The 136,621-nt window shown below is 41.0% G+C and overlaps 3 protein-coding genes across 5 annotated transcripts; 2 read left to right on the forward strand and 1 right to left on the reverse strand.

Annotated features, from left to right (window-relative positions):
• Positions 1-319: 319 nt before the first annotated feature.
• Positions 320-78,174, reverse strand: MGAM (maltase-glucoamylase). 2 transcript variants are annotated; one of them, XM_057732735.1, is made up of 47 exons: positions 78,048-78,174; positions 76,205-76,299; positions 66,029-66,149; positions 64,900-65,009; positions 63,367-63,518; positions 62,301-62,472; positions 60,213-60,312; positions 57,939-58,051; positions 57,512-57,637; positions 56,582-56,713; positions 56,315-56,431; positions 54,924-55,037; positions 53,799-53,883; positions 52,329-52,446; positions 51,487-51,658; positions 50,572-50,688; positions 49,848-50,002; positions 47,831-47,915; positions 47,007-47,063; positions 46,369-46,493; positions 42,385-42,473; positions 41,662-41,711; positions 41,067-41,234; positions 37,527-37,679; positions 36,112-36,312; positions 32,748-32,902; positions 31,500-31,668; positions 31,134-31,230; positions 30,167-30,279; positions 28,912-29,037; positions 27,611-27,739; positions 27,255-27,365; positions 26,885-26,947; positions 21,582-21,716; positions 21,031-21,118; positions 20,087-20,225; positions 19,136-19,269; positions 18,976-19,010; positions 18,766-18,882; positions 15,523-15,671; positions 14,830-14,914; positions 13,842-13,898; positions 6,472-6,596; positions 5,297-5,385; positions 3,943-3,992; positions 3,197-3,367; positions 320-1,237 (listed from the first exon to the last, which is right to left on the reverse strand). In XM_057732735.1, exons 1-47 carry the CDS (start codon positions 78,172-78,174, stop codon positions 1,163-1,165), a joined length of 5,466 nt encoding a protein of 1,821 aa, XP_057588718.1. In that variant the 3' UTR covers positions 320-1,162. The 2 variants fall into 2 exon arrangements, with proteins under 2 accessions (XP_057588718.1, XP_057588717.1); XM_057732734.1 differs by having other exon boundaries at positions 76,205-76,323.
• A 22,105-nt stretch (positions 78,175-100,279) lies between these two features.
• On the forward strand, positions 100,280-101,233 carry TAS2R38 (taste 2 receptor member 38). The gene has a single exon (XM_057732418.1). The coding sequence runs from the start codon at positions 100,280-100,282 to the stop codon at positions 101,231-101,233; it is 954 nt and encodes a 317-aa protein (XP_057588401.1).
• A 20,601-nt stretch (positions 101,234-121,834) lies between these two features.
• Positions 121,835-132,192, forward strand: CLEC5A (C-type lectin domain containing 5A). 2 transcript variants are annotated; one of them, XM_057732434.1, is made up of 7 exons: positions 121,835-121,962; positions 122,464-122,562; positions 123,327-123,386; positions 125,585-125,644; positions 125,956-126,092; positions 129,316-129,422; positions 130,621-132,192. In XM_057732434.1, the coding sequence occupies exons 2-7, from the start codon at positions 122,484-122,486 to the stop codon at positions 130,733-130,735; spliced, it is 558 nt and encodes a 185-aa protein (XP_057588417.1). In that variant the 5' UTR covers positions 121,835-121,962; positions 122,464-122,483; the 3' UTR covers positions 130,736-132,192. The 2 variants fall into 2 exon arrangements, with proteins under 2 accessions (XP_057588417.1, XP_057588418.1); XM_057732435.1 differs by lacking the exon at positions 123,327-123,386.
• Positions 132,193-136,621: the final 4,429 nt, after the last annotated feature.

The following is a 136,621-nucleotide window of genomic DNA, read 5'->3' on the forward strand; positions in this document are numbered from 1 at the left end:
TGTTTTAACCAATAGTGTTGCACATTCTGTTTTTGCCACAGTTGATGTGTTACCAAATATAGTAACGTCTATGATGATTAAAAAACAGTAACCATCCAAGTACACTCTCCCACAACTAAACCTAAGAAAAACCCACGCCAGAGGCATAAGGAAAAGGGTGAAAAACCATAAATCTGATCATTCATTTGGTGGATCACCCTGCAGGAACTCTGATGCCAAAGAGAACAAGACCAACTCACAAGGGTTTGCTGAATAAGAAGTCTTAATGCTGAAGTGAGATGACCCACGGTCAAATTACCACAAAATTCAAAATCTCTTGTAAATCCGCTTGTTTATTTTTCTTTGGCATATAAATTGCATGCATTTGTGTGAACTGTGATTATATACATTAGGCACAGAGTAGAGAAATAAGATTTACACATTTCAAAGCACACCACAGCAAAAATAAGTTATATTTTACATTCAAACTCCTTCCTTCAACTTTGCCTGCTTAAATCCCATCCTAACCCTAGTCCCGTATGCTAAGGACTTCTGCTAGCCCCTCCTCTTGTTTTCAGATGAGTTGACTCTTCCTTTCTCCTTCCCATGAGGCTACTATTCCTAATATGCGCGTGTTATCTTCTTACTTGTCATGATCACTTCTATCCTCGTCATCTGTTCTCTCTCATCTTTCCTGCTTACCTTCCCTGCAATTGCCTTTTCTTTCCCTTTTCTCATGCTCTCAGCATATTATCCCATCTCCCTATAACCAACTGGCAGATGCTCTTTCTGGATACTTTTCTGAGGTGTTAGTTAGCTCTAGGACCTGAGCTGTCCTGGAAAGCTGGAGGTTGTATATTTAGCAAGAGTGGGCCCACCCCCTAATTACACACATATATACATGCGCACATGCTTCATCATGGACCCAGTGCATCTTCAGTATATGTATGATGAGCCATTAGTACCATACTAATCACAGGGAGACATCAAGGTAACCCGCCGTTTTCCACACCTCCCTGCTGCCTATCCCACAGGGCTAAAACATACACAGAACATAAAACAAAACTAACAAAATATTTTAGCCATACTGGTCATGAACCAATTAGCAACACACAATAATTTTATGAGCATGAAGTATATGTAGTTTCAAAGCCATTCGTAGTTAGGATCTTGCTTTAAAAATTCAGAGTGTTCTCCATGTCAATGAAGTGAAATTATGTAGGCTGAGGTTTCTGTTGGTCACATCAATGTTTAATACCTGTTGGGAACCAAAGAAAAAGTATTGGGCATCTGGTGATTGAAGGTTCCTGCAATCAGTCAAATCAGATACAAGCCAGTGGTCCATATACATTTTCATGAGCCATTGCCTAGCTTCCAAACTGCCCTCAGATTTTCAGGTGAGAAGGGTGTTTCTTAATCCCTTAGAATACAAAAACCATTCAGTGTATAGGGAAAAGACGACAAGACCCTAAATAGTGAAATACACAACCACTGCAAACAATTGCACAAATTGGAGAAAATGTTCTTTACATTCCTCAGAGCCCTCCTTGTATTTCCTGCTTCTCCTGTTCCCTCATGGTTCCTTGATGATTGCTCAGTAAGAGTCTGAAAATTCAGAGATTTTTCTAGGCGAATACTTTCCGTGAAGTTTCACCACATGTGCAGCAGCCAGCTTGTGCGTCGGCAACAAAATTGGGCAAAGTCCTTTATAAGCTCTTGGTAGAGTTGGGGAAGTTGGTTGACAAGAAAACCACAAATATGAGGAAACAAATAAAAAATGCAAAACTGAAGGAAAACTTTCGTTTCAGGCCTTGTCATCAGGAAGGATTATGAAAGAAAAATATTTCTGGTATTGGAACCGCTATACTGCATGTGTCTTGCAAGCAACAGCCTTGGAATTACTGTGAACAATTAGCCCTCCTAAAAATTGTGCACACGCGAACGTCATTGTTATTACTGGTATTATGAATAGATGGACTGCAAACCACTTAAGAATTATTTTAGAAAGGAATATGAATCATGGCTGACAGTAAAATCAAGAAAATGCTACGATGAAAACTTGTATAAAGGATGTTAGTGGCTTTGGAGAAAATCCCGTAGACAGCAGTGAAAGAATTTTTACAAAATGACGTATCACCAACACCAACGCAGTGCAGAAGAACTATCTTAACCAGTTCATGCCACATATTTTTCTTCTAAATAATAATAAATCAAATAAAATAATGTAAAATGTTTACATAGAAATTTAAATCATAAAAGAAAAATATGTGATACAAAATAAGATATTTCTAATATTTCCTCACATTGTTTACTCTTCTAAATTACTTTGATGCAGATTTATCAATGTCCATATAGCTCCATCCAACACTTTCCTCTGTAGTATCATATTTTTAATTTTTTTTCTTTTTTTAAATAGTTTTTATTTATTTATTTATTTATTTATTTAGGCTGTGTTGGGTCTTTGTTGTTGCATGTGGGCTTTCCCTAGTTGTGGTGAGCAGGGGCTACTCTTTGTTGCAGTGCACAGGCTTCTCACTGCAGTAGCTTCTCTTGTTGAGGAGCACGGGCTCTAGGCACATGGGCTTCAGTAGTTGTGGCACTCAGGCTCAGCAGTTGTGGCTCGTGGGCTTAGTTGCTCTGCGGCATGTGGGATCTTCCCAGACCAGGGATCAAAGCTGTGTCCCCTGCATTGGCAGGCAGATTCTTAACCACTGTGCTACCAGGGAAGTCCTGTAGTATCATATTAAAATGACAAAAATCTCTGCTTAAAGAAATTTTGTAAAACTTTCTGTATTTTTTAAATAGAAGTTTTAAGTGATAGGAAAGCATTGCATCATACTTTTGTAATCCTTTTTTCTTTCTCTGTGGCATGTGACATAAAGGAGCAACTTTTAATGGATGGTGTCTTATAATTGATGAAATACAGTAGTTCAACCTGCCTGGGAAGTAGATCTCTAAGGCAGAGACAAAGTTTTACATAGGTTTGCAGACAAGAAGACATACATGACAAGCAAGGATCCAGACCAACAATTCCAAAGGATGATAAATGCTGAATTTTCCCTTCATCTCCATGCTGTCCACTCTGACACACTGAACACAGAGGGATTCTGGAAGGGCTTTGCAGGAGAGGTTGTCATTTGGGAGGGAAGCAGGCAGGAATTGCACTAGCTAGCTCAGGGTTGAGAAATATCATTTGGACTTTTCACTGGTTACAAACCTGTGTTGTAGAGTTGTAGGAGAAGGTGGGTGTTATAACCACGCCATTCACAGAGATGCTGACACTGGAAATGGAGACACTGCCCACTCCCCAGATCTCAATGTAGCCCAGTTTCAAAGGGTTTGTATCGCTGATGTATTTGTTGAACATTACATGACTGTGCATCATATTCTGTCAATTGGAGATAAAAGAAACCAAAGGGTAAAAATAGTAAAAATTGTTCAAATTTTTTACACCCTCTTTTTAGGTACAAATGTAGACCATGAAGTAAAACAACTTAAGAGTCCCCATCTTGTGACCTTGGATAATGAGACCATGATTTTAGCATTCTACCTCCTGTTGCCAGCTACCATCCAACTTTGCATGGGTTAAACACTGGTAGGGTCTCTAGAATCACCCCAACTCTAGGGAGACAAAGAATCTCAGCTATCAGGAACCTTATATTCCACATGTGAAGAAGAAGTCACAAACTACACTGACCATTTCTGGAAACACAGAAACAATCTGTCCATCTGTGTTTGGTGAATTAGAGTAGGTTACTGATGAAGTATGAATGGGTTTAATCACAGAAAGCTTCCTGGGAGCACATTATATCTCTTTCTGAAGTCTAGAGGAAGGGAAAGATGCAAATTAGTAAGATGAACTGTGAGGAATTCTAGGTGGTGGTTTATGTCCTTATGATTTCCAGAATCCTAGTAAGCTAGTAGAACTCTATATTCTCCCTTCATAGCACAAGTCACACTCACCTGGCTGACGGAAAAGTGGGCCAGGTAATAGAGTCCTTTTCCATATGTATCTGCAGACAAACAACAAAGTAAGCATGATCTGGAACTATGCTCTAGAATCGCTTACCTGTCTTGGTTGAGAAAGCAGGGATGATTTTTGTTTGTGTTTTTTAACTTATTTTTCTTCTTTCCACAGTTCTATTTTGGGAGATTAGTCAGACTCTGCCCCCAACCTCAGTTTACACAAAATTTTTGAAATGAGTATATACAGATGCCTCTGTCTAACAGAGTCACCCCATACGACATAGTTTTCTAACATCACTCTTAATCCACTGCTCTTCCTTGTGGTCTGTTATTCCCAACATCTTGGTAGTTTCCTCAGAATTTTCAGATTCCTTCTGCTAGAGACACACATATATGCACACATGTGCATGCACACCCACACCACAAACACCAAGACTGGTGTACAATTGGTCAGTTTACTTTGAGTGGTACTAGGCAACTTTTTAAATGCAATCTCCAGAAAAGAGACTTCTTTGCCTTTTATCCTTAATTTATACACACAGGTCCAGGGAGACGGTCCTTCAAGGTGGACTAGCCAGAGTCCTGTTACAGGTACTCCCACCCCACACCCTACCTCTGAGGCTTTCTCACTCTTCCCCACATGCTTCCCTCTTTCTAAGTTGCTTATCACTCAGCCAGAAGGCATCAGCTATCCTCTAGAGCTGTGCTGTCTGAGATAGTAGCCATCAGCCAAATGTAGCTATTTAAACTTAAATTAATTACAATTAAATAAAATTTAAACTTCAGTTGCTCAGACGCACTTGTCATGTTTCAAGTGCTCAATAGCCACATATGCCTAATTGCTACCATATTAGACAACACAGACATAGAACATTTCCATCACTGCAGAAAGTTCTATTGGACATCCCTGGGCCTAGAAATAACTAATGGTATTTGAGACATCTTCCTGAGAGTTTACTAATTCCTGTAAACTCCTAATGGAAAAGTCCCCCCAATAAATAGCACAGCTGGTAGAGGCATTGCCTCTCTTACTGGGACATGCAATTAGGGAATGTGCCCTTGAACATAAACCACATAAGGAAGTATAGCTCAGCTGGCTATAGACAAACTTTCCCTATGGCTCCTATACTGCTGTTTTCCACAGTGGATTAAGACAGCTGGATAATGGTGAGAGATTGAGAATTATGCTTCACATACATGAGGCACAAGGATCACATATTATACACTTAAAAGTAACAAATGGCTATATGCACAATTGTCTTAACAGAAAAGGAAATAGCAGCCCTATAAGATATCCAGGAACCTAGCCAATGGTATTGACATGAATGAATCCAAGATGGCCCTTACTCACCAATGCTTTGCCCATCATCCCAGAAGAGCCAACCTTCAGCAGTCCCCGCATCATCCAAGGCAACCTTGAAGCCCATGAATTTTTGACGGCTGCAGCGAGGAAGGAGAGAGGCATTGTGTAAAAGCAAAGTCACAACCACAAATCAAGCATTTTCATAAAAACAAAAAGGAAGTGCTTCATGATATAAAGACTGAGTACTGGGGTTCCGGAAACTTGGGCTCTAGCTCTGTTCTGTCTCCATAAGCTCTATGACTTCATGTCAGGAATGAATGAATGGATCAAGGGGAATTTTCCTTTAAGGCTCTATAAGTTCATAAGAGCTCTACAATCTCTACCAAAAACTGCAAGCAATCTCACTGGCTTCCCTCCCGCCCCCACTGTGAGGAAAACCCAGTGTTTCAATCTTTCTTCTTTCATGACCTAATGTCCTAAATACATGTACAGTGAGTTCTGTTTACAGATGTCCTAACTTCTACAGTTTTCAACTGAATTTTTGTAATCAAATGAGTAGGGCTCCAAGAATTTTGACATCAGACAGACATGGATTTTAGTCCCTGCTCAACTACTTACTATGTGACTCTGAGTTAATCATTTAGTCTCCTGAAGCCTCTCAATTCATCTGCAAAATGGGGATAACAGTACTTAAACATGGGGCTTATTTTTCCTTTTGTTAGGAAAAATAGATAATCTCCAAACAGAAATCTCCATATTAGTACAGTTCTAGGCACAGAGCAAGCATTCACCTGCTGTCAGCTATTATCAATTATATTATACAGGTCTAGAATACACAGGTTATATATTAGGTCCAGAATTTTTAAACATTGCATATGACTCTCAGTCTCAGTTGCCATATGACTTACACAATTTTTCAGCAGTAATTTTCTTAGCAAAGCATCAATTATGATCCAGACAGTCTTTTAAAACTAGCATGAACCCTGGTTGCTCCTGTTTGACTTTCATTTCGTGTCACTAATTAGACCTAACATCTCACCCACTTAGATCTAAAATAGCTGTTAATTAAGAATTGTTCAAAGAGCACAGAATCCAGAAAAGGCTAAAACACAAATAAGCAAACAAAAATGTTTAGCAAAAGTGCTTTTGGGCCTGAGGGTGAGGTTTACAGGTTGGTGGGCTTCACCAGGCGTGGGAAGAAGAGACCTGGCATTTTCATTCACCTTAAGTGGGTGTTCTGTGCAGGCTCTTGCCAGGGCAGGATGTAGCCCCCACGGACATGAAGATTAATGTGGTCAAGAGGCGCTGGCAAGGACTTCCACTCTCCCCAGGCTTGAATGTCCACACCCTGTGGGCCAAAAGAAGGTCAGAGATGATGGAGAGAACACATCTGCCTGAGCAACACATTTACCAGACATCTTGTCCACGCCCAGAACCTGATGCCTGTTCCACACCTGGAACCTGCTGCCTGTTCAGGACCTGTTACCACACTTTTCCATGCTCACCCAGTTGCTCTGTGGGATCTTGAGCTGATGTCCAGGCATTATGTCAGGATCCTATGTCTTTTGGGGCTTCAGTACACACCCACTGAGATCATAGCTGCCTCTCACCCTGCCCTCACCCACATCCTGTTTCTGCGCCAGGGAGCACTGCTAGAGGAGGCTTAGCGATTCTTTTGTTTCTTTCTATTTGGCCCCTGATTCACTCCCCACAAAGGCACATCTAGACCTTCCCTTTGCTTTCTCCCGCCTCTGCCTCCATCTCCCTCCACTGCCCCACTCCTTGCCCTCACCAACTTCACCAACACCTTTGACTTCTACTTGACAGAAATAATTAAAGTGAACTGACTTATTTCACAAATCCTTATCTGTAACTCACTATATCTTTCTTTATGTTTCACATCTTGATCTTGCCTCATGTGTACCAGGAAGAAGTGTGTCTCACCCCAAGCCATAAACCTCAGTTCCTAAGAAATCATCCTTCCACATGTTCTCAGCCTACAGCAGGGCTTCTCTAATTCAGCACTAAGGACCTTCTGGGCCAGATAACTCTTTGTTGTGGGGACTGTTTGGTGCTTTCTGGATGTTGCCCAATGTCCATCCACTAGATGCCAGCAGCATCTCCTCCACCTCCTACCACATCGTGACAACCAAAAAGTCTCCAGACATGGCCAATGTCCCCTGGTAGGCAAGTTCCCCCATTTGAGAGTTGCCACTCTAGAGATAAGGAGCACAGCTACCATCACATTTCTTCACTTTTGGTCCCTGATGTTCATTTTATACAGATTTGATCTATATCACATTCCCCAGGGCAGACTCTGCTTCATGGGCTGCGTCAGGACTCCATAGTCTACAGGACTTAATACAAATTCCAGCCCATATCTCTGGGCTTCTTCAGTTTTCTTACTGATACCATGAGAAAACTGAATTATATGCTCTCTAATGACATTTTATTCCAATATCTTATGAATGTTGGACTTTTCCTCTACTGTTTGCTCTACCTTCAAGTAAAACTGTCATATCTTCCTATCAAATTATTTCTCTCGATTTTTTTTTCATTCTACTACACATTGTGGCTAAATATGATATGATACCTTCTCATGATTTCCTTTCCAGTACCTAACGAGTCACAAGCTTGTTTATTTTCCTTTAAATACTTTCTGACTGAGCTAGCCTAACAAATTCCTGTTATAATATCCATAAAGACATGACTATGAAATCAAATCTAAAAGCAGCACTATTAATATAAGAAAAGACAACCTAATGTGACTTTGTAAAGGGGAATTTTCATCAACTGCATAGTCACTGAATATGATTGAGAAGCACTGTTTTAAAAATCTGATATATATTCTACATTATAAACAAATAAACAAAATGGCCACAAGTGAAGGAGATAAAAACTTTGATTCACAGACAGTCTGCTCTTAATCTTTACTAAAATAGGTAATCAATAAGACAAGTCAGAATACTTCCATGTCTCTCCCTCTCCCAAATAGCCTACAAACTATAGTGCCCAATATGACAGAAAGGAGAGAGGGATGGATAGAAAACAACTTCATGGCATGTTCAGTCACACAGGCATGACTGAGACAGGCAAAAGCTCTGCAAAGAGCTATCAGCTGCTGATTTTGCAGCTTGAGAGTCTGAGCAGAAGATCCAGCCCTGGCAGAAGCACATCAGCCTGAAGGCACCTGCCCCTTCATCAAACAAGTGCAGTCTAAAAGCCAAGCAGTAAGGATGGCTTGGTGCTTCTGCAGTCAGGTAAGCATAGGAGAAACAGTGCAGGATGGGAGTCCACAGCTACCAAGGTGGCGACAGTAGGAGGAGTCATGATCCCAGGAAGTGGGAACCATGGAGACAGGGAGATTAGGAGTCTTACGTTCTTCCCCCACCGTTCACTCAGGCATTTGCTCACTCCCAGTTCCGCTGGACAAGTAGCAGAGAAACTGGGCAAAAATGGTAGCTCTCAAGACAAGCAGGGCTTTCTTATTTTTTGCCTCTCCTGCTTTCCATCTCTTTGCCTTTCTGTTCTACTTTCTGGGTAATTTCCTAGATTGTAACTTATAATTTCTTTTTAAACAAAATGTTTAATTCCTGCATCATGCCTTTAATTTCCAAGGACTGCTTTGTGAGTATGCCTTATGCTTTCTTATTTTAAGCATATCTTATCTTTCTGAAGAGATAAATGTTCTAGTTAACTTCTTAATAACATATGTACAGAAACATATACAAATAACAAGTGTGCAGCTCAGTGAAGTTTTACCAAGTGAACACACCCATGAAACCACCACCTAAATCAAGAAGTGACTATTACCAGCGTTCCAGAAGGCTCTCTCATCCCCTCTCATAATAATCACCACACCAAGGCAGCGACTATTCTGATTTCTACCGCTTTTGCCTGTTTTCAAACTTGTATTTCGTAAATGGAATCATACATTCTTTACTGTCTTGTATCTGGCTATTTGTGCTCAGAATTCTGCTTGTGATGTTCATTTTCTTCATATGTGTAGTGATAGTTTATTATCTTCATTGCCCTATAATATTCAGTTTTTTAATACTTATCCATTTTACTATTGATGGATATTTGGCTTTCAGTGTTTTGCTACCTTACAACTTATACTGCTATGAAACATTCTTGGACTTTTTTTGGTAAAGATATATACACTCTAGGAATAAACATATAACATTATCATTTCTTCCCAGATAGATATTAACATATATATAGTTATACGAGGGTGGGTGAGTCAAAAATTATTTGTACTCCGGTTATATTGAAACTTCTGTTGGCCATGCTGTCTTATCAGTGCTTTCCATTCAAAGCTACTGTCTCCCCAGTCACTGATGTGCAGGTGTGAACGTGTTACATCAGTTCATTTGTAACTGCGGTGCAAGCAAAAGTGGATGCCCCACTTGTGATTTGTGTGAAAGAAGAGCAGCACACAGTGATTCATTTTTTGTGGTCTGAGGGTGTACCTGGTGTCGTTAGTTATCAAAAACTTTGTACGCAACATGGGGAAAGTGTTTTGTCACTAAGAAGTGTGTATGAATGGACACAGAAGTTCAAGGAAGGTCACACAAGGGTTAGCCATCAAGAAGGAGCCAGGTTCCCATCTGATGAAGAAGTGAAGACAGTGGTGCGTTTGTGGCTCACAGCTCAGCCTAAAACATTTTTTAATGAGGGAATATGAAAGCTTGTTGACAGATGGACAAAGTGTATTGAAAAGCAAGGGGATTATGTTGAAAAATGATGTATTTGTCTTTTCTAAAAGTTAATTAAAATAAATTCTACAGCCAGAGTGCAGAAAATTTTTGACTCACCCTCGTATAATTAACTGGTGTATATTAATTATATAATTAACATATAATATGTAGTTACATATGCTATATGAACTATATAATTTTATATTATTAAATAATTAATATTATAGTGCATAATTTATTATATTCTATAATTATAGTATATATTAATTATAATATTAACATTAACATATAACATATAACATATAATGATGTGATATATAATATAAATATTAAACACAATGAAAATTCTCATGCAAGTTTGCTTTTATTTTCTGAATTGACAATATTGTTTTAATGTAATCTGGGAGACTATATAAAAAGAACAATCAAAAACATTTCTGAAAAAGGATGATGATACATTGGTCTACCATATATTAAATTGTATTATAAATATCCAATCATTAAAAATGTTCAGAACTGACAAAATAAGCAATTCATAGGTTAACAAATCAAAAATAGAAAAGGAAAAAAGAGACTTTTCAGTAAATTCTACCATATATAAGAACAGTATATGATAACAGAAGTTTAGCAAAGCAAAAATACTGGGAAATAAGGCTGTATCTTGACATTTCACTATTTACCAAACGCATTCCAGTGACTCAAAAAACATTAATTTTACTATATAAAAGTTAAAATTTCTATCTAAAATTATAAATAATTAAAAAGCAAATGACAAAATGGAAAAATATTTCCAATAAATATGGCAAAGTGTGTAACTTATCAACTTAAGTGTGTAAATATCCTTTAAAAATCAGTACAAATACTTTATCTTAATAGGAAAGTGGCAAAAGAATAGAAAGGCCATAGAAGTATAAATGGCCTATCAATGGCCTAACCCTAACCCTAACCCTAACCTAATGGTGAATTTTACTTTCAATTTTCCAATGTTTTTTCTTCTCCAATGTTTGAGCTTTTACCGGTGGAGGTATTTTTACTTTCCTAATGTATTTCTGGCACCCTATATGTCTTTCAGGGTACCTTTCCAATCCCATATTCCCTTGATGTCTTCCATCCTTTAACCAGTATACCTGCATGTCTTCTACCTCTAAATTTGTACACCACGTTTTAACATTCCACAGTGTTCCTTTTATCAAATAATTAACTTGTTTCTTCTCACACGACCAGATGGCAGAATAGGTCTCATACTCTTTGTGTTTCCTCTAGAATAGGGATTGACAAACATCATCTTTAAAGGATCAGATAGGATATATTTTAGGCTTTATGGCCCAGATACTCTCTGATGAAACTACTCAAAACTACTTCATTCTAATTAAACATCAAAATTTTATTTTTTTTCTCAATGGCTTGCTCCATCAACATTTGCTTTCCTACATGATTTCTTTTGTCTCGGAAAGAAGCCAAAAAAGTTGAGGAAAGACTCAACCAAAGCTGTTTTCTATTTAAAAGCCATGTATAAAACCAGGAAAAGTTTCCAGGAAATTTTTCTCTTCTTTGATAGCCCTCACACTTCACTTTCTTTTATATGGTATATATAATTCTGTACATAGGTATCAGTGTTTATAACACGCAAACATTAGCTCCAGATTAGACAGTGAGTTCCATAGGGAAACTTTTCCCATATTCCACACCCAGAGCTCAGTAAGGTGGTTTACACCTGGGCGAGGCTGGGACTACAGTGAGATATGTGAGGTGCCTAGGGTGCAACATTTAAGAGGGCACTTACTCTCAGGGTCCTGCAAACACAGAGGCCGCCTTAAAAAGGAGTGCCTCCTTAAACTGTGTGCCCTAGGTGCCTTACTTGCTTCACCCTGGTCCTAGCCTCACTCAGAAGCCTCAGTGTACTCAGAACGACTGTCTGTTGGTGAATGGGGCAGTCAACATGCAAACTCAGGACAAAGGCTATATATACCATACTCACTTAAAGGAAGTCGGCTGCTCCCTCCAGGAAAGCCCTCACTGGGAAGCACAGAGCAGTCTTAACCTACTGCCAACCAGGGGATAGATCCAGCTCAGACAAAAAGGGGGTGGCAGAGAGGATTCAGGGCTCCATAAGACAGAGAAGAAAAGGAACAAAATTTCCATTGTCCTTGTGGGGTTTTCACCCAAGCCCACTAGAAATGACTTGGCTGAAAGGGCCCAGAGCGCACTCTGCCTCTTGTCCTCCTGCTGCTATCCTTTTGCTATATTTCTAGTTCTCTGCTTGGTTCTGCTCAGAAAAGTCAGGAGAGGAGGCCTAGTTAGAGAGGGAGGAGACACTATCCTTGATTCTTTCTCAAGAATCAAACTCTGACTTGTCTGTGTCCCTGCAAAAGAACACTGCTTGTAGCAATTTACATTCCCACCAACAGTGTAGGAGGGTTGCCTTTTCTCCACACCCTCTCCAGCATTTACTGTTTGTAGATTTTTTGATGATGGCCATTCCAACCATTGTGAGGTGATACCTCACTGTAGTTTTGATTTGCATTTCTCTAATAAGTGGTACAGCCACTGTGGAGAACAGTATGGAGGTTCCTTGCAAAACTAAAAATGGAGCTACCATACCCAGAAATCCCACTCCTAGGCATATACCCAGAGAAAACCATAATTTGAAAAGATACATGCACCCCAATGTTCACTGCAGCACTATTTACAATAGCCAGGACATGGAAGCAACCTAAATGTCCATCAACAGACAAATGGATAAAGAAGATGTTGTACATATATACAATGGAATATTACTCAGCCATAGAAAAGAAGAAAATAATGCCATTTGCAGCAACATGGAAGGACACAGAGATTGTCATACTGAGCAAAGTAAGTCAGACAAAGAAAGACAAATATCCTATGATATCACTTATATGTGGAATCCAAAAAAATGCTACAAATGGACTTATTTACAAAACAAAAGTAGAATCACAGACATAGAAAACAAACATGGTTATCAGGGGATAAGGTGGGAGGGATAAATTGGGAGATTAGGATTGACATATACACACTACTCCATATAAAATAGATAACTAATAAGGACCTACTGTATAGCACAGGGAACTCTACTCAATACTCTGTAATGGCCTATAAGGGAAAATAATCTAAAAAAAGTGGATATATATATGTATGTAATAACTGATTCACTTTGCTGTACACCTGAAACTAACACAACATTGTAAATCAACTATACACCAATAAAAATTAAAAAAAAAAAAAAGAACACTGCTTGAAGTTTCTTTGGAAGACTCTGTCTTTCCAACTGAGTCTCTGGGGTTCAGTCAGAAAAGTTATATGACAGAGAAGGTTGTGTTCCTGCCGCATTTCTAAATGCACTTGCATTACACCAACTCACAAGAGTCGGGCCTTTCACATACTGCCTAAGACCTTGTTTAGCTTAGGAAAGTACATATAACAACCCCTCTTTGGGCATCTATGTTATAAAAGAAGATATTATGTAAAAAGATAAAGAGGAAAACACTCCTAATACTTATGAACTTCCAGTCTAGCAGAGAGGATATAAACAAAAACCAGAGTTTCCAGCACAACTTCAAGCGTTTATTAGTGTCTGTCATTATACACCACTGTGAATAGTGGTACAAGGAAAGATAAAAACTAACACACAAAGAACACCCACAAAGAGCCAGTCACTGCAGGAGATGCTTTTATGCATTTCACAGTAACTCTGAGGGAAGTGGTCTTTCTCCATGTGGAGGTGAGAAAACTGAGGCTACAAGGTTAAAAGTGACTCATCCAAGATCACACAAGTGGGTTACAGAGCCAGAATTTAACCTGAGGTCTGTCCAATTCTAAAGCCTGTGTATGCTACCATTTTCCCAGGTTGTATAGAAACAATCAGAAAAACTTACCGTGTAGTAATCATACCAGCGGGCTCTAGGGAAATATGCAGTGACATTTCTGGCGTTCTAAAATTAAACAAACAAAAAAATGAGGCATAAGCAGTAGGCTGTAGGGCAGAGTAACTTATTTGCATAGTAAAGGAGCTGAAACAATAATAATGGCCTTGGCCCCACAGGTCTCTTCTCTCTACAGGTCACAGAAGTTAGGAAAGGCTCCCTTCCCTGTCCCCTTCTCAAACTGGGGAGATTTGCCTAACCAAAAATGGTGTTTCTGTAAAATCCTTTGGGATCTGGGACTTAAGAAGGGGGAAAAATCATCATTTGCTTATAGACTTATCCCATACCTTCTCTAAAGAGACAAACTGAGGTTGGGTGTAGAGCAGAAAAAAAATTTATAGGTTTATAGCACCAATACTTCAGAAATTGATTGGTGCAATACGTTTTGGAGAAGATCTGGTTAACTAATATTTTAATCAGAAGCCTAATCATTGATAAAGGAAGTAAAGAAATGGCTGCCTGAGGACCTCTTTTGGAGGAAGGGAAGGGCTAGCCAGCAACAAGATTATACACATTGCTGCAAACAATCCTCCTGAAAAGGTTTGTTTCTATGGTGACAGAGGATAGCAAGGATTTCCTTATAATACTGCCCCCGCCTGACTCACCTCATTTCAGTTAAAGAAGAAATGACTATATCTTCAAATATATCCTAGGGTTTTTTCCTTCTTGATTGTCCAATGAATCAAAATTTGTTACACTGATTTTTTGTTTTTGTTTTTTCTTTTTTTTTTTTATTTTATTTTTATTTTTATTTTTTTGTTGTTGCACTGATTTTAAAGACAAGGGAGCTGAGGACCAGAACACCTAAGTGATGGACTTCAGCTCAGAGGCAGAATAAGAAACCACATCTCAGGACCCCACCAGAGGAGGCCTCTTCTCCTCGACTAGTCACTGGCCTCATAGCTGGGATCCTCTATTCATCAGAGGCCTCCAAACTCACAGGCTCCAGGACAGGGCTGACCAGGAAGGCTGGGCCCAGCAGGAACTGACTGTCTACATCCCAGGTCACCTGGTCTGACACAAACCTGGAGAGGGAAACCAAGGTACCACAATTAGGACCCCTACAGGACACCAGGTTAAGGCCTTGAAGAAACTCGTCAAGTTCAGACCCAAACTGGAAATTCATCTGCGTTCTTTGCCGTCTTTTATTCTTTCCCTAGGTCTACCTTAATCGGATACATACTCACTTTCTACATATCATGTTCTTCAAATCCCAGAAATGGTTGCATTTAGACATGTTCTCACCTATCAGCATCTCCATGTTTCTTAACCACGGCACATTTTAAAGCAAGAATAGCCTCCATTTCTCAGATATCCCCTCGGAATGCCTTCTTTCATGACCTAGCTACTATAAAAGATAGGTAGGTTTTTACATGCCCAAATTAGAAAGAAATTATTCTGTGTTGTATATCATTTTGAAATTTTTCAAAAAAATTCAGTAGTCTTTTACCAAAGAGCTAAGGTGTGATTGACACCATGATAAAGGAGTCATAACATATGGTCTGTGCCTAGAGAGCTTCTGGCAAAGGCAATCATGTCTTTAATTTAATTTGGAAGAACTGTTTCCTTTTCAACTGCCACCACATAGAATAAAATTATCATTCAGTCATTGGTATCGTTACTAGACACTCACTCATGGAGAAGAGGCCGGACGACAGTGCTGCCCTCCGTGTTGGCCCTGTACATCAGGGTGTACAGATATGGCAACAGGGTATATCTGGTCTGCAGGACACTTCTGGAGATAGTCACAAAGGTAGCATCCCAGGACACTGGGTCTTGCCTCTAAGGAGAAAAAAGGAGTTTTCAGGGCTCACCTTAGGGGACCTGGGGCACTTAAGGAGGTCACTGAACATTTATACCATATGAAGATCAAACATAGCTAAGTCAAAGATAACTATAGATGAGACTCAGAGAATATTTTTAATAGACCAAAAGAGGTCATTGAAGCTTTCCCAGGATAGTTGAAAAAAATTCCACATAAGAAATTGGGGGGTGGGGGGGGTGGAGGAGAGGTATATATTTAGTACAATGCCCAAACCAAAAGAATACTGAGAAATATGATTCATTGAAATAAAATGATTTTTTTCATGTACTTGTTGGCTATCTGTATATACTGGGGAAAATGTCTGTTCAGTTCGCCTGCCCATTGTTAAATCAGATTTTTTTTTTTTTTTTTTTTTTTTTTTGCTAAATTGTAAGAGTATCTTATATATTTTGGATATTAACCCTTTATCAGATATATACTTTGCAAATATTTTCTCCCATTCTGTAGGTTGTCTTTTCATTTTGTTGATTCCATGCAGAAGCTTTTTAGTGTGGTATAGTCCCACTTCTTTAATTTTGCTTCTATTGTTGTGCTTTTGGTGTCATATTGAAAAACAAATTGCCAAGAACATTGTCAAGGAGATTTTTTCCTATGTTTTCTTCCAGGAGTTTTATGGTTTCAGGTCTTAATCTATTTTAAGTTAATTTTTTGTGAGTGTGGTAAGATTTGAGTTATTTTTGTGAATGTGTCTGTGATTATCTCATTTTACCAACATCATGCATTAAAGAGACTATGTTTCCTCCACAGTGTATTTTTGGCTCCCTTGTCAACTATTAATTGACATTACATGCAAAGGTTTATTTCTGGGCTCCTGATTCTGTTCCATCGGTCTATGAGTCTATTTTTAAGCCAATACCATACTGTTTTGATTACTATACCATGTAGTTTTGATTACTATAGCTTTGTAATTTAGTTTGAAATCAGGAAACCTGATGCCTCTAGCTTTGTTCTTCTTTCTCAGGACTGCTTTGGCTATGCATGGTCTTTTAGAATTCCATACAACTTATAGGATTTTTTTTTTCTATTTCTGTGAAAAAATCCATTAGAATTTTGATTGGAATTACATTGACTTAATAGATGGTTTTTAGTATGGACATTTTAACAGTGTTAATTCTTCTGATCCATGAACACAAAATATTTTTCCACTTGTTTCTTTCATCAATGACTTATAGTTTTCAGTGTACAGATCTTTCACCGTCTTGGTTAAATTTATTCCTAAGTACTTTACTGTGTTTTGATGCTATTGTGAATGGGATTGTTTCCTTAATTCCTTTATCAGATATTTCACTGTTAGTGTATAGAAATGTAATCAATTTCTGTATGTTGATTTTATATTGTGCAAATTTACTGAATTCATTGATTAGTTTTTAAGTTTTTTTGGTGACATCTTTAGGATTTTCTATAGATAAGAGCATATAAACTGTAAACAGAGACGATTTTACTTTTTCCTTTCTGATTTGATTGCCTTTTTTTTTTTTTTTTTTTGTCTGATGACTCTGACTAGGACTTCCAGGACTATGTCGACTAGAAGTAGTTAGAGTGGGAACCCTTGTCTTGTTCCTGATTGTAGAGAGAAAGTTTTGAACCTTTCACTGTTGAATATAATATTAGCTGTGGGCTTGTCATATTATGTCTTTATTATGTTGAGGTACATTCCTTCTATACCCAATTAGTCGAGAGTTTTTAATCATGAAAAGATGTTGTATTTGTCAAGTCTTTTTATTTCTGCACCTATTAAGATGATCATATGATTTTTATCTTTTATTCTATTAATGTAGTGTATCACATGATTTGTATATATTGAACCATCCTTGCATCCCAAGGTTAAATCCCACTTGATCATGATGTATCATTCCTTCACTGTGCTATCAAATTCCTTGTGCTAATATTTTGTTAAAACTTTTTAGAACTATATTCATCAGGGATATTGACCCATTTTTCTTTTCTTGTAGTATATTGGCCTCTTTTTCTTTTCTTGTAGTGTCCTTATCTGGCTTTAGTATCAGGGTAATTCTGGTCTTGTAAAAGGAGTATGGCAGTGTTCCCAAACCTTTAATTCTTTGGAGGTGAAAAGTATTTGTATTGAGTCTTCTTTAAATGTTTTATGGACTTCACCAGGGAAAACATCTTGTCCTGGGTTTTCTTTGTTGGGAGATTTTTGATTACTGATTCAATCTCCTTGCTCATTACTGGTCTGATCAGATTTCTATTTCTTCATGATTCAGTCTTGGTAGGTTGAATGTTTCTAGGAATTCATCCATTTTTTCAGGTTGTCCAATTTGTTGGTATGTAATTATTCATAGTATTCTCTTACGATCTTTTATGTTTCGGTGATATCAATTATAATGTCTCCTTTTTCATTTATAATTTTATTTATATTTCAGCCTCCTCTCTTTTTGTCTTAAGAAATTTAGCTAACGGTTTGTCCATTTTGTTTATCTTTTCAAACAACTAGCTCTTAGTTTCACTGATCTTTTCTATTTTCTGGTCTCTATTTTATTTATTTCTGCTCTGATCTTTGTTATATCCACTCTTCTGCTAACTTTGGGCTTAGTTTGTTCTTCTTTTGCTAGTTCCTTGAGGTGCAAAGTTAGGTTGTTTATTTGATATCTTTCTTTTTTCTATAAACTTCCTTCTTAGGACTTAGAATGGTAGTTATCAGGCACTGGGAGGTGAGAAAAATGGGGAGATATTGGCCAAAGAGTAAAAACTTCTTGTTATAAATTAAATATTTCTGGTGACCTAATATACAGCATGGTGTCCATAGTTAACAATCCTGTATTATATACTTGAAAGTTGCTAAGAGCATAGATAGTAAATGTTCTTACCACAAAAAAGAAATGGTAATTATGTGAGGTGATGGAGGTGTTAACGGACCCCACTGTGATAATCATTTCATGATATATATCAAATTTAGAAAAAAAGAAACAGGAGGTTTTAATGGTTTTTAAGATGTCCTTGGGAAATATAGACTATATTACTTGTAGTTCAAATGGGGGAGTCTGTGTCCTGGTGACACAAAACTTTTGAGCTCTGAGCTCAATGTCCTACCCTGGTCCCAATGGTGTTGTGGTTCCTAGAGAAGGGGTAAAAGGCCCCCAGTTGCATCCAGCGAGCACACATTTCATATTCAGCATCTTGAAAGAATCCACAAATATCTGCTCCTGTCTGAAATGAGATAGAATAAAATGGGCCTGTTAATGATTTCTGAAAGATGTCACCACCTGCTTGGTGATTAGGAGTGATCCAAAGGACACTTACATATGATATGCCAAAGAGGCTAAACTCCATCATGCCTGCAACGAGAACCACAGCTGTGTCAGACAATGCATTCATGACCTGCCTCCTCCACCTCTCTCCTCAGAGAAGCCTTGATCGAAGACCCCGACTCCTCTCCCCCCACCCCCAGCAGCCCACACACCAATGATAGATTTCTTCAGCTGGTCCCACGCAGCCGTGTTGTCACCCAACCAGTGTCCTCCCCAGCGGCCAGAAGAGGGGAAAGTGGAGCGGGTGACAACGATCCCTCGCTGTCCTGTCACCTCCTGCACAGCTCTGCTCGGGTAGGAACAAGGGGGTGATTTAGGGCAGAGCAGGGGAGGAAAGGCCACAGAGCTTCTCCTCCCAGGGCTCCTTAGCCTAGGGCGTGGTGATAAAATATCTCCTGCATCACAGAAGGGAATATGGAAATCTGAGCCATGAGGTCCCCACTGATGCCAGATGATGGTGATAATATTAAAAGCTGTGCCTTTACATAATGTTTTACAATGTTTTATCAAAAAAGAAAAACTTCTAAACTCAGTGGATCACCTAAAGATAATAGGTAATCACTAAATCTTGCTATTTATTTGCTCAATACACAGTTTTATATATGTGGGAAAGAAGGTGAATTCCTTTATGAGGCTTTCCTTAAGCTACTTCTTACTAAGCATTGACTGAGCACACAAAATGGGACAGTGATAATTCAGAAGAACACAAGTTGGCTACCCAACAACAATGACAACAAATAAATCCCAATAGAGATCAGTCACTTTTGAAATAAAGGAAAGAGATATCCAGTCCCCTGTTTCCTTATAACAACTAAAGCTATTATAGCATCATCCACACTGTGTGATAATTGCCCATGTCTGCATGTGTACTTCCTCCACCAGGACTATTGGACCAGGCCTTATTTAAATCTGTCCTGCTAACTAGGATCACAGGTTCTGGCTCCATGATCATGAGTGTTTAATAAATGAGAATTGCTACAGAGCTATAATTAAAGTCTTCTTAACTCTAGGAAGAGAGAATGAAAGGATGAGCAGGGTAGCTTCCTCAGTCCCTGGCTGTCCCTGCAGGCTGTCCCGGCTGGAGAAGCGAGATGATGACTCACTCGTATGTGGGTCTGGTCTGGGCCCACCCGTACAGGTTGTGCACGTCGTAGTGCCGCACCGGGGAGCCGTCGGGCAGGAACTGCTGGCTCTCCATGCATAGGGTCTTGCTGCTCAGGCCCTTGTCCCTGGACTCCAAATCTGAGGAGAAAGATCCAGTGATGTGAAATCCACCCCTGCCTGATCGTGTTTATCCTTGGCCTCTCTTCATGGGATTGGGACTTTGGATCATAACACTAACTTGACCCCTATATGGGTCCCTCTCCATCCCAGGGGCATGGAAACAGGCCCGGCTCTGAGCTACAATAGCACCTGCAGGTGTTTTCAACATCCAGGGTTCCCCAGGAGAAAACAGGGGCATGGGGAAGCATGCAGTTGTCAAATACTTACTGCATGACAGGCTCTTAACATGTATGTTATTTTATGTAATTCTTATCATAGTTCTATGAAGAAGGTATGATTATCCTCCTTTTACAGTTTAAAAAACTGAGATTAGGAAATAGCAAGTCATCTGCTGAAGGTCACACCACTCATAGAGAGTATAACTCCTGGAGCCAAGATATGCACACAAGTACAACACCAAAGTCACTGACTCCATGATACGGTGAGGCTGTTACTTTCCACCCACTGGTGATGCAATATTTCTGTGAAGGGTTTAACATGAGCCTGAAGAAGTAAGACACTTAGCTGTAGAATCATTTAGAGACACCACTACAGTTAAGTGTTTTCTGAAAAAAATTTGAGAAATTCACCCAAAGGGGCCAATAACTTGCCCACGCCCAACTGAGTAAAGTTCTTGGAGTGTGTTTGTCTTTGGCCCCCTCAAAACCAGAGCATCAGTCAGGATGTCCCTGAACATCAGGATAAATGCCTGGCTGTTGAGCTCTTGTGGGGCTCACTCCCTACAGCCATGGTGCTGCCAGTAGAGGAGGCCAAGGGTCCTTACGTGGCATGTAGGGAGGGTGGTTCAGACTGGCATCCTTGCAGCCTGGATGGACTGCCCCGTTCACGAAGCTCGCTGGTTCATTCATATCCTAGAAATGTGAAACACAGGAATGCCTTACTTTTAAAAAGAATTACATACCTTCAACTCACAGACAAGGAAGCAGAGAAAGACTGTTCCCCGTCCAGTAATTTCATAGATGTCAGCCCAGGGAGATTCGTCAAATCCAGCTTGAAAAAGATCAGTTAAGCCCTAAGAGTGACTGGCTAGAGATTTTGAAAAAATTCTCACTCAGGGTGTGAGGCAGGCTCCGTTTCAAGGAATTGCTGGTAATCAGCTTGAAATTTTACAGCAAGAACTTCAGACAAAGTACAAGGTATAAGAAGTATGAGAATGCCCCACTCCTGATTGAAGGAACTGCAGTCTGATAAGTCCAAAGTCTTCCTTGGATGACTACTACCCCTTTCGATTAAAGGTCAGTGATATATACGCTTAGGCACATAGAGATAGAAACACACCGATCCCCCTGTACACAGACACAAGCACACACTTACGATCCACATGCCGTCAAACTTCAGGCTCTTCTCTGGATCCTGTGGATTGGTGTACATTTCTCTCAACTCCCTCTTCCACCATGTGATGGTTGAATTACGGAAAAAGTCTGGGAAGGCCACATAAGCTCGGTATTGCTGTAAAAAGTAAATATAATTTATTTGTCCCAAACAAATATATTAGACAGGAAACAGGCATTTCCTGAAAGCTTAACTCATGCAAAACCTGTACTGTGTGGTGATAGTTAATCCAAACAGAGCTTATGTAATGATCTTGGCTTATTCGAAATACAGTGAGCGCAAAGAAAAGAAATGAGCACAAATGAGACACCCTCCTATCATTTGGAAAGCATCCATGGACTGTTTTCCTTTTTGCAGCAACATGAATGGTAGCCATCAACACCTTGAGAACTCACTATTGCATCTGTTAGACACCCACCCCTCAACTTCCATCCTGCAATTTCCTAAGCACTCCTCAAAGACAAAGCATGAGCCAGAGAGACTGCAGCTTGAAAGAAGCAGATAGCAGCTGCATTGTGATAGCAGTTGCATTGTCAACGGGTTGGAAAGAAACACCCAGCTGATCCTCTTCTGTCTCATTCCCAGCAGGAACAAAGGGTGAGAGATAAGATTGCATTTTATTACATGAGACTAACTGATATGCATCTGGGTTTCCTATGGTTTCAGAATCACTTGAAAAGTGCTGTGTGTCAACTAAGTTGGGAAGTTTCAACTCCCCTGTCTCTAATCTTCTTCAAATTATAAACACTGTGTCTTTATTTTAACCTGGAAAATAAAGGTGTAACTCCTGAACTTTAACCCTTTTGAGAGCAAGGCCCTTGCTGACCTTTGTACTTCCTAGCTGTGCTGAGTTTAGAACCTGACATAAGTGTTGAGAGCATAGCTGTGAATTCACACCACTTAGCAACAGCAAATACTCGTAAATTTCTATATAGCGATGAAGCTTGTTATGGAACTTTATGGTCCTTTGTATGTCTCAGTAAATTGGTTCTTCTGTGTTCATCAGTGCATTTCAAGAGTTAAAAAGCTAAATAATGCTGGTGGCAAGGGTGTGGGTGGGGAGGAAACAACAGAAAGAGCGCTTGGTCTAGGGAAACTCCAGTTTCCAAGAATTGGCCTCAAAGAAATGGAAACAAACCGACCCTGGAACTGAAGATTAACTGTACCTAAAACAATCAAGATGACGCTGGTCAGACCACTGATGATCAATTTCAAGATGACTGTCAGAGCTGACTGTATTGTTTCTGCATGCAGCCCCCTCCCTCCGTCTATAAAACTCTTGCCCCCGATTGTCAGGGGTGGGGAGAGTTGGCCTTTGGACAGGCGTCCGCCCTCCCCCCCAGTTACCAGCATCCAAAATAAAGCAAACTTTCCTTTCCACCAACCTGGTCTCTTTATTAGCTTTCGAGCGGCTGGACCCCACTTTCGGTTTCACTGCCTAACAGACACTGCGACCGCCTAATGAAGTATTTCTCTTCAGGGGCACAACTGGCATTTAGGGAGGAGAACTCTGGTGAAAAATCGCCTGCAATCAGAGCTATGGGCATCCCTGGTCACTGCCCACTAAATGTCACTTGGTGCTCTCCTTGTGATAATCAAAACTGTCCCACAGATTTCCAAATGCCCTCAAGGTGGCAGTATTGCTGCTAATGGCTGATGTATTGTGGGGCTGATACAGTGGTAGCCAACCTCCTGAGTGCTAAAGTGCCCCTCTCCTCAGCATAATGATTTAAAAGTCATTGTACTGACATCAAAACAGACACACAGACCAGTGGAACAGAACAGAAAGCTCAGAAACAAACCTACACATACGTAGTCAATTAATCTTTGACAAGGGTGCCAAGGACACAAATGGGACAAGGATAGTCTTCTGTTAACCATGTTAGAAAAATGTGGATATCCAAGTGCAAAAGAATGAAACTGGACTCCTATCTTACACTGATCACGAAAACTAATTCAAAATGAATTAAAGACTTAAATGTAAGACCTGAAACCATAAAACTCCTAGAAGAAAACACAGGAAAAAGCTCCTTGACATTGGTTTTGGCAATGACTTTTTGGATTTGACACGAAAAGCACAAGCAACAAATGCAAAAATAAACAAGTGGGATTACATCAAACTAAAAAGCTTCTCCACAGTAAAGAAAACAATCAGCAAAATGAAAAGGCAACCTACAGAATGGGAGAGAATATTTGCAAATCAAATACCTGATGAGTTACAAAATGGATTAAAGACCAAAATGTAAGGCCAGACACTATAAAACTCCTAGAGGAAAACATAGGAAGAACACTCTTCGACATAAATAAAAGCAAGATGTTTTCTGATCCACCCCCTAGAGTAATGGAAATAAAAACAAAAATAAATAAGTGGGACCTAATGAAACTTCAAAGTTTCTGCACAGCAAAGGAAACTATAAGCAAGATGAAAAGACAACCCTCAGAATGGGAGAAAATATTTGCAAATGAATCAACAGACAAAGGATTAATCTCCAAAATATATAAACAGTTCATCCAGCTCAATATCAAAAAAACAAACAACCCAATCAAAAAATGGGCAGAAGACCTAAATAGGCATTTCTCCAAAGAAGACATATGGATGGCCAAGAAGCACATGAGAAGCTGCTCAGCATCACTAATTATTAGAGACATGCAAATCAAAACTACAATGAGGTATCACCTCACACCGGTTAGAATGGGCATCACCAGGAAATCTACAAACAGTAAATGCTGGAGAGGGTGTGGAGAAAAGGAAATGCTCTTGCACTGCTGGTGGGAATGTAAACTGATACAGCCACTATGGAGAACAGTATGGAGGTTCCTTGCAAAACTAAAAATAGAACTACCATATGACCCAGCAATCCCACTGCTGGGCATATACCCAGAGAACACCATAATTCAAAAAGACATATTCACTCCAATGTTCATTGCAGCACTGTTTACAATAGCCAGGACATGGAAGCAACCTAAATGTCCCTCAACAGATGAATGGATAAAGAAGATGTGGTACATACATACAATGGAATATTACTCAGCTGTAAAAAGCAATGAAACTGGGACATTTTTAGAGACACGGATGGACCTAGAGACTGTCATACAGAGTGAAGTGAGTCAGAAAGAGAAAAACAAATATCGTATATTAACACAAAAATGTGGACTACAGAAAAATGGTACAAATCAACTGGTTTGCAAGGCAGAAATAGAGACCCAGATGTAGAGAACAAACATATGGACACCAAGTGGGGAAAGCGGGGAGGGTTGGGGGGGGAATGAATTGGGAGATTGGGATACCAAATAGTACACTCTAAATATATGCAGTTTACTGTAAAAATTTAAAAATTAAAAATTAAAAAAAATACCTGATGAGTTAATATCTAAAATATATAAGGAACTTATACAACCAACAGCAAAAAAAAAAAAAATCCAACAACAAAAAGAAACCAAGCCCACAAATATATTGCTTTAAAAATGGACAAAGGACCTAAACAGACATATTTCCAAAGAAGGCATACAAATGGCCAACAGGTACATGAAAATGTTCTCAGCATCACTAATTATCAAGGAAATGCAAATCAAAACCACAATGATAAGCTGTTAGGGCAGCTTTTATGAAAAAGATAAGAGATAACAAATATTGGCAAGGATGTGAAGAAAATGGAACCCTTGTGCACTGCTGGTGAGAATATAAAATGATATAGCCATTACAGAAAATATTGAGTTGGCCAAAAAGTTCGTTCGGCCTTTTCCATACGCTATTACAGAAAAACCCGAATGAAGTTTTTAGCCAAACCAATAGTATGGAGTTCCCTCAAAAAATTAAAAACAGAACTACCATATGATGCAGCAATCCTACTTCTGGGCATATATCCTGAAGGAAGCAAAATCAGTATCTTGAAGTGAGATCTGCACTCCCATGTTCATTGCAGCATTTATTCACAATAGCCAAGATGCTGAAATAATCTAAGCGTCTGTCCACAGATGAATGGATAAGGAATATGTGATGTATCTACATACAATGCAATATTAGTCAGCTATGAGAAAGAAGGGAAACCTGCCACTTTCAACAACATGGATAAACCTAGAAGGCATTATTCTAAGTGAAATAAGCCAGACAGAGAAAGACAAATTCTGTATGATCTCACTTACATGTGAAATCTGAAAAAAAAAATTTTTTTTGAACTCACAGAAACAGAGAGTAGAATGGTGATGGCCAGATGCCAGGGGGTGGGGGAAATGAGAAGATGCTGGTCAAAGGTTTAAAGCCTTCATTTATAAGATGAATAAGTTCCTGGGACTAATTGCTAAGAGAGTAGATCTTAAACATTCTCACCACACACAGACACAAAAGGTAACTGTGTGAAATGATGGATGTGTTAATTAACCTGATTCTGATAATCACTTCATGATATATATGCATATCAAATTATCACACTGTACGCTTTATATATATACAATTTTATTTGTCAATTATACCTCAGTTAATTGGGGGAAAATACTAAAAAATAAATAAATAAATAAATAAATAAATAAATAAAAGTCAAAGTGCTCATGACTCTGAACTTCTCTGGCAGATTCCTATGTCCATGTGGGCTGCCTGGACCACCAAACTTCAAGTGATCTATGAGAGGCAACAGCGATTACAGAAAGCTAGGTTCTCTCCCTCGAACTCTCAGCTGAGATCCATTACAAGGAGAACTTGTTCCCAGGACAGTGCAAGTTTTAACATATGGCTGGAAACTGGGAGAGAAGACCAAAGATGAGAAACCCAAGGAAAGATGGGGGGATTTATAAGAGAGAAGATGGAGAAGCCTGTGCTTGAAGAAAAAGATGTACAGAGAGAATTACCCAGTCACTAAAGACAGGGGTGGGAGACTGTTTAAAAGGGATACTCAAGGCAAAAACAGCTACAAAAACAGCAATAATAAAAGCAACAATAAATATACTAATTCAGGCAAAAGGCAGTGCTTCCTCGAGTGCAAATTTCATAGATGTTTGCAATCTGACAGCCTTGGATTGGAAATCACCACACTGTCACCTAAAACCATGTACACAAGTAATTTAAGCTCTCTGACTCTTAGTTATACAAAGCATAATCATATCTACCTCCCAACTGGGGCGAAAAATTGCATGCAAAGTGATTGGCACACAGACAGACACACAGGACATGTTCCCTGTGTGAGCTTCCTCATCTCGCCCACACCCGCGCCATGGGGATGTCCAGTATCCTAAGTATGGCTGTACCTTGCTGGCAACCCTGATTCCACCCAACATCCACACAGGCCCTTTACCTCCACTTGACTTTCCCAGTCTAGAGAACTGTTGATAACGATATCGGGAAAATCAGGCCAGACCTGGGAAGAGAAAAAAATGTTTAAAAGCAATGGACTAGATAATTTCCTTTATATAGCATTTCCTAAGAAACTATTATAAACCATTTCCTAGGGGTGATACTATTTTGATTTTCTTGTAGGATTGATCTAGAGAAAAGGGGGTCCTGCGGTGCACATATATTCCTTTAAAATTCCTTAACAGTGGTGACAAATACTGATGGAGAAAATGAGAACTTCTGACCTCAGAGTCCAAATGGAAAAGAAAGAAAAAAAAATGTACAAACACACTAACAGTGTGGGGGTTAGTGGATCACCACTCAGAGCATACCTTTCCCCAGACAATGCTTCCATCATTCGGATCTTTGATGAAGACATCGTCCTCCACACCCCGTGTGAATGGGGGATAGGGCTTTGTCTCGTTGCCAGAGATGGCTGGGTCCTGAAATCAAAGCACAGGTCAGGTGAGGACACCAAAGCTGGGGTAGAAAAAAGAACTCATCAAAATGGAAGGCATCGGCTTCCACCTGAGCTGTAGAGCTTCTGTGAATCCGGGGAAATGCACTTTTCTTATTGAACCTCAACTTCTCTGCTCATAGCATGGAAGGAAACACAAGTATAAAGCTTTCTCCACCAAAGCCCGTTCACTCTTCTAAACAGACTCCACCCGTCCACATAGGGACTAACCAGAATGAGGATGACCCGCATCCCGTCGGCCTTCATTCGAGTAACCAGAGCTGGAAACCCCTCAAACTTGGGGCTGAGGGTGAAGTCCAGCTGCCGTTCCATGTAGTCGATGTCCGAGTACTGCACGTCCTGGAAGAGGGCAAAGGAAACTTGCAAAAAGGCCCAGTTCCGCGTGGGAACAACGCTCCACTAACCAATGGTGACTATCGGATGGTGTCTTTTTGATTCTTTCAAATCCCACCTCTGTTATTTGTTAGGTATTAGGTTCTGGCAAATTCACCCGATTTTCAAATTTTCAGTCGTAACATAGAGAAAAACTAAGTTAGCAAAAAAATAGGCTGATGCTACCGCAATGGTAGGGCTGTGGAGATAAATGGAAACAGCAGAGGAAAGTGCCTTGTAAAGGGCCAGTGTGAGGAGCAGCTGTGGTTACCGCCCACCCCCCCCCCCCCCCCCCCGCCCCACCGCCGCCCCAAGAGGCCGCCCCTGGTATCAAGGGCTCATACTCAGACAAAATAATATAATGTAAACTATCCAGTACTAACACAACATGGACAGTAAATCTACTAACAACAAAACAAACAAACTCACCTGTAATTGCTTTGTCATAACCAATCCTGGGGATTATCAGATACAGCTTTCTTATTAAGAGTAAACTATTGCATGCTATACTTTTCATTAACAAGAATAACCGTACACGATAGAAAAATCAATAGAATAAAATTAAATATGTCAGTGGTTTATGGGACCAATTCTCTGATTAGTGGACCCCTCTTGTCTTGGAGTGAAGGCGGAGTTTGTATCCTCTGGAAACCAGTCGCAAGATCCCTACGTTCCACCAGGAATTAGCTCAAAGCTGTGGGAACACTAGGCTGCAGAGCTGGCAAAGCCTGGAAGTGAGGTTATATCTACACACACAGTGGTCTGACTGAATTTGGGTCAATTTCTTTTAATTATGCAAAACTACTGTTCGGGCAACATTTTTACAGCAGCAAGGATGTTTTTGACTAGATGTTGTGAAGTCACGTGCAAGGAACAGAAGCACGATCTAGCAGAAAGAGCCCTGGAGCTGGACCAGTGTCCTCCTTCTTTGGCAAATCACTGTGACTCTTCAAGTTGGGGACAATGACCCCCCCTCCCATATTACTACTGGGTAGGGGTGAGGCTGAGTGTGATACTGTATGAGAAAGTGCTTTGTAATTTTATAGAACCTGACAAAAATCAGACAAACTAATCCAGATATAGAGATGAGGGTTGGTCATGGGGTCCCAGAGCCAGCACCCCATGGACTGACAACGTACGTAGGGGATCTGGGCAGCCACCATGTCATCATACAAGCTGGCAATCTCAGAGTCATTCTTGTATCCATAGCGACACAGCTGAAACCCCAAGGACCAGTAAGGAACCATCACCGGCCGACCAATCAACTAGAAAATAAACAGAAAATTTAGTCCTTAAAAAGAAGAATCTGGGTTAAAGTTGTACACAAAGTAATAAGAATATTTTTCCAGTGCCCCCAGTTAGACAATCAACAAATTCAAATCCAGAGAAAAACTAAGGATTCAGAGCCACTGGGATAACTTGGAAAAAGCTTCCTGCCAGACTTGACCTCTCTCCCTAGGAGTTTTAGAAAATCTGATTTTACTCTGATTCCCAGTGCCAGGTCCAGCTTACTGGTTAACACAAAATTCAGAAGCAAAATGCCTGGGTTACAATATAGGATCCAATCTCTGCTGGCTATGTGACTCTGGGCAAAAGTGAAACAACCTCTTATATGTCTGCTTCTTCACTTGTAAATCAAGGATAATAATATATTTGTTTCATAGTGTTTTTGTGAAGACTGAATAAGTTAATGTATGTAAAGTGCTCTGGCATGCCTAAAGTAAGGTATCAGTGACATATAGTAAGTTTTATGTCTGTGTTTTTTGCTGCTGCCAAAGCAACTGTCATGACCACTATGACCACAGTCACTACCACCACCCTCACCACCACCACCACCATCCTTACTACTACCACAGTCACCACCACCACCACCGCCATCCTTTCTACCACCTCCCTCACCACCACCACCACAACCATCCTTACTACCACCGCCCTCACCACCACCATCACCATCCTTACTACCACCATCCTCACCACCACCACCACCATCCTTACTACCACCTCCCTCACCACCACCATCCTTACTACCACCTCCCTCACCACTACCATCCTTACTACCACCTCCCTTACCACCACCATCACCATCCTTACTACCACCACCCTCACCACCGCCATCCTTACTACCACCACCCTCACCACCACCACCACCGCCACCACCATCACCACTGTTATCACTGCACTGCCAGCTACCACTGGTGGCACCACTACGATTGATTCTTCTGCTATTCTGCAATGGTCTGAGGGGCTATGAATTTAATGCTTATTAGATGTATTTATTGTTCCTTATTCAATAATATACCTGTCTCCCAGAAAGATCAACAATTACAGTTACCATCTAAGAACTACAGAATGTGCTGTATAAATACTTGGTGAACCATTTGAATTCCCTCCTACCTCAGTGTACTGCTGAGTGACAAGCTCTGGAGTTGGCCCCAAGAAGACATAGAAGTCCAGAATTCCTCCTATGGTACGGTATGTCAAGGCAGGCAAGGGCTGGAATGTGACATCTGGAAATGTAGGGAAATACCAATCAATATGGAAACCTTCAAGTGAGAAATTACCCCTGGAATCCATACATTCTCCCTCTTCCTATGCCTCCTTATTGCAGAGTACTGAGAGAAGGTATTTTGTACTATACCTAACACAGAGTTTAAAAAGTTAAGTGAAGGTCTGCTGGGTTTGTGCCTGGATTTTTTTTCCCTTTGATGCACTTATTACCTTGTTGTATGTTTGTCTTTCTGCTCTTTTAAAATTGTTATCAATTTTATTTCAGAATAGCTTAAGACTTACAAGAAGTTGCAAAATAGTACTAAAAGTTCTCTTGGACACTTTACCCAGTTTCCCCCAATGATAACTTCTTACATAACCATTGTACGTTGTCAAAACCAGGAAACTAACGTTGACATTATACTAGTAACTCAGGTATAGGCCTTATTCAGATTTCACCAGTTTTTATAATCATGCTTTTTAACCCCACTTCCTGATTTTCCACCCCCTTTCCAATACATCATGCACATTTTTACACCCTCATACCCCAGAGTGAGTGCACTGACCCACAGCTTCATCACTAATTCAAATTATATAAATAGCTCCCACTGGCTGACCTCCGGGATACTTGGGTCTCGCTTGGTTTTGCTGTCCCTTCTTACCTTGTTTATGCCAAAGAAGAGTTAATTCTTACTACTACATGTTACGAAACTGAAATAAACAGAAAGGCTAAAGAGAATGAAGAAAGAAAATAAAAAGCACTGTCCACAAGATAATAATTTTGACTTCAGGGGCAACGTGGTCAAACACATTCTAACATTCCTCAAGAATGACTGATTCACAAAAATAAGGGGAGATGCTGGCATCACCTTACCCATGGCGTTGCTGTTCAGCAGGAGCACTCCATGGGCACTGCCGTCCTCCTCCAACGCCATGTAGTAGGGGTGGACCCCATAGGAATTCTTCTTGTACTGGGAGCATCGTGGGGGGAAGGGGCAGGAAGTTAAAAGACAAAGGTGGAAAAGAAACAGAGATTGAGAGACAAACTCAACAAATTGATAAGCTGTGTCTAGTCTTCTCTGTGACATAGACACATAAGAAACAAAGAAGCCCGAGGATTGGCCTACTTGTCTAGAAGCAGAATGTGACCATCCAAGTGGAGTGTGGGAAGATGAAACACGAAGTATACACAGTGTGTGTAGACGGAGGCAGACACAGATCCCACACGCTCTGCCCTTACCCCCGGGGGTTCGTCTCGGGCAAACATCCCCCACGTGTTCCAGTTCAAGTCCCTTCGAAAGGCTGTGTGCTCAGTTTCCCCAAAGCCATAGAGGTACTGGGAGGGGAGGCGCGTGGAGATGCGGATGAACATGTCATTGAAGGTGAAGCCAAGCATCTGAGAGTCCCAACTGCAACACACAAGGGTACGTTTGCAAGAGAAACAGGCCGTTCTAATAGCTTCAAGCAGCTGATTTCTCAGGGAAATCGAACTCTTGATTTCCTCCTCCACCCAGAACCCTGTTGACTTCCTACACGAAACATAAAGTCTATACGATTAAAATAATCATAGACGCCCTCGCTACAAGCCCAGGAGCCAGGCTCTTTCTTCTATTTTCCTCTATCACTACCTCCTTCTAGTGGTCCCTCCAGAATGCCAAACCCAATCAGTCTCACCGTCTCAGCTGCCACCACTTCACAGCAGCCCTAGTCTCCACTCTTGCCCCACTACAGTCCATTTTCTACGCAGCATCCAGAATGATTATTTTTCAAGCATCTCCCCTCATGTCAACTCCTGTCTACAGTTCTTCAGTGATGCTCATTGAAACATCTTGTGAAGTCTTCAAGGACATTCCTGATCTGAAGTCACCCGAATCCCAGCCTCATCTCCCCCCACTCACCTCCTTACTTACAATACTACTCCAACCGCATTGGACATTCTTCCCTTTAATAAGGCATGTTTGCTCCTGTTTCATGGTCTGTGCACTGACTACTCAATTTGTCTGAAATGTTCTCCCTCCTTCCCCATCTCCACAAGGGAGGCTCCTTCTCCTCATTTAGGTCCTATTTCAAACATCACCTCCTTGGAGAGACCACAGTATCAAAAGCAGTAACCTCCCCATAATTATCAATTACCCTGTTCCTACATAACACTTGTCGCTATCAAAACCTCCACATACTTTACCTTAAATTATTTTTTGTTATTTCCTTATTATTTTTGCCATAAAAAGAGAGACCTCATCTTCTATAACCACCTGATATGGAGAAGGCACCCCATAAACATTTGTTGAATGAATCCCTAGGTACATGCAACCGCCTCAGGAATTATTCCCAGGCCACTAAAGCTTTCTCACAAGAACAGAAGGGAATAACTTATTCCTGAATCTGGAAATGGACAGTGTGTTGCTTTGAGCAGGATATCTCCAAGGACAATGGACCTAGAAATGATATAGGTAATCATCAACTCCACGTCAGACTGAGAGCCATTTACATTACAGCGCCTGTGCTCTTCCGGCGAATTTCAATCCCAAATGGATTCTTCTTAATGAGGACATCATAAAGACGACTCTCAGAGGTGCTGGATGGAACCATGGGTGTGTTGAGAGGGACTGGAACTTCATACCGGTTGTTGTTGGGATCATAAATCTAGGACCAGAGGAAACAGATTGTAGGCAAGTACAGAAACCTATACTTTTAGCAGAAACTTGATGTCTTTGACAAAGAGGCTGAAGGCTATATTTGTCTTCTTTAAGCTTACGGTACTGGAAATTTAATTAACAAATCAAAGAACAAAGTCAGATTTCCCATTTTGATCTGAGTCTGCCATGTCTCATTTTTAAAGCCTCCTTTTACAGAATGTCTCATTTTACAGAAACAAATTCCTTTGATATTGGTTCTACCTTGGGAAATCAGTCTGGAATTTATGAATATACTCTTTATTACTTTGTGTGTGGGTGTGTGAGAGTATGTGAATACCTGAAAACTTTCCTGAACTGAAAAAAAATACCCCCAAAAAACATGAACTCTACTTGATTAAAATAATCATAGATGTTCTTGTTAAAAATGGGGTCTAAACTGATTCACTGAGTACTTACTATATTCTTGCCTGATACTGTACTAGACACACGGATTACTAAACTGAGTAAGACGCAGTTATCACTTTTAAGAAGTTTACATACTAATAGAAAGAGAGAGAGAGAGGTGCCCAAAATACCGCAGTGATACACATTAATGCAGAGCTATACAGAAGTATTGCGAGGTTATAGGGAAGGAAATGTCTAACAATGTTTCTGGAAGACTTAGTTTCACGGGGGAAAAGGCTGAGTCTTAAAAAACTTTGCAGCCATTAAACAAGCACAGAAAGGAAACCAAGTGCTTCCTGGCAGGGATATAAATGCAAAGGCACAGAGAATTAAACGAAAGAGGCAACTCCCACCCTCTCTATCCCACCCCTCTAGATCATCACCAATCATTGAGTTGAGTAAGTAGGCATACACTAGGTAAAAGCTGCGTGCATGGGAGGAACAGCCTCTGTTAATTCCAAACGGGGAAAACACTGTTGCAAAGAACACAGGTGAGAATGTTGAATAATTCTAGCAGCTCAAGTATGGCTAGCACACAAAGTCAACAAGTGAGGATAGAATAGGAGATGGGGACCAAATCATGACGAGAAATTTGAAGCTTTTACTCTAAGCAAAAGGAACTAAGGTAGATAAGCTTCTTTATTGTTGTTGCTGCTGTTATTACTCACATTTCCCTGTAACTATGCCCTTGGATAGTGCCACACATCACCCAGTAACTGTGGATTTGGTCACATGACTTCTTTTGGGAAAATGGAACAATAACAAATTGAATCGAGTGCTCATGTCTACTTCATCCCCCTTGCAGCCCTGCCCCTACATGAGAACAAGACTCATGCTAGCCAACAGGAAGGTGAGTGGCTATGGAGAACAGAGCCAAGTAGTCCCAGAAGCTATCCCAGACCAGCGGACAGTCAGCTAACTCCCAACACGGGTGAGCCCAGCCAATCTACAGACTTGTGAACAAAGCAAATGCTTATTACTATATGCCACTAAAGTTTTGTGGGTGCTTATAACGTAACATATGGAATGCAACAGATAACTGAAACAGGGACTGAGGCTCACCCATGCGGTTTAAGCAGAGATGTCACAGGGCCAAGTGTTTTTTTTTTTAAAGACTGTGATAATGAATGGTGAATAGAGCTGGAAATCAACAATGGAGGCAAAATTTTTCAGGAAGGAAACCACAAAGTTGGAATTAGTGCCAAAAGGAATAGAGAGGAAGAAACATCTGAAAGCAATATCGGGTGCTAGAGCCAGTGGAACTTAGGCCCTAATTAGATACACTCAGAGAAGAGGGAGGATTTCAGGATGAACTGTAGGCCTCCTGCGAGGATAATTACAGATACAATTAATCCAGATTTAAAATAGTTTAAGAGAAATCAGATAGGTATTCTTCTAAGATCTGTCTTTACTTTTGTTGAGGACAGAAATAATCATTTCAGAAAATGGTACTTTAATACTGAAAAGGCAAAGGCCATTTTTACGGGGATAATAAATAGAAATCAGAATTTTAAGATCACTTTAAAAAGATAAAAACTACCCAAATGATTAACAAAGGAACATAGGAAGTAAGGAAGAACCCAGTTTCCTAAGATTAAAGACATAGTATCAGATTTTTTAAAAATGGCCTTCCTGGATTCAAATCAGTGGTTTTGAATAGGTCTTTTCCTCTCCTCTTCATTTACTGTTACTACTGTTTTGTTTCAGTTTATTTCTCTCCTTGTAATCTGAAACTGCTTAGATGGAAAAGTACAATAAAAAAAGTTCTATAAAAATTAAAAAAAAAAAGAAAGAGGTAACTATTTTGGAGAGCACTGCTGTATAATCAGGAGGTAGAACAGGAAAGAATTAAATCTGGAAACTTGGTCAAGTTCATTTATTTCAAACCCATTAGGCACCTACCACATGCCAGTACTATGGTGAGGATAGAAAGTGAGGACAAAAAGATAAAAGAGTATCATCCCTGCATTAGAAGATGTGAAAGAACTCATAGTCCAGGTTGGTATCAGATTGTCAAGAACCTTTCAGGCAATGCCACACTGACTTGAGTCTTTACTCTCTCAAACCTTTGAGAACTTACTATCTCCTAGGCTTTGCATTACACTTCAGAAGCACAAAGATGAAGCGACAAATTCCTGTCCTTGAGAAACTTACAATTTAATAGTGAAAAAGACATCAAAAACAGCCCATTGCTTGTCCTGAGATATAATTAAATCTTAGGAGAGAAAGAGATCAGTACACCCTTGTAGGTATTTCATATCCCAAATTCAGTGTCCAAAAAGGAACTTGTCATTTTACTTTGCCTAAGCTCAAACCTTTCCAGTGTTCCCTTCCCAGTTAATGGCACCACCATCTGTGTAGAGATACAAGCTACACACATGGTCATCATCTTGATGCTTCTCTCTCCCTCATCGCCTGCTTGTAATCTATCACCAGATCCCATAATGCTACTTCTCACTCTTCTGTACCTGGTCTAAGCTCAGTCCCTCATCTGGATTTCCTAACTGGTAGCCTCCTAACTTGTCTTTCTTTTCTCACTCTTGTCCTCCCAACCATTTTCCTTACAGTAGACACAGTAATCATTTCAAAATGCAGTTGATAACAGGTCTCACTGTCCCATCAACGGTCTCCAGTTACTCTTTGGAGTATATTGTAGCATGGCCAACTTAGAAGAGCAGACTGATTTCAGGGTTCTATAACCTTGAATAGCAAAAAATAATGGAAATGAAAAGTGCCAAGTAGGTACTTGATACGTATGCTGTAAACACATACCTTAAACTGCAGCATGTTATCCTTATGGTAGATCACATTCAGACGGAGGGAGTTCACAGGTGCAGAGGGCAAAGAGTAGGAATATGCAGAAGACTTTAAGGAGATGACAGCTGTGGCCCCATGTGAGTTATACTGAACATCACTGACAGAGTAGAGATCATTGACGAAATAGCAAAAAGGGACTCCAGGAGAACCGGGCGCCTGAAAAGTAAAGCCAAATCCAGCTCAGCATGAGTTCTAAGATTATCAGTTATAAAGGGGCTAGAAAAGGCAATTCGCAGGGAGATGAAGATAAAACCAGTCATTTTCTTATATATCCTTGGTAGTGACATACGTTTTCATTTCTGGTCTCCCTGTAAAATATTTGTAAAAAAAAAAAAAAAGTCCCACTCCCATCCCTACTTATTCTTCACATACAGACAAAAACTCAGATGACTTTGCAAGTCTCTCATTTCTATGGGTTTCATGTAGTGATATAGGCACTGGTGCTATGCTCACGAAACTGTAGATTAAGTGTAGAGGATTTTACAAAATTACAGTGAGGTACCATCTCACACGGGTCAGAATGGTCATCATTAAAAGGTCCACAAGTAGCAAATGCTGGAGATGGTATGAAGAAAAGGGAAACCTCCTACACTGGTGGTGGGAACATAAGTGGGTGCGGCCACCGTGGAGAACAGTATGCAGGTTCCTCAAAAAAACTAAAAATAGAGCTAACATGTGATCCAGCAATCTCACTCCTGGGCCTATATCTAGACAGAGCTATAATTCAAAAAGATATATGCGCCCCTATGTTCATAGCAGCACTATTTACAACAGTCAAGACATGGAAACTACCTAAATGTCCATCAACAGATGAATGGATAAAGAAGATGTGGTGTGTGTATATATATATATATACACGTATACATATATATACCATGGAATATTACACAGCCATAAGAAAGACTGAAATAATGCCTTTGCAGCAACATGGATGGACTTAGAGGTTAGCATACTAAGTAAAGTAAGTCAGAAAGAGAAAGACAAACACCATACTGATATCACCTATATGTGGAATCTAAAATATGACACAGATGACTCTATCTACAAAACAGAAACAGACTCACAGACATACAGAACAGACTCGCAGTTGCCAAGGTGGAGGGGAGGTGGGGAAGGGATGGATTGGGAGTTTGGGGTTAGCAGATGCAAACTATTATATAGAGAAAGGATGAACAACAAGGTCCTACTATACAGCACAGGGAACTATATTCAATATCCTGTGATAAACCATAATGGAAAAGAATATGAAAAAGATTGTATATATATGTATAACTGGATCACTTTTCTGTACAGCAGAAATTAACACAACATTGTAGATCAACTATACTTCAATTAAAAAAAAAAAGAGTAGAGGATTTCAGCATGGTTACCTCCCAGACACAGCCGCGGGCAGTACAATTTTCTTCAGAAGCACCATTCTCATCAGGATAACAGTCTATTTTTTCTGCATCCCTTATCTTCACATCCCACTCCACCGTGTATGTTCCTCCCAGGGCAAGATCGATTTCTGTGATAAGGGCCACCTGTAAGAATGGGGGAGTATCAAGGGAATGTATCCTCAGGACAAAGACCTTGCAAGGTCTGAAGCTTCTTTTAGGAAAGAAAATAGAAATCAGACCAGACTCTCAACAGTCTACGTAACATAGCACTGGAGCTTACATGAAGAGGGGTTGGGGGTGGGGGTAGGGGGGCATGGGCAGGGATCAAACCAGTAACCACAGGGCAAATGGCACAATTCTATCAGAATTTGTACATAACATTTTGAAAAGAATCCGGTCAACTACAACCTTCTGTAATTACCCCTTTTCTTTCCTCCCCTGACTCCTCTTCCTCTTCCTTATTTTGTCAGGAAGGCTCTCTTCTGCAATCCCCTTGTAGCACAGCACACACAAGCATGAGGTGTCACCCCAAATGGAGCTCGACTTCTTGACCTCCATTCCCCAAACCAGCATCCCCCACTGGTCTGGAGTGGGAGCAAGAGCACAGAAATAAGAATCTCGTGGCCTGGGTTCTCCCCTCCATTCCACTGTGGAAACTTAGACAAACTATTTCAATTCCTTGTGTCTCAGTTGCAAAATTGGTGAGTTGGCAAAATCATTACATTTCCTTCCACTTCTAATATCCCAGCCTCTTCATTTCCTCAAGCCCAGAGCCTCAAAACCTGAAACTTTGAGTCCCATTCACTAATTCAAATATTTAATATTTTTCTATGTGTTTTTTCTTATGGTTGCCTCTTCTTTAATTAGTCTTTTCCATAGTGAAAGTGCTCATGTGTCTAGAGTCATAAAATCTCATGCTGAGGATTATCATCTTTCTTCCAGTTTCTCCCCAGTCTACATTCATCTCGCACTTCCCTGTACCTCAAACACTTGCCCCCTCCCCCGAACAACACTCTCACAAGGCACATAGTGATTCAAGGATCAATACGAGACCCTTTGAAAATTAGATCAGATCCTTCTTATTTTGACACCTAAAACCTTCCAAAATCTGACCACAAGTTAATCTGTCCAAACTGACCCCCTTCCAAAAGTGGATCCTACCTATTCTAGTTTTTCAGTACTCACAGACTAACAAAAAGCTATTCTTAGTCCCGAGATTGGCTTACTCTGTTTTTCTTTTTTAATAAATTTCTTTATTTATTTGTGTGTTTACTTATTTATGGGCTGTGTTGAGTCCTCACTGCTGCACACAGGCTTTCTCTAGTTGCGGTGAGCGGGGGCTACTCTTTATTGCAGTGTGTGGGCTTCTCATTGCGGTGGCTTCTCTTGTTGAGGGCTCTAGGCACACGGGCTTCAGTAGTTGTGGCACATTGGTGCAATAGTTGTGGTTCATGGGCTCTAGAGCGTAGGCTCAGTAGTAGTCGCACAAGGGCTTAGTTGCTCCACGGCATGTGGGATCTTCCCAGTCCAGGCCTCGAACCCGTGTCCTCTGCATTGGCAGGTGGATCCTTACACTGTGCCACCAGGGAAGCCCAAGACTGGCTTATTCCATACATCAACCTTGATTGCTTTATCTAGGCAAATGCCCTTTCTAGGAAAATGGCGCCCATTTGTGGAATATACTGCTAGCTGCCTGCCCTATGTAAAATTCCCTTCTTACTATTTCAGTTTAGAACACTGAAGTTCCCAATTAAGAACTATTTTTTTGAATCCATGTAACACAGCTGTGGCCATTAATAGGTAAGTGCAAGTCCATTGCCAAGTGTTTCTTTTGTGATTTAAGGGGCCTGCCCCTCCCTTCCCTTCACCTTCACCTTTCCCTTTTCCTTCCAGCTTCTTCTTCTGTGTTAATTTTTATTTATTCTCTAACAAGCCTAGAGTGACTGAAACTAAACCACCACTTCCAATCACAAGAGAAGAAAAGACCTCAACCCTAACAACCCCGAGCCACTGAACCAGTGCCAGCAACTGACCACTTCCTAAACTTCCAGTCAGAAAAGGGAAAAAATCCCAATTTGTTTAAATTACCATTTTGCTGTTTCCTGTCACTTGAAGCTGAACAAATCTCTACCAGATGTATCATCTTTCAAGGTCCAGCTCTAGCCCTGATGTCTCCGAAGATTTGCTCAACTACTCCATCAAGCTTTAAACATAAAATTGGGCAGAATATAAGTTAATATTTCCTAGAGGTAGGGTTGGGTTGCCTGTCCCTTTCCCAATAGCTTCATGTGTCTCTCTACCACCTAAATTCAAACGATAAAAGAGTTCCTTTGGTTGTATATTTCTTAATATATTTATCAAACATTTAACTGGTTTATTTCTACATAAGCATCCTTCAAATGGCTTGAACTTTGCTGGGCACATAACCAGCCATAATGATACTTTATTTCTAACTTCCGAGCATATGCATCCTCCTGTATGTTCTTGGGACAAAATGGCAAAGGTCTCCGACATATCATTATGGCAGAAGACTAAATGTCCTTATTTTCTCCATATTTGGAAGGTTCCTCACAAACCATGCTGACCCAGCAGCTCCCAGTCCCAGATCATTTGGAGCATGTGGCAAGGAGTGTGGGGAAAGGACTCCTCATAACACTGAGATTTCAGAGGAACCGACTACAGCCTATTCAGGAACATCGGGCCTCATTAAAAGTGATAAAGAATTATTTTATTATTATCACCTAACCAAGTAAGTAGCCATTAGCTAAGCTTATCAAATTCTTTGACATAAAGTATTTCCTAAAAATGTATGTGTTGGGGACTTCCCTGGTAGGGCAGTGGTTATGAATCCACCTGCCAACGCAGGGGCCACGGGCTCGAACCTTGCTCCGGGAAGATCTCGCATGCCGTGGAGCAACTAAGCCCGTGGGCCACAACTACTGAGCCCATGTGCTGCAACTACTGAAGCCCACGCACCTAGAGGCCATGCTCTGTAACAAGAGAAGCCACCTCAATGAGTAGCCCGTGCAATGCAATGAAGAGTAGCCCCCATGAGCTGCAACTAGAGAAAACCCACATGCAGCAACAAAGACCCAACACAGCCAAAAGAAAAAAGAAAAGAAAAAAGAAAAGAAAAAAGCATCTGGAAATTTTAATTAATGGGAATCCCACCTCCCACCTCAAGCCTTCTAGATCAGTCAATCAGCAGCTTTCAGACCCAGTTTCCCTCTAATCCTGTTCCTGACACTTCTGACTGCTCTTCTGTTCCAGTCAGATCAGACAGAAGACTGAGGGACAGATAAGGGAACAAAAATAAAAGGACCAGTTTGCTCCTCCCATGTCTCAGCAGCTCCCTCGTTCATCCCAGCTCTGGCCCACTCTTTATTTTTCTCTGTCCTAACCCTCTGACTTCTCCACCCCGCATCGTCCGAGTGTCCTCTGGCCCTTCAGAAACCCATGCAACCTTGGTGGGAAGGAACATCATAAGCTATGAAGAATTCTTGATAAACTATCTCCAAAATGGGGTTTTACCTGGAGGTTAGAATCATAAGTGATTTTAGGAGAAACTTGAATTTGGACATTGTTGTGTTTCACTATAACATTGGTAGGTTCCTGGGTCCCAAGGATTTTAATCTCTTTAAATGCTAAATTATTGGGGTCTGTGTAGGTTGACTGCAAAATCTTCACATCCAAGCGGTTCTGCAAAACAAGTAAGCACAAAGATCTGCCTTGAATACACAGATTTTCAAATCACTCTAATAATTCATCCTAGACCGGACACACAAAACTGCTCTGAACACCTCTTAGCTGTCTCTGCTAATGTGGGCTCAAGTACAAACTTCTTTCTCCCCTGAGGGGGAAAAAGGAGAGAGAGAGAAACACATGTACGGAGAGAAAAATATTTTAAAACTTTATTTAAAAAGATTGGCTACTTTGATTTATCCATATCATTGCCTCTTTTTACTAACACGAATGATTCAATTATTAGGTTAATTCATAAACTGAAATGTGTTCACCTATTGTCATAAATGAAGCTACAAATATAATTACACACATACACAAACACATATGAGCTAATGGTCAGACAAAAGCCCACACTTAAGCTTCATAAAAACATACTACTCACTTGGGTGACGGAGAACTCACATAAGAGATAAACTTTATTGGCCACAGTATCTGAAAGTGAGATTAAAACAAGTCAGGCTCTGGTCTGCCCACTACAGAAGAACAAATTTCATCCTGGCGCTCCTTGAAGCTACATGTTGAAAATGACAAGATTATCGATATAGTTTCCAAGGCCAAGCCACTGTTTGCCCTTTTCCTTCCCACCTTAACCTTGAAAAGCTTCCCTTCCAAGTGCTTCCAAGGCATGTGTGTCAAGTGAACCTATTTCCTAAGCTTGAGCCACAAGTGTTGTTAGTGTATTAGAGGCAGACAAATGTGCTAAGAAGCACGGCTAGATACGAGCAAACCAGAAAAGTGTCTTGTCACTGCCTCACTAGCAAGGGTAGGTTTTACACATCATCCATCTTTGTTCATAAGTGTTTGGAGGGAAGATATGTGCACTGAAAGGCAGAAACAGTCTAGAAAGCATTTCTTTCAGGTGCCCTTTGACAAAAAAAGAGAGCCTATACATACAGCTGGCCAGTAGGAGAATTCTAAGAGGTAGAGATGTGTTTTCCTTTCATCTGTGGTCTATCTACCACTATTTCTGAACAGCACAACCAAAATCAAAATCTTTCTCTCAAGTGGTTAGTGCTACTGGGCCTCGTGAGATTTCTCCCGCCAGTGAATGACCAGCAGGAGTAACTCAAAGATGCAGGTTTGGAAGCAGCAACATTGGGCTCACCTTTCGTTTCCCCATCATCCCAGAAAAGTTCGCCTTTTGCTTCTCTGTTGTCATCCAGGGCAATTATAAGACCAAGAGGGTTCCTTCGACTGTAGGAAACAAGATTTACGTGAGAGGCAAAGACTTGGGACTCAAAGAATTTTGCTAAATGAGCTGTGAAGGATTCTATCAGATTTCAGATGGGAAGGTTACTAGCAGCAGATGGCTCTGCTTTTCTTCAGGCACAAAGGCAAAATCAACAGGGGCATCATCCTCTAAAATCAGTAATGTCACAGGAGACAGAAATGCTCCAAACATTAGCAGTAAACATCTATGTCGGAGGCAAGAATTTAATCACCAGAACCACTGCAATAGCTACAATAAAAGCTGCTGGCACTATTATTATTTCCAATATAGCTATTAGAAAAGAAAGAAATCCGAGACAATCATTGGCTCAGCCTAATCATTGTACAGCTGATACCTGCAGGAGGAGTATTCACTGAAGTCAGGAGGATATATTTTTCCCTGCCCAAGAACCATGTTGACTCAGAAAGCAAGAAAACCCAATAAGGTCCATGTATAGAATGGCAATTTTCCTAATTTGATATGTATTATTAGTTCATTTCGAGAGAGAAAAAGAAAACATTCTAATTATCTGCTTTATAACTTAGAATAGGAAACCCAAAACACTACTCAAAAGATGCTGAAATAGCTGGACATAGAGAGAGAAGGAGAGAGAAAGAGCAACGGCATTTAAATCTCTGCTTATTTCGCCCCTCTTCTAGACCACCTCCCAGTTTCCTGCTCCTCCTGCATCTCTCACACCCTCTATTGTATTCTTTCACAGTTCAGCTTTCCACTGTGCCCTGTGCAAGCCAGGGTCCATTGTCAACAAAATCATCTGCTTTCATTTAACACTCATGTAATGAGTAGCTTTCATTGCTAGGAAGTCTAAGAGATACAAAAACAAACAGACGACAACTCCATTGATGATCTTAAATATTATAAGAGAGATTAAACATATTCACCAAATAGTCAAAACAGAAAGTAAAGAGTGGCACGAAAGTTAAAATCCTTCTAGGAGTCCATACTGACACTTTCAGCAGTATGGTGGCCTAGATACTCTAGAGGATGCTGCGTACTCTGAAGGGCTCACCCACTAAAATACTACTTGGCCCTAGATAAATTAAACACATGATTCTTGAAGGGTGCTAATGTGAAATCCAAGTTGACAGCAGTCCTGGCTTGTAACCAAAGAGCAGGCTAATCATCTCTGAGACCTATATTTGGATCCTTGAGATCACCACATTTGAAAAACCAAAAAATTACTAAATATATCACATAACAAGCCAACACGAAAGAAAGCTGGCAAAAACAACTAACAATAGATTTAGATTCCACTAAGGGTTTTAGATAATAGAATCTTCAGATACCAAATATAAAATAACTATGATGGAAACATCACAATATTAAGGGGAAAAAAGTATTAAAAAATAAGCAGAAAGTTGGAGGTGGCAGCACTCCCTCTGCTGGAATTGTTGGGGAAGATTTCTCGCAGATGAAACCTGAGCTTAATTTGGAAGATCACTAAGAACGTATCAGGCAACGAATGTTGAAAAGGGTAATAAGTGCTGAAGCCCAAATTCAGGGAAATAGATGAGTGTGCATGAAGAATAACAGATTTGGGCCATGGCTGGTCTGTAGGTGTGTAGTAAGGTGTGTCAGGAGACACAGTTGTTAACTTGAAACCAGATTATAATTGGCCTTGAACACCCTACTAATGATAGAACATAGACTTTGACCTGGGAAGCAACAAGTTGAGACCTTCATTTTGGAAAGACAGTTTTGGTGTCAGTATGCAGAACAGCATGAAGCTGAATAGTTAGAGAGAAAGAAACCAGGTGGTATTGGACGTATAAGTATTTTCCATCAGTATCACAAAAGTCTAAATTAGAAAAATTATGGCAGTAAGGAAGGTTCAAAAGAAAAAAATTTCTAACCTCCGAAAAACTCCCTGTCTATTAAAAGCAAATAAGCTAACACATATAGAGACACAGATGTGAATGTGTGCCTCTTTAGTACAGATGGGGTCTGTAATTAGAGCATCAAAGAATCGTCAAAGAGAAATGAGTGACATGAAGGAGATTTTAAGTGCACAGGAAGTAATTTTTGAACCCTGTTTTGCATCACGAGAAAGAAATGGCTCAGTGGGTAGAAAGGAACAGGAAATGGAGGTTCTAGGGGAGTGGAAAGTGGATCCCACTCCCTAGAAATAAGAATGAGGAGTCAAGGCGGCGGGGGGGCGGGGAGTCAACAGACCCTGTTTTTCTGGAGTTGAGACTTTCGGGGCTAAAACTGCAATGGTCCTGGAAAAACCAGGGAGATGCACCACCCTGACAGTATATTTTGAGGAGAAAATCAGGAGGTTTAAAGAAGGAAAGGCTTAAGGTCTTTTAAAATTCATTTGGATGCAGCTCTAAATCACAGCTTCCCCAGTATAGGCCGGGGGGTATTGTGAACAGATTATGGAAAACATCATTTGGAAGAGGGAGTAAATGGAAAAGTTTGAATTAATGTTGACCAGTTAAACTTGGGCACAGAGCTCATCGTGTAAGCACAGTTCCTGGAAACCCAATACATTTTTGGGGTTGGGGGGATAAATAACATGTGGTTTATTCACACAATGGGATACTATACAGCCATGAAAACCAACCATGTACAAATGCATGCAACAAAAATCTCACATACTGTTAAGCAAATAAGCCAACACAAAAGAATACATACTGTTTGATTCTACTCATATAATGTCCAAAAACAGACAAAACTAATCTATGCTCTTAGAAGTCCAGACAGTGGTTACCCCTGGGAGGCAGCAACTGGAAGGGAGCAGGAGGGGCTTCTGGGGTACTGGTAATATTGTTTGATATAGGAGCTGATTCTATGCATGTTCCCCGTTTGTGAAGAATCACTGACTTTATATATATATGCACAGACATATACGTACGTGTGCGTATATATGTATATATGTTACTCTTCAATTAAAAAGTTAAAACAACATGATGTGCCTCTGGCTGGATACCCAGCTCAGCCTGAAGAGAGGACTCCTCTCCTGGCCGTCCTCTCAACAGCTAACTACCTCCAAACAGCATCAGCCCCTAATATACAAACTGGACTTGCTATAGGTGGGGCTGCTAAAGGAGCAGGCCTCCCCAAACGTGAAGTCCCAGTTTAAATCTCTGCCTTCCTGCCTGTGGCTTATCCACTTTTTACCCTCCTCCCTAGCACACTCAAGTGCCCTCCTGCTCTCTCTGCCCCCAAACCTTACTCAGGAGTAAATGCCTCTCTCAGGGAACATTTAAATACGTATCAAGGCCTTGAACCCAAAGGATGGAACTCCAATGGTCAACGTTTCCAGTTGCAGGTAGCTGGAGGCATGCAACGTGCACCTGCAGTGCAGGCGGGACCTGGGGATTATGGGGTGTTCAAATCTTGGCTCTGGCTATGGCAACTCTGGGTCCTCTGTCTCTTGATTTCCTCATCATTAAAACAGGGATAATGGTGCTTACCTCCTACAGTTGTTGTAAGGATCACATATAATACATTTAGAAAACTGATGGGCATAAGGGAAGGACTTAGTAAATGTTAGCTGTCAATGCGGCTTTACTCAGGATACGCTGTCGCCAAGGACCCATGGCCAAGGGTAGGTCTAGGTAGCAGAGGGCTTTGGAGCTCACTCAAAGGTCTCGCCATGCAAACCCAGGAGGGCACTCGTGGGTGCCCCACACTTAACCCAATAAATTTGATAGTATTTATGAAAAAAAAAAGGGCCTGGGGAAATCCAGGGAACAGAGTGTGATGACCACACACGCACCCACACACACACACGCCCTTCCTCCCCACATTCCGTGTAATGCTTCAGCATCTTCCACATGGGCCACAGATGGGAAGAGAAACAACTAGGTTTGTCAGCCTCCCCCTTAAAGGGAACCCCCAGCCACGCTGTACCTGGCCACAGTGGTCGTGGCCGGCTGCTGTGTGGGGAAGATGTAGCCTCCTCGAAGGTGAAGTCCAATTTTGTCTCCAGGAAGTTCCATCTCTGCTTTTTGCTTCCTCCACTTCACTCGGCCCCCCTGAGGCACGCGGGCAAATCAAACACATTGGCATGAGCACACCACCTCTACCTCTTAACCACAGGCTGAGTTACCTCCAGCTCTTTCCTTCTCCCACCAGCTGAATTGCTATCTAGTCTGGCAACCAAGCAAGAAAAGGGAAAGAATTTAAGAACAACAGGTTCTGTGATCAGTTGGAGGCTCGGGAGACATTATGTCATGCTGAGGCTACTTGACATATGTTATACTAACTGATAACTTTCTGAACAAGAATCTGACTCATAACCAGGTTCAAATTGTCTATCAGCCCCAATATTTGCCCATGAGCCATTCTATTTCCGTCTTTATTTTATTGCTGAATAAAGTATATGAAAGTATCTTTTTCAGATTTCATCATAACTGATGTCAAGTGACCCAGGTTCACTTTATTGACTCTGCTATGAAATTACTGGAAACACTATAGAAACATTCTCTCTACCCAGAGGTATCTTGTCTATGCAGTTTGAAGAGTTAAGAAAAGTCAGAGCTACTTACAGTCTCATAGTCGTACCAGACGGCATCAGGTACATATGCTGTCACTTTCTCTGCACCCTGAAATTAAAAGAAAACATTGTCCTTCACGGCCCAGACTCCGAAGGGGATAAGATGGATTTCTTAGCATTCCCTAGGGAACTTCTTAACCACACACTGAGAATGTGTAAATGGCCTTTCTTTTCTCTGTTATCCACTCGTGCTTTTCTTCTAACAGAGGCAATAGCTTGGCAACTCAAAGAAAAATCCCAGATGGAACCATATTATGAAGAAGAAGAATATTTAAACACCTGTTGTGGTAAAAATTCCAGCTTTACATTGCGTACTTCATTTAATCTTCCCAACAGTCCCCAGTGATAGGTACTATTAGTATCTCACCTTACAGCTGAGGAACCAGCACGTAAGTTCCTGCAGATGGCACTGATACCAAGTGGGAGAGGCAGCAATCACACCCAGATCAGCCTGACTTTATAGTGAGGGCTGGGTCACTGCTCCCTCCTGCCTCTGCCTCCCGGAGCAAGTCACAGTCTGCTATGAGATTCTGACTACACTTAGGACCATTCTGAAACCCAGAGTCACCCATAGATGCTTCTACACTGATCAGAAACTTGGTCAAGGACAAAAGACTTCTAGAGACAGAAATGTGTACCCATCAGATATCCATCTTCCCGAGACTCCAGCTCACTGTCTTCAGGGCTGCCCCAGCCACAGATGTTGGAAATGGGTTTGGAATAGAAAGAAGACAAATGGTTCCAAGAAGAGAGGGGTCTGGAGGCAGCGGGAACAAAAGCAGAGACCACCCGGTGTGGCTCTGTGGGAACACTTGCCTCAGCCAGAACTGGGGTGATGAGGAGGCCGGGCCCCCATAAAAACTGCTGGTGCACGTCCCAAGTGTTGCTGTCCTCGTAGAACCTAGAGGCCAGAGAAATGCTCACTGAGATCTGGGCCAGCGCCTTCTGGCAGCTCTTCCCACGCCTGTCTAAAACTTGCCGGCTCCTGCCTGGCACAAATTCCCCAAATTCTCCTGTGATATCTGTTCCGTCCCTACCTCCCCACTCCTGCAGCAGAGCCGCTTTCCCTAGCCCCTGCACCCTTCCGCCAATTTGGACAGAAGTTCCTATTTCAGTATCTATGCTAGGCAGTTTCCAGGCTATAATTCTATTTGCCATAACCCCCTTAAAAAAAAAAACTAAAACAAGCAAGAAATTTTAAAACTTCAGCTCACTATCCAAAAGGAACTGGATCTGATCACCAAAAAAAGAGCAGACAAAAAATTTACTCTTTTCTCTTTTAGGATACCTACCTTTTAATAGAGAATTCCAGGAGACAGCAAAAACAAACAAACAAAAAAACTCACCCACAATAATGACTATACAATAACATAAAGCCTGAGGGCCTAAAACGTCAGACACATAAGGGAATTAACTGTATTTTGATTTTGACAAGAAAAATCTCTTTTTTCAGACCATAAAATTATTGCGTTAATTTTTAATAAGCGAGACTTGGATTGCATGTTTCTTTTGATGTGATACGCCCAACATAGACCTCAAAGATGCCCCCAGTGATTACCAGCAATATATCCTTCAACGTTCAGGCACTTTGGTTTTCAGAATATCTGTGCTCAAAGCTGTTAGAATGAATTCACTTGAAAGCCAACCGATAAAACCGGTTGAATTCTATGTCCCAACTGAGGTTTATCTATATAGCACCAAACATTTGTTCAACATAATATCTCTATTTTCATGCCTTTTTCTTTTTTTTTTTTTCATCATGTACACAGAGCATGACTGTCCTGAGAATTGCTACCAAAGGCATGAGAGACTGGGGCAGGGTGCCTGACTAAATCACAGCCTCTGTCTCAGGCCAGCTCCATACACCTCCCAGCACCATCTTCAGCCCTCAGGTTTCTAAACAAGGCTTCCTTGCTTCTTATTCTGCCAGGGCCGCTCAGGAGAAAGCTACTCACCCTGCAGCCACCAGAGGGTCCCACAGCATTAGCTAGGAAGCAAGGACACACCCTCTCCCAGCAGAAATCCCCACCAAGCCTCACAGCAGCTTCCCTGAGCTTCCGGCCCCAAAACAGGATTGCCTGGAAACCCCAGAGCCACATGCTGGCTGATATTGTAGAGGCACCAGTTCATACCACATGGCCAGCTCTAAGGAAAGTCTCTTAAGTGCTCTTTTTTTAAGAGTCAAATTAGAGATGCTCATTGGCTGACAGTAAAAATTCTGAATTGTGGACATCCTCCACAGCATTCTTATTTACATTCTCATGTAAATGAGAGGCTTATTCCTAGAGCCTGAATATGATGCTTTACAAAGGCGACCATCAGGTTCAAATTATTAAATCCTTTAAATTAAGACTAAAGACACTAAGGATGAAAGAACTTAAATGATTTGTCTAAGGTATAGAGTTAGTTGGTGGACCAGAGAAAAGACTCCAAACCCCACAAGTTTTAGTCTGGTTCTCTCCCCCAAAGGGAACAGGCCATAATACTGAAATACACCTAAAATAGTACATAGGCAGCAATAGCCTTGCAAATACCAACTGGTTATTCAAGTTAAAAAAATGTATATCTGAGTAACTGTTCGGATTGTTTTAATTTTCACTCTTACGTATATTTTTAAATATTTATCTATTTATTTATGTTGCTTCTGGTCTTAGTTGCAGCATGCATGTGGGACCTAGTTCCCAACCAGGGATTGAACCCAGACCTCCTGCATTGGGAGTGCAGAGTCTTACCCACTGGACCACCAGGGAAGTCCCTTCACTCTTATATCTGATGATACTGTCAATGGTACCCAGTTACAGTAACAAAATTTCTTTGGGCTAGGTGAACTTACTCATGCAGAAGGGGCCTGGCCACTGTGTCCCCCCGGCTGTGAGCACGGTAGAAGAGGGTGTAGAGATAGGGCAACAGAGTATAGCGGATGTTCAGGTAGTGCCTGGAGGAATTCAACAGCAGAGAGTCAGCTCCAAAGGAGGCAGGATCCTGGGCCTGGGAAGAAACAAGAGGTTACAATGGTCATTTGGTTGCAGATAATAGAAGCATCTGGAGAAATCAGACCCCATTCATCACAACCAAGAAATTTGTTCCTACAAGACCTGGGGCCTACCTTACAAACTTTGCCTCTGAGCAGTAGGGTTGGGCAAAGGGAGATCATTCCACCAAGTTGAGTGGCCATTCTTTACCCTGCAATGCATCCCCCTCATTCATTCTGGGGGTGCTTTCTCCGTAGACTGCCATTTAAATAACTTTGAAATTCATCCTCATTTGATTCTCATTACAAAATGAGCAATGTAAATAAAGTGTATAGAGGTTTGATTAAAAACCTTCACAGACTCGCCATTTCCTTGACTCCCGCAGTCGAGACAGCAGAGGCTGCGGCCGCAGGGCGTTTTAACGACACATCCTGAGTTTTGGTTAATTGCAAATGGTGGTCCCAGTTAGTCTAAGCGAAGCACCAGGTAGGAAGCTGGCTCAACAGATGTCCTGGCAAGGATGCAGGCAGATCCAGTGCTACTGTACACCACGTCTACTTTGATCCTGTCTCCTGGGAGACTCACCTTGTAGCCCTGGCCATTGTGATTCCTGGAAAATGGATAGAAGGCTCCCAGCTGCATCCACCTCCTGCAGAGCTCTTCGGAAGCATCCAACATAAAGCCACATATGTCAGAACCCACCTGGAAGGACGCACAGACAGCGACAGCATGTGTATCTCACTTCCATTACCGCCCCCTACTCCTGGGCTTTGCTTTCTACCAGGGACCTGCCAACTGAACTGGGCTAACCTCTTCCTGAGAAGGCTGACGTAGTGTGATGGAACTGGGCTATATCCTATGTCCACTCTTTACTGCCAGGTGACTTCAAATGAATGACTTAGCCCTTCTGTGCCTCAGTGGCCTCATTTTGTTCAAGTGGGCACTCTAGGGTTTTAGGAAATGAGATAATATAAGTAAAACACCTGACGCACAGTAACTTTTTGGTGAATCATAACTAGAAATACCATTGATGTCATTACTTTGACCACAGCACTAGGAGCATTAATTTTCCAAATTGGCAGAGACTTTGGTGGGGGTGAGGTGTGGAAAGCAAGGTGTTTCTGTTATTATATATATGTTTCCCTCCACCCTCACCACGCATACCTAGCTCAATACCTTGCTCAAAGTAAGAGCTCAATAAACAGATATGCTGAATTTAACTAAAAGATGCCAACTGTAACCTTAAGGATATGTGCACTTTTTTGTGCATATGTCATACTTTAATAAAAAATATTCCAGTGATACCACTTCAAGATTGCACGTCTATCCTTGTAAGGCAGTACAGGAAAGAATGTTGTGGTATCAGTGTCATACTGACACAGATAAAGCACACACCCTCCAGACATGAAATCCCTGGGCCATGGAGGGCAGGAGAGGGGAGCCATATCATTTGGAACCTTTCTAGAAGGAAGCATTCTGGGGATTGGGATGTGGACTCACCAGTGGGATACCAAAAAGGTTGAACTCCAGCATGCCAGGGATGGACCACTGAAGGTCATTCCAGGTGGCTGCATTGTCTCCTAACCAGTGGCCTGCAAACTTGCCAGACCCCGCAAAGGTAGAACGGGTTAAAATGAAGCTTCTCTTGTTAGGGAACACAGTCTTGACAGCTCTAGAAAGGAAGAGAGACTTAAGGAGTCAATGTGTGACCTTCGTGTGTCTTAGCCCAGAGGACAGAGGGACAATATCAAGGATCTCAAGCACACACCTGACTCTTCTAGTTCTCTCTTGCAGAGGTAGAGTTGCTATTGGGAGCAAACTGTGCCATTGAGTGTGTTTATATCTTGTTTTGCTTTGTTTTAGGCATTTTATATACAACATTAACTCCATAATTTCAAAGTTCAATAGGAGGATACAGAGCCAGTACCTAAACCCCCAAAGCACATGAAGTCTACATGTTACTTAACTCTCCATACACCAGTCTATAACAGTATGGTGGAGAGAAAAATATGTGGGCCTTGGACTCATGCAGAAATGAATTCAAATTTTGCTCTTACAACTTATTAACTGTTTGCCCTTGGTCAAGTTACTTCCCTTTCTTTCCTCCTACCTTCCATTCATTTATCCATTCTTTCTTTCATTATACACAGTATACAAATATTTATTGGATTCCTTCTTCCCTATATGACAAGGATTTTCTTCATTCATTCAATCAGACATACTTATCTTGCCAAGTTCTTAAAAATACCATACTGTCACCTGGCCCCTAGCGAGACTAAGAATTTGATGATGTATTAAGTAAATCTGATCATGTATTAAGTGCATCGCGATAACGGCCTTACTCTGCTGTGGCAATCGCCATGGAGTAGCCATACAGACTGTGGACATCGTACTGCTTGCCCCAGTGCTGCACCGCATCCATGCAGAGACTCTTGCGGAACAGGTACCCATCCAGGACTCCTGCGACGAAAGAGGGATCAGCCAGTGACAGCCTGAGATGCACATTCCCTGTTTCTCAGCTATCACCAGAAATGTTGGCTCCCTGGGCAGGCATTTTTTGTGGCCATCCTGGAAATGATCATACAGCTTCCTCACCATCAGAGGGCTACACACCTGTGGTAGTTTTTCTGATATATAAAAAAATTGTGTTGACCCATACACGTTCTCCCACCTGGGTGCTCACATGACCAGAGGCAAACATTTGGAATAAGTGGACCCAGTTAGACTTGAAGTTAAGTCTGAAGACTTCAAACTGACCTAAGTTAAGTGGTTCAAGAATTAAAATATTAGATGAAAGTGTAAATTAATTTCTCACTCCTTCTCTCCATTGACCAGATAGTATAAAGGATGATGGACCAATCTCTGTCTCATTCATCCAATCTTTTCTGCTTCCTTTGCACCACTATGGTTCAGATCCAAACTACCCTTGGATCTTAACCTTTGCAATAATTTTCCTAATGGCTTATTTAACTCTGACCTGTTGATATTCTAATTCATATTAGAAGCACACATTAATGCCAGATCAATATTTCCAAAACCATCTGACTGTCATATTTCCCTCTAAAGTAGAAATAATTTCTACTGCTAAAAGAATGAAGCCTTCCACCTCTCAACACTTGATCCTGACCCATCTGCCCTAATTTCCTATTTTTCTGTCAGACTGGAAGTCTTCATAAGGTGCTATAATTCTAGCAGCTCATTCCTTTCTTAATCAAGACACAATTTGTCTGTGAACTTCTAGTTTCCTTCAAACTACAATAAACACTGTGGTTCCAGGGCCACACACACCCTGGGAGACAGTGTTGTTCAAAGTTCAATCAGAGGTCATTAGCATCACATTAACTGACTCTGACTTTGACCCCACCACCCCCAAGCCATGGATTCTGGCTTCCTTTCATTTTATGGTCCAAATCTGTTCTTCACTCTCTTGACATCACCAGACTTGACCTTCATCTGAAGATCAAACCTGATCACCTGGCCTTTCTCTGGTTAGCTCTAACCTGTCTGATACACACTTGAGAGGAAAATGAACTAACCACTAACCTCTGACTTCTGCACCATATCTTCTCTGGAACAGCAACAGCTCAGATGTAGGTAGAAGGATGCTAGGTTGCCCTTTTGAATTTACACCTCATTTAGGAAAGCATAGAGCGTTCTGATTTTCTTTCCCAGTTTTCTTTATACAGTACCCACATTTTCTTTCCCCATGCAAGTCATGTAAAAACTCCCTTGCCAGGGTACTCATATCTAACCTTATGAATTTAAAATACCAGATATGCACTGCCACTTTAATCAGACTAATCAACACTCACTGGGAGTGAATGGCGGATAGTTTAGGTTGCTCGTGGAACATCCTGAAACTGAACCATCCACGAAGCTGGAGACTTCATTCATATCCTACAAGACAAAGAGCAAAAGCTATTAAGAAAGAGTAACATGTCCTTGTATGTTGTACTGATGGTGTCTTTTTTTTTTTTTTTTTGAGGACTCAGAGAAATAATTCTAGATATTTCTTTTTAAAAAGGTTCTTATGTTAAGGAGAGAAATAGATGTCTCTGTCCTGTCTTCTGTACTCATTGAAGGCTTCATGGAGAAGGTTCTTAAAATCCCTTCAAAATGATATATGTCTATAATCACTGAAAATGAAAAATTTCCAAAAACATTAGGTGAAAAATATTTCAATTCATATGTTTCCATATATATCAACTTATACATTCTGTAAATATTCAAATATAGCTATGAATACACACACATATAAATGCATATACACAATATATATAATATAAACATATGCAGAGAGAGTGTGAGAGCGAGCATGTACCCACAGCTGTGCAAGTGAGGGCTCTGGAAAAATGCTCACTGAAATATTGATGGTAGATGCCTTTGGCTGATGTCATTTTGGCTCTCCTCATCTGTTTAGCTCTTCGTACTGTTTGTGTTTTCTACCTTTCTCTTATAAATAGAGAGAAGTTCAACTCTAGAGCTCCCTAGATTGTGCTGGACACCTGCTGCTTTGCATGTGTTTTCATGTGACATCATATGAGACATTTGTCCTTTCTGCAGCCACAGTTGTGTTCTGCATCTGAGTCCTTTGGCTCAAGTGAAAGAGCCCTGAACTGGCAATTGAACAATTCGAGAACTTTGTGACAACGTAAAGAGTATATGACTTATTTTGACTTCAGCTTATTCATTTGTAAATGGAGAGCTAGGCTCAGAAAAAACAGATTTCTGAGTTACTTCCAATCCTAACAATCTGATTTTGAGTCTAATCCACATGTTTTGGTACGATTACTTGAATAGTAAGAGAGGGAATACCTAGAATTATCGCCACATATGCTTTCCTCTCCTCCTCTTCCCCCTGTGCTCCATGACTCAATGATACAGAGATACACAGTCTGAATGTTAGCTGCCTAGTAATCAAAACACTAAGAACTCACAATCCAGATGCCATCAAACACTACTTGATTGTGGAAAAGCTCAAATTCATTTGTCCACCAAGTAGTACACTTGGGGTTGGTGTAATCAGGAAACACAGTTTTTCCAGGCCAGACCTGCAGGAGGAAAAGAAAAACACTGACGAAAGGAAGTTAAGTGAATATGGAGTAAAATAGAACACAAAGAAATTCCTAGTACGATCATGGCAACAGAGGCGCCCAGGCACAGGCCCTTTCCAGTTAGGAACGCAAAGCCATTCAAATACTTGGAATAAACAGGAGTCATCAAATAGTCCCTTGAGAAAAAGCTTACTTCAAAAAAATTGTTAAGTCCTTGCTAATCTTCAACTCTGGCTCACCCTTCCCTCTCATTTTCTCTACTCCCAATCCTAGGAATAGTCACTGAGGGAGAGTACTGTATAATTTCTACTGATTCATGACAAGCTGTGGGTTCTAACCATTAATTACTCTTCTCTGCTCTTTTCCTATCTACTTCCTCTCAGCCACTAGGCACTCGGGTCAGCAGAGGTATTAGAAGTGAACCAGCAAGGACTTTACTGGTGGTGCAGTGGTTAAGAATCCGCCTGCCAGTGCAGGGAACATGGTTTCGATCCCTGGTCCGGGAAGATCCCACATGCCACAGAGCAACTAAGCCCATGTGCTGCAACTACTGAGCCTACGCTCTAGAACCCAAGAGCCACAACTACTGAGCCAGTGTGCCACAGCTACTGAAGCCTGTGCGCCTAGAAGTCTGTACTCCACCACAAGAGAAGTCACTGCAATGAGCAGCCCGCACACCGCAATGAAGAGTAGCCCCTGCTTGACACAACTAGAGAAAGCCCTGTAGCAACAAAGACCCAACACAGCCAATAAATAAATAAATTTATTTATTTATTAAAAAGAAGGAAGTGAACCAGCAGACAACACCTTCATGGAAAACAAAGACAAATAAAAGTTTGAGAAAAAACTAGTCAAACTTGTCAAATAACAGAAAAATCTAGTAAGAAGAGGAATGAAACTGTTCCATTGGATTTGCCAATTAGGAGGTAACTGGTACCTGAGCAGTCAGTGGAGTGATGGGTGGAGTGATGGGGGAGGAAAGCAGACTGCAGTCAGCAGACAAGCGGAGGAGGGGAAGAGCGAATAGGTGAGGAGGTGGATATTCAGCATCTAAGTCTATTGTTTAAAGGGACTTTGCTGTGAAGGGAATGTAAGAGCTGGGATGGCTGGTAGGTATTTGGGGATGAAAGGACAAGGGCAAGTTGATCCCCAGCATATATAAGGCATCTAAAAATGTAAAACAAAACAATTACAACACACACACACACACACACACACACACACACACACTGCCACAGCCCCCCATCCAGCTCCCAGCTTCCCCACTAAGTTACCTCCCCAATGAGTGGGGTCAGTCCATCTGAAGCATTCACCCATATCTTCATCTCTGAACCCCTGTCGTACGGGCCATAGGGATTACTCGGGGAAGAGTTGTTGGAGATGGCTGGATCCTGAGAAGGGGAGAAACACAATGAGGGACTAGCTTTAAGCTAGAGGCACTGAAAGGAGACTGGGAATTGAGGGGTGGGGGAGGGGAGGGGGGGTGTAATGACGGGCAAGAGCAAGGACACGATGTGGGGGAGTAAGGGGATGGCACATACCACAATGATGACCAATTTCTGTCCGTTCTTGTGTAGCTCTTGAACAAACTCAGGGAAGCCCTTAAAATTGACTGGATCATAAGTGAAGTCCTTCCTCTGGTCCATATAGTCAATATCGGCATGCTGAACATCCTGAAAGAATACACAACGGCCACAATTTGTGACCCACCCCTGGCATCAGGTCAGCTGCAGCACCCTACCTTGTTGCCTGGCCCACCGGCATCAAAAGTCGATCTAACAAACAAACCACGACAATTACAAAATAAATCACAAAAAACATATCCATTACCTAAATGCTATGTCATCCACAAGATAAAGGAGAGAAGGGACGGTCTCTCCCACTTCTTCTCCCTCACTGGACTACCCTACATTTTGCATTGCTGCTTCCCTTCTACTTCAAGCCTTCTTTGGCATGTATTCTTTCCTGATTTTACTTGTATAAAAATAGTGGAGCCCAGAATGAAATTGACTCTTGCTCTAGGACCTAAGCGTTTGCGTCCGAGGGAATGGGGTTAAGGGAGAGAAGAGGATTATTCCGGAGACTACTGGGTGTTTCTCTCTGCATCTCTTGTAAAACCTCACTACTCATCACATAATAGACACATTCAAATTTAGCCACTGAATTCAGAAAAATATTTTATTACATGCATATACTTTATCCTTTTGTTCCACTAAATTGGGGAAAGAAATGCCTTGAGAATGCAAATAAAAATGCAGTATGTAGAATGTAATCAATACAGTAAGTATAAGAAAACCAGTTCCTTCAAGGAATGGTTGGCCCAACAAAAAAGTCCAGCGTTCTGAACATATAAAAATATTTTTGTTATTTATTTAAAAAAAAAAAACTCAGGAGGAGACAGTATAAACAGTTGTTATTATTCGCCAAGAAAATTCTTTTATTTCTGGAGGACTTTTTGCAGCCTCACTTACGTAAGGGAGCTGCGCAGCACGGTTTCTCTCCACGACTTCTTTCATGTTATCCAGGCTTTCATAGTCATAACGACTGAGATGAAACCCCAGCGCCCAGTATGAGGGTAGGGCTGGCCGTCCAATGAGCTGAAAGAATGACGTGAAATGAAAGTTAGCAAATACTCTATTTTTAACAAAACTTTTTCTAAGCATTAGTTTGGGAGCACAAAATATACCCCACTTTCCAGTACACTATTTCCTTAATGTTAGAATGCTAGTCTATTTTCCTAGCCCCTTTAATTAATCATTGAGGGTAACTTGTAATAGCATATGTATAACAGCTACTTATAATAGCATATGTTTATGAGTCACACTTGCATATTAAATTTACTTTCCTTTGTGCTTATTTACGATTTCCTCAGTCATAATCATGACATTATAAGTTTACCTCCAGATACTCTTGAACAACTTGCTCTGGAGTGTTTCCCAAGAACACGTAGAAGTCCAGAATGCCCCCAATGGTGCGGTAAGTGACAGCTGGGGTGGGCTGGAGGAAAACCTCTTGAAAGATTAAAATTGAAGCAAATAATTAGAATTCATTCTACTGTAATAATTACAAAGCTTTAGCCCAGAGGATCACCAATATCTGAATTCTAATGAAGTGATCCTAACACCTCAGTTTGTTGTATAAAAGGGGACAAACTCTGACAATCAAAGTCCACCCTCATAGCACAAGAGAGGTCAAAGCACTTGTTCTGTGACAGATTTCCATAACTGGTGACCGGAGTGTCTCAGCTGCTGTGTCAGGACTTCATGAAAAAGCAACTGGTTTCATGAAGGGGTCCAAAATAAGCCACTGTGTCATAAAAATGATTGTAAGCTGAAGATGTTTGCGTTTCTGAAATCCCTTATCAGCGTAAATGCAGAGCCTCCCATAAAGACTCAGTTGTCATAAACCTCCCTCCCGTGGAACAAAACCCATGTTCTCTGAGATAGTAAATTGTCAGCACACCCAAACAAACACGGTCACAAGAATAGCCAACTCCCACGATACGGGCTCACGGAGCGTTCCAAAAAGTCATCTGTTGTCCCATTAAATGCCCTTTATCCCTCTCACCCCTTCTAAGAAGCCATTTGTTTCATCCTAAGTACCTTTCTTCCCCTATTAGGATGGTGTGTAAGCCCCAAATTCTAACCACCCCTTTGAGTTACTCACTGAGCACTCGTGTGTACACATGTTGCACATGTAAATAAACTCAGTCTTTTCTCTTGCTAACCTGCCTTTTCTCAAATTGATTCACAGGCCCCCAAATACCAAACCTAAGAGGATAGAGAAAAAATTTTCTCCTCTGACATTCACAGCTACAGGACATGCAGTTCCCACTGCCTATCCCATCATCACTGCAGGAATACACCCTAACCCGGCTAGACACACGGAGGTACTAGCCTCAGCGGATCTCACATCAAGCAAGTGCCAACGAAACAAATGTCAGAGATGATACTATAAATTCAAAATCCCTCTAAGCCCCAAATGCAGTTCTCAGAGATGAAGTCTCCCCATAGCCTTGATGTGCATTAGGGATAAAAGGCCTCAAGATCGATTACAATGTACTCTTCGGTCATAAGAACAACTCACACGAAGTATCTAGGATTCTGTGACCTTTCGCTGTAAGCTTGACTCCAGTTGTTTTCTGGGTCCTTTCAGCCACCCGAAACTGTACAATCCTTGTATTATTTCAGTCTATTCTTTGACAATCAGATATCTTAGAATCACTTAGAGTGATTCTCAAACAATCTGTGGTAAAGAATCAGATCCTTAATTTTTTTTAATTTCCAAGTCTTTGCAAACTGATACTTTTGTAAAATAACACAAAAACGAATTATTAGGAAAAGTTTCGTGCATGCACTTGGATGCTATAGCAATGTTTACTCTCAACTTCTATACTCATCTTACTGTAGACCTGAAACAGTCTGTGACCCCTCCATGGGCCACACTTTAAGTAGTCCATCGAGTCCCAGATTGAGAAGAGGGATGGTCCTATGCAGACCATCAACCCTGGGAGATTCTGACGCAACTCCTCTTCCCCTGTAGTGATTGATTCATTGTCCTAGGGTTGGTTGTTACTGGTGCAAGCAGAAAAACAGTTGAGAATCATTGATCTGGTCTAAAACCTTCACAGACAAGGAAGCAAGCTACTTCCTGGAGTCCTATGATATTATAGCATTTGGTCTTAAGCAATCCGACCCTACCCTACATGACCCTCACACTCCACTTTACCTCGCTGCCCTTGGAGGTCTCGATGTCATCTTCACTGCTCTGTTGTAACTCCTTGGTCAGGCCCTGCTATTAGAGCAATTACCAGTTTCTTACCAGAGCTTATATTAACCTTGTACTGGATAAAAGGCTGAGGAAGGGGAAGAACAAATTGGTAGAAACTGCCTCAGAATAGAGTGTAGGAAAGGGTTAGCTGTTTTAACTCTATAATAGAAAATATCCCCACAGAGGCAACCAGATTCAAGAAAATCGTAAGCTGAGAGAGAAAACTCTGCCCATGGCTACCATGGGTCAACAGGTAATGAGCAGGAATGGCATACTCAGAGAACATGCAAGGCCCTAAGCTACGGTTCAGCCATTCCTGAAGAGTGCCATTCCTTTACCACAAAGCCGTAAGAAAGGGACTGAAAATCACTCTTGTGCATGAATATTCCTTTAGTCTTTTACCCATGGCATTGCTGTTCATCAGAAACACTCCAAAGGACAAGCCACTAGCATCTTCAAGGCATAGGAAGAATGTCTGTGCACCGTACAAGTTAGTTCCATCCTGCAGAAAGATAATTTAAAACGAAAAATTTACAAATAAACTCCACATGGCCAGAAATAGCTTAGGAAATCAGTGTTAATCATGTAAGGAATTGACAAGGAACTCATGGTCAAAGAAGACACAAATTTTTAATAAAATGTCTATATTTGGTTGATGTTAATAAAGTGAATTAGTATTTTCTTATAGAATGAGCCAGCTATGACCTTTTGTCTAATAGAAATGTGAGAGCCTGTGATATGTTAGGGTGTGAGAGAACAGGAGCTTTGAAACTATAGTTCAAAAAAGCTCTCCTCTACAGATATCAAAAACAAATTTATGGTTATCAAAGGGGAAATGTTGGGGTTGGAATAAATCAGGAGCTTGGGATGAACATATACACACTACTATATGTAAGATAGATAACCAAAAAGGACCTACTCAATATTCTGTGATAATAAGAAACGAATGAATATATGTATATGTATAACTGAATCACTTTTTGTACACCTGAAACTAACACAGCAGTGTAAATTAACTATACACCAATAAAGTTTAAAAAAAAAAAGAAAAAAGCGCTTCTCTCAAAGAGGCTTGACCTTGACTCAAAGAGGCTTGACCTAACCCCATCTGCAAAAATTCCATCAAGCCCTAATATAAATCAGGCACCTTTCTAATTTGCAACGAGATAGAGCTCTACGTAAGATATCTGGTCTTCTAGCCTTTACGACAGTATACATTAGAACTTGAGCTGCTCTTCTGGGCTTTAGAACAGTAGTTCTCAACCTGGACTGCATCCCACCCCGATTAAAACAGAATCACCTGGGGATTCCAACGTGTAATCATGTTTGAGAATCACTGCTTTGGGACAGCATATCTAAAACTTTGGTGTGCGTACAATTGCAAAGGAACCTCATTTCAGTGTGGGTTCTAAATTAGAAGATAGAAGAGGGAGCTGAGAGCCCAAATTTCTCACGTGGTGGGGCCCCTACTGCACACTCCAAGCAGTGAGGACCCAAGGCTCCTTGTTAAACAAGCATCATCAGCCACATCCCAGACGAGCTGCTCTGACCCAACGCCTTTCCTGTCTTTCTCGTAGGCATATGGTATAGTAAGGAGCGTGGGCCTGGGATTAGATCCTATTTCTGTTCCTTACAAACTATTTTTTTTTTACATTGGGCTATTTATTTGGCTTTCCTAAACCTCAGTTTCCTGGTCTGTTAAATGGAGTAAATTAGACTTATTTTTTCAGAGTCCTTTTGATAAATGGAAATAATATATTAAAAAATTCACTTAATAAATTATTCCTGAAATCTGCTTTCACCCAGCCACTAGTACTGCTTAATCTGGAAAGCTGTTGAACAAGACATGAATGTAGTATTGCTGAGTCTAGAAAACACCTCTGCTTTGAGTTTTAGCATTCAAAACAAAACAAACAGAGAAAAACCAAAATAAAATAAGAACAACAATGAAACTCTATTCCTTCTATTCTTTCACTGCCCCAAACATTCTTCAGACAAAGAATGATTAAAACAGAATTTTAGTTGCTACTTTATCCTATTTTGCTGACAAACCTGGTAACTTGGTGATTTGTAAAGGTCAACCTTAACTATGGTGACCGTAACCAACCTATTGTGCAGAATCAATATTAGTAATGCTTTCTCCACAACTAGTTAGTTCAAAAGGAAAATATAATGAAAAGTAGTTAGTATTTATAGAGCACTTTCCATGTGGCAGACACTCTTCTAGAGACCCTACGTGCATCAATTCATTTAACTCCCATCACACCCTGTGAAGTAAGTACATCACCCCCATTTTATGGATGGGGAACTAAAGACACAGAGAGGTACCTGCCCAGAGCCACGTAACTGGTGAGTAGCAATGCCAGAATTCACACCCAGACAGCCTCACCCTAGCCCCTTACTCTTAACCGTTATACTGTACTGCTAGCAGTGACCTTCACGAAAGAGGCTATGATACTCAATGGAGAAGGGCCCATCCTGAGAGCTTACCCCATTGGGGACTGTGTCCCTGGCAAATATGGGCCAGGTCTTCCAATTCATATCGTGCCGGTACTGCTGGTGCACGTGTTCTCCGAGACCATACACGTTAGCACTGGGCAGTCGGATGGACAGCTGCAGGAACTGATCAGCAAACAGCAGCGGCCCGATGCTGGAGTCAAACCTAGACACGGATGGAAAACGCAGGGACGGTGGGCAAGTGGAGTGGAGTCAGTGCAACTGCTTAGAAAAGTGTTCTTGTATCTCAGAGGCTCAGTACCCCCTGCTCAATCAGCTCCACTTGCCCTCCTGTGACATTTTCCCATGGACATCAAGAGATCAGGATTTCTTGAGGGCAGGTACCATTTGGCACATCTCTTAGATTTGCCCTCTTGACAGTCTATCACAGGAGTCCCCAGCCCCCGGGCTGAGGACGGGTACCAGTAAGCGGCCTGTTAGGAACCTGGCCGCACAGCAGCAGGTGAGCGGCGGGCTAGCAAGTAAAGCTTCATCTGCTGCTCCCCATTGCTTGCATTACTGCCCGAACCATTCCCACCCCCCACCTCCGTCTGTGGAAAAACTGTCTTCCACGAAACCTGTCCCTGGTGCCAAAATGGTTGGGGACCGCTGCTCTATTGCATGAGCAGAATATTATTCTTACATTATAGTAGATGCTCCATCCTGAGTTACTGGTGAGTAGGTGATAGATGGATAGAGAGGGAAAAAAAGGAAAATAAGCAGGAAAAATGACCAAATGGAAGGAAGAAAGAGAAAAAGGACACAGCCCAATGCCTGGCCTGTAATAAATGCTTAGTAATAAAAGGAGGAGGAGCAGGAGCAGGAGGGAGAGGAGGGGGGAAGGGGGAGGAAGGGGGAGGAGGGGAAGTAGTAGAGGAAGAAGGAAGAAAGAGGAAGGATGGCAGAAGAAAGTATACATTTGGGGGTGGAGAGTCTGATTACCAGCAGTGGGCTCACAGCCTTCAGGAATATTGCAGAAATGCATCCTTTTTCAGGCTTGCAAACCTCCCTCCCCCATAACCTTCATACTCAGATCTCCAGATAGGTTTTCAAAACTTACAGAACACGATTGTTGCTTGTTCTGACCACTTTGATGCTAAATGGCTGTTTGGAGACCTCAGTTTTATAGGTCAGGGAAGAAGCAGCGTTTCCTTTGAAGGGCTGCACGTGCTCGTGAGGCACTTCATATCTGTCCTGATTTTGGTCAGTTAACTGTGCAGAGAGATTAGCGAAAGACAGTCAGAATGAAACTGTCTCTGTTTTTCTAAAATAGAAGCATGCCTATCAACACCAGTGCTTCCTAACTTCTGTGCTCCTGGTACTGGAACTGGGCAGCAAATGACATTATGACTGAGGTAGATGTACACATTATCTCACCAAATTCAGATGTTTAACCCTTGGGCATAAGTTAGTCTTGAGGTAGAAGTATACACTGTAAGTCTGCAGATACAATCTCTAGAATTTTCAAATCTGTGATAATTCTTTTTTTCCCTCCCTACCACATTTCACGTGGTATCAAGAGAAAATAAATGAAAGCCAAAGCTCACCAGTGAACTCTACAATACATATTTAGGAAGTTATCACACTGAAGGGAGGCTGTAGATGCCTCCAACATACATGTGCTAAGTAAGAATAATGACAGTAGAGAAAAATATCTCTATTACCAAATTTTTCTCTTTTGTAGTAACTGCAGTCATCAGGTAGGGAACAGAACTTTTTCAAAAAATTTTAAATAAACAAATATCATATGATACAAAACCACGTACAAGCCCCTGTGTCTTTGTCTTTTGAAGTGAAATGCTGACTCAAGAGTTAATGATTGGGAAATGTGAAGATGTAGAAACAAATAGCTGTTGGGCTAGGGAACTGGTAACAATTTAGACTATAATTCTGCCACATCGCAAAATCACCCACGGGATTTAATGTGGTTTAAGCACAGCCCTGAAAGATATAGACAAAGGCCTGACACACAGTCCTAAGTTGTTTTTACAGGAAGCAGCCCCCTCCCCCACCAGATGAAAACTGCTGACCACAAGCATACAGACCCTAGACTGGTTGAAATCAGAAGGTGATGATGCTTGAAACTTCACCTTGATGCCAACCAATCCCAGAATTGTCCACGAGCTGATCACACCCTGCTCCTTGAACACTACAAAACTCCTCACTACCCCCTCCAGCAGGGTTACACAGTCAAGGGCATCAATCCACTGTGGCCCCCCTTTGCCTGGCAAAGCAATGAAAACTATTCTTTTCTGCTTCACCCAAAACTCCGTCTCCTGGCAGGGGTGGACAGAGGCTGAGTTTCTGCAACAATATCACTTAAACGTGGAATCTAAAATATGATACAAATGAACTGATTTACAAAACAGAAAGACACACAGAGATAGAAAATAAACTCAGGGTTACCAAAGGGGAAAGGGGGTGGGGAGGGATAAATTAGAAATTTGGGATTAGCAGATAAAAACTACTATTTATAAAATAAATAACGAGGTCCTACTGTAGAGCATAGAGAACTATATTCCATATCTTGTAATAAACTATAATGGAAAGAATATGAAAAAAATAAAACATTAAAAAATAAACAAACTACAACCTTAAAGTGGAAACGGTTAGACGTCTGGTATTCCGCTGTGAGAAGGACGTTGTTTACATCATTTCCGAACACAGATGGAGAAGGCAACCTTTTCAGCTGGGCTGTGAATCCTGATGTGAAGAGGGTAAAGAGTTCTCATAGCTGGCTGTGTAAATTCACAAACAGCCACATACAATTAAGCTTTATGTCAAAGGGGCTGGAGAAAAGCCTTTACCTCCCAAAAGAAGAGGAGACACAGATGTGTACCTCATCACACACACATACAACCTTGGCTCAGATTCTGAAGCTAGGTGTTGTCAATACTTTATTCAAAAGCTATGCCTCTCTTCTGCAAAATCGGAATGGAAATGTCCCTCAAAGGCCTAACGCACATTCCACCAGCCCATCAGTCACTCATATACCCTTTACACTCTCAGCCCTCAATATGTTTACATACATGTATTCCTTCTCAGTTATTTTCGTGTTCCATCACAGGTGATCGCAGGCACTGATGCCATCTCCCTAGTCATATGACAAGCCAGGTGAGAGTCGAGACCTTATTAGAAAAGCCCATCAGGCCGAGAGGCCCTGGAGGAGGAGCATACCTCTTCCCTTATGCTTAGAGCCTCCCCAAAGTAGTCACCTTCTGTTATCCCCAGAATGTTCATTATTACACCTGCAGTTCAAGGTGTGAGAAAGAAGGGGGGATGTTTAGTCCATGAACACTGACTTTGGGTAGCTAACTTTCATAAAATGTTGATAAAATTGGAATTGTTTCCATATCACTAAAATAACATTATATTAGAGTTGTTAGTAGTCTCAGAGGTTACTGAATTCAAATCTCTCTCTTTAAAAGTTAGAAACTTGGGGAACAAAGAAGTCACGATGTTTGGACAAGGTTACAAAGGTACATAAAGTCAGAGCCAGGAACAGGACGTGTCTCCCAACTCCTAAGACAGAGAGTGATTTTTTGTTTCCTTGATGTCAAAATAGACTAGTCCTTGCTCAAGGGCAGTGCCCATCTCCTGCCACAGGCAGTGGTGGCCATACAGAGCAACACCCCGCCTTCTGCTGCAGCTCTCTTCTGCAGTGTGCAGAGCCAAGCTCCAGAGGCTCTGGAGCTCCTTCCTCAGGGTCAAGTCCAGCTTACCTGCGTTTGTGTTCACAAGGTCACCCTCCACTTGATAGCCGTGACTCCTAGAATAGTAGCACCAGGGCACACTTATGGTTCCCTGAGGTTTCCAGCAGCAGCCACGCTGGTCACATGTGGCCTAAAATAAGAGACTAGTCAGAGTAACTCCATTTGTGTGTAGAACACTATTATTGATAACTATAATGTGAGCTTGTGGTATCATGAACCTTGTTTTACAAATAAGGGACCCAATATTTAGAGAAAGTGTGCTGTCTCCCAGTCAATGCAGTGCTTGCACTCAAAACTCAATTTTCTGGCCAATATCCTTCCTTGTTATTGTTATAATAATATGTGATTGCAATGCATTCTATACCTGTCATCACAATAAAACTGATAAATTTACTTAAATATTCTAAACTACAATATAGTTATATCACCAGTAACACAAAATTACAAGTGGAGCTTAATTAACATTGGTTTTGCCAATCCACAAATGGGCAGAAGACCTAAATAGACATTTCTCCAAAGAAGACATGCAGATGGCCAACAAACACATGAAAAGATGCTCAATATCACTAATCATTAGAGAAATGGAAGTCAAAGCCACAATGAGGTATCACCTCACACCAGTCAGAATGGCCATCATCAAAAATCTAGAAACAATAAATGTTGGAGAGGGTGTGGAGAAAAAGGAACTCTCCTGCACTGTTGGTGGGAATGTAAGTTGGTACAGCCACTATGGAAAACAGTATGGAGGTTCCTTAAAAACTAAAAATAGAACTACCATATAATCCAGGAATCCCACTACTGGGCATATACCCAGAGAAAACCATAATCCAGAAAGAAACATGTACCACAATGTTCATTGCAGCACTGTTTACAACAGCCAGGACATAGAAGCAACCTAAATGCCCATCAACAGATGAATGGATAAAGAAGATGTGGCACATATATACAATGGAATATTACTCAGCCATAAAAAAGAATGAAATGGAGCTATATGTAATGAGATGGATAGACCTAGAGACTGTCATTTAGAGCGAAGTAAGCCAGAAAGAGAAAAACAAATACCGTATGCTAACTCATATGTACAGAATCTAAAAAAATGGTACTGATGAACCCAGTGACAGGGCAAGAATAAGGATGCAGATGCAGAGAATGGACTGAAGGACACAGGATTGGGGGGTGGGGGGAAGGGGAAGCTGGGAGGAAGTGAGAGAGTAGCATAGACATATTTACACTACCAACTGTAAAATAGAGAGCTAGTGGGAAGTTGCGGTATAACAAAGGGAGATCAACTCGATGATGGGTGATGCCTTAGAGGGGCAGGACATGGAGGGTGGGAGGGAGTCACAGGAGGGAGGGGATGAAGGGATATATATATAAATACAGCTGATTCACTTTGGTGAACCTCAAAAACTGGTACAAGAGTGTAAAGCAATTATATTCAAATAAAGAGCTTTAAAAAATTGGTTTTGGCTTAAAAAAAAAAGATTTTATAAATCAACTTTACCCCAATAAAAATTTTTAAAAAAGACTTGGCAATTAACTTTATTTAGAAGCCTTTAAATCAAAGCAATTTTGCTTTGACTTTTAAATGTGTATGTTATACATGTGTGTATTTAGTATATGTGACATATATACATAACTATGTATATTCACATTATATACATAACTATGTATATTCACATTATATACATATATGTATATACATTTTAATATATAGTCTCTCAACTCCTCCCAAGGCAGAAAGTAATTGTTCCTTAAAACCCAAATAGATTCTAATTCTTATTTAAGACAGTTACCTGCCTTTAACTACAGTTAATGACTGAATCACATTGAGATTAAAATGAATACAATCTCTTTCTCATATAACTAATTTGGAAGAAGCAGTCAAGTTAAATACAAAAAAAAGTACAAAGAAACCGCTCCTCTTGAGTGGAACTAATAAAATACTATAGCAAAAATGATGGGTTGTGGCTTCCGATATTAGATTACGGAGTGTCTCTCATCCTGCTTGCTCCCTCCCTTTCCCTTATTCTGTTGGAGCCCTCACTCAGCGAGAAGGGAGGTGCTGGACTGAAGAACAACTCACTTGATGAGGAACTGAGGGAAGTCTCCAGCAAGGAACCGAGGCCCTCAGCCCAACAATCCTTGAGCAGCTGAATTCTGCTAATAATCACAATACATCAGCTTGAAAAGGATCCTCCCACAGTCCCAGCAGCCACCTTGACTTCAGTCTTCTGGAAGACTATGAACCAAGAGCACCCTGATACACCAAGGCCAGATTTCCAACCATAGAAACTTGAGTAAATATGTCTGTTGTGTTAAACCATTAAGTTTTGGGATAATCTGTTACACAGCAACAGATAACTAACACACCCTGCTATATGATTTTACAGATGAAGAACCTCAGGCCACAAAGGTAAAAGTTCACAGGGGTGAAGTGGTCTGCCAAAGGTCACTTAGCTGTTGAGAAGGTGAGGATGAAAACTTAGTTCTCTTGTTATCCATTTCTTTCTTTCTATAATCTGGGTTGAGTATCTGCTGAGCATATTTTCAGGAGGACATGGCAATGCTTTATAAATGTAAGACCAAAAATAAAAATTGCTTAGCTATATTAACAATTAGATTTAATCAAATGCTAATTGTTTTTTTTTTTTTTTTGCTAATAACCAATATTAAGGATCGGAAAACAGTGTCCATCTGTGGTTCCTGTTCCTATGGAATCAGCTTCACTGTGAACTCAGGTAGTCAGCAGTTTTCATTTTTTTCTTTTCAAAACCCACTCAGATGAAACCACCGTATAACAGGAAAAGAGAAAGGTGCTAAAAAGAGTGTTAAGTAGAACAGTTTCTGAATGCTCCCCAGAGCTTAATCATTTCTTCATTGAACTGGAAAGGGCAAAGATCAAAGAGTGGCCAAAGCAGCACGAAAAATGAACAGCCTCTTGGCCACCTGGAAATCCCAGACCCTGCAGTGGAGCCAAGCAGTTATGAGGAGCGATGTGGGAAGAAGCAGAGCATGGGGCATATAGACAAGAGGGTAACGAGATGTGAAACCTCAGAAAAGAGTTGTAGAGAGAAGCTATGAAAAATGGCAACATGAATAGGACTGAAGGCAGACAAAAAGAATTAGACCCAAGTCCAAGGCACAAAATGCCCTTTTAAGTTGAACGTGAGAATTAAAATGTAAGAGAAACTGCCAAAATAATACAGAGTGTATAATTTCCAATACAGTATTGAAGGGAAAACTAAGGGGAAAATTCTCAATGCAAAAAATGAGGAAAGAAAACATGTATACGGGGTGGGAGTGAGTGGAGAGCAGCACATTAAAAAGAATAGAACAAATGGAAAACACAAAATGAAACCATAGAGAAAAGTTTTTCTTTTAATCTTCCTGGAATTGTTCCTTGAGATATGATATAATATAGGAATATATAAGCTTGATTCCATTAAAATATAAAATGTCTATTCATCAAGACAGCATAAAATAGGTGAACACAGCCTCATAGCAGCAGAAGATACTTGCAACTTGTATAATAAAAATAAGTATAATCTAGAATAGCACAAACAAGAAATGTGTATAAATCAGAGAGAACTGAAAATAATTTACTAAGACTAGATATGACTTGGAATGTATGCATCATTAGGTCATTAGGAAGCAGCAGATCTAAGATTTAAAAAAAAATCAGGACTTCAGCAACTGTAGCATTTACAAAAGACAGAAAGCAAAGTTGCAAAAACAAATTCAAACAGATGAAAAGGAAGTGTCCCAGGTGCAGTGAGAGCCGGCCTGAGTGAACCAGAGTTAGCCATCTCCTGCCACTGTAAGGAATGGGACTGCAGTGGACCTTGCTCATTCAGCGCTGCCAACCATCCTGTCCCAGATGCTGGCCCCCCTAACCCTGCATCCCTCCATCCTCTTCTTTTGGTACTGTCCAGTGTCTCTCCACAGTCTTTATGTTTACTAATACCTACTCTGAGCAAAATCAGAATTTCTAAAATGCTGCACATTCTCTGACACATGCCCCATCAGGAAGTGGGGTCTGTTGCCCTTCCCATTGGGCTGGTCTCTGACTGATTCGAGCAACAGAGTGCAACAAAAGCGATGCTACACAGGTACCAGGTCTCACCTTTAGAGGTCTGGCAGCTTCGTCTCCATCTCTTGCAGCCCCGAACTCCTGTGTAAGAAGTTGAACTACCCTGCTATAGAGACCACTGAGCGAGAGAGAGACCCTGAGACCACATGGAAGGGGGAGGGGCCCAGGTGAGGTGATCCTTAGAGTCACCTTCCCCCAGTGCCAGGGGTGTGAGTGAAGCCGTCTTGGATCCTCCAGAGCAGATCAGCCTCTAGCTGTATTGGTATAGTCATCCCGGTCAATACCACGTGGTGCAGAAGAACCACCCAGCCGAACTCTGCCCAAATCTCTGAACCATAAAGTCAGGAGATATTACAAAACGATTGCTGTTTTAAGCCACTACATTTGGGGTAGCTCATTTGGCAGCAGTGAATAAATGTAGAGACTATGCTTTAAGAAAACAGGGGACTTGAGCAATTTTAATCTGGCTGGTGTTTTGGTCCAACATGGAGGGAATTTGGAGCAGGTAAGAAGCAGCTGGGCTCACAGCTGCCCAGCTCTTCTCAGAACAGCTTTCTCACTGACCTGCAGGGACTCCTGAAAGCATCACATGCACTCATTCAAATGAACTAGATCCCAAATCCAAATATACATACATTTTTAACTCTCCAGTTTCCATATCTCTTCTGCCCTCTGTCGTTACAGATAATAAAGACTGTTTTCTAAAACAGTTGATGTTGTGAACGAAAAAGTAGAACCAGAAAGTCTTGATACAAAGGCAATAAGCAGAATGAGGAGAAGTATGCCATTTTCAAATAGCGACAGCAATTTTAGAAGTTGAAAAACACTCAGTAAAAAACTTCTAAATCACCTTCTACTTATTAAAACATTACCAAGCTGTTTTTACGTTCAGCAAGTCTGAACAAATGAATGAAGTTAATCTCAACTCATTAAAGTACCCTTATTATAGATTATTTTATAATACGCACTTTGGTTTAGAAAGTTAACGTGGCCACGTCCTTCTATCCCAAAGTGACGTCTGACAGCAGAGGCTTTCAAAGGAACATGCCATCTCTGCAAGCCTTATGACCAAGACTTTCTAGACCCCAAAATTATACTATGGTGAATGTTCACAGAACATCGGTCAGGACCTCAGAGGCCACTGTTTTAAAATCTTGTTAATAACCATAGGGTTTAGTAGAGTTCCTGACACTCATCCAGTAGTCTTTTGTTAATGAATAAATTTCTGTGCGCACATTGTCTCATTTCACCGATAAGGACTTGACAGTCTTCAAGGAAATGTGACTTAGTGATCAAGTCGCAGAGTTTTTCAGAAGGAAAGCCAGGACCAGACCCTGGGTCCCCTAACATGATGCTGCCTGATGATGACACCATCAGTTCAAGGCGTAAAACACAAACTTCAGTCTGTGTTCAGGACTTCACAGCTCACTGCCCTTCCCAGCACAGGCCAGTGGCTCTGAACTAACGTGCTGTGTGAACACAGAGTCAACCTGAGCATGGAGACTCATAACGATCCTGGGAAAACGCAACATTCTTGCTGATAAATCATAAACCTCCATCTGTTACACACACTGATAAGAAGCTGGAATTTGGAAAAAGAGGACATAAGCCAATAAGTAAATGATAAGCAGATAATTACCAAATGTGTTTGTTATCAAATACAACAGTTTCTGAATAAGAAATAGGGTAACCTCTCCAAGATCAGCAAAAAGATTACTATTACTAGTAGTATTATCCACAGGAAGCACATAATTGTAAACTGTTCTCAGCTCAACTAAACAGTTACTCAGGGCATGCAGGTTTATTTTAAGCTTGTAAATCTCCTCTCCCATTTTATACAGTACATTCTAATCCTGAAAATCAGAGTCTAAAATTCTCATCTACCATCTCTTTCCTGAACTGGATATCTGGAATTTACACTAAATATTTCTGCTCCCTGCCATCAATGGGATCTTTCAACTCTGAATTCCGGAATGGTGGATGAAAGGCTTCATCAAGGAAGTGGAAAGTGATAAGCTCTTTCAGAATGGATAGGTTCGGGATAAGTGTGGGAAGCTGTCCCTAAACTCTGCAAGGGCGGATGGTCTAAGTGACACTATAGAGGCACAAAGAAGGTTAAATAGGGTCTTCGATGACAGGATGAAGTGTTTGAGCATCACCCAATGCGTAGTAATAAATGCTGCAGGTACTCGAGTTAGGTAGAAATAGGAGAAAAGTAAGATTCAGGAGAGCAGCTTCAATCATGCATGCAAGGGAACAGGCAGGGGGAGAAATGGAATTCAGAAGAGATGCTGGCAGGCTACTGAGTAATCCAGGCATGAAGTAATGATGCTTTGGTGTGATGGCAGTGAGAATGGAAATGAAGCGCTTTTTCTAGAAAATACTGTTAAGGAAAATGTTTTAAAATACGTGAAATGCTGGCCAGAAGGACTGAAGGAAAGAGTCAAGCAAAAGTTCTGCTATTTCTGCCTCAGAGGCTAGAAGCATAATAGACCTGCTCAGAGAAATCTGTAGTTGAGACGGGAAAGCGGATTTGGTGAGAAGGTGGTGAGCTCAGGTAACGTGATTGTGAGACATCCAAGTGAAGATGCCTGACAACCAGCCGCAAGCCCGGAACTAAAGATCAGGACTAGAGATTCAGATAACTGAGCCATCTTTTCTTCTGAGACCCATGAAAGGGACTCTTTGAGTCCGTTCTCTCTGGAAAAGCCTCCCAAGAGCATTCACGGGTCGTTTGACAGATGACTTTATCCTGGACACAGGATTCCCTCCCTTTACTGGGGTAAGGAACAATGAGATTTACAACAAAGAATCATCTGAAGGGAAATTTATAATGTTAGCTCTTTAATCCCAAAGGAGAGAAGAAGAGAGGAATGATAAAACTATACAGCAACGGCCTCAGCAATACAACATTCTGCCTAGCCTGGTGTCATGTTCATAATTTCTTCCCACTCCCCTCCTCCTCATAGCCGTATACTTCCCTTCAACAAATACATTATATATAGATATATATGCTCATTATCCATAAAATCAGCCTCTCAGCAACAGTGTGGGTCAGCATATAGTGCTCAGGATACTTAAAACACACAACAAAATACCTAAGAAATACCTTCTATGAAAAACTAGATCACTGAAAATGTTCCCAGATTATTTCTCTCTGGCTGAACTAAAGTGAAGCAGGCCAGTGAATGAATGCCAAGGTCATAGATTAATTCACTTGGATATAACATGTAGAAAAAAGGCAAAGGTTGTTTATTGAACTACACTCTTGATACCACAGTATCAAAAGGTCTTATAATAAAACCAAAGAAACATTACTGAGGCAATAATGACACGTGAAGTTCACGTAGCCAGTGACAAGATGGGCTGCTGCAGGAGCATGAACAGACTGAGGATGTATTAGTCTTCCAGGGGGATTCTGAGCAACTAGTTTCCTAACACACTATGACCGGGGCAAGTAAATGGGTGTCGCTTAACTTTCTGGAAACATCCTGTTTAGGTACAGCATATCTAGACCACAGAGCTTCCCATTCCTATTGACAAAGCAGCACATTCATTAATGGTCCTCTATCATCAAGCTCCAAACTACCTGCTAGTCTTAAACATTAGATGCTCTCTGGCAGCCACACTGTACCTTGGCCATATGGGACCATTCAGTAGGTCACGAACGTGCCCCACAATTTGCTCTTCTGTCCCTTTGTGTGCACTGTCTCCTCTACCCTGAATTCACTTTCCATCCCTCTCATCTCTTTCAAAATCTGACATTATTAATTCCAGACTGTCACCTTCTCCTTGATCATCTCTTCTGTTTTGTGATCTACATAGGATTTCATTTATATCTTATAAGTTTGTGTTTTATACTCTAGCTATTTACTTAGCTTATCTCCTCTACCTATTGAACCTATCATCTAAAATACTAAACTTTATGTCATTTGGCCCCACACTGAAGTGCCTTTTTCTCTCTTCTATCTTCTTTTTCCTTTATTTCTAAGTCTTTCATTCTCTCGTCTTCCTTTCCCATTTCGTGATTTTGTTCAGCCCCAGGTGACTGCTCCTGGTTGCTATGTGTCACATAAAAAGCCAACCCCTGCTACCTGAAATCCAAGGTCTTCCAAAAACTGAATCAACCTTTGCTGTTCAGACTCATTTCTTCTTACTTCAAGCAGGCACGTCCCTTCACTAATCCAAGAGAAAGTCACATTCATTTCAGTCAGGGTAAGACGCCAGATGAAGGGAAGTGAATACTGCAGTCGTGAGCTGGTCTAGGTGAGCTGGCCCACCTGGGCTTCCTTCCAACGCTGGCAAGCTTGCTGTCCAGGCTGCTGCCTTCTGTGCCCTCACAGCTGGTCGGGGCACTGCTTTGTCCTGTCCTGGGGATTTCCTGATCCTTCACTGTTTCCCATATTGGAGCTCTCTCTTGCCTTCAGAGTAGCCTCTGAGCTTCCTGATGACTTTGTTCAGTCACTCTGCTCCTAACTACAGTTCCCAGGCATTTTCTCCACTCCAAGCTACTTATCTGGCTCTGGTTCTTTTTTCTGCCTTAACTTCCAACTTCCCCACAACCCCAGTCCATCACCACGGCTGATTCCTCACCTGTTCTTTCTTTGCCGCCTTAGTTCTCTCTGACCCCGCATCTTTGCTATCTCAGGCAACACCAGTCTCAAATTGTGTAACAATTCTCACTTTCCACAGTTCACATTCTGTGGCTCTGTCCACGTTATGGGCTGAATTGTGTCCCCAGAAAAGCTACATTGAAGTCCTAATCCTCAGCACCTCAGAACTCAATCTTATCTGGAAACAGGATTGCTGCAGATGTGATTAGTTAAGATGCCATCATACTGGAGTGGGGTGGGCCCTTAATCCAGTATGATCTGTGACCTTATAAAACTGGGAAATTTGAACAGAGATACACAGACACACACGTGTGCATGCGTGTGTGTGCACACACACACAGGGAGAATGCCATGTGAAGACGGAGGCAGAGAATGGAGTGACGTAGCTACAAACCAAGGAACACCAAGGACTGTGGCCGTCACCAGCAGTGGGAACAAAGGCATGGCGGAGATTCCTCCTCAGAGCCCTCAGAAGAGACCAACACTAAGGACACCTTGACTTTGGACTTCTAGCCTCCAGAAATATGAGAGAAAAAAAGAGAAACAGAAATAAAATGTCTTTTGGTATTAGGACCTTTAGACAAACCAAAACAGTAACTCTCAAGAACATCACAGATTATTCCAGCCCACTAACAGCAGGATGAACAGAGATAAATGTGAGAGTGCTCCGTGTCCAAGAATCACATGCAGCAAGCATCCTTTCTGTGCCTGATGCAAGTCTGCCATTTCACGTCAGTGGACTTCACTCAGAAGGCTGCATTTTGTTATCATTCACTCTCAACATGAAACATGACTGAAATGGTGTGTGCAACACACTTTATAATCGCAACATTCAGCTGGACTTCAGCTGATGATCAAGAAACACTGCCCTAAAGTAAATGCCCAGATGCCTGCAATATTTTTAATCTGGTATTTATTATCTCTTCCTTCAAAAGTTGGCTCTTGAAACTCTGTCCTTATTTGAAATACTATTTTATGCCTGTGGATGACTTTTTATTGTAGATCATAGATAACCTTTTGGAATTGTGTAAGGAAAAAAGAGAAACAGAGAGAGGGCAAGAAACAGAGTCAGAAACAGAGTCAGAGAGAACTAGTAACCAAGCAGTGTGCCAGATAAAAGACAAATACACTTTAGTATGTCCCAAGTCTTACATGTGACGTACGTATACTAAAAATGTACTCACTGTTAACCGAAATTCAAATGTAACTAGACAGCCTGTACTTTTATTCACTGAATCTATCAACCCAAGGGTAGTTTCTAGTTCTTCCTCTCCCAAAGCTGCACTGTCATATAAGCATGAATACAGGATTACTTTTCCTGAGTCACCAATAACTGCAATGCAAACAATAAACAACACTGGGGGCTACAAATGGAAAAAAGCCCCAAAACAAACAAAAAAAACAGGCAAACAAACAAAAAAAAAGAACCTTATCTAATATCATAAACTCTTAAATGAAAACAAGATCTGTAACTCAAACCTTTGTTGGTGACTGGTCAGGGATGCAGTTTATCCGTTCCAGTTCATTTACCACTGGGCACTCGGCAGAACTAGCGGTGGTACTTGTCCCAGGATCTGGGGTAACTGTCGTCTCAGGATCTGGGATTATCCCAAAAGCAAACATAAGACGACCATCAGACAGAATTAATATCACAGACATTCAATACCCCCATAGCTCTCAACACCTCCAATTATATGCACTCCACTACTGGGCTTCCCTCTATGACCTTGAAATGTACACATTCACCTTATAAAGCCTCATTTTATTCTTGCTGACTGTATTTAACTCTACGTATACCTGAACCATCTCCTTCTACCAGCCAGGCCCTCCCCTAGGAGACAGTGCATACGAGAGCAAGGAGTTGGACTTCAATGTTAGATTGGAAGCTCACCAAAGTGGGAACCAACTCTACCTTCTCCACTCCAGGGCTCGGTCGGCAAACTATGTCCTGTGGGCCAAGTCAGGTCACAGCCTGACTTGCAAATAAAATATTGTTGGCACACAGCCACACCCAGATTTTTTATGTATTCTCTACAGCTGCTTTTGTGCGTTATAGGCAGAATTAGGTAGTTAAGACAGAGACCGTATGGCCCACAGAATCTGAAGTATTAAATATCTTGCCCTTTACAGAGAAGTCTGTACTCTCTGCTTTGGTTCTTTACTTCTACCCAGGCAGCCGGTTCAGGATGTGTTTGCACATAGAACACATGTAGTATACATTGTTGTCTTGAATATTACCACCCTCAATTCTGTTTGCTCAGTCAACAGGCAATCCCTGACAAGGGACACTTCTGAGTGACAGCATTCTGATACAAATGTAAAATCTCCTATGACAAAAAAATGTAAAGGGAGGCCACCAAACTAGAAACTGGCAGCTAGAATCTATGCCAGTCAATCGATTAATTCAGATTTAAAAATCAGTAAAATAAAGAGGACACATTTATTGCATTCTAAAATAAGGAAGTGAGATCTCTTCACGGCACTCTACAATAAACTAATAGGAATATTAAGACAAAACAATGAGGCTTCTAAAAAGTTTTCTTTTCACTAAGTTTTCCAATTCAAAAGTGGTAGATTAAAAGAACTTCATATTTGTGCCAGTTTCTACAAATGGGCTTTAGTTTCATCTTCAGGATCATAGAATTTTAAAAATTGAACAACCTTGGAGATTATTTAATCTAAGCTCCCACAAAAGCAGAAATGGCATGCCTGAGAATGAGGTAGGAGGGGCAAAGGTTTTCCTCTGCCTACATACTGGCCCCTCACTGCCCGCCCCACCTAAGATGCTGCTCCTAGATGAAGCCCAGATAAGAAATTGTGGATAACTCAGCACAATTCAGCCCCTCTGTTAACATAACACAGTTCAATAAACTTTTAATTTAAAGAAAAAAAAAAAGAAAACTCTGGCAGCTGTTATTTTTTTTAAAGAACCAAATCTGGGCCTAAGATACTTTAATTGATTATATACTTATTTGACTACATATAAGGGTATGGTTCATTATTATTGTTAACAAAATTACAATTATTCAATGAAATTTGGCAAATATATTTAAAGTTCCAGTTGTGGAATCTTGCCCTGTGCTACACTGGGAAATGAGAATGTCAGAGCTAGCCCTACTGTGAATACCTACTGCGCTGTCACAGTTTGAGTCAGGTGGTCCCCAACACACACATACAGTACACATACACACACACACACATGCACTCACACACACACACACGCTCACACCAGTGAACATGAAAGCATCATTTCCCTGCCATTTATGGGGGTTTTGCTGTGGAGAGCAACACTTGGAGGGAGAACACCAGAGTTCCTTGTTACCTTTTGATTCCAAGGAATCTCTGGCTGAAAGCACGAAGAGAGGAATACAAATGAGAAACACTGCAAGCAGAAGCACGCTGAGCAGAAGCTCCAGGGTGGTGAACTTTTTCAACTTCTTTCTTGCCATCTACAAAGAAAAACAATTTTAGATTTGAGATTTATTTAACATACAGTTAGCAAAGTTTTTTCATGGAAAAGCTCAGATGTATAAATAAGAGGAATGAGTAACATAACAAACCCCAGGTACCGTCAACTAGATTAAAAAATTATCAAGTGGCCGATCTCTTTCTGTCTATTCTTATTCATGTCTCTCCTTAACTTTGGGTTATTTTGAAGCAAATCTCAGATATCATATCTTTCACTCTGAAAATATTTAAGCATATTCTTTAAAAATTAAGAAATTTTACAATATCCAAGCAAAATACTGTTATCACACAAAATATTTTTAAAATAATTCTGTAATCATCAATTTAAAGAATTATTTTTTTAAATTTCCCTCATCGTCTGATAAGCATTTGATAGTTTGTTTCTTCTACTCTTATAAGGATACAAGTAAGATTTATAAATGACTAACTGGTTCGTGTTTAAGTCTTTTTTAAGCAGTAAGGTTTGCTCTATAGGTTTCCCCACAGTCTGGATTTTGTTGATTGCATCTCCGTGCATGCCAACATGTTTCTCCATCCTTTATTTCCTGTAAATCATTAGATCCAGAGTTTTGACAGATACAGGTTTGTTTTTTGTAGCATGAATGGTGCGTAGATGTTACAGCAGGACCCACACAAAATCTAGCAGAGACTCCTTTTTTTTCAAAAAAAGTGTTCATAGCCATTGGTGCGCATTTCTTCCGTCCATTATTTCATTAGGAGCTGTGATGCAGTGACACTGTAATTTTGTCGTTCTTTGTTTACTTATTAAATGAAATAGTCCTATAGAAAGAGATTTCCCCTTATCCATCATTTGGTTCGTAAAGGTACAGTTCGTATAGGAAAGGTAGGATAAATGTTAACTCTATTTACTGGTTTTCAAAATAAAGAGTTGTTTCCCTAGCATCCTCCAAAGGGGATCAATGAGATTTTCTGGTCCAAGATCTTTATGAACTCATAGATCTAAATACAGTTCATCTGTATTAAGCCATTGATGTTGTTATTATTATTATTATTAATGCTCATTTTGTCCCTTCATCACCCACTGGGAGTCTCTTCATGTTGGTTCTTTGTACTCTTTGGTAATTTCCTTGTTTGCTGGTTTTACATGATAACCTAGGCTCCTTTTGTACATTTCCTGTCCCCCGTCTCAAATCAAACATCTCTAAGGAGTCCTGATTCCTTTTAGGGGCAACAGTATTTAGAAACTGTCATCTGGATAGAGTTTTTGAAATTTAACTTAGAATTCCAGAATGAAAGGGACCTTATGGATCATCTTGACCAGTGCTGCCTTTGGAGTCCCAAGGGGTCCTGGAGGATTTTCAATTTCAAAAAAAAATACAGAAATTACACATTTAGCTATGTTAGACTCATTATGAACCCTAACTAGGGATTAGAATATTTTGTCAAGAAGTTTAAATCAGATACTCAGCACCTGCCCCTGCCCCACTCCTACTGAATCAGAATCACTAAGGCTAAGGCCTGGAGATCTGATTTTTTTATAAGCTCCACAGATGATCCTAACATGCAATCATGTTTCAAAAACAGTGAACCCAGGGCTTCCCTCATGGCGCAGTGGTTAAGAATCCACCAGGCAATGCAGGGGACACGGGTTTGAGCCCTGGTCCCACATGCTGCAGAGCAAGTAAGCCCATGTGCCACAACTACTAAGCCTGTGCTCTAGAGCCCATGAGCCACAACTATTGAGCCCATGTGCCACAACTACTGAAGCCCGTGTGCCTAGAGCCCATGCTCCACAACAAAAGAAACTATTGCAATGAGAAGCCCGCACACAAGGACAGAGTAGCTCCCGCTCATCACAACTAGAGAAAGCCTAAGTGCAGCAATGAAGATCCAACACAGCCAAACAAACAAACAAACAAACAAAACCAGCGAACCCATCTATCATAGATTCACTGTTGGCTCCCTACTAAACTACAGTATCTCTTTCATGCGTTAGGAATTCTGTGTGCTCTTGAAGTAGATAGAACACTGAAATTAAACATGTGAAGCTCATCTTGTTGGGATGCTAAATTTAGAGTATTTTAAGCCAAAATTTGGCTTCTAAGTAAAGATTCATGGAGTTCAAAACCTAAAAACATTGTCCTTTATATTCAAAGGTCCACCAAAAATTGGGCTTTGAAGTATCTTTTATTAGTGAGGAAGGATGAGGCAGATCCTTCACGTTTACTGTTTCCATGCTATGGGAGGTTACAGGGAAGCTCAGAGAGCCCAGAGCTCAACTCAGCTCCTCAGAGGGATGAATAATGATATCACTTGTCCAGATACAGCATAGAAGCATAGCACATGTCTGAATGAAGAAATAAAATACCACGTTCCTGAGGGTGAATATTATGATCAACACAGAAACAGGACCTGAGGAGAGGAAGACCTGGACGCTGTTAAAGCAGGGACCACCGGGATCATCAGTGTCACCGGGCCTGTGTGCAGGCTCCCTTAGTCTTTGACCAGGAAGGCACACAGACCACCATGCACAAACTCAGAAGAGGCTTATGCCTCACATGCAGTCCTTTCTAGAAATCTTCCTCAGTGCTTCCATCCTTGGACTTGGCCCTCTGGATCAATTCTGATTCTGGACTGAGTTGTGGCTCTACCCTCCACTGGTAGCAAATAAATACCATCCCCCCCGCCCCGCCCCATCACTCCCTTCACATCCTTCCCCTGGATGCCCCAGATATGACTGTGTGTACCTCCCTCCTCTGACTCCAGTATTGTCCTTTAGAAAGCTTGTCCTTTGCAGGTCGACATTCTGTATTCTCATTCAAACATTAACTAAAACATATCCATTAGTCACTTGTGCCAAATTCCAACAGCATTTTTTTTTTAGATAATGTTTACTGTCTTTGAAAGGGAAAACCTGACATTTCATGCCATTGGCTTAGCTAAGTTCTGAGAATCCCATGAAAACCCTGTCTGTTTATCTAGGAATAGCAGCAGGCTTCACTGACTGCATTCTATATCCACAACAGTCCTGAGCTATAAGAATGACCAGGCCAATTTTTCCATTGGACGGATAAGAGGATTGAGATGCTATTTGCTTAAATGATACTCACCCAAAGCTCAGGACAAGTCATTGGGACAATGAGAGATTCTACTCAAGACCTCACTGACTCTTAGGTGAAGACATACTGTCTTTTACATGTTGTACAAGAATGTGGACATAAATATAGCACTTCTCCAAAAGCATGAGAAACTATGTAGAGCCATACTTCAATGCAGAAATGCAGCACTCAATAGGGAGTGAAACCTACAGCAAGTCACAATCAATACACAAACCAGAGGGAAGGAGAAATATCTTGTCGAGCTATATAAAATCTTATAAAGAAGTAAACAAATCCATTGCCAAGTTGGGTGGTGTGATCGTGATGGTTCCTAAAATGAGTTTCATTGACATAACCAGATTCTTGTATCTCCTTAAGTTATGAGAAACCGTACATTAGCAAAATCTAGAATCAGACATCATGAAAAGTGTAAAGAAAAAGAAGGGGAGAGAAGAGGGCAGGAGCAGAATTATCTACACGAATGGGGTCACTGGTTTTGAGGGCTCACAAGTTTAAAGTGGTTTCCAATCTTATGAGACTAAATGACGTGTCATCTATTACCACCTGACTCAATAATAAGTATCGCTAAGATTTTGGTCTCCATGCCAGATATTTTCCAGACTTGATTAGATATCTTTATAACCCTGAAAGGCAGATATTATTCATCTCCATTTTATAAACTAGAAAACAGAAGTCAAAAAGGTATAAAACTTGTCAGCAATCACAGACAAATGGTGAAGCTGAAATTCACTCCCAGTCTATGCTCCAGGGACGAGCTTCTCAGCACACACCCTCCCCAACAGCACCTTCCCCTTTATCACATCAAACAATATCTCCTCCAGGACTTCAAATTAATAACCCTCCCTCCCTCTCTTGCTCCCAAGCACTCTATCTAGATTTATAACCCTCAGGAGAATCTGTCTTCCCTACTAACTTTGAAGCTACTGGAGGGCAGTAAGAGTTTCTTACTCCTCCCCAAGTCACCCTTCCCCAAGTCATCCCTCTCAGCCTGAGAGCCTCACATAGCAATTCCCTTGGCTCTAGGGCAGCTGAGTGGAGCCAGGGCAGAGAGCCCAGGTCCATTCTTCTGCTGGGAGTTGCCTTCTCTGGAAATCCAGATCCCTTTCAGTTAGCCTAGTGATAGCACGTTCCTTTTTTTTTTAATCACTGTATCTTTTTATTTTAGTTTTCATTTTATATTGGAGTATAGTTGATTGACAACATTATGTTAGTTTCAGATGCATGGCATAGTGATTTAATTATACATATACATGTATCTTTTCTTTTTCAAGTTCTTTTCCCATTTACGTTATGACAGAATATTGAGCAGAGTTCCCTGTGTTATACAGTAGGTCCTTGTTGGTTATCTATTTTAAATATAGTAGTGTACATGTTAATCCCAATCTCCCAATCTATCCCTCCCCTGGTAACCATAAGTTCGTTCTCTAAGTCTGTTGATCACTGTGTCTTTTTCTTAATACTTGTTTTTTTTTTCCTTTTCTTTGTGCTCTGTGATGTGGATAGCATTGGCAAGAACTCCACCAGGCCTCACTGCATGCCACCTGGCAGGCGCTTTAAGTGAATATTTGCCGATTGGGGAGCAAGACTGAGTGGAAACCCCATCACAGGATCCTTTGTGCCATACACACACTACAGGGTCCTCATTCCTCTTTTCCAAGAGGAGGAAGGAATGGGAAACAGTGCGCCTTCATCCCAGGAACCTCACCAGTAACCGTAGGGACACTCGTGCAACACAAAGAAAAAATAAAATTTGGATTTAAAAAATAATGTAAGTTAGAGGACAGTTATTTATTCTACAAAAGGATCCAAGTCAAGGTTTTCTTTAAATCAATCTTTGAACTATGAAGGAGTGGTACATCAATATCTCCAGGGAGATTTTTTTTAGAATATATAGCCACCTCCCTCTCCATTTGACCTTTGTAACTACTGCTCACAACAAGTAATAGCTTTCATGTGAGTTGTAACATAAAAAGAAGTAGCTGAAAACCATCTCTTTATAAATGAATATTTTATATTCTTTACTAGAACATATCCCAGTAAAAGCACGTCTGGAGAACAACACTCTACACAGACACTTCATAAGCCCAATCACAGCTGAACACACTCCCACATCCCTCTCCTGTTCTCTGTACCCTCCTAATCCCAGCTCAGAACTGCCCCCAACTCCACTGCAGACCCCCTTTCCCCAGCTGATTATGAGCTGGGCTGTTCTCTGCTCTGAATCCCCAGCACAATGCTTTGTCTGCTTTTCTTCTTCCATGTTGTTACAGACTCATTTCACTTAATACATCTTTATTAGAATGTCAATGGAAGTCTGGAAAGGAAAAAAAAGGTAAAATACTGTGATCAGTCTGCCATCTTGAACCCTTCTATGTAGGTTTTAAAAGTTCCCCAGATCACTTTGACATTCAGTTCCCCTCCAGTCCTGTTTGAGAATCACTTGGGAAATTTTTAGTTATCAACAGTTTTAATAACATTGCATGACATTATCCTATGAGGGGGAGGGGGAATGGCAGGTGTAACTTAAGGATGGTACAATAAGGGACCAACATGAAGTAGGAGACAGTAATAAGGAAAAATAAAATAGCACATTTGGAGGGAGTAGTGATACCTTGTGAAAGTTTTCAACCTCATCAAAGCACCCCTCCCAGCACTTTCAGTATCTCCAGTGTATCAATGCACCCTCTCTAATCTCAGCTTATTTGTGACCAAGGATAACTTTCCTAAGGCTTTTTCCCCAAAGGTATGTCTACTTTCTTAGGTTTACAACACCTCTTTTCTTTCTCAAATTGTAAGCTCTTAGGGTGTAAGAATTATGACTGCTTCTTCCTCTTTATTTCCTTCCTAAGTACCTACAAAATCAATACTTACTGACCAATAACATTTTATTCCTTGACTGAATATTTACAAAATACCTGAATACTTCCTAATTATAGTACACTGTGAAGGTACTTTAGAGGATACAGTGATGGTACCTAACTTAAGTGAACTTAAATTCCAATACCACTATTTCCTTCTACACAATAAAAGCAATGCACGGTAGAAAGAATGCTTTTTCTTGAAAATCAGAAGACCTCAATTTTATTTCTCATTCTGAAAATAACTAGCCAGATGACCTTGAGAAATTTACTTAAGCTTTCTGGTTCTCAGATTCCTCACTTACAAATTAAAGAGGTTGAAAGAGAAGATCTGCAAAATTCACACCAGCTTTGATAGGTCATGTTTGAGTGAGTCACCCAAATTGCTTGCTTCTTTATTTCTCTCTTCCACAAAAGATCCCTGCGCTAAACACATCATTGGCATTTTCCTTCTTCGTTATATTCCTATGTTCTCTTTCTCAGCCTGAGAGTGCGCTAAGCACAGCTTGATTTTTAGCCCTACCGTTCGTTTCTTGATATTGTCACCAAAGAATTTATTTAACGTTCTTGAGTCTCAGTTTTCTGATGTGTAAAAATGGAACTAAGAATATCTATTATTATTATATTTTGTCATCTTCTTATTGTGAGAATCAAATAAAAACATCTTAAATAATAAAGCATTACATATTATTATTTACCATAGAGAAAAGTCTTGGGTATGAAACAGCATGTTCCTAAGAAATGTGTCAGTCCCCCTCTCCATGAGGGTGGCACCCCACCTCACTCAGTGCTTTGTGAAGTGGAAGATGCATGTTCCTGGCAGCTGTACTTATGAACTTGTCCTGATATGAACTCCTCTCTGCTAAGTGCTTTATGGCCCCACGTGTCAGGTGACTCACATGGTACCTGAGACACAGGTGCAGAAATCTAGACGAGGAGCTAAAGCAGCAATTTTGCCCATTCGAGTTCTGATTTCTCCACCAGCCCACCTGCTGATCCTCTCCTGGGCTGCCTTGTAAATCACACTATCTTTACTCAAAAAGCACATCCCTACTCTTCTTCCTCCAAGTCTTCATTCAAAACTCCCCAGCTTGGGAATCTTAAATCCTCAGCTCAACTTAGATGTTTAATATTTTCTTGCAGCTTCACCATCCACCCAATCAATGTGTCCTCACACAACCTCCACATTGTCCTCAGGCAGAAGAAGCCTTTCGCATTCAGTGACGAGAAACTGCTATTTGTCACCGTAATGCCCTCTTACCCTGTAAAAGGAATGGGGCTGTACCCTTCTCTACAACAAGGATTGCCTTGGTTTTTCTAAAATAAACGACCCAGCTCTAATCTTTCTTACCTGTCCTATCCCCAATACTCTGCACTCCAAAAGTTTTATAAAATAGTCCAGGGACTTCCCTGGTGGCACAGTGGTTAAGAATCTGCCTGCCAATGCAGGGCACATGGGTTTGAGCCCTGATGGGGGAAGATTCCACATGCCACGGAATAACTAAGCCCGTGCACCACAACTACTGAGCCTGTGTGCCACAAGAACTGAAGCCTGAGCGCCTAGAGTCAGTGCTCCGCAACAAGAGAAGACACTGCAATGAAAAGCCTGCGCACCACAACAAAGAATAGCCCTCGCTCGGTGCAACTAGAGAAAGCCCAAACACAGCAACGAAGACCCAACACAGCCAAAAATAAATAAATTAATTAATTAATTAATTAATTAATAATCTTTCAAAAAAAAAGAAAAAAAATGGCAAGAGGCAAATAGAATAAGGAAGTAGTTCCAATAGCTTCAACTGCTTTTAAAAGAAAAAATGTTTTAAAACACTGTTACTTGGCAGTCTGTCATCAATCTTTGGATATTCTATCTCATGTGACAAGCATAGACTGTGCCATCAATGATAATAACCGCCACCAGTAACTGAGTAACGTGCTAAGAGGTGTACATACTCCGTCGCGTGCGATCTGCGTCACAGCCCCCGGCGAGTTAATGCTACCATCTTCGCGTTCAGAGGAGGAAATTAAGCTTCAGCAAGGTCACGTAACCTGCCTGATGTCACACAGCCGAGAAGGAGTAAAGCCACAATTGAACACCTGCCCTTTGGACCTCACAGCCAGAACTGGTAAGCACTGTCTGTATTCCATGTCACGATGCCCGCGGTGTACCCCAGCTGAGGCTTTTGGCGAGATGGTGCTTTTATCAAATAGTCTCTGGGCCATTAATCAAGTACTTAGAACGTGTGTGGCACGGGGCGAAGCACTTACGTGCATTATTTCATTTCATCCTCACAACCACCCTCGAGGCTGAGACCGTATTATCCCCATGTGACAAATGAGCTAACTCAGCCTCGGAGACACCAGCTTGCCCGAGGTCCAGGCAGTCTGAATCCAAAGCCCACTTCCACACATGATGCAAGTGCAGAAAACTTACACATTTGTGATAATAAAGGCTTCTAAATTCAGAGGATGGAGGATGCACAGGAGATGCCTATATCCTTCCAAAGACAACCTCTGGGTTAGGAAGCTCACAGAAAGAAAAGGAAAACAATTCTGCAACATTTCAGTCTCCACAGCACCTGGAGGGTTTTAAAGCAATTTTGTAAACATCCGTTATAGTAGTCAATTCACTTGAAGTTTATGGCCCACAGGACTGTTTGAAATTCTCTGTGAGAGCCAGAAGAATGAGTTCCCCACGTTAATCAATCCTCTATCTTTGGAGGAACAGGAGACTGCAGTTTATTTATTCACCCATTAATTATTTATTAAGCTCCTACAATGTGCCAAGCACTCTTCCAGGAGCTGGTTATGCAACAACAAACAAAAGATAAAAGTTCTTGCCCTCGTGGGACTTATATTCCTATGGGTAGAAAAAAAAAGACAATAAACAAAATAAATGAATATCAATAGGTTAGACTTTGATAAGTGCTACAGAGAAAAATAAAGCTTGGCTCAGTGGGGGGAGAGAACGAAGAACATGAATGAGGGTTGCAGTTTTAATTAGGCTGCTTAGGGAAAATCTCACGGAAAAGCTGCAGAGTATTGCTGTACATAAATCGTGCAGACTCCAATGGTAATTTTTTCCTCTTGAATTAAAGTGGTATATGAAAAATTGCCAAAGCTAATTTTCCTGGTACTGTTATAATCATTTAGGCAAAGTAGATGGATAAACCAGGTGAGGCCCAAACTACTGAGATGGCCATCTGAATTCATCAGGAAAAACTGGATCAATTTTCATTTTTTCTGAATTATAGCCAGTAGCTGATCCGCATACAACAATCTAAGCCTTTCTTTCAAAACTCCTTTGATAACACAAGGCAAGAGCTCCCGTGGCAAAGAGAGGGTTAGTTTTACAGAGACTGAGAATAACTTGCAAGGAAGGCCCCAGCAAGTCATGGCTATTCCTCCAAACTCCTGGGCAAAATTTACTGATTTATACATTGTCATCCAGATATTTAGAGAATGGGAAGGAAAAAAGGAGCTAACGGTCTTTTCCTCCCAAATCTGGTCACACCCAAAGTTTAAAGATCTAAAAGCCAACTTGCCCTGACTTAGCTGTGTGACCTTGGAAAAACTGCTGAACCCCTCTGGGCCTCATTTTCCCCATCCGAACCCCAAAAGGATCCTCTCTAGGAAACAGCTATGACCTACGGTGACCCCAGCAGCAGGGTGTACAAAGGCTTATTTTCTCCATCCCATTCTGCAGTTTTGGAAATTTTTAGAGGGAAAATTTCGTCTTCTAGGGCCACCTATCCCTTAGTATTCTAGGCTCAGGGAGCAGTTTATAAAGTAACATCATTAGCCCATCAAAACTCTCATTCGTAAAGGATGCCTGATCATAGAAATCATTGGCATCTGAGGAAGCATAAGTGAGACAGTGGTGAGCTAACTTCAGCTGGGGATACAGGTCCTCCCCATCATTTGGTCCTTCCCAGCACAGCAAACCAAAGACCCCTCCCTGTCCACCACACACGCACACTGCTCCACACCGTGACAAAGAGCAGTGGGCAGTCTGGAGATCTGCAGGTCCCTTTAGCACATGAAAGTCGGCATTCGGACCCTCTATCGGGAACCCGTGGAAGCTTTTTCTAGTGAGACCCGCGGGACTGATCTTGGTCTCCTTCCGTTTCCCCAATTGCAATTCTTCCTTCTCACCTCCACGGCCCATCAGAAAAGGAATGGCCACGTGGGTTTAGCTGGACTCGCAACAAGCAGTGAGGATACGACCCTCTCTTACTTTGTTTTACCAGAGAGGACCAGCAACAATCCATCACCGTCCCCCTTCCCCTAGACATTTTTGTTCCATTTGACAGGAGACAGCCAGTCCAAATGCTGAGTCGTTCCCTTCATAACCTCCTTCCAGACCCCCCCAGGAAATCACTGCACACCAACGCGTGCACACACCCCAATACTTCACACACACACACACACACATACTCTTTTAGACTCTTCCCCATAATAATTCTTTACTTGATCAATAAAAGCACAAACTCACAGGGATAGAAACATTGGGTTGGCCAAAATATTTGTTTGGATTTTTCGTAAGAGCTTACGGAAAAACCAACGAATGTTTTGGCCAACCCAATAGATTTCTCAGTTTCCTGACTGTGAGGAATTCTCTAAATACCACTTCTCAATCACAGCTCCACGTCCTTTCAGCAGGAACATCCCCAAATGCCCCCATCTAACTTCAAATTCTAACTCCTTCCCTCACTTCCCCTACCTCATCTCAAGAATCAGGAAGAATTTCTACCAATTACCTCACCCCAAATATTAAATCATTCAGCATTGCACACACACATACACACACATACATCCCAAGGGAAAAAAAAAAAAGAGTTGAATTTGTTCAATATGTGTTTGTATAATTTTGTGGTTTGTTGTTGATGTTCATTTTTGTCTGTGTTGAACCGATTAACATGGGCATTTGATTGAAGGAGATGAGCACAGGTCCACACACACAGTTTAGGTACATACCTCATCACCCCCGAGGCTGCTCCCTCTCTCTGAAGGGTGGACTGGCAATCGGCAGATTTATAGTCCACAAAAAGCAGCCACAGCCCTGGTAACTGGTTACTGTGCTGTTAATGGAGTTCAAATGCAAATGACCGCCCAGCTCTCTCTCAGGATCAGATTTGCTAGTTAATTAGTAACCAAGTCTTCCTCTGAGGCGATCATCCCTAAGACCTTGGGGCGAGAAGCGACCACTCTGACCCTTAATACTAAGGACTAGATGGGGCACTGAACGTCTCTGCAGCAGTGAGGATGCTCCCTGTGCCTGGTAGCAGAGCGAGACTGACTCAAAGTGTAGATGATAAAGAGAAAAAAAAATAATCCCAGTATCCCAGGAGAGCCCCATCTCTCCCAGTGACCCCAAATTCATCCACTGATCTGTGGTTGAAGGAAATAATTCTGAAAATGTTTTCAAAATACTTTTCTTCTTTTCCTGCCTCTAGGAGAGCTGTCCTTAAGCTTTTTTTGTGCTAAAGAGACCCTTTGGTCTTCTGGTACCTCCTATGGTACCTCTCTTAGAATTACATTTTTTTTTTAGAATTACATTTTTAAATGCATGAGACAAAATACAAAAATACAAAATAAGGATACAAAAGAAACCAATTTCATTGAATTACAGTTACTAGAATACTTTTTAAATTGCAGTACAGTAATGTATGTGCTTCTTTACTGATCTATTGTATTAATTAACATATCTAGCAGCTGGTCTAATGGCTACTGTAGTTTCAAAATAGTGTAAACAGTATTTTGAGATTATCTTCAACATATGATAGAAAAGTAACCATAACCTATCTTGGAACCAGTCTTAGGTACTGCTCACACTACTGTGATTTGTGGCCTAACTTTATACTTTGAAAGACATATTAAATGTCAGTATTCCAGCAAAGAAAAAAAAGTAAGTATTTTCCCCTTCCAAGTTCACCTGCTCTCTGAATTAAATGCACGAACCCCAGGTTAAGAACTCCACTCTATTACTAGGCAGACCCTCTCTCAAAGTAGGACAGTGTCCTTGCCTGGGTGCCACCCCATGGAATGCCAGTGATCCAAGAACCAGTTGTTCCAGTCCCGAGGAAGTAAGTACCGACATTGAGGATAAAAATTTGAAGTTTTACTGCCACTCATCATGGTAATTTATGTCCATTGACCCTAATAATTAGAAACTGGAGCTTGTGTTTGTATATATATATGGTTTTTAATTTTAGTTTCCTAGTCATTTATTTTTATCTTAAATTTACAAAAGTTTCAGTCTGTGACATAATGGAAATTTTTTTTTTAAACCTGATTTTTTTTTTTTTACCCCAGATCATTTTAAAAGCTCTTCTCGACCACTGTTATGCCTGGTCATTTACTTTTATGCATCAGTGAAAATTCAAGAAAAACTCAGGCCAAGGGACCTAAATTTATAAATTGTGTATCACCTAGAAAACCCAAAGTCACAGTCTATTATCATTATTTCATTGTGGATGCAGACTATTAAAATGGGATGACTTTGTCTTTTTGAAAAGTTTGCTCTCTTGTCCTTATTTTTCTCATTTCATCGACCAACAGAAAAGGAAGCTCAGCTCCTCCGCAGCTCGGTGCTCCGTGAGGACCTAGATGGGCGGGTGGGAGGGAGGTCCAAGAGGGAGGGCATATAGGTATACATGTAGTTGATTCACTTCATTGTACGGCAGAAACTAACACAACATTGTAAAGCAATTATACGCCAATTAAATAAATAAATAAATAGGATTTGGGATTGACATGCACACACTGCTATATTTAAAATGGAAAACCAACAAAGACCTACTGTATAGCACAGGGAACCTTGCTCAATATCCTGCAACAACTTAATTGGGAAAAGAATTTGAAAAAGAATAAGTACAGGTATGTGTATAACTGGATCACTTTGTTGTACACCTGAAACTAACACAACATTGTTAATCAACTGTACTCCAATATAAAATAAGAAGGTAAAGAAAAAAGAGAAATGTTTGGAAGCAGTAAAACCTGCAGACCAGGTACTGGGAACCCCTGATCTACTGCGTTTGTTTGGCATCACAAAGTCAAAGAATTTCAAGCTAAAAGAGGAAGAAGAGGAAAACTAAGGTGCATGGAGACCTGTTGGGTACCGAGGCCCTTTGCCGACATTATCTCATCGATATTTACAACAGCCCAACAGCTGCAAGGGTCTGAACTGCCATGCGGACACTCGTCCACTCTGCATCAGAGCCCATGCGGACCACTGAGCCTTAGCCCTAAAGAACTTCAAAGATCACCACATATAGCCCCCTCATGTTACAGACAAGGAGGCTGGGACCTGGGGATTTTGTGAGGCTTACATGAGTCTAGTGACCGAATGCAGTAGATGTGCATTACTGTTTAAAAAAGAAAAATTCTTGGCCGCTATATACTTTGCCCAAGGCTCTGTACTATGCATTGACTCTATGATGTTGCCTGACTATAGCTTTTTAAAAGTGTAGCCCCCCGGATTTAAGAAAAGAGATGATTCAGGATACACCAAGGTACAGAACCGTGATGCCAAGAGTGGTCTGTGGCGCTGGTGACACAGCCTTACTTGAGCCTGAGGATGTCAGGAAAACATGTCTGTCTGGGAGCCATGGGGGCCCGTGCAACTGTGAGAACCAGCAGTGAGAGGACAAGCCCCCCTTCCCCAGACCCCACGGCCCCAGGTCTGGATCATGCAGTAGCTCCTGGGGCCGCCTCCCTCCTTCCAAGCCCTGAAAAGACAATGACCACTTCCTAAACACACATCGATTCAATGTTTAGTTATTATGTGTGTGGTATACACGAGCATCTATCAGAATAGCAATGACAGCAACATTTACAGAATGCTTATACGGCCCGTGCATTATGTTACATGATTCACAGGCATGATTTCAATTTCTCGTCACAACTACACTATGAGGCAGTGACTGTTATCACCCCAGTTTTACAGCTGAGAACCCTGAGGCACAAAGAGCAACTGCCCGAAGGCTGCGTAACCAATAGGATGTAAAAACAGAATGTAAATGCGGCAGTCTAGTCGAGGCTGCACTGGAACACGAATGTAAGTAATGCCTCCGTAACCTCACAGCCAAAAGCACGTAAGAAGTCAAATGGCTAAGCTGCAAAAGACAAGGCGGCACTGACAAATACCATTGGAGAAAGGACACCCCCACCTGGGAGGGAATGGAAAGAAAGAAATTAAAGGCCAAGATAAACAGGAGTGGGAAAGGAAGGAGAGACGGAAAGATACTGGGGGCTAAGGGATCACCATAAGCAAGGCACAGGGTCAGAAAGAATGGGACGTGCTTTAGAAACTGCAACAAAAAGACAAGGGAAGACAGTTGTGGGAGCGTCAGGGACATTACTGGAAAAGTACACTAGAGTCGCCGCAACACGGAGATTCTGTTAACTTCCACCCGTAACAGGACCTCGGAGACAAGACACGGCCCAGGCTGTCATAAACATGAAATAGATTTCGGAGCCTAGGATTTCTCTGCCCAGAACTCCATGTGCGGGTTTAACTGTCTCTGAGTCTTGACTTCAGAATATGACTTCTTCCCACACCTCCAAACGGAATACGTCATATTTATAGGGAGCGCTGGGAGCTGTACAAGCTGCATGTCCCTTGGAGTGGCCCCAAAGTATGGAACCCTGTTCCCAGAGGTCCTCCGTGGGCATTCCCTGAAGACCAAAGAGCTGGTGGATCACAGTAAATCATGAGCAAGAACAGCAGACTCGCCCTGTGCCACCTTCCCAAAGCAAAACATTATTTAGGCTTCTCTTTAAAACCTAAAATAGCCGTGGTCTACTCTTCACGATGAATCTCAAACTCATCTTTCTCCCTTTGAGCCCCTCTCTATCACGTTGACTCCACTGTTCCAATATTTTTTCACTCCGCACCAGTCAACTTGGCTCATGGCTGCTTCTGCATTTTTGCCTGAGGGCAGCCCTCCAGCAGGGCTGTGTCTACATCCTCTTGTCCTCTGTATTCTATGAAAACCCCTCTCCTGGGGCTTCCCTGGTGGTGCAGTGGTTAAGAATCCACCTGCCAATGCAGGGGCATGGTTTCGATCTCTGGTCCGGGAAGATCCCACATGCCGCAGAGCAACTAAGCCCGTGTGCCACAACTACTGAGCCTGTGCTCTAGGGCTCAAGAGCCACAACTTCTGAGACCACATGCCACAACTACTGAAGCCCGCGTGCCTAGAGCCCATGCTCCACAGCAAGAAGTCACCACACTGAGGAGCCTACACTCTGCAAAGAAGGGTAGCTCCTGCTCACCGCAACTAGAGAAAAGCCAGCATGCAGCAACGAAGACCCAACCGCAGGCAATAAATAGATTTAAAAAAGAAAAAAGAAAACCCCTCTCCTCCGGCAAAGCCAAGTTTAAAATTCACTTGGTCATGAAATTTTCTCCAAACGCTCAGTTCACATTGACGTTGCCTCTTTTCTGAACTACTGAAGGAAGAGTCCATTCAAGAATAGTGCTCTGTCTGATGGGTGAACCTACCCCCATGTGCTCAGAGGGAAACTAGCCTCCCAACATGTCCCTGCTGGCTGAGTTCCCTCAGAGTCTCCCCAAAGCCAGACCCACGCGAGGAGCCTGTCCTGACCTCCTGTGCGGAGAAGGGACCGCTGAGCCCCAGGGGGTGTGCTCCACCCTCCAAGCACTGAACGAGACAGTGGATTCTCCCTTCTTGGAATAAAGTCCTTATAAAAAAATAAGATACTCAACTGCCTGGATTTTACCAGCAATGGACTGTTGGTGGGTTAGATGAGCCTGAAAGTATTCCTAAATAAGCTTAATTTGAAACAGCTGGATATAACACTGAAGTCAAGTTAAATCATCTCTTGGACATTGTTTCCATGTTAAGTCTTCAGCTGGTAGTTTAGTAGTTTCCTGTATGGTATCATAGGAAGAACACAGGGTTTGGAATCAAACTAGCCGGAGTTTGAATACTGGATTCTCTGCTTACTTGCCACAGAGCTTGGGCAGTCATTTAAATGTTTTGAAGCTCAACTGCCCTCTCTGTAAATTAGGGGTAATAGTATGTGAGTCATACATTATTTCGAGCCTAAGCTGAGATAATAAGTACCTGATATCCAGTGTCAGATTCCCAGTCCCTCCCCAACTTGTTTTTTTCTGCAAATAAAGTCAAATAAAACCCAGCGAGCGGTATCATTAGCTTAAATTCTGTTAACAACTCCTCCTCCAGTTCATCCACCCTCAGGAACAGGCTCACTAGCAAGAGCTGGAGGAGGTGGTCTCTTCCATCCATGGACCACTGACAGACAGGTGGAGAGCATCAGTGCCTCCGACACTGAACCACGGGCTAAGAGAGAAAAACCAGCCCAGCCCACGACTTTGTTCTGCAGGGTTCCTTTCACACTCTCTCTTCCCCCATCTCCCCCCACCCCCCACTCACAAACCCATACCATCTTCACACCTGCTTGTCACAAAACATCTCTCACAGTCTCCTACAAAACTGTATAAATTGTACCTCTTTCTTTTTATTGCAACCGAGTTAGTTCTCCATCTTGCTTGCCCCAGATGAGCTCTTCACATCAGAGGCTACCTAGCAACGGAGAAGTTGCTTAGAGTGACAGTAATTTCCCCACCCAGAAATGTGCAAAGAAAGGTGAAAATAAAAGAGACATACTGGGCAATGCAGCATTTCCTTCTCTTGTGAAATGCCTATTATTCAGCAGTTTTACACAGCCTTTTGGCCTTTCCTACTTCTCACCCCCACAGACAGGAGCATGTGCAAACACCAGTGTGAGCCCAAGGAGAGAGTTATTAGGGATCACATATCACTTAGTATTCACATGTTAGTAATAAAACTGTATACTTGTATAACGCCTTGCAGTTTTCCCTGGCTTTAATCTGTACTATCTTTCTGATCACAACAAAGTATCTGTCTGAGTAGGGCTTTTTTAATCCCCATGTGTAATGAGGAAACAAACTAAGAAAAATGACTTGCTAAAGGTCACTTGAATACTGGTCAGTCAAACACAACTTAGTTTCAGTCTGGTAATCCAATGTTCACAGGGTCTGAAGTCAGTAAATCCTGAAACTGCTTTTTCAGAGTAAATATTTGTTCATTCATGCAACAAATTCAAAGTTCACTCTCCCCATCCCAAAGAGCAAACCTCAGACCCCGTAATTCCATAATTCATATTAGTGGACAAGATAAAGCTCAAGAAGGGGTCTGAGCACTGCCTAAAGGAATCCCTACCCACAGGTCCCTGCTGGGGAAAGTGATCTAAGTGTGTCCCTAATCACAAGATTCCGTGCTGGCACCTGTGCTGACTGGACCTGGGCTGGGCGCTCACCCAAGACAGCTAGTCCTTCATCTGATTGGCATCTCCAGATGCCGCCTGCCGTGTGAGCAACCAGACAACTCAGGTTCTCTTTCCACACGGAACACGCAGAGAATCCGTAGCAGGAACAGTTAGTAACAAGAGCAAAACTGAAAGATAGAGAAACAGAAATAAGAGCTGTGTGAGACCATCTTTAACCTCTTCTCCCCTTGCGTGACCTCTCTGCCCGCCTTCCTTTGACAATTCAAAGTGGACAGAAAACGCTTTAAATGCAGGAAGTAGAGACAACCTTCCTTTTGTTTCCCCTCTGGCACTTCCTGTTTTCTGCCTCTTCATGACAAGTGAACCTAGACACAGGGCAGGCTACCCTTCCCTCCATCCACTTCCTGGCTTCACGTGCCAGATGGGCAAGTGGACTCAGAGTCCCTCTCACAGGCAAGGTATCAGTTAGTCATACATTCAGCTTCCAGTCACAGCGGCCCCAAGCAGTGAGACTGAAAGACAGAAAGAAATTACCTTTCTCACCTTCTCTGCTCTCTCTGCAGCAGGTAGTCACTGGTGTGGTTTCATGAACTCAAAAACTTCAGGGTTGAGATTCTCTTGACTTTTCCCTCATGGTTGGAGCTCTAACCATAACATCTTAGTTCAGGCACAGAAAGAAGAAAAGGAGACAGGGGCTTTCTAAAAATTTCCACCCAATGTCTTCTTCTTGTGTCTCACTGAAAACTCTTATCTGAAAGAAAGATGGAAATGCAGTTTATTTTTAGTTAATATTGACATACCCAATAACACAGGGGTTCTGTTGGCAATGAAAAAGAGAGAACTAATAGCCTGCAGGCAATTAGCAACAATGACCAGGAACAGAATGGCCAGGTGGATGTGTGGACTCTGCCTAGGTCTACTGCACGCTCCAAACCAAGCTGTACCAGAGCTCCACCTTGTGAGCTTTCAGACGTTGGTCTAACTTTTAATAAAGTAACACACATCCTGCACCCCATTTCACTGCTGCTCCTCTCATGTAACAGGAGTGATTGGCAGAGCTGGATCTGGGAATTCCCTGGACTCTTGGCTATATGCCATCTAAAAGCATCAACATCCTAACTCCTCACTTAGTAACTTTGGCCAAGATATGTAACTAACCTTCCTGGAACTCCACTTCGGCATCAGCAAAACGGAAGTATCACTACGCTCTGCACACAGCAACTCTGAGATGAAAGTATATGCAGTCTACCATAGCACGATAAATGGAGTCTAAACGTCACCATTTCAATTCTGTAACTTACGCGGCCACATGATTGCAAGAGTAAATCAGTGACTGGGGTGACCTTGCAGGGAAGAGCACAGAGCCAGGAATTGCGTCTCCCAGTGGTCTGGCGCCACCTAGTGGCAGCTGTTGAGTAATGCTAGGAAGATTCTGGATCCCAAACTGGCTTGAATGTAGGAAAATGGCAGGGATTACATGACTCTTCTGGTTCGATTTTCTGGGGAGATTGGAGACGTAAGGCTCATCCTCAGGTGCCATGCTTCCTGAGAGCAATTTACCTGTTCTTTCCCACTGGTCGCAGACAACCCTCTGAGGCAGGAGACAGATGGGCCACAGGCTGAGCAGCCGGAGTCTGTCCCCTGTGGACAGATCCTCCAAGAGAAGATAATGGCCGGGGCAGGGAGGAGCTGAGTCCTGCCCAGATAAAAGATGAAGAAACCATGTAGTTCCATTCTTGAGGTCAAGGAGACCTTCCTGACTGCACATGCGCAGAAAGGCGCTTGGGGGCCAAAAGGGGAAGGGGGGCCACCCCATCATAGGTGATGTCAGCCTTCCCGTAGGCCTCTGCGTTAGAATCCGTCTTGGCTAAGAGATGCTCACACACACAGGGGAGGACCCTGGGATGAACCACATACAGACTCGGGCCAGGCAAAGCAAGATGACTGGCCAGAGGAAACCCGGAAGAAATGCCCCACGTACGTGATTCAAACTCCCGTGGAGGCGCGACTCTCTCTCTGAGCCTGCCCGTGTGTGCCTATTCACAGGTACTTTTTTCCTCCTAATTAACACTTTACTTGTTTCACTACTTTCCATCTCTTTGTTGAAATTTATTTCTACAAAGCAGACAGCCAGGGCCTTATCACTGGCCACCGGCCCTCATGGTCTAGAGGCTAGGATTCAGTGCTTTCACTTCAAGTTGTGGTCGGGGAACTGAGACCCTGCTTCAAGCCGCTGCTGGCTGAGGCCACCCGAGGTCACCTCCATAACTGCCCACCCGCAGGGTGAGAACTAAGCCAGTCCCCAGCTGGGATGGGGGCAGGCGCCGGGCAAGAAGAAGCCAGTTACGGATCACTTGATACTATAATTCACTCGGAGGTGAAAGAAACAGTCCTGCTCAGGGCCCCAGCCCCTCCAGTCTCACCTCCTCCTGCCAAGGCAGCCACTGGCTCCTCTCACCCATCACAGCACAGGGCTCCTTCCTACCCCAGCACCTTCCGTGGGCCGTGTCCTCCATCGTCACCTCCGCCCTATTTCAGAACAACAGCATCCCAGTCATCGTTTCCTGATGGTTGTCTGTCCCATCAATGTTAGATTTTTTCCTTCAGTTAACTCTGTTATCTCAAGTTTAGCTGTGCTTTCCCCTCTAAATTAAACTGGTCTCTCTCCCTGGAGAACAAGCTCTTTCACATGTAAACTGCCATCTCTTCAGGGTCCCTGTTGGCTTGGCTTCCATTCTCAAGGCCTCACGGGACTTCCCTGCTCTCTCCCCCTCTACCCCTTTGCTTTGCATCTAGATAATTAAGTAGGTGAGGGAGACTGAGGTTGCAGGGACTGAGGAATCTCAGCTCAGTGATGTTCAAACAGGAAGCTCACTTTGTTCTCAGAAATGTATATACTTTCTAACAATAGCCAAGATATGAAAGCAACCTAAGTCCCCATCAACACATGAATGGATAAAGAATATGTGGTGTATATGTGTGGTGAAATACTACTTGGCCATAAAAAAGAATGAAATTTTGCCATTTGCAACAACATAGATGGACCTGGAGAGTATCCTGCTTAGTGAAATAAGTCAGAGAAAGACAAACACTGTATGTTTTCTCTTATATGTGAAATCTATATATATTTATTTGGTAAGAACATTTAAGTTTTACTCTGTAAGCAAATTTTATGTACACAATTCAGTGTTACACATTGTATGTTATACACTGGATCCTCACACCTTACTCATCTTCTAGCTTTAAGTTTATACCCTTTTACCAGCCTCTCCTCATTTCTGCCACCTCCCAACCACTGGCAATCATTTTTTTTACTCTTTGTTTCTATGTTTGACTATTTTTTTCATACTCCACACACAGTATAAGTGATACCAGGCACTATTTGTCTTTCTCTGGCTTATTTCATTTAGCACAATGTCTTCAAGTTCCATCCATGTTGTCGCAAATCACAGGGTTCCCTTTTTCTCGTGCCTGAATGATATCCCATTGTATCCATTCATCCATTAACAGACACTTCGGGTGCTGCCAGATCTCGGCTATTGTGAATCATGCCTCAATGAACGTGGGGGTGTGGATGGACCTTTGATATCCTTTCTCACTTCCTTTGTATACATACCCAGAAGAGGAACTGCTGACTCGTATGATAGGTCTATAACCAGCATTTATTGATTGGACGTCACGTACCAGGCACAATCCCAATCATGTTACCTGTGTCACTTCAGGGCATCCTCCCCGCCCTGTGAGGTAGGTGGTATTTTGATCATCACCTCAACTTCATATGAGATGAGTGAAGAGGATTCAGTCATTTGCCAAGTTCACACAGAGAGGAAGCAGCAGAGTCAGGCCTTAACCTGAAAGAGCTTGGGTCCAGAGCCCACACTGTGAACACAGAGCACCCTTCAGAGGAGGGCATATGACAAGGCACAGGGGCCCTGATTATGTATGCGGGACCTCCAGGCCACTGTGAAAACTTAACTGATATGGTGAGAGAGACAGGAGCCCTGAAAGGTGTGACCAGAGCAATGACACGGTCTTAGATGTTAACAGGATCACTATTGCTGCTTTGCAGAAAGTGGGGAATGGGAGTCGGGGTGGAAAGCAGACAGCCCATTTGTCATGTTTTTGCAGTGATCTAGGCCAGATATCCCACCCACCCCCCTTCAGAGCAAGATGCTGGCCTTCTTCACATTAATACTCCTCTTGCCAAGCACGGTACCTGGCATAATAATGAAGGTTGAGTGAAATATTTGGCAATGGCAGTTATACTAGTCCTACAGGGAAGGAACCACGCACTTGTCCACATTAAAAACATAGTCTGTGATCAGAGTCACCCTCAGGGGTGATAGAAGGTATGCAAATGGAAAGAGGCACCATCTCAAACCTCAGTTCACAGAGAAGATACGCTTTGCCTGCTGCCAGTTTCCTTAAAACCCATAAGCAAATCCTACTCTCCTCTCCACCCACATGGGTGCAGACGGGCATGCAAAACTGGGCTTGGGAAATCAAGACCCTGTCTTGTTTGCATCCCTAATGCCATGTCGTGGTCCTCTGGGAAGGCTGGTGTTACAGAGACACCTGGGTTTAGTCAAAGCTTCTGCATCACCCAAGAGATAGAACCATCGTTCTTCTGCTCTTACAGTGAGACTTTGTGTGTATCCGAGAGATATTCTAAAGCAATAATATCCCTCCAAGTTTACTGCCAGAACTTTTTATGCACTCACTTTGGGAGAGCTCTAGAGCAAGAGTTGGATGCCTTGTGAAGGAAAGGTCTTGGCTGAGAATGTACACTTACCCTTCTCTGCTGGGCAGTATTTGAGTCTTAGATTAGCCAAGTAAGAAGAGACATCATGGTGACTCTGACTCCCGTGCCCTATGAAGTCAAGAATGCAGTTCTGTTCTTTTCAGTCCTGGAGTTTGCAGTAGGGATCCTGGTCAATGCCTTCATTTTCTTGGTGAATTTTTGGGACGTGGTGAGGAGGCAGCCACTGAGCGACTGCAATCTTGTCCTGCTGAGTCTCAGCCTCACTCGGCTTTTCCTGCACGGGCTGCTCCTTCTGGATGCCATCCAGCTTACCCACTTCCAGCAGATGAGAGAGCCGCTGAGCCTCAGCTACCAGACCATTCTCATACTCTGGATGACAGTAAATCAAGCTGGCCTCTGGCTCACCACGTGCCTTAGTCTCCTCTACTGCTCCAAGATCGCCCGCTTCTCGCACACCTTCCTGCTCCACTTGACAAGCTGGATCTCCAGGAAGATCTCCCAGGTGCTCCTGGGTGCTATTTTTTTCTCCTGCGTCTGCACTGTTCTCTGTTTCTGGGACTTTTTTAGTAGATCTCACTTCTCAGTTGCAACGGCGCTACTCATGAGTAACAGTACAGAACTCAGTTTGAAAATTAGAAAACTCCACTTCTTTCATTCCTTCCTCTTCTGCAGCCTGGGATCCATCACTTCTTTCTTGCTGTTTCTGGTTTCTTCTGGGGTGCTGATTGTCTCCCTGGGGAGGCACATGAGGACAATGAGGGCCCAAACCAGAGATTCTCGGGACCTCAGCCTGGAGGCCCATATCAAAGCGCTCAGGTCCCTTGTCTCTTTCCTCTGCCTGTATGTGGTGTCCTTCTGTGCTGCCTTCGTCTCGGTGCCTTTGCTGACGCTGTGGCACAGCAAGATGGGGGTCATGGTCTGTGTGGGGATCCTGGCAGCCTGCCCCTCCGTACATGCCGTCATACTGATCTCAGGCAATGCCAAGCTGAGGAGAGCTATGGAGACCATCCTGCTCTGGGCTCAGAGCAGACTAAGGTAAGGGCGGACAGCAAGGCAGATCCCAGGATGCCAGATCTATGTTGAGAGTGGACGTGAAACGGGCTCTTCATAGCTACGCTTCTGATTGTTCATAAAGCCTGCAGAAACCTACTCCAATTTCTTCTGTAAGATGTAACTCCAAGTCTCTCTATTTACATCAATGGACCCATCCACAGTAGAACAAAATAATTAAAGCTCCACACATGGCCTAGGCAAGTAGAATGGCATTGGTTGCCTAGGTTTCTCTTGAAAAGCGAACAAATAGAGACGTGAAGTACTCAGTGTAAATGTTTCATGTACTATGGCTTACTAGTGCTTGGTATGAGCCAGACCGTGAGAAATCACCTCTTATGAAATCATATCTAAATCCCAAGATAGCATGGTTGGCTTTTCACATGACTGCTATTGCTTAAAATAGGTCCTAGCAGGACTTCCCTGGTGGTCTGCAGTTAAGACTCTGTGCTCCCAATGCAGGGGGCCAGGGTTCAGTTCCTGGTCAGGGAACTAGATCCCACACACCATAGCTAAAGAGATCCCACATGCTGCAACTAAAGGTCCCACATGCCGCAACGAAGACCCCTCATGCCGCAACTAAAAAAGATCTTGCATGATGCAACTAAAGATCTCTCACGCCACAACTACAACCTGGCGCAGCTAAATATATAAATAAATAAATATTTAAAAAAAAATAGGTGCTAGCATAATATTTGAACTTATTCACTACTATGGCAATTATATTATCCTCCTCAAGCTCCACAATTTTCATGGAAACTAAGATATAAAAAAAAAAAATGATGTCATCACTTCAGCTTCAAGAGGTACTACATCAAAACTCCTACAGGAACCAGAGGATGGGTCATTATGTCTGAAAATGCACTGACTCAGAAATGTACATTCAACCTGCTTTATAGTGGGAGAAAAAGAGAGGTAGACACTTGCTCCGTGGGTGCCCTGGATGCCAAAGCCTGTGCATGCCTTCTGGCTCTACTCCACTTGCTCATGAGGGCCGCACTTTGTCTGATACCAAGCACTGGTCAGTCTAGTTGGGGAACCTGCCAAAGAGCCTCACTAAAAGGCATGTTTGTGGAGGCCAGCATTCTCCGCCTGCCTGCACAGGAACCTAGCCAGAAAGGCTTTTCTTAAATCTGATCCTAAATGGCTCAGTAGAGAGAAAGGTGTACCAGACATAGATCTTCATGGGCTTCAAAGCACGGCCCATCACCACAGCGGCTCCTGGTTCTGCTGGCTGTGGGAGCTACTGAGCACTGCTTCCTCCTCCCAGGACCTGTTCTTGATAAATCCAATTCCTCCTCTCAGTTTTCCCAAATTACCCTTTTTGTCACCTCCAATCGCTACAAAATTTGCACTTTCATCTGGTTCACTTTTCTTGGTGGATACCAAAGCTGTCCTAGGTTTCCCTCAAAGACAGTGATCCCCACTCAGCTGCACATTAAAATTGCCTGGGGAGCTATTAAAATGTCAATGCCCAGGCCACATACTAGGCTGATTAAATCAATTATCTGGAGGTAAAACCCAGGCATCACTTCTTTAAAGATCCCTGGGTGATTCCAGGGTGTAACCAATGTTGAGAACAACTGTTCTAGATGCTCTTTTTCTTGAGCTAGATCATGTGACCCCCCCAAACTGAACTGTATTGTAAGCTTTTAATTCCACCTTCCCCTAGAGTACTTGGAGGAATATGAAAGAAAACCATAAAGAAAATCCTTTCTTATTTTTCTTTCTCTGTTTTTGCATACTCTCTCTCTGGACAGGTCTCCCTTACATCTTACTGTTCTCTACAGCTTTACTTTTAGCATTATATATTTTTTTCAAGCTCTTTATTGGAGTATAATTGCTTTACACTGTTGTGCCAATTTCTGCTGTACAACAAAGTGAATCAGTTGTATTTATAAATATATCTCCTCCCTCCTATGGCTCCTTCCTGCCCTCCCTATGCCAGCCTTCTAAGTCATCACCCATCATCGAGTTGATCTCCCTGTTTTATGCAGCAGCTTCCCACTAGCTGTCTATTTTACATTCGGTAGTATGTATATGTCAATGCTACTCTCTCACTTTGTCCCAGCTTCCCCTCCGCCCCCCACCCCATGTCCTCAAGTCTTTTCTCTACATCTGCATCTTTATTCTTGCCCTGTCACTGGATTCATCAGTACCATTTTTTTTTTAGATTCCACATATATGAGTTAGCATACAGTATTCATTTTTCTCTTTCTGGCTTACTTCACTATGTATGACAGACTCTAGGTCCATCCACCTCACAACAAATAACTCAGTTTCATTCCTTTTTATGGCTAATATTCCATTGTATATATGTGCCACATCTCCTTTATCCATTCATCTGTCGATGGGCATTTAGGTTGCTTCCATGTCCTGGCTATTGTAAATAGTGCTGCAATGAACATTGTGGTACATGTGTCTTTTTGGATTGTGGTTTTCTCCCAGTATATGCCCAGGAGTGGGATTGTTAGTCATATGGTAGTTTCATTTTTAGTTTTTTAAGGAACCTCCATACTGTTTTCCATAGTGGCTGCACCAATTTACATTCCTAGCAATAGTGCAGGAGGGTTCCCTTTTCTCCACATCCTCTCCAGGATTTATTGTTTTTAGATTTTTTGATGATGGCCATTCTGACCAGTGTGAGGTGATACCTCATTGTGGCTTTCACTTGCATTTCTCTAACGATTAGTGATGTTGAGCAGCTCTTCATGTGTTTGTTAGCCATCTGCATGTCTTCTGTGGAGAAATATCTGTTCAGGTCTTCTGTCCATTTTTGGGTTGGGTTATTTGCTTTTTTGATATTGAGCTGCATGAGCTGCTTATATATTTTGGAGATTAATCCTTTGTCAGTTGCTTCATTGGCAAATATTTTCTCCCATTCTGAGGGCTGTCTTCTTGTTTATGGTTTCTTTTGCTGTGCAAAAGCTTTTAAGTTTCATTAGGTCCCATTTGTTTATTTTTGTTTTTATTTCCATTATTCTAGGAGGTGGGTCAAAAAGGATCTTGCTTTGATTTATATCATAGAGTGTTCTGCCTGTTTTTCTCTAAGAGTTTTATAGTGTCTGGCTTTACATTTAGGTCTTTAATCCATTTTGAGTTTATTTTTGTATATGGTGTTAGGGAATGTTCTAATTTCATTCTTTTACATGTAGCTGTCCAATGTTCCCAGCACCACTTATCAAAGAGGCTATCTTTTCTCCATTGTATATTCTTGCCTCCTTTGTCAAAGATAAGGTGCCCATATGTGCTTGGGTTTACCTCTGGGTTCTCTACTCTGTTCCATTTATCTTCCTTTCTATTTTTGTGCCAGTACCACACTGTCTTGATCACTGTGGCCTTGTAGTATAATTTGAAGTCAGGGAGATTGATTCCTCCAGCTCTGTCTCTCCTTCTCAAGATTGCTTTGGCTATTCAAGGTCTTTTGCGTTTCCATACAAATCGTAAAATTTCTTGTTCTAGTTCTATGAAAAATGCCATTGGTAATTTGATACGGATTGAGTTAAATCTGTAAATGGCTTTGGGTAGTATAGTCATTTTCACAATGTTGATTCTTCCAATCCAAACATGGTATATCCCTCCAACTGTTTGTATCACCTTTGATTTCTTTCACCAGTGTCTTATAGTTTTCTGCATACGGGTCTTTTGCCTCCTTAGGCAGGTTTATTCCTAGGTATTTTATTCTTTTTGTTGCAATAGTAAATGGGAATGTTTCCTTAATTTCTCTTTCTGATCTTTCATTGTTAGTGTATAGGAATGCAAGAGATTTCTGTGCATTAATTTTGTATCCTGCTACTTTACTAAATTCATTGACTAGTGCTAGTAGTTTTCTGGTAGCATCTTTAGGGTTTTCTATGTATAATATCATGTCATCTGCAAAGAGTGACAACTTTACTTCTTCTTATCCAATTTGGATTCCTTTTATTTCATTTTCTTCTCTGATTGCTGTGGCTAACACTTCCAAAACTATGTTGAATAATAGTGGTGAGAGTGGGCACCCTTGTCTTGTTCCTGTTCTTAGAGGGAATTCTTTCAGTTTTTCATCATTTAGAATGATGTTGGCTGTTGGTTTGTCTTATATGGCTTTTACTATGTTGAGGTAATTTCCTTCTATGCCCACTTTCTGGAGAGTTTTTATCATAAATGGATGCTGAATTTTGTCAAAAGCTTTTTTCTGCATCTATTGAGACGATCATATGGTTTTTATCCTTCAATTTGTTGATATGATGTTTCACATTGATAGATTTGTGTATATTGAAGAATCCTTGCATTCTAGTGATAAACCCCACTCGATCATGGTGTATGATCTTTTTAATGTGCTGTTGGATTCTGTTTAGCATTATATTTTGATGTAATTTTGTACTTAAAGTTTCAATAATTTCCATATACACTTTATCCAGATTTACTGATTTTTTACATTTTGCCTGACTTCTCTGTCCTCCCTGCCCCCAATTCCAATCCAAAAATATAGGGTTCACTTGAGTCTTCCTCTTTTATATATTTGTAACTCCCTTCTCTAACCATGAGATATATCCTTCATTTATGCTCAATATATTTGCCCATTTGCTTAAGCCTAGAATACAGAAAAAGTGGTTTCAGGATTGCTATCCTATAACACTGCAAAAAGTAAAATGAACTAGAGTTCAATATTTGTTTACAGACTTTTTTCATTTTTAGGCAAAATTTACACGCAGCAAAATGCACAGATGTTAAATGTACAACTTGGTGAGGTTGGATGAATATATATATATATATATATTCATGTAACCAAAACCCCAAATATGATATACAATATTTCCATCAGCACAGAAAATTCCAGTATCCCTCATCCAGTAAATCTCCACCCACCATGGGCAACCACTGTACTAACTTCTTTCCACAGGTTATTTCTTTCCATAGATTGTTTCTTCCCGTAGATTAGTTTTGCCTGTTCTTGCATGGCATCATGTGGTATGGACTCTTATCTTGCTACTTTCACTCAACATGATGCCTTTGAGATTCATCCATAATAGTTTGTGAGTCATAACTTGTTTATCCACTTTTGATGACCATTTGCATTGTTTACAGTTTGGAATTATTATGAATAAACATTCTTGAATCCATCTTTTTGCGGCCACAGTTTTGATTTCTCTTAGATAAATACCTAGGAGTGGAATTACTGTCATAAAGTTGATGTACATTTAGCTTTACAAGAAACTGCTAATGAGTTTTCCAGAGCAATTCTAGTACTTCATGCGCCCATCAACAATGTAGGAGAGTTGTTCTACATTTTCACCAACATTTGGTATTGTCAGTCTTTTTAAATTTGGGCCATTCTAGTGGAGGCAAATGGTATCTCACTGGGGTTTTAGTTTGCATTTCCCTGAAAGCTAGTGATATGGAGCACCTTTTCATGTGCTCCATGGCCATTGGAACATCTTCTATTATAAAGCTACTATTTGATTTGTTTGTCCCTTTTATAATATTGCATTGTCTTTTTATTATTTCTTTGTAGAATTTTATTGATCTATAGCATTTGTGTGTGTATATGTTCTTAAAAATATCTTAAAAATATTCAGTCTCTAAAAAACTAAAGATAGAGTTACCATATGATCTAGCAATCTTACTCCTGGACATATATCCAGAAAAGATGAAAACTCTAATTCAACAAGATACATGAACTTCAATATTCATAGCAGCAGTATTTGCAACAGCCAAGACACAGAAGCAACCTAAATGTCCATTGACAAGTGAATGGATATAGAAGATGTGAGATATATATATATCTATAGATAGATATATATATATATATATGAATATATATATGATGGAATATTACTCAGAGAAAGAACAGGATAAGAAATAAGAAAGAATGAAATAATGCCATTTGTGGCAACATGGAATGATCTAGAGATTATCATACTAAGTGAAGTCTTAAGTCAGAAAGAGAAAGACAAACATCATATGAGATCACTTATATGTGGAATCTAAAAAAGTGATACAAATGAACTTATTTACAAAGCAGAACAGACTCACAGACACAGAAAACAAACTTATGGTTACCAAAGGGGAAAGGGGGCAGGGAGGGATAAATTACGAGTTTGGGATTAGCAAATACAGGCTACTACATATAAAACAGATAAACAACAAGGCCCTACAGCATAGCACAGGGAACTATATTCAATACCTTGTAATAAACTACAATGGAAAAAAATATTCAGTTTAACCATCTATGAGCATGATATATCTCTTCATTTATTTGTCTATAATTTCTCTCAGCAATATTTTAAAGTTTTTAGTGTAGAGATTTTGCATGTCTTTTGATAAAATTATCCCTAGGTATTTAATATTTTATAATGTTACATTAACATTATATGGGATATTTAAATTTTCATATTTCAAATATTTGCTGCTAGTTTATAAAATTTTTGTACATTAACCATATATCTTGTCACTTCCCTAAATTAACAGTGCTAATAGTTATTTGTAGGTTCTTTGAAATTTTATACTGAAACAATCATGTCATCAGCAAATAAGAGAATTTACATCTCCTTTCTCAACCTTTATGCCCTTTATTTATTTAACTTATTTCACGGGCTGGACTCATCAGTACAATCTTGATTAGAAGTAATGTGAGTATACATCCTGCATCATTCCTGATCTTAGAAAGAAAACATTATTTCATCATTGAGTATAATATTAGCTGTGCATCTCTTATACATCTCCTTTATCAGATTAAGAAAGACCATTTTTATAGCTAGTATGCTGAGAATTTCTATCAGTGGAGGTTGAATTTATTGAAATGAGTGTGAATGGTTTCTCTCCTCTATTTTAACACAGTGATTTATGCTGAAAATTTTTTGCATGTTAAATTAGTCTTGCATTCCTGACATGAGCCTCACTTAGTCATAATGTATTATTTTTATATGTTGCTCTATTTGACTTGCTAACATATTGTTAAGAATCTTTGCATCTATGTTCATCAGCAATACTAACTTCTATTTTTCTTTTTTTTTTTAAATATCTTTATTAAGTTTGGTATCAAGAGTCTTCTGGCCTCGTAACATAAATTCAGAAATGTTTCCTCTGACTTTATTTTAAGACTTTGTAAAATTCGTATTTTTCCTTCCTGAAATATTTGATAGCTCTCACCAGAGAAGTCATTTGGGCCTGAAATTTCCTATTCAGAAATGGTTTTTTTTAATTATTATAGTTATAATTTATTTAATAGATACAGTATTATTAAGATTGTCTGTTTCTTCTTGAGTCTATTTTGGTAAGTTGTGCTTTTAAAGGAACTTGTATATTTCATCTAAGTTTGTAAGTGTATTGCCATAAATTTGATATCTCTTTATTATCATCTTAATGTCTATAGTATCTGATTTGCTATTCCCCCTTTCATTCCCAATTTAGATAACTTTTATTATCTCTTTTTAATTCATCACTCTAGGTAGAGATTTATCAATTTATTGATATTTCCAAGAAATCAGCTTTTGGTTTCATTTTATTTCCTCTACTTTCTTATTTTCTTCTACTTATTATTTGCTTCTTCTACTTTCTTAGGTTTAATTTCTCTTCCTGATTTAGCTTCTTAAGGCAGAGAATTAGATCATTGATTTTAAATCTTTTTTTCTGTTTTCATATAAACATTTAAAGCTTTAAGAGTTGTTTCCTGCTAAACACATTTTTGCCATATCTCCACATATTTCAATATACTGCATTTTCCGCCAGCTTGATTGAGATATAATTAACACACAATGTCTGTAAGTTTACAGTGTACAATGTAATGATTTGATTTCACATGTATATTGCAAAATGTTTACCATAATAAGATTAGTTAACACATTCTTTACCTCACATAATTAGCATTTTGTTGTTATTGCTGTTATAGTTATAGTGAGAACACTAAATATTCTCATAACAACTTTTAAGTGTACAATATAGTATTGCTAAATATAGTCACCATGCTATGCATTAGATCCCAAGAACTTATTCATCTTACAACTGAGAGTCTGTAGCCTTTGACCAGCATCTCCTCATTTTCCCCATGCCCCAGCCCCTGGCAACCACCATTCTACTCTCTGTTTCTATGAATTTTATGATTTCAGATTTCAAAATAAGTGAGATCATATAGTACTTGTTTTTCTCTGTCTGGCTTATTTTACTTGGTATAATGTCCCCTAGATTTATCTATGTTATTGCAAATGGCAAATGGCAGAATTTTCTTCTTTCTCACAGCTGAATAATATTCCGTATTATATATATGATATATGTATATATGTGTGTGTGTGTGTATATATATATAGAGAGAGAGAGTGTGTGTGTGTGTGTGTGTGTGTATACACACATCCATCTTTCTTATGCATTCATCTGTCAATGGACACTTAGGTGGTTTCCACATCTTGGCTGTTGTGAATATGTTGCAATGAGCATAGGAGTACCCACATCTCTCCGAAATACTGATTTCATTTCCTTCAGAATATAAAGCCAGAAGTAGGATTGCTGGATCATATGAGAGCCCTATTTTTAACTTTTCAAGGACCCTTCACACTGTTTTCCATAGTGACTGTACCAATTTGCATTCCCACCAACAGTGTGCAAACGGTCTTTTTCTCCACATCTTCATTAGCGTTTGTTATCGCTTGTTGTTTTGATAATAGCCATTCTAACAGGTGTGAGGTGATATCTCATTGTGGTTTTGACTTGCATCTACCTAACGATGAGTGATCTTGAGCACCTTTTCATGTACTTGTCAGCCACCTGTGTGTCTTCTTTGGAACAATGTCTATTCAAGTCCTCAGCCCATTTTTTTAATTAAATAGTTCGGGGGTTTTTTGCTATTGAGTTGTGTAAGTTCCTTATATATTTTGGATAGTAACCCCTTGTGAGATATATAGTTTGCAAATATTTTTTCCCAGTTGGTAGGTTGCCTTTTCGTCTTGTTGTTTCCTTTGCTGTGTAGAAGCTTTTCCATATTCTTATTTTATATAGGACAGACTGCTTTGTTGATGCTCAGTGTAAAGCCATGATTTGCCATCTGAGGGTCTTTTCTGATGCTTGTATTCCACTTAACCTTTCAGTGGCTTTCTTTTCTTGCTTTGGGTACTGTGAGAATGGCTGAGGGCTCAGAGCAGTGGACTAATACACATGTAGTGTGCTAGTTTCCTATAGCTATTTTTAACGTTTAATTTTCAGAAATTTGATATTACGTGCCTAGGTGTGAGTTTCTCTTTACAAAACCTATCTGGAGTTTGCTGATTTTCTTCATTCTATAAGTTGATATTTTTCATTCGAGAAATTATGAGCCATTTCTTCATATGACTCCTCTCGATAGTGCCAGCAAGAAAGTTTCTGGATTTTTTTTTCTCTCTAAAACAACAAATTTTTTTCTATTTTCTTTTTTTTAATTAAAAAAATTGTTTTACTGAAGTATAGTTGATTTACAATGTTGTGTTAGTTTCAGTGCACAGCAAAGTGATTCAGTTATACACATGTGTTCTTTTTCAGATTCTTTTCCCTTATAGGTTATTACAAAATATTATGATTCCCTGTGCTTGTTGGTTATCTATCTTACATATAGTAGTGTGTATACATTAATCCCAAACTCCTAATTTAATATGTTGAGGGTCACACCTTTCCCAAAAGTAGTTTCACACACCCCTGTGATTCTAGACCACCACTAAGCACCATGTTCAGAAATGTGCTTCTCTCTTCACCTAGGGAAAAGGACCCACAGGGCATACTCTCCATGCTTAAGGTGCTCTTAAAAAAGTTATCAATGTGTTTCTTCCTTGAACTTTATTATCCTCGTGTATTTTGCAAGATATATCTGAGAGAAGGAGAGATACAGAACAGCGGGGGGGGGGGCGCAATTGAATAAACTTGGAAACATCAACTTGAGACCTAAGGGTGATGCAAAGAATAATAAAAACATGTCCTGTTTAGTGTAGAATCTTCCATTTACTTGGGGGATATGCACCATCATATAGGGAACATGTAAGTGGTGATGAGAGGCTGTATGTAATTGAGTGTCAAAATTACTGGCATGAATAAAATGTGTGACCAGAGTTCAGATCGTAAGGTAAGCGAAATGGCATCAACAAAGGAGTAGAGGCGAGAAAAAGCATGGTATATCCTTTACAGGTAGGTAAGGTCAGATCGTAGAGCCAAGCTCAAGAGCTGAGGCTTATTCACAGTAATAGTTATAATAGAATCTTAAATAGGGAAGTAACATGATCATAGAAGTGATTTTATTAAGTTTTGTCTGAAAGTGTTTTCTAATATTGATTTGAAGGGGAAGAGGTGAAGGGTTCGGGTCATGTGCACTCTAACTGCAGTGAAAGATTTAGAGAGTAGGATGGAAGTAGTAGGAATGGAGAAATTGAAACATATATAACAGAGATTTCGAAAAATATCATCAACTAGTATCTTGATATGGTGTTTGACAGAGAAAGAAGAATCAAGGAGGTTTTCAGTGTGTGAGTGTGTTGTAATATGATATAATGACTAACAAAAATAAAGAAGTTGAGAAAGGAAGTGGGATTAGAGTTTGTGGAAAATGGTAAACGTGGTTTGGAACTTATTGCAACTGGGCTGACATCATGTCACCTAGTTGGAAAACACCAGCAGAGTCTTGGAAATGAAGAACTAAAATTCGGATTAGAGGACAGAACTAGAAATAGACATATGGTCATCAGAAGAGAAGCTAGTCTGGAAAATATAAATTTTTAACTGGGTTATAAAGGTAGAGAGAAACTGTTGGCAAGGTTGGAGGCCATGAAGTTCTAACAGCAACAAATGGACAAGAGGTAATGAAGATTGTTGGAATGGGCCAGGTGTGCATGCATGCGTGTGTGTGTCTTCCCTACACCTTCTTTCTCCTGAGAACAACCACCTGCACCTGGGGGTAACTGCTCCTCATGCACCAGTTAGGATGTTGGCCATGACCCTGCCCCTGACTGTATTTGATGGGTCTTTTCTAGGCCCATCAATGTCTACCGTTGGGATTTTTCTAATTCAATCCAAGAAAAATTTGTAAGACATGAAATACAGAAGCTTCTCATTGCTATACTTCCTGCCATAGTTCCTATCACAAGAGGAAATAAGCAGAGATAAGAGGTAGATACAGCAAGACCTAGGTCTACTTGGTTGTTGATGTTTCAGAGGCTCAGTTATATCCTTGCCCTGCTTTGGTTTCATTGTACAACCCTTTACTATATGTCACGAACCAATACATACCACTTTTGCCTAAATTAGTTTGAATTGAAGTTTTACCTGCAACCAAAAGATCGATGATACAGTAAGTGATACATAGCCCATGAATGGAAGAGGGGGATGTGATTGGTGAGTAGTACGAAGGAGTTTCAGTTATACTGTAATGTTTCATTTCTTGGATTAGGAGATGGATGTTTATTATATTATTCTCTATCCCTTTTTATCCAACTGGAATATGACATGATATAGTTTTTAAAATATTGCATCAAAGACTTAACGTTACATGTCATCTAAGTACTCTGAATATGTCTTTGCTGGGCATTTGCATGGAGGCCCACCACTATATAAATAGATTCACTCTGTCCTACAAAAACTCTGATTTGGGAAAACTTATTTAACACAAAATATTCTAATTGACTTTCTATGCCAAAATTAGTTTTCAGAAATGAAACAGATGACACGAAATACATTTCGGAGCCTATAAAAAATTAATTTCCAATATATGTTCTCCAATTTCAAAGCTATTGGACAAATGTTCTATTCATATTTAGAAGAATCTATACTTAAAAAGAAGTACTTTCCATTTATGAAGCAAAATGCAGTTAAATATGGCTCCTAGTTAAAAGGATTCAAGGATAAATTCTATACTTTATCTCTCAATGCACAATATTAACCTGAAATCACAATACACAAAAGAAAAAGCATTAGGTTTTTAGCTCCAAGTCAAAGACATGTAACAATTAAACGTTTCTAACTTTCAATTTGTATTTTTTTCAATGAACTTAAAATACTGTCTCCAATATCATACACTTGTGTTATGTGTTCCGTTGAGTAAAAATAAAAATTTCATAGAGTTCTGGCAAGTGTTTGTCTTATACTTGGTTAACTTCATTCATCCTATTCATTGTCAAGTACCTATAGGTATTTGAGTTTGCAAATCACTGGTTTATAAGCCACAGGTCTGTAAAAACATACAAAGGAAAGATGTATTTCTTCACTCAAAAGGGGGGAGAAAGATCTCTGAGATTTAACTTGGGCAGAATTATACACAATATCCATCACCAAACAAAATGATGAAATTTGAGGCTTAATGTACCTCCACTGCAGTTAATTCACTGTTTGCACCAGCCACCACCACAAAATTTACAGGTCTTACCTTTATAATTGTGTATCTGGCCAATTCAAAAGTTTTTCTAAAGCCAAGGAATAGTGTTCCTCAAAAGTGATTTCAAATTCAATCTTAACACAGAAATTGCCACATTTAAAAAACATTTCTTTGCAGTTTATGCTTCACAATCTTCCAAAATTTTAAGGCCATCTGTTAGCAAAGACACTGCAGGTTTTCTTCTCTTGAGTCCATTTCGATAAGTTACATTTGTGGAGTGATTTATCTATTTTATCAAAGCTTAAAACTTTAATGGCTTAAATTTACAGCATTTTTATCACCATATTTCATAGAATGTAAAATAGCATCAATTGTAAGATACATCCTTATTTTACACACTACGAAGGAAGAAAAAATCAAAGCTGCCAATTAAACAATGCTTTCTTATCATTGACTATGATATATCCTAAATCCAGAGATGTAATAATGTAAAAAACAATGTGTTTCTCAGAGTCAATGAAATATGGTATATTTTAAATCTCAGCGTATGTATTCCTTTGTTAATTTCTAATGTGCTTAGTAGATGCATGCAGTACAACAGACTATCCTGTGGTGAATCCAAATCACACAAAGCCTGGGTTTTTCTGTAATTCCAGACCTTTCAAGCATGTCTGGTACACAGCTTTAATTACCACATCCATGAATATTTTAGTACAGTGGGTTTCCTGACAGATGATGCAAGGAGCAGGCTTCATTTCCTTGCCATTGCAAAACGTTGCCACAGCAGTTTGAATTCAGTAACAAGTCTGACTTTAACACGTACCATCACAGAATTTCCCCCTAGTCACACTTACTAATTTGAACTTTCTATAGTAAAATATCAAAGCTTTTCTTAGGACACAGATATAGATCATTTCTTGATGTTGTAGATATCATGGGTACCATTTTAATAAATTCATTGGTTGCATAACCTTTTCAATCAATACCACAGGTAAACATAATGAATTACTTGGAATTATTATTTATACCCTTGCTTTCATCTGCTGCAGTCATGAAACACCACAGATTATTTAATTCCTCTCCAGCAACTTCTCAGTCAATATTCTAAGCGACAGTACTTCTGGCTATAACATATTCATGAAAGTTTGATGCGGTTGAAGTCATATAATTCCTCCTTCACTCCGTAGACAATCTTTTAGAAATTCACTGTCTGTAGAGGATTTTGTGGCCACCTGTCACAAAAGCATTTGGGAAACCTATTTTATTTGTATTCACAAATTAATCGTGGAAATTCTAGTTCTTACAGTTAATTGAGTTTTCATCATATGTCTTTTCTATAGAGCAGCTGTTCTTTAATTTGTTTCATAACTGTACTTAAGTTTTATTTTTTAGCGAAGACACATTTTGCATTTTCAATACATAAAATATTGTTTACTTTTTGCAAAGAAAGATGTTCTCTCCCATTTTTCTGAAAGCATATAGACTCTTCATTTTACTTTTTGTTTTCCCTCTTTCAATAGACTTTTAACAACTCTTACTCTACTCCAGGAAAAAAAAATAGCTATGTAAACATGATAAGAACTGGTACAGTAACTGGATTCCTTCCAATGAGATAGTGAGATTGGAGGCAGACCAAATGAGCCCTGACCCCTGCTCCAGCCAACTGCTGCCCCAAGGGAACGTGTTCTCAGTAGTGTCAGATCTTCTAAATACCTGGATAGCTATTGAAATCTCCAAAACTTCAAAATCTTTGAAAAATTCAAATTTCTTTCTGTTTAACAGATCAAATAAAATATAGCTGCAATCTGTGGGCCACAAGTTTGTAACCTCTGCTACCAATTTGCAGCCTCTCCTTAACTGGATATGAGAGAGTACTTTTTTGTTTGAGCAGAAAAGAAATGAGCGACAGAGAAAGCACCATGAGATAAACTTCTAAGAAGGTGCTATTTTGGTTGAATAACTCAGAATGTAATGCCGGACTACTATATACTGGTGCACATAGCCCTGCAGAATTCTGAAAGTTGCTGAGTTTCCAAACTGGAAAGAAGGGTAGAGGTAGACTCTTTCATCTTACTCTTTCATCCTTCTGTTAGTTAGGACTGTAGTGTGGGGATCACAGAGAGGCTCTGAAAACTCCCAGTATGGAGAGAGTGGGGGTTGGGCAGAGTTCTAACAGCCACGGCCCGTGAGCAACTATAAGTTAAACTTTGTATTGCACTTGACTTATGTTATTGGTTCCCAAATCACAATGTTTCTCCATCAGAACTTTAGATGTCAACTTATGGTCTTCTGGGGTTTAGAATTTTTGAACAAAACTCTGAAAAATAATATTTTACCTCCTTGTTAGGTTTTTCTACCTAGAAGCCTCTAGAATATATTTTACCTATTTTTTTTTAATTTAAAGAAATCACCAGAATTATGCAGGTTTGAATCTATTTTCATTGATTTTGCCTAACTCTCAGCTTTTTCAATTACATTTTCTTCCACAATTTCTTTGATTATTGCTGCTGCTTATTAAGTTTTCGCGTTTTCTCTTTGCGAACCACAGTATATGTAAATGATCTGCTAGATCTGACATCACATCTCTCTTACTTTGTCCCCTAATCACATTTATTTCTTTTTTCCTTTTTTCTATGAATTCTGAATTAATATTTTAGTAGTATCTTCAAATATTATCATTTTTTTCTGGAGAACCTAATCTGCTATTTAGACCTCTTCCCTCCACTGATTTCTTTTTAAAATCAGCAATTAAATCTTGAAGCATTTGTTTTTTAATTTCATTATATTGTCATATTCTTTTTATAAAACCAGCAGTCTCTAAAATCTGAATGAAAACATAAGTGAGATGTTATCTAACATTTCCTATGTCTTTTAATGACTTTATTTCACAGACAGACACGATCTTTTTTTCCATAATGCTCACCTTATTTTGAGTTATTATTACATTCTTACATATCCATTGATATTCTTGGTTTTTTGCTATATATTAAATTTTGAAATAGGAGGTTAGGAGTTTTCCCCCCACATTCAAAGTTGTGATGAGACCTGATAGATATTGGAAGGGTTGAATATTGTAGGATTTGATGAAAGAAGATGGGGGGAGTATTTAATTCTCTCTGGTTCTGTTTTGCCAGCGACAGAAAACCTGAGCAGAAAGTCTGACCACTGATCATAGTGTTTGCTTTGCCTGGTGCTGTGGCAGCTTGATAGAAATGAAGTCATGGCCTCCCTACCCAACTGACTGACTGTCCTCAGCAGATAAGGACTTCTAATTTATTCAATGGCACAACGTGAAAGCCAAAAGTGAGCATCTCCCTGGGTCTCTGCTCTAGAACCTGACAGCCTTCCCACAGGCTCTAAATCATCCCTTCTCCAAGCTCCAGAGCCACCCCTCCCCTCCAGGCCCTGACTCTTGGTATATATCATAGAGTTCTTCTGGGGAGGGCCTCCTAGTTACCCCCAAAGCAGGCTTGTGCTGGGCAGCCTATGAATTCTGGATTGTCACCTTGTCTGAGCGGTAATGTACATTAAAATAACACAGTGGTAGTAGCATGCACGTGAATATAAATGAACTCTGTCACACACTAGGGGGTAGTTAGCTACCATCTGAAGTACTAGAGTCACAATCCATACTCCAGAGTGGTTGTTTAAGATACAAAGTTTTCCGACCAGGAATGAATACCTTCGGAAATGGGCCAGCACTTAAAGTATCTATTGAAAGCTACAATAGCAAGTTTGTTAAGTAACATAAAGAATATTACACAGATTTTTATTGATTAGAAGCATTTTGTAGGCCCCACAAATGAATAATTGCAAAAATCGAACAAATCAAGAAACCTCTAAAAAAAAAAGGAAAAGAAAATAAAACTACCAAAAAAAAAAAAAAAAGAAGAAGAAGAAGCCTAATGCCATGCTGCAGTGTTCCAAGCACTGTGGATGAGCTGGGGTTACAGCAGTGATGAAGACAGACTCACCCTTGCTTCCATGATTTCATAGAATCTAGCAGGGAAAGCAAACAAGTGCTTTATCATGCACTTTCCCCTCAAGGAAAAAATACATGAGACCAAATCATGAGATCATAGATAAGGGGCACCTAAAACCAACTGGGGCGGGGAAAGAGAACTGGCATGAAAATTTTCCTGAAACAAGTAACATTTAACCTGAGACCCTAAGGATGTGTCAGAATTATCTAGCTAAAGAGAGTATACAGGAATCTATATGTATTTGGGAAAGGGGAGGTGGTTCTATTAGTGCTTTGTACATACTACATACTCAATAAATATGTGTCAGGTGAATAAGGGAAGACTTGAACCCAAAAGAGAGTGTATGAAGAACCAGAAGTTTAATGTTGCCAGCAGACAGTGCTGGGGGATAGTAGATGTGGGGCCATAAGATGTACAGAAAACCAGACCCTATATCCCAAGTGCCTAGCAGAGTCTCTGGCACATGGTAAGCACTAGCCTACATCTGCAGAAAAACTGAACATGCAAAGACCCACACGCCATGCTAAGGAGCCCAAAACTTATCCTAAGAGCAATGGAAAGTTACTGCAATATTTCATCAAGGGAATGATATGATCAAGTCTGAATTTTAGAAAGATCATTCTGACTGAAGAGTGGAGAACTGTTAAAGCCAGATTACAGCAGAGAGGTTTCTTTATGGATCATTGAGGAGATCAAGGAGAGAGCAGGTGGCGACTGGATACGGGGTAGCAGTGAGAAAGTGGAGGAGAAGACAGGTCAGATAAACTCTGAGGAGACAGAATCATCATGACTTGGAGTTTGATTGGATGGGAAGGAAGGGAGAGAGAGGAGCCAAGGATAATACCCTCATTTTATGATTTGGGCAACTGCATAGATGGTCTTCCCATTCAGAGATAGGGAACTTAAGCGGATGAACATGTTTTAGCAGAGGACGGTAATTAACACACTCAGGGGCACGTCCACACTGGGCTGTCTGTGGAGCATCTCAGTGAAAAGTGAAACTAGTCAGAAGATACACAGATCTGAAGCTCAGTAGAGATTGGGGCTCAGATAAAGACTTGGGAATCATCTTCACGAACTCAGTGATTGAAATCATGAGACTAGAAGAGGGAAAGGTACAGAATTTGAGGAATAGGCAGAGGAGAAGTAAGTAATAGGAGAGGGCAGAGAGAACGAAGGAAAACCAGGGGAATGTAGAATCACGGAGGCCAAGAAACAGTATATAACATAGGATGATGTGGGCCCCCATTGCAAGATGGGGCTATACAAAGACCAAATGGTGTGCATTTAATCTATTGAGTAGGAGTCAACACTTGGGGATGTGGTTGTGGTGGAACTCAGATTGGAGGGAGCGAGGAGTACGTGGGAGGGGAGGAAGGGGAGGCTTTGAAAACTGACCATCCTTTCAGGAATTCTGACTGTGGGGATAAGAGGAAACATCAGGTCTCTTTCAACTTCCAGGTTTTCTCATAAAACTTCGTTAAAGACTTCCTGTAATATACACATTTAAATATAAATATGCCTGATAATAAAGCTCAAGAGACAGCATTAGTCTTCCCGTGCTTGAGGTACAAAATAACAACTTTTTTGTAAATACTCATGTTGGTATCACTCCAAAACTCCAATCAGTGAATCACAGGATGTCCATTCTTCTTCTAGGTTTCCGTTCTCAGGTATCCCCCGCCACGAGTATACCCATGACAGCTAATCAACCAAACAGGTCAATCACAGTTCCTACTGCCACAAAGCCTCACCAGCCCACCGAGCTGGTGTCCTTACTGCCATTGTCATCATAGGGAGTTGACTCTGAAAACAGGCAGGCAGTCCATCTGTTTGCTGCCGTACTCTGTCCGTTTCAACAGTGGATGCTGGTAAAGGCAACTCCATTGTCCCTATTTTTGCTTTTCCGTAGAAGAGTTCTTGACAACTCTCCATTTCGAATCACACAGACACACAGACACAGACACACACACACACACACACGCTGTTTTCCCCAGAACACACCCACAGTATACCCAGAAGCCTTGTTTAACCATATACTATGTGTCCCTTTCAAATTTTTTCCAGGAACAACTGTGGGCATGATCTTCTGTCTCCCTTAACTCTCTGGTAATTACAGTTTACAGCAAACTCTGTTGACTGCAGACTCTTACTTACTCTCAGTAAGACAATTAAAACATTGCATAATACACTCCCTAAAGACTTAGCATTTTCATCTCAATATTACATGAAGATTATCAAAGTCAAATCTCAGTTTTTCTGTGTTTTTCATTTTTTTAAATTGTAGTAAATACACATAACATAAAATTTACCATCTTAACCATCTTTAGGTGTACAATTCAGTGGTATTAAAGAAATCATTGTACTCCAAAAGCCTTGCATAAGAATTTGAATCTTTCTTTAGATTTACTTATGAAAGGCAGAAGTTTCCCACAGTGCGTTAGACACAACACCTCCCCAAATCCTCTATAATCATCCCTTTGTACTATGACGTTTTCTCCCCATTTGATGGTATTCGAAAGATTTGTTTTACTTTTTTGTTGTAGTAGAAAATTCATCCGCTACCCAAGTATATTTATTTTATTGACAAGGTTTAATCAAAAAGTCTCTCCACTACTATTCGAAAAGTTCCTCAATAATAACAACAAAGTCTCTGAACCCTATGGTGCCCAAGAGAGTGACTGAGTGAGTGTAACCGGTGTCCAGTAAATACGTGGAGTCCTTCCGGCCAGCAACCCAGGGGTCGCAAGTAATTAAACTGTGAGCAGAGGAAATGAAGTTTGATCAGACTGAAAAAAAAAAAAAACTTGGAAGATTATCCAAGTACAATAAAAGGCAGCATTAGTATTTCAAAGCCCTCAAAATATGCATATCCATGATCCAAAACTTACATTTCTGAGCACTTAGCTTAAGGAAATTACTTAGAGTGAGTACAAAGATGCTTGTGCTTGGGAGGTCAGTGTATATTTGGTGTACCAGAAAAAGAGCTAGAATGCTAAGAATTTAGAGTCAAGGTACCAGACAGCATGCTAATAAACTTGTGAGCATTTTCTTGCTAATTTCCACAACAATCCTTTGTGGCTATTTTACTATAACTACTATTCAGAGATGAAGAAATGGAAGCTTAAAGAGGTGAAGTCACTTAGTCAAAGACATCCAGCTAGTAAATGGCAGAGCCAGGAATCAAACCCAGGACTAACTTAAAACCTGTGTTCTTACCCACTGCACTTTACTAGAAGAATCACGGTTGTCCCGTGGTTGAATAATCACATATGTGTATATCCAATAATAATATATCACCAAAATCTATATTTTGACTTGAATGGATATCTATAATACAGTGTTAGTTTAACCTATATAGCACAGATTACAAAACAATATCTACAACATGATCCCAATTTTCTAAATGACTCAGTTTCTATCTATCTATCTATCTATCTATCTATCTATCTATCTATCTACCTATCTATCATCTATCATCTATCTACCTACCTATCTTCTTACCTACCTACTCATCTAGAAATCATACACACCCAGAGATGTTAACAGCAACTATAGCTAAATGTGTAAAATGATATGAATGTTTTTTATTTTCTACATTTTCCTTGCCAGTATTTTCTAACCATTTTTTGTAATGAGCACAGGCAGCCTTTACAGTAAAGAAAGTGTAATAAAAGGAAAACTTTAAGTGTAATATGCAATAAAGATTCCTTGACAGTAAGACTTCAGCATTGTTCACCCTCACCCCACCCCCTGTATCCAGCGGAGTGCCATGCTCAAGAAATCCTGACTAGCCACCACCTTCACGTGGCACATGGTCTGGAAGGTGAGCGGTTGGGTCCAGAGAGGAGGAGTCCATGATAAAGGGGACTGAGCAGAGCTGTGTGACAATGATGGAGCCCATGGGACACATGTGGACCTGCTCACTAATAGTAGTGACTTCAGATGAATTTCTTTTCTTGAAATTTTTATTTTGACAATTTCAGATTTGCAGAAATGTTGTAAGGAAAGTACAAGTAAGTCATTTACAGATACTCTTCACACAGACTCTTATTTGTTAACATTTTACTATATTTTCTTGCCACTGTATTCACTCTCAGAGAAAGGGTAAGTCTGTGTTGAAGTATTCTGTTTTCTAAGTTCTCCTAAAATTGTTCCCCTGTATTAGAATCTCTCTAGCAGGAACCTTCCTCTTGCAGAGGCTACAGACTCCCTTCCCCTCCTTGCCCCACCCGCTCCCTTTGCCAAGAACACTGAACAGGAAGAAGTGTTTGCTCAGGGATGCTGACAAGACCGTGACTGTGTGAGGAAGGAAGGACATTGCCGGAGCAGAAGGAGCGTATTCCAACTGGAAGATCCTCCACCCGCCACACCAACCATAAGGCCACTGGGAAGATCCCCACCAGGAGACCAGCCCAGCCATCTGGGAGAGAGCAGGTGAGTCTGTGTCTATCCTCTCTGTACAGATTGTTGGCTCTGCCCCCATGCCAAGGACTTCACAGACACTTGTCCTGTCTGTCGGACTCCTGGCATAGTCTTTTTGAAGACAAAGACTTCCGAGAGCTAAAGTTAGTATGGCCAAGACTACAAATGAAAGTCCTAGGGAGCAAAAGTCTTTCCAAGTTAAGGGTTCTCAAAGTCCAGGAGAGGATTTATTTCATCAGACAGAGTTTAGGAGGCCACAAATGGGAGCAGGAGTGAGGCTTAGAGCTAGGGATGGTGAAAGAGATGCGCACACCAAGTTCAAAGGCTCCCAACGAGCACAAGATCCTACCCATCTTCTGGGCATGTGCTGGGTCTCCTCCTGGTACCTAGCAATTTCATGCCTGGCTTCCAAGCCCCTAAGACATGCTCTAAGAAAGAATCTGGCGTGTGCCCTGGTGGAAAGAAGCCCTGTCCCAGACCCCAATGGTGATTACTGTGCCCTCGTGCCCACAGGCCTCCTCATCTCCTGCATCATGAACTGGCACATGATAATCTCGGGGCTTATTGTAGTGGTGCTTAAAGTTGTTGGAATGACCTTATTTCTGCTTTACTGTAAGTATCTGATCAACCTCTTACTCCAACTCATATCATTTTGTTCTTCGACTCTTCCCTCGGAATGCAAAGGTTAAATGCCCAAGTCTTTCCAGCTGAGGGCAACTGACTGCCCTTCTCACTCCCCGACACACACAGTGAGCCAGGTTCCTTGGTCTACCTTGGAGATGTAGGTAGAACGGACCAGTGTCTGACGGTTAGAACGCCACGCAAAGCTCTTGCCACTAGAGTATTAGTTGGGTAATCTGAGCTGAAGTACTCAGCAGTGCTTGTTAGAGTTGCTAAAATTTGAAAATACAGCTCCAGTCCAACCCAAAGATAAGCTGTGGGAAGAGCTACGTTAACGGTAATGGGTTTTACTGAGCGAGATATTTTTCTTTATGTACACGGAAACTAATTCATCCAAATGTTCAGAAAACGAGGCCTCATGTCAAAAGATTTTACTGCAATTGCAGCAAGTAAAATCTTCTCCAGCCTCAGAAACCAGTGGGGAAAATAAATGAGGAAGGAAATGTGATTCGGAAGCAGCAGTTGGGTAAGAGATATCTACCATCTAATCCAATCTAAAGGTGCAATTCCTACCACATATGAGAGCAGGAAGAAAATATGGGTGTGAATGAGTGAATGTATTCACATCTCACCCGAGTCAGGAGGTCATGCTAACATGTGACACAGTGCCCCAGCAGCCCTACGGTGATGTCTGTCTGTTATATTCACTGTGCAGCCACCTTTGGGGCTGAGCCAACAGCTGATTTTCTTTGCAGTCCCGCAGATTTTTGGCGAAAATAATGTCAACTTCATTCCCACAGTGAGCTATGGAACAGGTAATGTGCATTGAAATATTCTCTCCACCCTCCGCATCCTTTTGTGCTGAATTCTTAAAGACCTTTCTCAAGGCCTCCTTTCCCTAGAAATTCGTTTGCAGGAAGGGTTCATAAAGAGCTGCTAATTGTTATAAGATGAATAAGTTCCCAAACTCCAATGTACAATGTGGTGACTCTAGTTAACAACACTGTATTATGTACGGGGAAGTTGCTAAGAGAGTAGATCTTCAAAGTTCACACTACACACACAAAAAGATAGTTATGTGAGGTGATAGATTTGTTAACTAACATTATTGTGTTGATAATTCTGTAATAAATACAAGTATCAAATTATCATGTTGTATATACACAATGTTATATGTCAATTATATCTCAATAAAGCTAGAAAAATAAAATAAATGCAGCACACCCAGAAAAAAAAAAAAGATTTTCTAATGAATTCTCCTTCTTTTATAGATGAGAAACCAAGACTAGACTTAGTGAAACGTCAGATCCTCTGTTTTCCTCCTGGGGATGAGGATGATTTCTGTATAATTACTATAAAGTAACGTGAAAGTATTTTATAAACTCTGTCATTTAAAGAATTGTTGTAGAGAAACCCATGTCCCACAAAAATAATCAAAAATTGTATTTAGCATCTTTTTGTGTGCCAAGTATATGCCAGACCAAACACAGAAGGAGACTAGAGACAGGAGACGCTGGTCAACTATCACCTGTAAGGCACAAAACACGATGCCAGAAGCTATGGAGGCTAAAGAAACGGGTGAGGCGTGGCTCTCCCTATAAAACCCACCTCCTCTCAGAGCTTCTCCAAGGATCTCCTTCTCACTTGCTCTTAAGACACCTATTACTATACATATCTCTACCAAAAAGATAATTTCTTCACCTTTGTATCAACTGAGGCACCCAGTACAATGAACCATATGGAGGAAATGCTCATGAAATAGATATGCAGTTTTGTTCAGTTATAATCCCCAAGTTGTTTCTTTTTTTTTTTAAAGCCAGCGTCACTTTTTTTTTTTTTTTGAAGATTATTTTATTATTTATTTATTTTATTTTTGGCTGTACTGAGTCTTAGTTGCTCAGCTCAGGCTTTCTTTAGCTGCGGCAAGCGGGGGCTACTCTTTTTTGCAGTGCGCCTCATTGCCATGGCTTCTCTTGTTGCGGAGCACGGGCTCTAGGTGCATGAGCTTCAGTAGTTGTGGCACGTGGACTCAGTAGTTGTGGCTCGCAGGCTTTAGAGCACAGGCTCAGTAGTTGTGGCACACAGGCTTAGCTGCCACCAGGGAAGCCCCCCAAGTCGTTTCTAATGAAAACCAGGTTATATTACATCATACAGCCTTTGAACTGGGGACAGAAATACAAAGTGAATGCTAACTTGTATGTTTTATTAATATAATTGTAAAGTAGCTGATTTGGTGTTCTGGGTAAACTAAACTGGTCTTCAACCACAATGGACAAACAACTGGGCCACTGAGGAGGTCTGACGAGCCTCTGAAGCCACTGCAGCTGCCTGCTCAGACAGCCAGTGTTCCCCCGCAAGTAATGAGGCCTCTTGAAGGCCTGTTAATTCCCCTATTTGTATTTAAAGAAATAAATGGACTCTTCTACGCCCAAAGGAAATCTCTGGAATGTCCACCTGCCTCCTTGCTGCCAATAGCTGCTTGTTCTGAATCTAGTTCCAGGAAGCCCAATCCTTAGAGCTGATAAGTGCTGATGAGACAGTCAGGAGCTGCCTGTCAGGACTACGAGTTTTCACACAGGGTTTGAGATACCAGAAGTGGGGAGAACAGCAAAGATGCTGTGTGGAGCCAGGAGGGGACATGCTCTACACAGCTATTTGGGGATAACACTGTGAAAGATATATACGAGAAAGAAGTGAGAGGTCACCCTTCTGCTACTAAATCCATCTATTCTTCTTCCTTTCTCCTGTTCTTTTTCTTGGCATTTCACATCTACTGCCCCACCAAAAAGAAGACATAAAATAAGACCTGGGGTGTGGGGCAGGCCAAATAATGGTAGTAGTTAGAGGGAAGGTTCACAGAAAGAACATATCTGAAAAATTCTAGCACAGAGTGGCTAAGAGTCCCTTGTTAACTCCACTGTCCACAGACAATAGACGTGGGCTGAACAGCTGCTCTGACATTTGTGCGTTACATTCATCATACAGCTACCTTCACGTTTTCTTTTCATTTCAGTCCCACTGATTTTTGGGAGCAGCAATGTCAGCTTGCCTCCCACAGAGAGCTACGGAACAGGTAAAGTGTGTGGTATAAGCCCCCTCCACCTCCAGGTTCTTAGGTACTGAATTCCTAGAGACTTTTCCCATTGTCTCGTTTCTTAGGAAACTTTTTTACTCGATAGGGCCATAGAGACCTTATAAATCATTCCCTTCAGGTTATAGACAGGGAAACTGAGGCTAAAGTGGATGAAATTTCTTCCTGGATTGACAATTATTGTATTGATATAATAATTATAAAGAAATACACATCCTACTGTCTTACTGTCAGTTCCAAATTTCACACCCAAAACCACTAATCTCATACTTTTTTCTCTTGGATTTCTTTAGCCTGCCCCAGCAGATGGGATTTTCATCAAGGGAGATGTTTTTTCTTGTCCACATCTGAATTGTCTTGGAACAACAGCAAGAACTACTGCCAAACAAAAGAATCCACTTTGGCCATTGTCAACACACCCGAGAAACTGGTGAGAGCGTTACAATGGTACAGAAAAGCAGCCCACCCTGCACCAGCCTCAGTGGGTGGAGTTGGTGGGGCAATTTGACTTGTGCAGCAGGGGTGGGATGGAGAGGGGACTGGCTGAGCCCAGGGGTGGGAGACTCTTCTCAATAGCAGGGAATGTGTTCCTCAGGTCCATTTGAGCTAATGAAACCCACACTTTGTGATCTCTCCCATGAGCAGTATAGTGGGGATGGGCCAGGACATTTAAAGTACAGGGAAGGACCAAATGAGCTGATGTGTATAAAGCTTTTTAAAAACTACAGAATTCTTCACAGATGTGAGCTGTTAATATATGATCCCAATCAGCCTAATAAATAAGAAAGTTTTGAATTAACAAAATTAGTAATATGAAAAACAAAGAATCAGGTCACAGAATTGGGATTGCAGTATAATATGATAATAAAAAGAGTTAACACTATGTAAAAAGCTTTATTTTATTATCTCTTTTTATCCTCCTAACAGTTCTGAGGAGTTATTATTATTCATATTTTATATGTGGGAAAACGAGGGCACAGAAAAATAATCTGATCAAAGTCATATGCCTACTAACAACTGCACATGGAATTGAATTGAGATCTAAGTCCAAAACCCACACACTAATCAAATTTAGACCATAATTTGATTTAGTTTATAGTTGCCTCTCCTTCAAACCCTAAGTATTTGCTGAGCTCTGGGCATTGTGCTCTACACAGTATTCTTGCTTCTGCCCCCTCTTTCCCTTCATCCTTCCTCTAAAAAGCCCTGTGATTGAGAAGAACTTATACGAGCATCTTCTGTGAATCTTGGTAATGGATGCCCAACAAAGAGCAGGGATCAGGATGCTACAACTCCTCTAGGGCTAAGAACCCAGGTGGGAAGGAAAAATGCCTTAAAGTAGAAAACCAAGAGCAAGACAGAGGGCAGAAGAGAGAAAGAAGAAAAGAGAAGAGAGGAAGGGGACAGGAAGTCGATACCCTCTTTTCCTCTACTCAATCCTTAAGAGTTGGAGTATCTCAAGCAAAGCGCCATCTTTGGTGTTCTCTACCACTTACACGCCTGCTAACCCCCAAAAAAGATCATCACGCCCATGGCTTGCTAATAACTCTCATTTCTGTGTCTCCAGTTCCCTTCTGGAGACCAGAGAGTATATCATATTCCACTATGATGTTTCAAAAGCACTGCAAATTCACCATGTTTAAAACTAAATCAAGTATATTTTACCCCAACGGCTCCTCCTCTTGTATCCCAAATATTGGTGAGTAGTTATCACTCAAGATGGAACACTGACAGCTTTCTGGGACTTTGCCTTTTCTCTTCTCTCCTAAATTACTTGCTAACCAAGTTCTTTCCTTGCTATTCCCACAGCAAATTGTTCAGCTTTCCCCTGGATTTCTTCGAGATTCTTCTAACGCCTCTCCTTGCCCCTAGTTTTGCCCCTTCTTACCTATCCTCCACAGAACTGACATAATAATATGTCTAAGGCTCTAAACTGTCTGTGCCTCTTTCCAAATTGATGTGAGTTGAAGTCCAATTTCCCTAGCACAACATATAAGAACTTGCGTTGTCCAGCCTTTGCCTTCTCTCCAGCCTTGCCTCAGAACCCACCTTCTTTCTATCTCAGCACCAACCAAACTCAACACCTTGTGGTTCTCCAGATGCTGCAGCCTGCTCTGCTGTCTGCTTGTGAACTGATGCTCCCTCTGCCAGGAAGTCCAGTCCTGACCCACACCTTCCCTGGCACTTGCTTGACAACAGCTATCTCCCCAAATCCATCTCAAGTATCATCTCATCTCCAGTCTTTCCATAAACCCCCAGATCCACATAGAATTGATCACTTCCTCCTTCCTCCCAGTGCCGTATCTAGTACATATTCACTGGCACTTCACCTGGGACACCTCACTATCCTGGTGAACTCATAGATCTGTGGATCTTCAACATGTTGAGATCACTGACATTTTAGAAATGATGATGAAATCTATGCATCTCTTTCCAGAAACATCACAAAAGCACAATATTTTGAATAAAATTCCAGTGGCTTTATAGATCCCCATAGAAACCATCCCTGGCTTCCAGCAAGAGAGTGAAGGGTTAAAAACCCTTGTTTTAGACATGGGTCAGCAAACTTTTTTTTTTTTCAAAGAAACAGATATACCTATATTTTACACTTTTCAGGTCATAAGTTCTCTGTCACAACTATTTAACAGTGCCATCATAGCTCAGAAGCAGCTATAGATAATACGTCACGAATCGTCACAGTGTGTTCCATTGTTTATAAAAATGAGCTCCAGTCTGGATTTGGCCCGCTGGTCATAGCTGCCAACACATTTTAGATCATAATTTCTTTGAGGAGAAACAAATTTATTTCTGTATCTCCAGCCTTGTACAATGCCTGGCAAACAACAGACATGCAAAAAAATGTTTATTAAATGAGTTAAATTTGGTAATTAATTTTTTAAAAATAATGAAATGAGATATTTCAGGGAAGGAGAATATTAGGAAAGGAGGAATAAAAGCAGTAACCATGGCGATGAAGAGAATATCACATGGACTTGGATATGCACTGATCACGGGAGGAATGTGAAGACTACAGGAGGGTCCAGGGGATTCCCAGACTTCAAGCCGGCGTGATTTGTGACTTATCAATTTAACACAGAAACTAAGATGTCAATTTAGCAAATACTCAATAAACACTGATTATTTCTTATGGCATTATCTGCTTTAGCAACACACTTTTAAATCTCCCTGTTTTCCCTTGCCAAGTACTCAAGGAATTCACTTGATCCAACCTCATTTGGAATATAAAACTTCTGGCAATGAAAACAATCCTATGCAGCAAAGATCAAAGAAAGACATGTTTGAAATTACCCTTTTTTTAGATGGTATAGTACCCTCCCCCTTCATTTTCAAAGCATCAGCATCACCTGGGAATTTGTTAGGAATGCAAATCCTTGGTCCCCTACACCAGACCTGCTAAACCAGAGCCTAGCAATCTGTGTTTTAACAAGACCTCCAGGTGACCCTGATGCTCTGTGTAAATCAAGAATCACCTCTCTGGGGTTTATGGGGAGCGCGGGTGACAGCCAGCCCCAGAGTCCCCTACCAGCCTGCCCCGTTCCCAGAATCAGATGTAATCATGGGCCCACTGGTACAAAGGAGGCAGCCGAAGAGAAGTTTCTGTTGAACTGTTTAATTTTTTTTTTAATTTCTAGAAGTTTCTCCAGGACATAACAGGCACTGAGAAGTATTTCATTGGCTTGCAATACCAGCGGGCAGAGAAAAGGTGGCGCTGGGTCAACAACGCCGTGTTTAACGGCAAGTATGTGAACATCCCATGTTTTTCTGGGGATCTTGGTTTGCTTCAAGAGACCAGACCTGAGATTCAGTGGGCTTGCCCTGGAAAAGCACAAAGGCTGAGACTTAGCTCTATGTTCTATTCCTCTCTTTTCTTTCCATCCATCTATTCCCAGAGACACATTTTTTGGTAAATTTTCTATGATGGAAAATATCAAACATTTCTAAGTAGAGAGGAATATTCATTCAACAAATTATTTTGTTCAAATGAGGATCTAAACAAATTCACATACATACCAGGTTTGATATATCTCATAAGTGTCTTTTAACCCATAGGTCACATTTTACTACTATGTCATTACAAGTTCTCCAGGTATGGTTTCTGTATCTAAAGAAAGGTTATTATAGACAACTTGTCTATGCCTTAGAGCTAGTGAACTTTTAACTCCCAAGAGCTATCTCCTATGTATCATTCCATGGACATAGCCTTGGTGGAGAACATGACACTCCCAGTGTACCTGTGAAGGTGGTGAGTCAGACAAAGCAAGTCAGTTCCCCAGACTGTAACTGGCCGCCCACAGGTGGAGTAAATTAATATTCATTCAGTATCTACCAAATGTCAGGCACTTGCTAAGCACTTTACACAAGTCATTGCCTGTAGTATTCACGATGATGCTATAGAAAAAGGCTTTATTAATCCCCGTTTAACAGACAGGTGAATTGAGGATGAGAGGCTTAGAAATGCGTTGAATGTCACAAAACCAGGAAGTGGTAGAGCTGCAATTCGACCCTACATCCACTTGACTCCAAAACTTATGACCTTTCCATGAAGCCAGATTCTTTCCAGTCAGACTTAAAGGGACTGAATGACAGAACAAGAGGTAGGAAAAGGCCAACAAAGCTTTTTGTAAAGCCAGCTGGTGTCCAGGAAAAGAAGAGAAATCTCTTTCCTCCTTCTCCTCTTGGGCTTCCTGCTGAAAACATAGTACATCGAGCACTGAAACATTATTCCTGAGAGAAAAGGGGATAGATGACCCATGAGATATTTCTGACCAAACACAGAGTGAGTTAATCCAAGACTGTGGGCCCATAAAACTCACAGGAGAGTTGACAGGAAAGCATCAGTTTTAGAGCTGGATTTAGGAATGATGAGAGAGGACCAGAACCAGGAAAAGGCAGGGCTAAAACACTGGGCCTTAACCATGCTTTCTTTTCCCAATTAGTGTTACCAATCAGGATCAGTATTTCCACTGTGTGACCATAGGCCTAACAAAGACATTCGATGCTGTATCGTGTGACACTGTCTACCGCTGGATCTGCGAGAAGAGGGCCCAGTGATGCAGTTCTCGTGGCCCCCGACTAGAACAGCAAACACACTTATGGAGAGGGCACAAAGGAATATTGGCCATTGGAACTGCCAATTGCCCCAGAAATACAGAACATCAAATTACTACATCAGTCTTCCAGAGGCCACTGGCCGAGCTCCCTAACGAATCCTCAGGGCTAAAGCAGCGGCACCTCCACAAATCTACTCACAAACACACAGCTGAGGCAAACCCCTCATTCTGTCAGCAATTCCCTGAAACCTCATATCCTGTGAGAGTCACACCCATGACTTTGGCTCTGCACAGGTCAACTGGGCAGTGATCCCTTTATCCATCTGTGTGCTAGTAGAGGTCCTTGCCTGTTTGGGGAAATAAGTTTCCATATTCCACTTTGGGGGACTGGATACTATCTCCAGGAGACAGGGTCAGTTTGATGGAGACAACTCAGTCAGTATAGAGATAAGGTCTGCTTCTATAGAACTGAGAATGTCTGACTGATCAACAGGGTTTGCTTTGTCCTCAGAGCACATGACCATCCTACTAGGGAGAAACTGCAGACTGAGCAGGTATGAACATTATTTAGAGAATAGTCAGGGTGGGAGAGGGATAAACTCAGCTTCTGGAGCTCACCTTCATTCCCAAGAGACCCCCGTTCACATGCCCCCACTCCTGCCTGGGGAGGGACAGCAGAGGCCTTCCTCAGCCTGAATTGAGGCCAGGCCTGGGAATGAGCTTGAGAGCTGAGCTTGGAGCAGAGACAGCACTGTTCACGGGAATGGAGAGAGGGCTAGGCAGGTCAGGAATATGCTAGGAAACCTCTCTGAAGACAACCTAACCACCAAGATGACCAGGCTTTGGGTAACTGAATCTCTGTTCTTCAGCAAAATCCTAAAGAAATACTCAAGCTAAAAACTTTCTTGATCTTGCCCTGAATCTCCATTTTCATGGATTTTGATTACCTGACCATGTTTGTTGAGTATATTTTAAGAATTTGGAATAGTCTCTTGGGCCCCAGTGTTCACAATATATTCCTGCCTGTAGTTCTAGAGAGACCTGGCTGCCAGGTACAGCCTTACTGACCCAAAGACGTCACAGCCCTGAACTGGTTGGCATCACCCTGACCCAGGACTGGTCCAGCTGAACACAGACTACAAAAGAGGAGGGCTCCTCAAGAAGACATTTGGTAGAGACAAGGAGTGGGCATGTGGTAGAAAGGGAACACCAGGGACAAATGAAAACCATATGCAGGAGGAAACAGAGTTCATTTGGTCATACAGAAAGAAAGACAAGAAAAAGGTAGAAAAGTCTTGGGGTCATCCTGTCAGTTCTCTGTACTTTCAAGAGGACATCAGCTTACAGACCCTCCTCAATACATAGAAAAGAGAAAAGAGATGCGTATGTGTTTTAAGTAACAAGAATTAAACCAAAAGGGGAGACTGTATAAAACTAATGGATATTATAGTCACCTAAGTAAACTGTTCACCATTTGTGTGTAATAACAATGTACTACAATGATTGAATACATCACTATATGTATGTCAAATTAAATTGATGACAGTCATATTTTATTACAACACTAAGCTCTGTTCCTATATTCCTAGGCATCCTAATTTTTGGTTAATTAGCATGGCCACTTACAGTGTTTAAAAATGAGATAATATACTATGTGTTAGAACTTGCTTAAAGGAGGTTATCAGAAATAATTGGTCTTTTGGTGGAGTGGATGTTAGAATTAAATTAGAACTCAATGGAGATGCAACCTCTCTGACGGTGTCAGCGAAGAGCAAGTGCCACAGTGAAGGAGGGAGGAGGCTGCCTCTGTGGCAGAGAAAAGAGTAAACAGATTTCTAAGCAAAGGTTAGCCCCCAAATTCAGACAGCAAAAGGGAAACCACAACCCTTCTGTTTTGAGAAGGGAGAACTGAGGTTGCCACACTTCCTATTTTACGACAGAATAAATTGCAGACTTTTAGCCAGGAAATGTAGACACTGAGTGATTTCCCTCGTAGACAACTCAATTTTTCCCCAAGATGAGGAGGTACTTCCTCACAAGTTCTAAAAAAGGCCCAGTGGGCTGGGGTGGGCTGCCGGTGAGGGACAAGGTAGGGAATATGTGGACTTCGGTTTAAGTTCATTACTGGGGAGCAGGGTGGGAGGGCTGCTGAACCCTTAGAAGGGTAGGTAAATGTGGCCTTATTGGGCAGCAGTGATATATATTTTTTAAAGCAATGGAATTTAATAAATCATTGGATTAGAGTTTTGACAGTGCATCCAATATGCTATATGAATCTGTACAGATTTCTTACCCTTTCTGTACCTTGATTTCCTTACCTATAATATGGAGCAGTAATACTTGGCTCACCGAAGTCTTGTAGATATATATTAAATAAGATTCCCACTGTGTATCTCAACAGTAGTAAACAATAGGGAAAGCATTTTGTGAAAGAATTGAAGTTGAGATCTTCATCCAAGAAGTGGTTCTTTAATTTGCAAGAAGCTGAATGTAGGCAAGACACAATCTCTCAGAACCTGTTTACTCATTTACAATATAGGAATAAAAAAAAATGCCCAAGTCAGGGAAAGGTGGTTCAAAAATTCTATGGCCACATGGATATCAATGCCATGCTTTATTTGGCTCTGACTTACATATGAATGACTCTTCCTCTCTGTGTGACCTACGGGTCCCATGACTAAAGTCATTGATCCCTGTCCTCCGATGTTGATAAACCAGTACTGATTGATGACTGAGAGCATCAGGTATAGGTAGCCTTTGCCCATTTTCCCTGCTGTTGCCAATTCCCCACCTCCAGAAGCCATACCCTCTGGCCTTTGCCTTCAGGTAGTCCTGCTTCACTTCCGGGGTTTTCCTCAGCACAGGCTGAGTAATAATGTAGTAAAGTCTTAGCTCTCCTCCACTTTACCCTCACCTCTGATGGAGATTGCAGTTTAGGACTCAGCAACCCAAGTCTCCTGCAGTGGGCCCTCAAGCTTCCTTCACACCGTCTTCACTACCAGCCAGTGAGTCTGAGGCAGCAGAGGTATTTGATTATCTCTCAAGCCACAGTTCATGGTCAATCTCTCTCAACTGCAGGTACAAAGCACTGAATTAATCATAATGCTTCATTCATGAGACACTCCCACACTTGGTACCTGCAAGGTCCTCTTCTATGTATGTATGACTTCAGAGGACCTATGGGTGCACAGTGTCCTTAGAGAAGTATGTTTCAAGCACAGCACAAAGATCAGTGTAACATTCAGAGAAGAAGCTGAAGATATAGAAGATTTTGATGATGCTCCCTGAGTTTCAGAGCTATCGAGAAAGTATTAAGAACTCTTGTGAGGTCATCAAAGTCAACAATAACCTCCAAACAGTGAAATCCAGCAGTCAATTCTTCGTGTTCGTCTTACTTGACCTCTAGAACCGTATAACATAGTTTATCAACTCCCTGAAAAACTCTCTCCACGGAGCTTTCAAGACATCAGTCTCTTCTGGTTTACCTTCTATTGCGCTGGTCACTACCCAGTCTCCTTTGCTGACTCCTGTTTATTTATTGATCTCTAAACATTGAAAACTCAGAGATTAGTCATTTGCATTATTATTTTTTTAATCTATGTTTCCTCCCTTTTTCCCACTCAGTTATTCTCATAGCCTTAAATACTACCTACGCTCACTTTCACATTTAAATATCCAGCCTGAAATGCCCTGAACTCCAGGGTTTTATACCTGTCTCCTCAACATATTCTCTTAGACATTTAATATTTCATTTCAAACTTCATTTGTTCATAACTGAGCTCCTGATACTCCCCCCAGACTGGCTCATTCCATGGTGCTCTCTCAGTCTGCAGAATTTCATCTCGGTTAATAGAATTTTATCCTTCTAGCTTTTTAGACCAAAAAATGTATTGTTATTAACACATCTCTTTTTTTCCACATCAGATCCAAACAAATGCTGTTATCTCTAGATAGATACAAATATAGATTAGATTAATATGTACAAAATACAGTCTTTAGAAACAGACCATTTCCCTCCTGTACTGCTATCACCTTGATCCAAGTGACTCTCACCTCTAGCCTAGGTTATTGTAATGGTCTTTGTGGCAAATGAAACTATTGTCCAAAATATTCACTCTCTTCACCCCTGCCAAAGCAAAAATTGCCCTGGACAAAGTTAAACAGGCAAAGAAGACTATTCAAGGTCATCACAACAGGAAAGGGAAACCACACTCAAAGTGTGGGAGGGTTTTTTAAGCACTGAGATGAGCTACTGGAAAAGGGCTGAAGGACTTTAGCTGGGAGAAGTTGATCAAAGGGACGTGTTGAGCACATTGAGTTACCCCTGAGTCTGTAAAGGGTTTTTTCTGTGATAAGTCCATCTCTGCTTGCTAACTGGTACTCATTAAAGTTAGGCTCCTCCCCTCCCACAGAGACTGGGGATAAGGGAGCTTTCTTCCTTGATGATGACATTGCAAAGGGATGGCTCCCAATTCGCAAGAGAATCCTCCTTGGGATGTAAAACTGGCAAGAGGCCTTTTTAAAAATTTATATCTCAAAGGGACAGAAAAAGATTTTACAGTTACAAGTGTTATAAAGCAAACGCTCTAAAAAAAGAGATGCCAGAGGCCTAGAGTCAGGAAGAAGCCCAGCTTCAGTTTAGTCAAGCCAAGAGAAACATTAAAGCCATCTTGGTCAACCTCTTTCTGCTCTCATTTCCTCTACTGCATTCTTATCCACACCTTGATTCTGGGATTTTCCATGTAACTGGCTTTGACCAATATAATCAGACAAAATTTCAGTATGCCAGATCTGAGCCCAGGTCTTAAGAGGCCTCTAGTGTTTTCACCTGTGTTTTCTTGTGTTCTGCCATCATTACAGGAAAAATGATGAGCCTGCTGTTCCCAGAAAGAGGTGAGCCTGCTGCTCCCAGAAGGAGGAAAGATACCCCAGTTGCGACATCAGTGGAGGCCCCGCCTAGATCACCCGACTACCATTCACTTCTTAGACTCATAGACAAGCCCTCCTGATTAGCAGAGCCACCAGCTAAGCTGAGCCTAGATAGACTGAAACTCTAATGCATGAAAAGAAAAGCTTCTTGTTGTATGTCATCGGAGCTTTTAGCTTGTCTCTTACACAGCAAAAGCTAACTGATCTCCCTCCTTCTCTCTTACCGTCCTTCAGTTGATTGCCTACCGTGGAGTCAGAATAATCTTGTTAAAATATTAGACAGATTCTGTCACTCTTCTTCAACACCCTGCAATGGTTTTCCAACTCACTCCTGGAAAAACCAAACATCTTTAAAAGGCTTACCAGGCTCTACATGATCTAAATCCCAATTGCCTCCCTGATTTCCTTTTCTCTTTCTCCTCTTGGCTCACTCCATTCCAGCATCTTGCCTGTGTCTTCCCCAGGAGCTCTCTGCTTATTGCTCACTATGCCTGAAACGTTCTTTAACTGATATCCAAATGGTTCACTACTTCACATCTCTCAAACTTTCCCAGACAATCCTATACAAGATTTCAATGCTCTCCCAACAGATACTACCTTTCACTCATATTTCACTTTTCTTCATAGCACTTCTCCACCAGCTAACACTATTTTTTAACAACTTTATAGAGATATAATTCACAAACCATAAAACTCAGCTGTTTAAAATATACAATTCCATTTGGGGGATATATTTACAAATATGTGCAACCATCATTTCAAAAAGAAAGCCTATACTTTACCCTATCCCCACATTGTTCCCAGCCCTAAGCGACCGCTAATCAGCTTTCTGCCCCTCTGTATTTCCCTATTTTAGACTTTTATATAAATAGAATCACATAATATACGGGGTTTTGTGACTGGATTCTTCCACTCAGCATAATATTTGTTGTCATATATCAGTATTCTTTTTTTGTGG

The sequence above is a fragment of the Hippopotamus amphibius genome, chromosome 4 (genome assembly GCF_030028045.1).
Source record: "Hippopotamus amphibius kiboko isolate mHipAmp2 chromosome 4, mHipAmp2.hap2, whole genome shotgun sequence".
Lineage (NCBI taxonomy): Eukaryota > Metazoa > Chordata > Mammalia > Artiodactyla > Hippopotamidae > Hippopotamus > Hippopotamus amphibius.

Bases quoted from the DNA above. Each gene is read 5' to 3' on its own strand.
- MGAM (XM_057732734.1), bottom strand. From the start codon at position 78,174: ATGGCAAGAAAGAAGTTGAAAAAGTTCACCACCCTGGAGCTTCTGCTC. The intron at 51,659-52,328 runs GTAAGGCCGTTA...CTTCCTTTCTAG, and splicing joins ATGGCGATTGCCACAGCAGA to AGCTGTCAAGACTGTGTTCC. The intron at 37,680-41,066 runs GTAAAACCCCAT...CCATTCTTACAG, and splicing joins CTTATGATTCTAACCTCCAG to GTGGCCCTTATCACAGAAAT.
- TAS2R38 (XM_057732418.1), top strand. From the start codon at position 100,280: ATGGTGACTCTGACTCCCGTGCCCTATGAAGTCAAGAATGCAGTTCTG.
- CLEC5A (XM_057732434.1), top strand. From the start codon at position 122,484: ATGAACTGGCACATGATAATCTCGGGGCTTATTGTAGTGGTGCTTAAA. The intron at 122,563-123,326 runs GTAAGTATCTGA...TTTTCTTTGCAG, and splicing joins GACCTTATTTCTGCTTTACT to TCCCGCAGATTTTTGGCGAA. The intron at 123,387-125,584 runs GTAATGTGCATT...TTTTCATTTCAG, and splicing joins CACAGTGAGCTATGGAACAG to TCCCACTGATTTTTGGGAGC.